Consider the following 134,931-nt stretch of genomic DNA (forward strand, 5'->3'; position numbering starts at 1 on the left):
AAAAAAAAAAAAAAGTGCCTCAGGTGTGTTTTTTGCTTTTTGCTATCTTATTTTTTACATGCAACTTAGCTAGTTTTATTGTAAATGAAAAAATTCCTTTCAACAAATTTACCGTCAACACAGACATATTTGTTGTGTGTCCATCATATTTTCTCACTTTCACACCGTAAACTCTGGCTCAAAGAAAAGTTCATATGCATTCAGCTTATAAACATGATCTTTCAGACTTAGAAATATGCAAAAAAATTTACCTTTAATAATTACTGATGATGAAGTCATTCCTCTTAAAACATTTACGAAAAAGTGTGTTTTTATTTGTTTATTTGACAAGCAGCAGAATCATGTTTGTCACCTCATATTTGTTTTTGTTTTTTTTTAATATTTTGAAAGTAAATGCAATTATCAGTATACCGGTTTTATTACAATATTTCTTTTACTTTGATACATTAAAAAAAAGAATACACACAACAACTGCAACGTGAGAAAAAGAAAGCGTGGTTGTTTTTTTTCGGCCGTTTCTCAAACTTTTCACTTGTTTTGCTCTATGTGATGCATTTCATTTTGCTCGCTTTCTCTTGTAGATTACGTCTAAAAATGTATTATCCTTTTACACTGGAGTATCTATAGGCATTCTTCTCGTTTGGTAGACGCACTGAGCGTGGCACTGGTGATGTAAACAGCTTAAAATCAGAAGGAGGAGGGCGGGGGGGCGGAGAGATGAAGTATGACTGTCCAGCTACTCAGAGGCCCTTTAACAAAGATGGAGGCACAGAGTCCCGATTCAATCCGATGGTCGAGTGCCGGGGCCAGCCAGAGCCCAAAATAAAAGACATGTTAACCGTTCACGCTTCACGGCGTTTATTATCTTTCATTAAATTAATACGGTTTTATGCGACGTAGCTGTATTCATCCGCAGAGCTCTGGCTTCGCTCGATGTACTGCTTGTCGATAAGAACCTCAATGCACTTCTTGATCATGCTGATGCTCGGGCTGAATCTCGCTTTGGATTGGTTGATTACCTGAGGGAATAAAACACACACAAAGAAACATTAGGCTGCTTATATTTGCAATATTTACATGCAGTATACGGTATGCACTTACGGTGCAATTCAAATATTCAGAATTACTACATTTATCAAAATGCACATTATAAAATGGACAGTTCCAGGCCTAGATGCTGATTGGTGATAACAAAAAAAAAGTAGTAACAGCTAAACACTCAAAACATAAATGCAGATTTAAGATTACTTGATGACAGTGATTTGAACATGCCTTATATGATGATGGCATTAATACTGAAAAAACGTGATTAATTGCATGATTCAAATAAAACAGTAATAATGTCACGTTCTGTACACTTTAACGCAGGGTTATCATCGTTAACGAAGACTAAAACTTTTCTGTTAATAAAAAAAAAACTAAAATAAAAAAATTGATATTAGTCGAAAAACTTGAAACAAACATTAGAAATGTTGCATTAGCAATAAACTGAACTAAGTTTAAGTTGAATGACTAAAATTATTAACTGGAAATAAATAAATTTAATCTAAATAACTATTTAATCATAAAAAAATTACAAAATCACAGTAAAATTAACATGAAAACTACAAAAAAAAATGTAATTCTTTTTATTAATTCAAAAACTATATAAAAAAAACCCCACTGCTTATTTATTGTATTATTTTTGTTTTTATTATTATTTTCTCTGGAAAATAACCCCCCGCCCACTTTGTTGTGTTTATTTTTCTATATGGCATACTTTTTCACATAATAAAAAGTTGCATTTATAGAGTTTGCAGTGTGTTAATGTTCTGAATCTGAACACACCCTTGCATTCAGATCCGTGTTCTTCCAAAGCCTGATTATAAACTGATCTCTGGTAACAAGAATGTTCTTGAGAACTGATGTTGTCGTGACTGACCCAGAAACTGAGGATTTGATGTTTTTTAGCAAAGCTTGTGAACAGATTAAAGTTGCAGACTTTATTGAATCCATATTTCCGCCAAGATAAAAAAGCAAGGCAAACCTGCCCATATCACTGTGTCCTTGATATGCAGCACGACCAATAAATGAATGCAAGCATTTCCAGACGCTGGACGAGAGGATAAACTTATCTCATAAAGCAACACATTGAAGGCTGTGTGTGTGTGTGTGTGTGTGTGTGTGTGTGTGTGTGTGTGTGTGTGTGTGTGTGTGTGTGTGTGTGTGTGTGTGTGTGTGTGTGTGTGTGTGTGTGTGTGTGGTGTGTTTTCCCAAACATTAGCAATCACCAGCTGAATACATCAGTAAATGTTTTGTCATTTCCACAGCTTTGATTAAAAACAATATTTGTTTGATTAAACCACATGGGAAACATCCATTAAGTTTTAAAACGTGGAATATTAAAGTGGAAATGTAACTACAACTTACTTCAAACTTCATGGGGACAAAAACATAATATGATAACATTAACATAACAGATTTTGATAATCTGCAGTGCTATTACTGAACAAACCAAGGTTTCCAATGTATGGACATTTGCTATTAAAATTTGTATTTCTGTGATCAAAGCTGAATGTTCAGCATCATTACTCCAGTCTTCAGTGTCACATGATCCTTCAGAAATCATTCTAATATGATGATTTGATGCTCAAGAAACATTTATGATTATTATCAATGTTGAGATCAATGAATGAAATCAGTTTTTGTCACTTGACATTTTTGTGAAATACTTAGAAGACATTTTTGTAACATAATAAAAGTCTTGATTTAATGCATCCTTACTGAATAAAATTATTTATTTAAAATAAAAATCTTACTGACCCCGAATCTTTAAAGAGTAGTGTAAAATGTAGAATACATTTGCCAGTAAACATCATGGAAGTGTTTGCTTTACTTTAGTTTAATTTGTGCTCAAATCTGCCCATATGAATGTTTTTCAGTACGGACTGAGAATGAGAGTTTGGGGTGAAAATGAGCTCAATTACCATGAAAATAATGAAAATAAATGACAGATCTTACTGGTCCTAAAACGGGCTTCATTTTCTTGATGAAAAATAAAAGTATTATATCTTTATCACTGGATTCTGAGGTGAAATATGACAGAATCTCCCATGTTCAATGCAATGAAGGTTATGATCTATTATACCATTCCCTCTTTATTCACTGTTCAATAGAGACAAACAATGTACAGCTTGTCTATGGTGTGTGTGTGTGTGTGTGTGTGTGTGTGTGTGTGTGTGTGTGTGTGTGTGTGTGTGTGTGTGCAATAAAAGCAGTATACAGTACAGTTGTGTTGTGTAACAGCCTGTGTTGGCGGACTATCTGCTCTTCAGACGTGTTCTGACAGCAATCTATGACAAAGTCTCCCATTCCTGAGATTTCACAGCGCTCTTATCTGCACTTACAGTCTGAGCTCTGCGTCAGGAACCACACTATACACCACACACCTTCAATGCTTGCTTTCAGTTCATATTGGAGGCCACGAGAGACGATTATACACTGAAACGTTGAGGTCTCACCTCCTGTATGAGGGCGTTGTGTCTCAAGATTTTCCTGGCTTTCATAATCCTCACTATAGCAGCCTGTAAATACATTTTCCTGTCTTCATCCACGGCACTCCTCGTCTGTTCCAGTTCCTGCCGCACACAGAGGATGTAACAGGGTTTATAAGACTAGATATTGTGACCTCAGAAGAGGTCAAACGGGTATTTCAACATGGAAAGTGCAGAATAAGACTCTCAGATCATGTAGAGGTCTCGACATTAACGCTTGTCCGGGACAAGTGGATTTTTTGAAGGAGCAAGTGAAAGAATTTTACTTGCCCGACCGGACTAGTAGCCTGATTAAAACGTTAATAACAAAAAAAGGGAATCACCAAAATGTGAGAATGATTCTGCATTCATTTAGTGTCAGTGGCGATTGATAGTGGATAATACTATATAACAGCGGCCCCCAACCTTTTTTGCGCCACAGACGGGTTTAATATCAGACAATATTTTCACGGACCGGCCTTTAATGTGTGGCGGATAAATACAACAAAATAAAATGATACGACCGGCATAAAAACTGGGGTATTTTTTAAATATAATAATAAACGTGAATCCAATGTGTAGGCCTACTCGCAACTTTATTTGCAGTGGCCTCGTAACATTGCGCCTAAAGACAACAGAGAAAGCCTGAACACAAACAAAATGCCCCCCAAAAGAAAAAAATCTCCATGTTTTCGGTGCTGATGCGTTCATGTAACATGTAAGGGTGGCGCTGCCAATAAAGCACCTAAAAGCTGTCACAAAGAACCGGCAAAATTAATGATTATGAATATGTAAAATATAGCAGGAGACATTTTAATTGTTTACTAATAAACAAGTGTTTTCTGTGTCAGTGTCGGCTGCAAAGATGAAGTTGATGATGCTGACTCGCGATCTTTGCAGTAGTGAACGCGCCAGAGAGAAATGCACATTTCATACGGACTACACAAGCAGAGAACAGTCAGTTTTCTTTCGTTTTGAATTGTTCTGTTTAAAAGTAGACATTTCAAGCTTTCTATATATGTCTCAGGTCTGTGAGGCAAGTAGGCTACCTAATACGCTGAGTTTCGGTTAATTTATGAGACGAGCTCTAGTTCACACGCCGGCGCCTCCGTGACGTGATTATCTATTTTCTAATATATTTACTTCTTATCTATTAAATCCAGGCAATTGGTTGATGAAACACTGATTAAAATTAAGATACAATTAATACAAAACTAAATTAAATTTAAAGACAGGCTTTGTGCTTTCTGTTTGAGGTCTCTGTGAAAGTTTTAAAGCAGTCTTTTAGAGCGCTCACGTCCGTAACATTTTTTTTTTTTTGTGAAATAAATTTCTAAATAAATGCGACTTATAATCCAGTGCGACTTAGGCTATAATATGTTTTAATATGTTTTTTTCTTCTTCTTGACGCATTTTTTGACTGATGCAACTTATACTCCGGAGCGACTTATGGTCCGGAAAATACATTAAGTTATTTATTCTTTCTGTGCGGTACCGGTCCGCGGCCCGGGGGTTGGGGACCCCTGCTATATAATGTATAATTCACTGACGGTAATGTTGTGCTGTTGAGTCTCGTGCAGCCTCTCAAGGAGAACATCGAAACAAATGAGATAATTTTATCTTATCACGTTTTCATAATCATTGGAAGCCAAAATCGAAACCGAAACAAAAATTTGATTCAAGATCAACCTATGAAATCTGCTCAACGTGAGACTGTACCTGTGGTGTGTCCTTCTGCATTGACGTCGTGATCTTGAACTTTGTTCTTTTACTGGTGAAACTCATAATTAGGGAAAAAGTGGATTCTGCCTCAATTTCCTCCTGGAGGGAAAAAGAAAGTGGGAGTTTAGTTATAATCAATCGATTAACCATTTTGATTAAAGTGCCCCAGTTATACTTTTTTGGATATCACCTTTCATGCAGTGTGTAATACAGCTGTTTTTTAATGTAAAAGGTCTGCAGTTACAAAGATCAAAGTACAGATAAATGAGTAATTGTCTCGACTTTAAACTGGCTGGAACGAGTCGTCAGTAATTCCAGTCTTACTTTCTGCTCGATCCAACGTAGGTTTGTAAATGATTTGCATAATGCCAGCCAATGGTCTTCATTGACTGCCTGTGAATAACGTCTACTTTGATCCTCAAACACTGCAGTTGTAGCCGAGACTGGAAGAGTTTGGTTCAGGACATGTAAAGAAGACGCAAGTGTTTTCTGCAGCAAAAGCAAATCCACTTTGATGCGCTTCAAAAGGATGACGACTCTAAATGACACGGTAAAACCAACGCCATTTTTACTGTTCGTATCACTGTGTATCAAGTGCTGAGAAAGACCCAGAGATGAAATTTAGATTTAAGCAATAAACCCCTTGAAGCCGTGTAACAGCTAAGGGTCGTTGTTAGGCACGATGCGGAGCGGCGTTAAACCCCCCCTAGCTGTTCTAAATCCACTGTACAACACGTCTTCAAGGGGCTTATTGCTTTTATAAAACGGTTAATCCATAAAAATATTAATTTTAATATTTATTTTATTAATAAAATAAACACAAGCAAAGAAAAATATAACGTTATAAAACATTTATTCCTCCGCCAAGCAATGTAGTTCCAAAGATGTTGCTAAGCAACACATGCAGCAACAAAGAGTCACAAATGGCAGTTGCGCAGTAACACTAATGTAATGCGGTCACAGGTGTGTGTTTGTTGAGTCAATTACAACGGCTTCGAACGCGGCTCAACCAATCAGAATCAAGGACCGGAACTATACCTTTTATAAATGGTAATGAGTGTTTCGTTTTCGACACATTCTGTAAGTGACCAATCACGACAGACTGGGCCATCTGACCAATCAGAGCAGAGCAGGCTCTCGGAAAGGCGGGGTTTAGAGATTGAATCCTTTATTGAACCGTTTCAGACACTGAATATATTATGAGAAAATGCAAGTGTGTTTTTTTTTTTTTTTTTACCTTGGATGCATAGCCTATAAACCTAGTATAGGAGACTCAAAAACAAAATTAGGAACCTTTAAAATAGCATAATAGGGGCACTTTAAAAATCAAGCAATCAATTAAAATAAAAATAAAACAAATCTGGTTGGATGACTTGCTTTCTCAGAGTCGTGGCTGATCATCTTGACGTCCAGCAGAGATTTAATGGTCTTCTGGAGCTCCTTCTCGTTCATCTGCGTGCTGTCCTGCAGTTCTTTATAGCTCACGGTCTCGCTGTTGTTGAACGCCAGAAGCACGGCCATCTGATAGGTGGTCACCACCGCCACGTACGGCTTGGCCAGGTAATTCATCTTTACCTCACCTGAGAGAAACAAGTTGGTTGAGAGAAACAATATGCACTTATACTATATCCAATCTGTCCTCAACCGTGTAGTGTGTGAATTTTATACGGTTATTTAGTCATTCGGCATCAGTCTGATCCCTCCACTGCTTCAGGACAGCTGTGACAGTCGAGTGCATGTTTTCGGTTCATTAACTGTATCATACGGGTGTTTAAAGTGTATTTTTTTCTTGCGAACGCACCATTTATAATACCAAACGACACAAAATAGTACGCAAATTAGGACGCACCTTTAAACTTATAAACTTAAACGAAAATTAGATGTGCTTCCTTGACAACTAACTGAAATAAAATACGTTTAAATTTAAGTAAATTACAACTAAAACTGAAATAATAAATAAACTAAAGCAAAATAGAAATATTTTAATTTAATAAAAAAAAATTAAACGACAGAAGCACCTAAAATTACTAAAACTTTAAGTAAAATTAAAATTAAAAAACTAAAATTAAAATATAAAAATAAAGCGAATTCAGAATATTAATACATAATATCCTACTATATAAATAATACTAAAATAACACTAGAGAGAAGTGCAGAGATGTGATTTAGGCCACTTTGAAGAAGCTCAAATATAAAATTAAGTTTCGACTTGTTTAACTTGTTTTGGTCAACACATATTTTCCATATTTGAATGTGTGTTATTTCATGAAAACGAATTCAAATATGGAAAATATGTGGTGACCAAAACGAAACTTGATTTTATATTTGAGCTTTACTATTATTTTAAAATGTTCTAAAATTCTAAAATGTGGCAAATAGTAATAATAATGAATAAGTAAGTGTGTTGAAACTTCTGTCTGGTACTGAACGCGAGGGTTAAAGTTTTGTTGAAATACTGCACACTTATATGAGTGAGTCCTAGAAGTGTATCTTGTGGTGTTGACGGATTACTCTGGATATTTTGTCACAGCTCAGTGTGATAATCCGACTCTTGGCAGGGACTTGCTGTGGTTGTGTAGAAATATCAGGTGTGGTTAATCAGGCTTCAACAGCACCAGCCAACAAACATTAGCTGTGTTCAAAATCGCCCCCTATACCCTCATTCACTATTCCCTACATCACTCCACTTCAAGTAGTGAATGAAAATGAGTGAGTGAATTCGGACCCTGGAAGGGATGCCACTTTTGCATAGTTTGTGCTTGCTGTTTAATAACCATTTAAAAACTTCCCAGATTGGCAGCTCCAATAGTAATGAAAAGATTTATCTTAAACTCAGTCATAGACACTAGCATATATTAATAATGAATTAAAAAAGGAAATTACGCAGAAACCACGGTGAACCAGCGGTTTGGAAAATGCAAGCGCCATCTTCAGGTCAGATATGGAAATTCATTCGCGCGTCACTCTCACAGTGCATTATGGGTATTCTCTGTCTATCCGTTAAGTGTACATCAGTTGTACACTCGTTTTTGTGGTGCATTGTGGGATTGAATGGGTGCACTCGATAACGTCCACCACGACAAATGGCCTAAAATAGTGCCCTATTTAAGGGTATGGGGCGATTTCGAATATAAATATAAAAGTTTGATATAATACATCTGTTGATTCTACACATTGATTTAGTATAAATAAATTTAAATATATATATACACATTTAAATTATTAATATAATTACTTCATTAATTGGGTGCTTTTCTCAACTAATATTCATATATGTGATTAATTACAATTAATTAATCAGCATAACATCTTTAAATGTTCAAAAGTTTGGGGTCAGTAAGATTTTTTGTAAATAAATTAATACTTTTATTCAGTTTTGCCATCACAGGAATCAATTACATTTGATTAAATATATTACAATGGAAACCCGGCATTTTAAATTGCAATACTATTTCAACTGTAACATATAAGCTCAAATAAATGCAGCCAAGGGTGAGAGTAAGAAAAACATTTTAAGAAATGGTTTACGACGGACTTTACCTGTGCAGAGATAATGTAGCCAGGTCAACTTCCTTCCGCTGAAGTGCTGGTTATAAAACAACTCAAACTGCAGAAGAAACACATCCGTTAAATCAGCGTCATCTACTTTCATAACGAAACGAAAGAGGATTTACATGTTCATCTCTCAGTTCATGCAGGAAGCTCAAGTTCTTGCCCCTGATGATGATGCGTAAGGTTTTGGGCATGTTGACATGGCAGCTTACCATTTGTACACTTTTCTCCAGCTCCTGTGGGATGGCAAACGTGGAAGAGGGAACGTGTGTGAGGGGCCATGCACCGGCCTGAAACACACAAGAACAGGCATATTCAACATTATTGCAGCAGTCTTTATTATACATGCTTTATCTGTGCACATCATTCTTCTTTTAAATGCATGTTCCTGGTAATCTTGAATCAGAATAAGTTCCTCTCGCAGCATCTCTTCTCCTCTCTGATGACGAGGGCGGGGCTATAACCTGTCACTCACATGACATCAGCCAATAGCAAACCACAACCATCCAATCAATTCCCACCCAACTTCTGTTCTTGTTCCAGAAGCGCTTCACTCGGATATACGTCACATTAGGGAAGACAAGACTAGCGCAACTTCTGTTTCATGCTGATTTTAAAGTCATAATTTAGTGTTTGATGACCACTCACCCTTTCGCTGACCCTCATAATTAAATAAGCTGTTTTTGCAACTGCATGTTTAAGACTTTTATATGTAAATGACCTCTGTTACGATTGTCTAATCATTTTGCATGTACAATGAGTAGCAAAATCCTGTTTATATAAAAGTGGGCAGTCATTTTCTCATAGTTTCTCACAATAATCAAAATTGTGTTGATTTCTGAATGTATTTTTTAAAGTGAATTTATTTAGTAACTTCATTATTTTTTATCACTTAATAATTACTTATTCAATTATTTATATAATTCTTTTTGAGGGGTGGGGGTTCTCAGTTAATATTAATAAAAGCGATAAATTACAATTAATTATATATATTTTTTATTCAGCATATGTAATTAATTTGATAACATATGCAAGTATTAGGGCTGTTAATGGCTTTAAAAGTGTTTACAACTTTGCTTCTGGATTTTATCTCCTGTTATATTGTCAACCTGATGAAAACCGCAAGTGTGATCACTGAGAAAAGTAACAGCACACACTTCTCTTCAACATTCATGTCCGTAGCATCAAGTTGCGGGATTAGGTTTAAAGGCCCGTTCACAGCAAGGACGATAACTATGATGATAAAGATATAGTTCTAAAAATCATTTGAAATGTATAAGGGCAACTATACTGATCACAGCACAGAGAAACAATATCATTGGAATCACTTTCAAGAACGATCCTTTCCAGCTGATGAACGATTAAAACAATGACAGCCAATCAGAATCCACAAGAGCTCAAGCATTTAAAGCGGCAGGAGACAAAACTAGTGTATACTTATAATAAACAGAGCGATACTACGCAGATGTAGATGCTAATATAGTTATGGTTTCAGTTAGAGGGCCCTATTTTAACGATCTGAAACGTAAGTATCAAACGCGAAACGCAAGTAACTGTGGGCGGGTCTCAGGCGCTGTTACTATTATACCGGCGGGATAAATGACTCTTGCGCCCGACGCAAATCTAAAATGTGTTGGTCTGAAGTCGCTTCATTACTCATAGGTGTGGTTTGGGCGTAACGTGAAATAAACCAATCAGAGCGTCATCTCACATTCCCTTTAAGAGCAGGCGCGCTTGTTCCATGGCGGATTGCTATTATAACGGCGGATTTGCCAGGAGCGGTTCACAGCCGAGGAGACCGACGTTCTCGTCAGGGCCGTAAAACACAGAGAAGTGACATTGGGGATGGAGAAACACACACAAATTAGCTTCGGTTAAACAGGCGTATGATAATTTGGGTAAATGTGTAAGCTAGATTTATGCCTATTCTTTCACATCTTCATGGACACAACAATGATTTCCCTCGTGTGTTAATATTTTTCCTTGTAATAATGTATAATTTTCTAAAAATGAAAACTGCTGCATCGGTGTAGATGAGAGAATCAAAGTGTATGCGCGTTGTGCACACGCTACATTATGGCCAAGCATGCGCCCTTAAAATAGCATCTGAATTTGCCACTGACTTTAGACGAGGTTTCTCCTGGTCAGTGGAGGAATTGTTTTCTGAAACTGCAAAATAGCACCAGGGAACGTTTGCGCCGGGACACGCCTCCTCTTCTTTTCGCCGAACCGCCCCCGGGAGCGCAAGTTCATTCCCTAATTTACCGACGTGCGTCTGTGGAGGGAAAAGTCCGCTGTGCGCGGGTGCAAAATAAGAAAGATACATGCGTCGCTGTACAAAGTCAATTGCGCTGGGTGCAAGATAGGGCCCATAGTTAGCTTATAGTTGTTGGTGTGAATGGGCCTTAATACTTAATGAGCGCGTTTACATCCACACCAGTACGCTGATAACTCACCGAAATCAGCTTATTGAAATATAACCTCTTGTCCAGGTTTACATGTAAATGAATGCAAGTAAACCGTGTTTACAAGACTTTATTAATAAATCAGGTTATTTCCCGATAGTGACGTCAAAATGTAATAATTAGCGTATCAGACTCGGAGTATTTCATTTGTTCTGTCGGTTGTGAAAGCGTTATAAACTGAAGAAGAGTATTGCAACATGTCAGCGGCTCATATATTCTCCTCCTAATGCAGTTACAGACGCAGCATTTTGACTGTACACCTCTTCTTCTTCTGCGCTTTTATCATTTTTAGACTAGAAAGAGTCTGAGTTTGCCATATATATCCTCCTCTCTCACTGCGAAACACTCGCTCTGTCTGGATGCGCTTGAACTCACAGTAAGGACTGTCACACATCACACATGCGCACTTCAATAAGCAGACAGAAATCAGATTAATGCGTTTACATGCAGGGCGAAATCTAGATGATGATCGGATTATGCTTCAGCCGATGAAGGAAAACGGGTTAACACGATCATGATCACATGCATTATCTTCTTATTAAGCATAATCGATTTAAGGCCATGTCCACACTAATACGCTTTCGTTTGAAAACGTATATTTTTCTCTCCGTTTTGGCCTTCCGTCCACACTGAGAGCCGTTTTTATTAATGAAAACGAAGCTATTTGAAAACGCCGTTTTCTCGTTGTAGTATGGACTGTGAAACCGGTGGTATTTAAAAACGATGACGTAAATTTAGTCATGTGACGCATATTGTACCAATAGATATTCATGTTTTGTGCCTGTTATGTGCTATTCACTTTCACACTGTTGCTAAAAATACTCTACATTGCACACTCTTCACATCACAGTCCTGCAAAGATGACAGAATTTACTCACATTTGCTGTCCTGCAGCAATACATGAGAGCAGTCGCGTTTTAGACCAAACATACGGTGTCTGCGTGCGACCTGGACGCATCAGTGAATGGTGAGATATTTACTAAATAAAATTATCCTGTCAGAAGAATTGCGCGATAACTTCATTATTTATTTTTCCATCTGAATCATATCAGTGATCTTTTGTGGGGGTTTACGCATGCGCAGTAAAGGTGAATTTAGCATTTTCAGGCGTTTTTCAAAAGCTTCTCATCCACACTGAAACGTCCGAAAACACTAGTGTGGACGGAGAGCGTTTCTAAACGAAAACGCCATTTTCAAATGTATCCGGGTTAATGTAGACGTAGCCTAAGAACGTGCATGTACATGTTTGTATGAACAAGTATGAACACAGAAATAATATTCTCTCTTACCTGTAATACGTAAATCTGGAAGCTGATGCCCAGGTCCACTACAGTCTCCTGGGTTTTGATAAAGTTGTTGAATTTGTTGTTGAGGTCGGTGCTGACGCTCATATCAGTGTACATTCTGTGCAGTTTGCTTGTGAATTCATAGCCACACGCTTGCTGCAAGGCAGAGAGAGAGGAACAATGACAGGTCTGCTCACTTTAATCACACAGAACCCTTCATCAGTCTCATCCGTGGCTCTGCATAATGACTGAGCTGAGGCGCCCACAGCCAGCGAACACTCATCTGTGAACCGTTACACACTCTTCAAGAAAGAGACTTTCTGTACCTTCAGTTTGTTGATCATGGCTTCCTCGGAGTCCATGGATAATGAAAGTCCGTGTATTAACCTTTTTGCAAGCATCCTGGCATAAAACTACAAGAATAAATTATAATTAAAAAGAGAGAAAAACAGGAAATCAGTGAGTGCCATTAACATTTTGCTAGCATGTTTGTTAACGTTTTAGCATATTGCTAGCACAACAACACTAGCATGTTTTAACACATTTTGTTACAACGTTTTAGCACATTGATTTATCATGTTTTAACATTTTCATATCATGTGGTAACATGTTTAACACAATGTTGATAACGTGCTGTTTTCTAACATGTTAACATGCTGCAATATGTTTTAACACATTGCTAGCACAACTCTAGCATGTTTTAACATGTTGCTAACATGTTTAACAAATTGCTAACATGTTTTAACACGTTCATAACAAATGTGTTCAAGCCATGTCGGAATTAATGTAATTACATGATTTAAAAGTGATTACAACTTTGTTAACTCTGAATTTGTTTTATGCATTCCCAGTCCGAGGATATGAACAGCGTCACTGGTTTTCATCTCGCAATTACAGTAAATACAACATGGCATGAACTAAGCTCATGTTTCTCACGTTTTAGCATTTTTTTGCTAGCATCTTATAACATGTTAGCATGCTGCTAGCATCTTTTAAAACACTCCTAACACAACAATGCTATTTTAACACACTGTTAAAGTTTAACATGTTACTAATTTCATTTTTACATTTTGCTGTTTTAACGTTATCGTGCTGCTATCATGTTTTAACGTTTATAGTATGTGCTAACACATTTTAACATGTTGATAACATATTTTAACATAGTTAACATGTTTTCACATTTCTAACTTCTTGTTGGCATGCTTTAACATGTTAACATGCTGCTAGCATGTTTTAACATATTGCTAGCATGTTTTAACACATAGCTAACACAACAATTCTAGCCCATTGTTAAAACATGCTAGCATGGGATGGGACACATCAAAATGTTTGACCAATAGCTTTTAGCTGACATCACAGACTATGATTTGCAACTTAGACATTCTCATTGTAGAGCATTTCAATGGACAAAAATCAGTATCCATCTCTGAGCAAGAGATATGACATCATACATATTTTTGGTTCATTTTCCCAATAGAAAAATTCTTTTTCTAAAGTTTCTGAAGTTTTTTTTTTTTTTTTAGTTTATATATATATATATATATATATATATATATATATATATATATATATATATATATATATATATATAAAGGGTTATTTTGTCAAATTTTAATGTAAATGCATCAACACGGGTTCGAATCCAGCTCGCAACATTTTCAATTTCCTGTTTCCCCATTTTCTTCTTTGCATCATTTCCTGTTCTCTTTAAATCAAGTCATGGCCTCACCTTCTGAAACACATCTTTATCATCGATGTATTTGAAGACAGTGATGAAGCTGGTCAGTTTGTCCTCGACTTCATTCTCCGTCATTCCTTTTGCAGACTTCTTCAACAGGTTGTCACAGTACTTGGCCAGCTGTGCGGCGGCGAGGAGGAAAAGGAGTGTTAATGTTCAGTCAGTGTGTGTTCATTAGGTTTGTAAGAGTGTATTTAGTCATCTTGATCTAAGGTTGGCAGGATAAACAGTGATTACACACCAGCTCAGGTGCTTTGCAGATGGATTTGGGCTCTCTGAAGTTCACTACTGAAGTCAAGGCCTGGAAGGGAAATGAGCAATAAAAGCACAAACCACAAACTCCAGTGTTTGGAAACACACACATGAACCCGAGGTCAACGCTCTCTGAATCCCAGACACCCCCTACTGGACTACAGGGAGAACGTTTGCACAGTCTGAACTGTAAAACTAATTTTCTGGAGAAAATGTGAGTGATGCTCTTCTGTGTTTAATTCTCAGCCATGATGCTATAGAGTTGCTGAGGTGTGTTTTAGAGAGGACGTGTGTGTTTATTACATATTATATTATATTATATTATATTATATTATATTATATTATATTATATTATATTATATTATATTCAAACTAGTGCATTTGTATTATTTCAAAGTATTGAATTTTGAATTTCATTACATTACGTTATTGCATTACATTACATTATAATGTACATTAATATATATTTTATTATATCATATAATCATTTCCATAATTGCATTTGTATTATTTCATTATTATTTCAAAGTACTGAGTTTTTACTATCCTTATGTTATGTTATTATATTATCATTTATCATATTATATATCAGTTTCCATAATTACATTTGTATTATTTCAAAGTATTAATGTTTTTACTATTATTATGTTGTTATTATACTACATTACATTAAATTACTATATATTCATAATGTCCATAATTACATTTGTATTATTTCTAAGTATTGATGTTTTTACAATCATTATGTTTGGTTATTACATCATAATTTATTATATTATATATTAATCTCCATAATTATATTTGTATTATTTCTAAGTATTGATGTTTTTACAATCATTATATTAGGTTATTACATTATAATTTATTATATTATATATTAATCTCCATAATTATATTTGTATTATTTGAAAGGATTGATGTTTTTACTATTATTATGTTATGTTATTACATCATAATTTATTATATTATATATTAATCTCCATAATTATATTTGTATTATATGAAAGTATTGATGTTTTTACTATCATTATGTTATGTTATTACATCATAATTTATTATATTATATATTAATCTCCATAATTGCATTAGTATTATTTCTAAGTATTGATGTTTTTACTATTATGTTATTTATTAAACTGGTAACACTGTATTTTAAAGTTTTGTCCGTTACACATCTTACATGTACTTACTATAGTAATAGCAGTAAATTATGCATAATTACATGCAACCAAACCAAACCCTACCCATAATGTTGTTTAATATTATTAAATTAATATTTTTTAATTATTTAATTAATATTAATTAATATTACTCAGTACTTTTTTGTATGATTGCACTGTAATAAGGGCACCTTAAAAATAAAGTGTAGCCTTTATATTACATCATACTGTGTAAATATTTCAAAGTATTGCTGTTTTTACCATCAATAATGAGCGTCTAAATCTTTGCCTTACTGTATAGACAATTGTAAATCATTTTTAAACTGTGTTGAAATGTAAGTGTACCTTATCAAGAGCACTCATGAAGTGTTGGTCCCCATTCAACACTGTGTTAATCAACTGGACAAATTTACTATGAACCTCTAACACTGACTCCACAAACTGGGTTGGCATCTGCAAGACAAAGATCAGAGAGCACCGCAATTAATGCTATATACAAACAATTCTGCATATAAACCTGTTTTAATCACATTTATAAAACGGTTACTTCCAGTCCTTGATTCTGATTGGTCAATAGCTGCGTTTTATTCACGATAAAACACGGCTATGACCGCTTCACCCAACGGTTCTATGTATCACTACACAACACTCTTAGCAACACAAACACATGTTTGATCTCATTGATATTGTTCACTGAAGCTAGAGTAGAGTATTGTGAGAGATCGAGTAAGCGAGTGTACCTGCATTTACAGTAGACATAGCATTTTCCTTCAGGTCAGTCCAATATTCATAACAAAAAAATCTGTTTGAATGTCCGCTGCGATATCTTGTCCTTTTAACAGTTAAGGGTTTTTCCCGTGCCCTAATCATTTGTCAGTTGTGTCTTGCTTCTCCGTGATCACATGTTTGAGTCCTTTCAATGTAAAAGTCCTCTCTACTGACTGACTCACTCACTAAGACAGTCTCTGCCGCCATCTAACGGTGAAATAATGTATGTAACGTCTGTTGCTGTTTGCGGTCAGGGACTATTTTTTCCAGCGGAAGGAAGGCTTTTAGTGATTTAACTTCATGAAAGTTGCATAGATACATATTTTTCGTCTTTAATACTTCTATTGTGTGGTAAACGTTTTATAAAAGCAATAAGGTACTCGAGGCTGTGCTGTATCGTGGATAAGTCGCGACTGACTCCGCTTCGCGTCGAGCCTAACAACGCCCTTCAGCCGTGACTTATTCACCATACAGCACAGCCTCTCGTACCTCATAGCTTACATATAGCTACCGAGCACTTTTAGACTCTAAGGTTTCACAAACAGGGCTTAGATTATGCCTTAGTTTAATTAGTACATCTAAGTAGCTTGTATAAACATGCCTAAGAAAAAAAAACATTACTGATGTGCATCTTGAGACAAAACAATGGCAGTGACAATATTTTAAGATATGTCAGTGTAAGTTACTTTTCAGCCTTTTAGTCTGGGACTAGGCTTAAGCCTTGTCTGTGAAACAGTTCCTTCCACATCACCCCAGTTACTCACGTTTTCCTGAGAGAGGTTACTGGTGGCTCTGAGACCCTCATCATGGATGTGGACCTGGAGCTCTTGGATCATGTGAGGTAAGCCGCTGGACACGGCCCGCAGTAGCGTGTACATATTCGCCATATCTGAAACCAAACAAACCATCAAGACGACGTCCTACATTTACAACAAGCCAATGGACTACTTGCACAACTACTTCCACGATCTACTTATTACACCTCGGTTTTATGGCTGCCAATGGATTAAAGGTATGGTTGATTATGATTTGACTTTTCTAACTTTAGTTAGTGTGCAATGTTGCTGTTTGAGCATAAACAACATCTGCAAAGTTACAACGCTCAAAGTTCAAAGCAAAGGGAGATATTTGCTTTTAAAGAAATCGCTTTTTAAGGACTACAACAAACGGCTGGTAGAGACTACACCACATTCCTCCCGGGTTAGTGACATCACCAACCCTAGAATTTACATAAACCCCGCCCCCTGAACACGATTTATAGATTATCAAGACAGAATATGCTAATCAATGACTAGAGAATAACTACACATAAGCTACATAAATTCATCAACTAACCATTCAGAAATGTCCTGTTGTCTACATGTTGTCAATTCTTCTTGAGTCTCTCCATCTTTCTGACTCCGGTTTGACCATAAAAGGCTAAAAGCCTTTGAAATGTTCAGTGTGTGTGTGTGTGAGGTAAACAAGGACACAAGCTGTTGAAGCTCCGCCCCCTGTGCCGGGAGCAGCAGCTCATTTGCATTTAAAGGGACAGACACAAAACGGTGCGTTTTGGCTCACCCTCAAAAAATGACAATTTTAACATGATATATAAAAATATCTATGGGGTATTTTGAGCTAAAACTTCACACACACACTCTGGGGACATCAGAGACTTATTTTACATCTTGTGTACAGGGCATTATACCACCCCTTTAAAACAATGAATCATGATCTCTGCATTAATTATCTTGAGCCTGCTGAAATGTTCCTATAAATATATTTTCTTTCCAACTGTGCATACTGAATAATAAATAGACTAAATATATTGACCCACTAACCTGCAGCCGTCCTATATGCTCGTCTTCTCATTAACAGTGTTTTTCTCTTACTGATATTGCATACCTGTTGAGTTTACATTTTTAAATGAATTGACTAATAAAAAAGGATGGCTTGTGTGCATTTAGTCAACTCAATGACGATAGTACATTGAAATTATACATAACCGGAAATGTACTATTTGAAAACGGAAGTGCGTCACGAAGCTCAGTGCAAGTGGTCCATTGACACGCATACATACACAAACATAAATCCATGAGCTGAACGTGAACATTCACACTGGTGGTAAGCGTAAATAAACCTGCTGACCCTCTCTCTTTTCCTGTCTGATGATATTTTGACACTCCCCGTGCAAGAACTGCAGGTGATCGGCCACCATCCTCTGCTGACATTCGTGGATGACTTTGGCGTAAGAGCTGGGGTGCAGATACTTCCGACATCTCACCTCTTCGTCTTTCAACCGGCCTAAAACCTGCAGGAGCAGCAGAACACAGCAGGAAGCAGAGCAAACGTCTCCTGATTACCAGCACAGGAACGACAGCAACATGGCAAATGGACTAAATAACCAAAACCAACTGTTCTAAATGTAAAACACACCAATGCTACATTTTTTCTAAATGTCATAATCATTAGTAAACAAACATGTATTCATTACTTGAATGAGCTCATTGTTTCTGCATTAAATTATTATATTGTTTAAATTAATAATTTTTTAGCTAACTGTGATTTGTATATGTACATTTCTGAAATACATAACTTAGACAGTTACCTCTGATTACAGATCACTGTAAATTGTAATGTGGACTCATGCATTTTCTGTAAAGCTGCTTTGAAATGGTATGTATTGTGAAAAGCATGCTATACAAATAAATGTGAATTGAATGGTATTGGACAGGCTCACCTTCTCCATATATTGGGAGCAGTTGGACTCCTGCAGTAGATTGGAGGCTTCTTGTTTGTAATACTCGCCGGTTTTTGTCAGAAACGGCCCCTCGAAGATTTCCTGATAAAACTGGGATTAAAAGAGAGGGTGTGTTCTTCAAATCAGACGCATGAGTGCAAAAACACACACACTCAAAGCATGCAAATATGCACACAAACGCTTGGGGTCAGTAAGATTGTTTAAATGTTTTTGAAAAGTCTCTTGCGTTCAACAAGGCTGCATTTATTTGATCAAAAATACAGTACAAATAGTGAAATATTATTACTTTTTAAAATAGCTGTTTCTGTGATAATATATTGTAAAATGTAATTTATTCCTGTGATCAAAGCTGGATTGTCAGCATCATTACTCCAGTCTTCAGTGTCACATGATCCTTCAGAAATCATTCTAATATGCCGTATCTGCAATACTTTTATTTTTTCAGGATTTTTTGATGAATAGAAATATCAAAAGAACAGCATTAATTCGGAATAAAAATCTTTTGTAACATTAAAAATGTCTTTACTGTTACTTTTGATCCATTTAATGTGTCCTTGCTGAATACAATAATTACGTTTTTTAATGGTAGTGTACAAAAAATAATTTTTTTAAAAATATTTACAGAAAATATTACTGAAGTTTATATGTAACATTAGCATAAAAATAACAAAAACTTTGAATCAATGTCACATAAATTAAACATGCATCTGGACAGAGATTCTCACCTTTAGAGGAAACTTTTTCTTGTATTGTTCAACATGAACAAAGGAGTTGATAACCCCGTGGATTACTTTCTGATTTGGGTCCTCCCCACATCGGTCGCTACGGAAACAACATCAAAACTTACTAATTAATCTGCAAATGTATCCTCTGCAGAACTGACATATAATCAATAAAACTGAACTTGGGTTCAGGTCATGCAAAAGTGTCGGTGGGACCAAAGACTTGCCATAGATGCGAATTACGAACCGTAAATATATTTAGTTACAATAAAACACAATAGAAACAAGCAAGTGGACAGAATGGTTTAAAAGCGTGAATGTGAAGCTTGCATTTTTGTTACAGCACTTTTTACACTTGTGTAAAAAAAAAAGTTTGTTATTTGAGCTGGGCGGTGTGACAATATATACTATTAACATGGTATAAAATGCTTATCGTTAGAGATTTTGCTATATTGTATATTGCCATATATAATTCAATAGCACTACTGACACTTCAGAGTGATGAAATGCATGAGTTAGTATATAAAGAGTGGGATGTGCTTGATGTTTAAAAGAGTAATAAGTGCAATATATTATTATTACCATCGTGAATTCAGTTCTCTTTCACGTTTTATTGAGCTTGAATGGTCGAATACACACGCAATTCTGTCTAAATGCCCATCGTGTGGAGTATTCACGCAAACACAGCTGTTATTACTCAAGAGAAATAAACAGCTGAGTGTAAACCGGATGTGTGTGTATAATGGATCCGTGCGTTTGGTCTTAAAGTGACAGCAGCCTAATAACCCTACTTGCTGCTCTGTGTTATTAATGTTAATCACACAAAAGATAAAACAACTCACTGCTCTTGACTGAATCACTTAAGCTTTAATAAAAATACAATTATATTTAATTCATACAGTGAAGACTATGCAATATTTTATTTTTACGTTTGATTATTACATTTCTGTAGTAATTCCAACATGTTAAATAAACCTAATGTACCTAAAAAACGGTACTAATAAATAATTTAATTTAATAAACGACATGAGATCAAATGAAACAAAATAACTATATAGTGATATATATTGTTATCGTGAAATAGAATTTCTCATATCGTGAAATAAGAATTTAGTAATATTGCCCACACCTAAAAAGAGAACTAGGTGAACTACATTCCTATGTGAATAAACTACAACTGGTTATGCAATTCCGGTGTAATTCCTGTGGGTGGAGCACAATTTTATTCCTTTAGGAATGTTAATTATTAATTTCTGTTTATTGATTACGCTTGGCTTGCTCCCTCAAACCCTTGGCTATTTGTAGAATTGAAGTGGACAAAAATAGTCAAAAAAAAGACTAAAATAATTAAATATTCAATATTGACCGATACAAAATAAATACATTTGTCAATAGAAATAAAATAAATAAAATAATGATTAAAGTAAATCAAGTTTAGGCGAGACACTAAAACGGTAAAATTTAACTAGCAGATATCGCCATGAAACTTTCCCAGTTGATTACCTACAGTAAGATGAGAAAAAAAATGGATTACACGTTTTCTGTAATTTAATGTTTAAATATGCAAATTAGGCATTATCTAATTAAATAGGCACTAATTTGCATTTATTTTAAAAAACTAAATCTGAGTATGGGATAAAGCCATGGCTCAAAATTATTTTTTCATTGTGTTCACATATTAGATGGGGAAAAAAATTACAGAGGGATTTATGGATATCTACTTTTGTTATCCTGTAAATCAGAATATACTGATTTTCGCCATGTTTTTTGGAATAAAATGTTATATAAATCAGGCTAGGAACAATATATTTACAAATCCCTCGGTAAATGTCTTCATAATATAACTAGGTACAAGACTGGAGAGTTTGGTGTATATCGGTGCGACTGGAGATTTCGGACTTGGAGTGTGAGAGAAAAGTCATTTTGAGAAAACGGGCTTTAAAGATTTATGAGATTGCGCATTTAGAGTTAAATTCCCCCTTTTACTTTCACGATTGGTTGCTGATAAAAAGGAAATGACCATATTTGGATCCGACAACACAGGAGAGAGAAAGCTTTCCAGCGGTGTGTGTGATGACAGGGTGCAGACAGCGATCGCGGAGCATTGGGATGATTTAGAAAGCCAACTTTTGTTGAATTCATGAGAATTCATGATACAGACGATTGATTCATAATACAGACGCTTACAGACAAAGTGTAGTAAAATAAAGACCTAAATGTGTATTTCTGACTTTTTTTCACCACAAGTCTGAAAGAAGACATGATATTGAAGACAAACATCCCAAAATCTCAAAATTGACCAGTGAAAACAAAACGATGTTTTTGCCTGCCGTATCTCGCCTCAAAGTAAATAAAAGTGAAATAAATGAAAATATTTCAAGGTAAAGTTGTATTAAACCTGGAAACATTTCACCCATCTTAAGGTTTAACCTACTTCTTGATCTCTTTCAGAAGCATCCCGATCAGCATCGGTTGAAGCGGCTCGATCATTAACTTCCGCCACATGTCCAGTGCAAGCTACAAACACAACAAAAACACTGTTTATGACAGAATAAAAACCCAATATTGAACAGTGAATAGCTCATCATCCTGTTGGGTTGTGCCGGGTTAGGAACCCCTGCATACCTCTCCGATCTCCATTAACGGCTCGTTCATGTCCACTCCTCCGTATCCATACTGCAGGTCCGCTTCGGTCAGCTTGTTCTTCTTAATAAACTGTGTGTTAAGGTACCTGCAGCAGATTCATCAAAACACTAATTAGGGAAAAGCAGTTGCTATTATTCTAAATGAATGTTGATGCACAATAAAGCCACGGGTGACGTCACTTCAATAGCCGCTTGTTTTCACAGCTGACCAAGACCAGCGGGACAGTGACGGGGTTCAGGCGGTGAAACCAAGCAGAAACTGACCAAAGCCTTGGCGAGGCCGACTGCATGCCAGAGAAACAAAACCTTGTGCACTCGATGTAGCGCATGCTAGTGAACACACACAATCAGTGCTAATGTATGAAATCAAATGAAGATAACTATCCCTCTCCACAAATCCTCAGACCGGCGCACTAATCCTGCACTCTTACCACATTTGTAACATGCATATTGTGTGTGCACTTTCTGAATGCATGAAATAACAGGAAAATCTAGTGTGTGTGCCAAACTGTGCAGTTTACAACAGGCACACTTCAGGGAATACCGTATCCCACAGTGCAACGCTCCCGGCTCCTAATGAACTGGTATTTTAACATCCCTGTGGTGACGGATTCAGACAAGTTTACACAAAACTAGATTAAGAATTGCAAAACTATTGAATTACTTTTCATGTCTGATATGATAAGGGGACTGCACTTCTTTTCAAGAGTTTGGGATCAGTACGATTTCTTTTAAAGAATTTAATACTTTTATTCAGGAAGGATGCATACAATTACTTTATAAGTGACAGTAAAGACTTTAACATTGTTACAAAAAAATTTATTATTTATTTCAAATAAATGCTGAACTTTATAAGCATCAAATAATCCTGAAAAAATGCATCAAATCATCATATTAGAGATTTCTGAAGGATCATGTGACACTGAAGACTGGAGTAATGATGCTGAACATTCAGCTTTGATCACAGGAATAAATTACACTTTACTATATATTACAATAGAAAACAGTAATTTTAAATTGTAATACTATTTCACAGTATTACGTTTTTATAATGCATTTAAATGAAGAGCAAAACAGACCTTTAGTCAGTGCGTACTAATACATATACGGTAGGTTTTACATTACTGCTTAATTGGAACTGATTGATTTTCTTAGGCAAAATTTCAAGATTTCTAGTCAAGGCTAATATTGGTAAGTGTTAAACTAAAGTAAAACACAAAAGACCAATAATCAAATTCTTAGGCCTCGTTTACACTGCAGGTCTTGATGCCCAATTCTGATTTGTTACATATATCCGATTTTTTTGACCGTCCATTTACACGTTCTTTCAACTGTGACCCATATCCGATTCATGTGTTTACACTTGCCATACTATCTGAAACATCGCGCATGCTTAAAGGGTTAAATTATCTTGCACAGATGGGCGGACGCGAAATGCTTGATGCTAGCTCTGCGATATATGCGAAGTTCGCCAAACATCAGCATGATTTTGAGGCGAATGAGGACGAAAAGTGCCATCATTGCGCATAAGCTTCAGTTATTGTGTGTGAAAGAGATCTCAGGACTGGTGGGAGCATATTGTGTTTAAATATTGGCTTTAACGAGGAGCAGTGGGTCTGAAATTTTGTTGTGTCAACGTTTGTTCACATTCCTCTCCTAGCGACACAACCTTTCGTCGGGTCATCCGTCCCTTTGCAGAAGCGCGCCGGGGTTTCTCTCGTCATTTAACCGCGGAGACGTTGCCTAATGCCTCAGAAAATCCGATCTGCCTGTTTACATGACAGTCGCATTGGCACATATCCAATTTATTTCCACATATTATTGAGGCCTGAAACCGATCTCGAAATATCCGAATGCATGCGTTTTTTTTCCTGTTTACACTGTCATAGAACACATCGGATCTGTGTCACATACGAGCAAAAAATCAGAATTGGGTCACATTTCACTGACAGTGTAAACGAGGCCTTAGACAACCACTCAATCAGGATATAGCCTAATATACACCCTTTTTTAAGTTAAAAGTTAAAAAAGTAAATTTTGGAAAAAGACACTTTTTCCAAGTATCACACCAGCATGAACACAAACACCATTTACCAACCGAAAACTCTGAAGTAGTGAAGCTCAGTAAAATTAAAGGTATAGCGGAGGATCTTTCCGAATTTTAGATAAGACCCGCCCTCTCCACTTTTTGAAAAGTTTGATTGATTCACCAGAATGATTGACAATTAGGAGGACCAATAGTATAGGTGATCCACCCGGAAGTAAAAAATCCTCCGTTATACCTTTAATTTCAGAATTAAAAGTGATCAAGACGAACCAAACAGAACTGCAAAAAACACCTGATATTGTTTACCAAACCTGGTAGTCCCGCCCCCAACTCCACCATTGGTTGAGCCAGAGAAAGACAACCTACGAACTGCTTATGTATCGCTGTCTCTGCACATTAAACTGGACTAGGAGGATTCGAGCACTGAAGAACACATCACACGAACTCCCAGCGCTAGCTGAACTCGCCTGTATAAGCAGTCCATGTACTCCGCTCCTTTGCTGTATTCCTCCCAGTATCTGTGATACATCACCAAAACCTTTTCTTCAGACTCCAGGACTCTCTGTAAGACACACACACCACAATGATAAAGACATCCGCGATGATTAAAAGCTAACGGCACTGGCTGAGAGCGAGGCGTTCTCACCTTGAACAACTGCCGGACGTGGTTCTCCAGAAACACCTTGGTCTCGGTGTACAGTCGCTCCCCTAAAGGCTCTGGATATGCCACACACAGCGCGTATATGTCACTGAAGCTCACGTTAAGGAGCATTTCATGAAGGATGCATGAAGTTAGTCCACCTTTGAAACTTTGAAAACTTAGACTTTGAAAGAAGTCTATTCTGCTCATCAAGGATGCATTTATTTGATCAAAAATACAGTAATACTGTGAAATATGATTACACTTTAAAGTAACTTGTAATATACTGTAATGTGATCAAAGCTGGATTTTCAGCATCATTACTCCAGTCTTCAGTGTCACATGATCCTTCAGAAATCACTCTAATATGATGATTTGATGCTCAAGAAACATTTTTTATTATTATTATTATCAATGTTGAAAATATGCTGCTATTTTGGTGATTTTTTAAGGATTCCTTGATTAGAAAGGTCAAAAGAACAGCATTAATATGAAATAGAAATCTTTTGCATCATTATATCTGTCCCTTTTGATCAATTTAATGCATCCTTGCTGAAAAAAAAAAAAAAACTTGCAAAAAAAATCTTACTGATGCTACCAAAGTTTTGAATGGTAGTGTAAAACACATTTAATAAATGGCAATTATGGCTTAGCACCCACAATAATCTGATTACAAGAAACACTCAAAAGGAAGAAGAAAGAGGAAGCCATATTTCTCAATCGGGACAGAGTGTCAGGATACGAGAAGCGGTCGTTCCACGTCGCTCTCTCCACGTAATCGAGCATCACGACCGCTCTGATCGTCGTCAGGAGCTTGTTCCACGTCTCGTCGAAATCCACCACCCGCGGCTTTAAGGACATGGTGTGTGGCTTCGGCTTCCACTGCGGGGGGGAAAGACGTGAACAGGTGACAATCAGCCCATTACAGCATTCCCTTTAGTGTTGATGTCAACTAAAACCAAAACCATTAAAAGCATTTCCGGGAATTGAAATGGTGAAAATAAACTGAAATATGTTTTAGTTGAAGTAGGCTACTAAAATTGTTCAAACTACAACAGCAACAGCAAAATTAAATAGAATAGAAATATTTCAGCAAAACAAAAAAAAGAATAAAAATGAGAAAAGTTTTTTAGAATTAAAATGAAAACTAAAAATATTTTTAAAAAATCTAATTCAAAGTATTAAAATAGTATAAATAATTTTAGAAAAAAATGACTTTTGCAAGTCAAATGGACCGGATAAGGATTTTTGTTAAAATGCATTTTAGAGAAATTCACAACGAGTTGAGCATAAATAGCAAATAAATAGAAAATCCCATGTTTTTTCCCCATTGATTAGTATTTTAATATTCCCTGAGGTTTTCTATAACTTCCTAAAAGTGAAACTGCATCTCCTAGCACATGCTGATCATCAATATACTTGTAGTAAAAGACCAATATAATAAAGATATTTCTCTATTTTCATATTACGAGTTAATTCGTATTTCCAAATATTTTAAATGAAGTTCAAAAAAATAATGAATACATCTTTCATATCAAGTTACCAACCTCCTGCTCTCAATCCCTGACAGTCAGTGTTGGGTGTAATTAATTATTATGTAATTAATTGCTGTAATTTAATTACTTTTCCCTCGAAAAAGTAAAGTAAGGGATTACTCTTACTTTTTCTGTAATTTAATTATGGTTACTTCTGAGGTAATTGCATTAAATACTGTACTTATAGAACAACTCTATATAAAACAATAGTGGGTTTAACATCAAAATGTAATGTTTCTAATGTAACTTCTCCCTTTACACACTCTGGTCAGTTCAATAATAATTTATGCAATTGTATATTGTTCATTTGACAGAATCAAAACAGCAGTTTCATGTCAATCCTCGTATTGTTCAACTGTCCGAGGTTGATATGGGATATATTTAGAGCGTAATTAATAATGAGTAATCTGATACTTTTTACAGAGAGTAATAGTTCGGTAATCTAATTACACTTTTGAAGAAGTAATTATTAACAATCAATTAATTATTTTATTTTATTTGATTTTTTGAGCAACTTACCAAACACTGCAAACAATTGACCACCACAACACACCAATTTAACAATAAAGTAATATCATTTGACACTTGACAGGTCTGTCTAGAAGAGAATAAGGACATGCATGTCTGCCTTCTGCAAAAAACAACCATAAACCTCATAAACAACATCACATTCACGGGGAAACTAATTATTGGAGTAACTGACTGTCACAACAAAGGCAGATCAGTGAAGATCAACTCATTATCTCAGTGTCAACATCCAAAATAGCTGTCAAGGCACATCAAAATATCAATATCATGTGATCTACATAGAAACACCCCTATAAATAGCCAAAACAAATGAGTTAACACCTCAAGTAAACCCAGTTGCTGTGAAACAGAGTCACCCCCAAAACTGCAGAGGCCTAACGTTAGTTACACATATCCATGATATGACTGCATTAAATCAGAAGCTGTGGGTTATTTTAAGCAGACGTGATTGAATAACAGCTGAGTGCTGTGGTAAACAAACACGTACACGTGTGTTTATAAGCGATCGGTGTGTGTTTATGATGTAAAGACAGTGTTATGGAGCTGAAACTGCAGCTAACGTCTGTGCTAGCATGAGCGCTGCTCATTCACACACACACCTGAGATTGAGAAAGCCCTGCTGAGCTGCGAGTCTCGGGCGGTCGGGAGGCTCGGCTGGGCCGGGTCTGGATGTGTTGTCCACGGGTCAGTGTGTCACGGCTGTGGGTTTGAAGTGAAGCTGTCAAGACGCTTGATTCCTCTCTCTCTCCCTCTACACCTCTGCCATTGCCTTTCACGGACTGCACCACTGCATCAGCTGTAGGGGTGGACGAGTGCAGTTAGTGATGGACACAGTTATAAAAACCTTTGAACTACACGATATGTTGAATAAGCGTTTATTTGTAAGGTAATACAAATAATGTGTATTAACGGGATAAACTGTGCATAAAATTTATGATAATCTTGTATCGCAGCTTTTACCGGACTCCCCCTTTTATTGGTGGTATGACCGAAAAGTACGGCAGCTGTTCGCGGACAAAGTCGTGACAGAAGAGGCATGAGTAAGAAAATTGACAAATCTCTTTTTTCTTAACGTTCCAGGTCCTTGACGGTTGCATTAACGATAATTTTAGTACTTTTTATAAAGAAATGTTTGGGGGTAAACATTCTATTTTTGAATTTCGCTTTACTCGTTATGACATTTCAGTTTTAACAGAACAAATAGCCCATAAGAAATAAGATTAAAATTTATTTTTGTCATAAAAATGTGTTTGCACTGAATCTGTAATGGTTTTTCAGAGTCATTTTAAAGGTGACTTAAATGGAATCATATGTTACTTAATTACAACAAAACTTAATGTGTATCTTTGAATCATATCATATTTGTACAAACTATAATAAGGTTGGCTATACCTTAATATTAAGATCATTTGCACTTGGATTGGGTGTAATAGCACTGGTGGACCCCAGGAACACAAGTGAAGCCCAAAGTAAGAAGGCCTAGTGTAACCAGTCCTACTCAACCCGCTTCGAGCAGGATTCGTACAGGAGTCTCCAGTGTGGAAGGCGCGCTCGCTAACAAGGATGCTAAAGACCTCAGCCGCTAGCACACCTCTTGAGGCTAGGGGAGTGAGGTTTACACGCACAGCTCTTACTGGCCACATTCAATTCACTAGTGTCCTAAAGTGTCTCTTTAATATGTTATATATTTTAATAAAAAGAGAAAATTATATTGTTTTCTAAATTTATTTGGACAGCAATAAATAATTCAGTCATGTATGGATGTATGCCAGGTCTTTTGGAAACAGAACATAAGGAAAGCCAAAGGCCCAGATGGTGTCTCGCCCAAGTGTCTTACCCAAGAAACCAAAAATCACTGGATTAAATTATTACAGACCAGTTGATGTCTGTGGTCATGAAGTCAGTTGAGAAACTGGTGTTGACCACCTGAAGGACACCACTGGCCCCTTGCTAGACCCTCTTCAGTTTGCTTATCTGGTCAGTTGATGCTGTCAACACAGGACTGCACTTCATCCTGCAACATCTGGACAAACCAGGGACTTGTGCAAGGATCCTGTTTGTGGACATCATCCCAGATACCCTCCTGACTAAACTGACCCAGCTCTCTGTGCCCAACTCCATTTGTCAGTGGATCATCTCCTAGTAAGGCTGGGAAAATTCACTTCCAACAGCCGCACAATCGGCACTGGCGCTCGACAGGATTGTATTCCCTCCCCTCTGCTCTTCTCCCTGTACAACACCGACTGCACTGCAAAAGACCCATCTGTCAACCTCCTGAAGTTTGCAGATCATCTGGTGCAGTCACAACAACCTGGAGCTGAACACGCTCAAACATGTGGAGATGATTGTGGACTTCAGGAGAAACATTACCTCCACTGACCATCATGGAGCCATTCAGATTCCTGGGCACACACTATATCTCAGGACCTGAAATGCCTAATATGACATTACATAGAAGCTTGGCCTGGGATTTGCCTCTTGATCGTCCACAGCAGATACAGGGCAGTCTTGTGTGCTTGGACAGCTCTCAGCTCCTTAATTAGATGTTTAAGACTGGTTTTAGATGGGAAGAAGAATTCTCTCGTGTAGTCTGCTTTCTGAGTGCGGATTTAGGATTAAGTGCTGAGCTATCAGTAACACTGTAGATACATTTAAAACTTACTGTATTTACATACTTAATGCACTTTCCTAGTCGTATTGTACGTCATTCAGTAGAGCGCTGGCGCTTGCAATGCCAAGTCCATGGGTTCAATTCCCAGGGAAAGCAAGAACTGAGAACTGATAAGAATGTAAAATGTGTACCTTGAAATGCAATGTAAGTCGCTTTGGATAACACCATCTGCCAAATGCATAAATGTAAATGTTTATCTAAGTGAAACTGCAGCAGAGGTTGTACTTTCGCCACAGGTGCAGATAACACTGTCATTGAATCTGTTCTGTGCTCTTCTACAACTGTCTGGTTTGGGTCAGCCACCATATCAGACATACGTAGATTGCAACAGATTGTTAGGACAGCTGAGAGGATAATTGGTGTGTAACTGCCCAAACTTTAGGATTGGCAATAATATCTCTCATGTAAATACATATTTATATTCATACAGTTGTATATAGGCTACAATTTGCTTATCATCTAATCTACCCAGGACTTAATATGTACATAGGCCTTCTTCTTCCATCTAAAAGTATATCCTTTTGGTGCTTATGCCAATCAGGCATTAGACAATATAAACTGTATTATGCATTATAATTTCCTGTTATCACTTGGCAAATAAAGTGCATTTGGATTCTGATTATGATGCCTGACAGATGACAAATATGTATTCAGTGTCATTAGGATGTATAAAAATGATCTATAAGCATGTTGGAGATCACAGATTTCTTTAAAAAATAAATAAAAATAAAGTCAGGAAATACTGTACATTTACAGTAGTTGTATTTTTATTGTATGTGAAGTTACTGAACAATTTACACTGATGGCAAAATATGAAACCTAGAAGACACTATGATACATACCTAAGGCATGACAGACTATGGAAGCACCAATTAGGCTACACCATGCCTGTCCGAAAGACGGACCAACCACAGCTCATGACATGGAGTGTCACGGATCTATTACCCCTTGCACCAGCATGAACCGGGTACTAGTTCAGAGCCAGAGCTATTGCCGGTTCGCCATTGGTTCAACTGACGAGCCTTCTAAGAAACGGGTTGCCTCTCCTCAGGCCAGAGAGCCACCACAGAGCCAGATCTTACGTCACTGGATACATCTCATGTTGCACAGAAAGGCTAGCGCGGTAGCGCCTAACACAAGCAGAACAGGCTTGACGCTTCTCGCAGGCCGATCGGTCCGCGCAGTTCCGATGCATCTCGAACAAGCCTTCCATCAATGGCAGTCGTTGCGTTACTATTGATGCTCATGGCTTTGCGAACCTACATCGGCATACAAACACGGCAAATCCAACGTGTTCGTGCAGCTCGCCGTGATTTGCATAGACGGAGATTACAATCGATCTGCTATTAACTCAATTAGCTGCTATTTAAAAAATGTCAGTCACAAGTTTCTGTTCATCTCGTTGGTCACGGTAACCCCGCCCCCTGACTCAAGCGGTTCTTACTTCTAGACCAGCAATGTACCGGTGATACTTACGAAACACTTTTCCTGGTTCAGAACTGGTGCTTTAGGTGTCGAAAGACAAATAACTTATTTGAAACTAGGCTCTGAACCAGCACTCAAACTGCCTTGGTGGTAAAGGGTTATATGAGAGAGAACTCAAGCACAGAATGAGTGTTAACGGGTTTTATTGACAAGACAGTAGATGGTGGGTGAGGAGGTGATAACAGTCCAAACAGTAGGCAGGGAACAAAGCACAATGAGAGGCAAGCTGAGAGGGTGGCCGCTGAGACCAGCCCAAGGTGAACAGGCTGGTGATCTGTGGTAGATGTGCAGCACAAGGCCAATGGATGCAGCCAGAGCCAGACAGGATCATACAGCACATGTAGATGGACTCACAGGGCACGACCAGTCACTGCACCGGTCTTGCTGCTTGGTAGAGCGAGGAAGCAGCCAGAGAAGCTCAGCTTGCAGGGCTGGAACAAACAGGAGACACTAAGGTATCCAGGCACTATACACAACTGGAACCATGGGCAATAAGTCACAGGTAGCACAACACTGGCAAACGAACTGGCAAAACACGAGTGAAAGAGCACACATTATAAAGGAAGCAGAAAACACGAGGAACAGGTGAACTCACCCACACAAACGAAGACTAATCGTTAGGCTTGTTCGACTTGAACCGGCACTGCACAGATCGATCGGTTTATGACATCAAAATACCGCGAGAGCGATTCAAAAGTATAAGGAGCCGTCTACTTTCTATTCGCTCTCGGGGTACTTTGATGTCATAAACCGATCGGTCTGTGCAGCGCCGGTTCAAGTCGAACAAGCCTAATGACTCAAACAAGAGGGCATGGTAATTGGAAACAAGGAGGCTGGAACAGAGGAGCACATGGCCAACACATAGACAGACAGAGCCATGTGTTCAAGCACAACACAAAAAGAGACACATTAAACAAAGACAAGACTGACAGAACTGTCAGAGGAGAACCCTGACAAGGAGTCCACCCCCTCCCTGTATATTCAGCTGTGATCCCCGAAGCGGCATTCTTGTTCTATTCCCGTGAAGACTTTCCTTCAGCACCTGCACTGCTCCAGTTCATACCGTTATGATTGGCGTTGCCAAATGCAGTGCAGTTACTGTGGATTATTGTGGATATTACCTCGTTCCCTGCTCTTGTTTCTGAGCGTTTCTACTTTTCTTTCAATAGCTGTATCTCCTAACCTAGCTAATGTGTCAAGGCGAGCTAAGTTTCTGGATAATTTGACTTACCATATCGTGTCCAAGATCGCTGCAGAGAAAAGGAAAGATGCCCCGCCTTCCCGCTCATGTCCGGTGGCATGTGGATTCATGATTTCGGGCAATTTTCGATTTGCATGCATGGGTTTCAAGTATGCTCAAGCCGAACTGGTGGATGTGGAAAGTTGCAAGCACTGTTGTGTGATGCCGGCTAGGATTTTGGAAAGAAGGCTTCGGGTGGCTGCATCTACAAAAGATTAACCATGTCTCTCTATCATCCCTTCTTCAGCTAAGGGGGCTCAACCCTCTCCCCAGCGGGATCTTTCTTCATGAGGGGATATCACAGATGCGGAGTCCCCTGAGCTTACGCAGCTTTTTGACCAACATCTGCTAGCGTAATGCGATGAGGTGGATGATGAGGCGGATCAGTAGATGTTAGCTCGCCTCCTCCGGGATGAGCTGGATGATGAGGAGGATGACGCTATCCTGTCTGGCCCAAGCATACAGGGCCGTGAGCGGACAAAGTGCCAATTTAGGGTTAAAGGGGGGTGGATTGTGACCTTGTAGAGGTTTGTAAGCACGCACAGCTAAGATTAGCATTATCATGCATGATCAGGCATGTAACTCCTGGGGAACCGGGAGTTAAACGGGATATTTCTTTGTTGATGGCCTATCAAGCCGAGTTTTGGAGGAGCTGGGCACTTAGGAGGGAAATCTTTAATATGATAGACCTCAATCTATGCACCTTGCATGGGGCGGTACAAAACTGTGTCCATATTTTGGCTCTTTCCGTTGAGGGTGAGAGGTCGCTCTGGCTTAGTCTCTCAAGTATCGGTCTCAAGTATCGGAGACTTTCTCCAGTGGATTCAAGAGTTGGTCGGACCAGCTGTGCGGCAATAAGACAGAGATGCAACCTTCAAAGAAAGGAAGGTGAGGCGTTTGACATCTGTCTGCCATGTAAAAGAGCTCCGCATCCTCCTGTTAATCAGATAAAGTGTAAAAGAGTATGTATATTGCCGCGCTGTCCGAGGGAGGTCGGAATGTGGCTCGATCCCAGAATAGTCCCCCGTAATCCTGGATGGGAAACAGCCGAGAGTGAGGAGTCAGGGTGAAAGAGGAATGCAGAAAAAAACTGTTGAGGAACGTTGAACATGCTCCTCACAAACTTTATTATTAAAACATAAATTTGAATTAAAACTCCCACATGACTTTAATAGTGTGATTAAGGTGTGTACATGTCTATAATGCACTTCGATAATGCGACTAAAATATTATACTCCACGTCTTAATTCGATTTGTGATAACATCGAGTCTGGCTTAAGACGGATTAAGGTAATCAGAAATCCCTGTTTGCATGGTTTCTTAATCAGAGTATTGTCTTAATTGGCTTAATATCGGAATATTGTTGTCCATGTAAACGTACTGAGTGAAAACGGATTGTCTATCCTTCTGATAGCCCCTCGTTGGCTGAGGATGCTGTGGCTGGCAGAGATTGTTCAGTTCCTTCAGGGAGAGCCCTGTCCGCTCCCACTGATATTTCACCCACACCTGGAATGGGTTGCTCTTTGGGTCTGGCCTGTGAAGGGTTAAATTTGAATGTGCTTCCCCAGGAAGTTGTAAACACTATCTTGAACATTAGAGCCCACGTGATCTTACATGCCACGTGTTTGGGGATTCGTACTTATTCAGTGAACCGTGAGTGAAATACTCTGTTTTTTGCAAAGCTTAATGGACAACGGGTTTCCTATTATTAAAGTTAATCTGGCTGCAATTTCGGCTTGCCACGTATGCTGTGTGTCGAAGCGGCTGGTCCTGTCAGACTTATCCATGGTTCTGAATGATTTAACTTGGGCCCCGTTTGAACCTCATATTAAGCTCCTATCTCTGAGAACCTTCGTTCCCGAAGTGATTCGCTGCTTTGGACTTGCGTACCTTTTACCCCCCTGCTCCTTTTTCTTTGGAGGAGGAACGGAAATTGCACACTTTCTGTCCTGTATGAGCGTTACACTATTATTTACATTTACATTAATGCATTTGGCAGACGCTTTTATCCAAAGCGACTTACATTGCATTATCCTATACATTTATACATAGGTATGTGCAATCCCCTGGGATCGAACCCACAACCTTGCATTGTTAACGCAATGCTCTTACCACTGAGCTACAAGCTATTATGTTTACAGGACATGATCGTTCAGAAGGAATGATCAGTTATCAGTTTCATGGGCTACTCAATGTAAGGGTGCGCCGATCTCCTCGCAGCGCCTTTCTCACTGGATTAAGGCGATTGAATTGGCCTTTATATCTATGGGTCTTCTCTTCACTCCTCGGCGAGCTTAAAGGTGAAATATTATGCCTCTTTTCACAAGATGTAATATAAATCTATGATGTCCCCAGAATGTCTGTGGAATTTCAGCTCAAAATACTCCCAGATCATTTATTATAACTTGTCAAATTTGCCCCTTTTTTGGTGTGAGCAAAAACGCTCAGTTTTTGTGTGTGTCGCTTTAAATGCAAATGAGCTGCTGCTCCGCCGCCTCCACTCAGAAGATGGCCGATCCTTTGCAAGAGCTTCAGGTACAATAACAAAACATGCAAACAATCTCATTCATCCAAAATCTCAGAAATAACCAGTAGCGGAGAGCAGCCTTACAGAGAGACTCAGGAAGAGGTTGCAACTTTAGACGCACCTGGACGTTTCTGAATGGTTGGATACTGGATGCATTTATGTAGTTGTTGTGGAGTTACATTGATTTATCTGTTTCGCGAGTATTTCTGTTGAAAATAAAATCAATCCACTGCTCTCTCGTCTCATCTGAGGCTAGGACTCAAAATAATGTTCAGTTCAGTGTTCGTCTGTGCAGCAACGACAGAACAGTTTGCATGCTTTGCTCTAACTTTTGCCATTGCTTTAGAACTGGTTACACTGTTGTCGCTCGCGGAAACCAAATGGCGGTGCCCTTCCTACGTCAGAAGGGGAGCGAAATCTGATCGGAAATCTAATCTTTCATTTTTGCCAGGTGTGTTAAATCTTGCACTGTTTTCAGAAATGTAGGGTTATATTACACTGTTGCATTTAATAAAGGTGACAGACCAATCCCTGGACATCAAGCTGAAGATGGCTGAGCACCTGGACCAACATCTCCACAATGATAACTTTAAGTAGGCAACCTTTTCATTTATGCAATGCATATTTCTCATATCTCGACTTATCTTACTGATATTACGCATCAAGTTCCTAATGTTAAGTTCACCGTCAGGATGCCAGCAAAATATGTGTCATAGTGTAAATTATTTAGCATTTAATTTTCTCAAAAAGATAGTGTGATGCCCCCAAAATAAGTTAATTATTATTACACTAACGTTTAACAACCATAAAGTGTGACCATATTTTGTCATCATTGTGAACTGTACAACTACAGTTTTATCATTAACCCCCTCCCCCATATTAATATAATATTTATTATTTAAAATATATAAAAAAAAAGTTTTGCTTGAGAAGTGTTTGCGTTAGCATATCTTTCTTTAAAATATATACAGCTTGTCTGAAAATGTTATAAGATGTAATAACATTTAAACAATGTTTATATTGGTGTCCAGGTATAATTTTTAGACATGATGAATGTTAGTTGCAAGATTAAAATGGACATAACGTAAATAATCGGTCAAGCTTTTTTTGCGATTGACTTTTATTTTGAAAAGACAGTAACCTCCAGTCATTTCCGGGTTGTCAGTCCGTGGACGTGCATAATAATTGTGTGATGAGACACAGAAAAGGTGAGGCTTCTTCTGCATGAACTTCTCATTCGTGCCTCTGTGTTGTGACGCAGCTAATGTTTATTTTTCTCCTCATCTTCCTGAATGACAGATAATGCGCCTTTAACTGTGTGCTGACATGTAGCAACTAAAGGAGGTTTGTTCTGTCTCCAGCTTTGATTTTGTTGTCATATACATACATAATAATAAAACACAATCATTTCAGAATATATATAGATTATTCAGGGTAATACCATCTCTTTAGACAAATTGCCTATCATGGTAATACCATGGTATTATAGTAGGCTATATTACTTTGCAGTACCCATGCAAATACTATGGTACATGAAAATTGTAGTAATTTATTGCAACCACAGTTTTACATTTTTATGTTATCACTGTACTCGAGTAACACTCTTGTGCATTGTCCTAAAAAAACTAAACAAAACACTGTTTAGATAATAAAATGTCGTTCTCCTTTAGGTTTTCCACAGTAAGCCATGGATCTGAGCATGAAGTCCTACGGTGACCCAGATGAAGTGTGTGTGTTTCCATCAGCTGGCCGTAGCACTGAAGACCAGGCGAGGACACTTGATCTACACACATCAGGTGCTGCGTTTGATCTGGGTGAGAATGCAGGACTTTACATTATACATTAGGCGCATACAGCATTCTTCACTACTGTATGATAAGCACAGTTTGATACGGCACTGCCTATCTGTGAAAAGTCTAAATTGCCCTGACTTTGATTTTCATTTTTCCGTGTGCCTTAAAGTAGTGCTGGGTCAATGAAAAAGTTCAGAAAAAAAAATGTGCAAATAAATGTATAAAACCAAATAATATAATATTTATTTATAATAAAAAAACAATATAATTAAATTTACTGAATTTGACATTACTATTTTATTCTGTTTTCTAAAGACCTTATTAATTTCAGTTACTTTGTTATTTTTATGTCTCTCTTCAGGTTTATAGAGTACACTTGGCCTAACTGATGGAGTGTGTAGCTTCTCATTTCTTAAACATGTAGGAAGAACATCATGGCCATATTCCCGGATCATAATGTCAAGATTCATCAGGCTCAAACTGTGAAAGAATGGTTGTGAGGTGCATGAAGAATCACTTCCACACATCAATCCAGAGCTTAAATTCACTGAAAGTCTTTGGGATGTGCTGGAGACTTTACAGAGAGCTGGACTCTTGCATTCTCAACACTAGACCTTGACCAAAAGTGTATTCAGCTCTTGATGGAAATAACATCACAATGTTCATTCCCATCAAGACGTGCATACATTTTCATCCTGGAATATGGCCATGATGTGTCTTCCTACTTGATTAAATGCTACACACTCCATCTATTAAGATTAGAAGAACTGCTGCCAAACATGCTAGAAACACAACAATCACTGCAATAATGACCCAATATTGACTGTTAAGCATTTGTCTATTTACATCCAAACAGCGACTTTTATTTTTGTGCTGGGCAGTGAATATATTAGTTCGGAAAGGAGTTCCTCGCTAAGGGAACATCATATTTAGGGGTCCGTGGCATCAAAACCCCTGAAAACCACAGAGTACAACTGGATTCCTGTTTTATCCGACCGTTTTATGCTGCAATCTTGCAGCTACGAGATGTAATCAGAAACACTCTTATTGTTTACCCATCAAATATATTGAATAGATGTGTGTATTTGTTGAGACTGAGAGAGACAACATAACACAATCATTTTCCTTTTCGAATGTCACCACAGGCGACCACGCGAGGAGTGTTTCTGCCAGAACGAGGCCGTTTCAGTGCTCTCAGTGCGGGAAGGGGTTTTCCCGGATTCAGCATCTGTCCGAACATGTGCGGATTCACACCGGAGAGAGGCCTTTCGAGTGCTTGGTGTGCGCTAAGACTTTCACCCGGGAAAGAGACCTCAAGACTCACCAGATTGTCCATACGGATGCGAAGGCCTTCCACTGTACGATCTGTGTGAAGAACTTCGCCCTGTTGTCCTCCTTGAGAAGACATCTGCGTGCATTTCATCAAGGTACAAAATGTTGAGACTGCAGACAATAAGAGATTAGATTTTTCCATAGTTTCGGGGTGTTGTTAAGCCCAGAATAACGTGGGCTGCTAAAACCCTTTACATACTGTAACACCAACTATGTTTCCATCCAAAGTTGTGCATTTAACTTGAGTGCAAAGTTTCCTGATCACATGATCTGTTGAGGCACTTTTATTGCGCATTTATTCAGTAAATGTGTTTCCATTGCAGTTTATGTGCATGTCTTCTTATCTGATGAAGTTTTTTATGCACATTTTTGGAAATTATGTGCATCTTGCCGTTTCCATCCAGCGTTTTTTTCATAAAACATGTGGATGGAAACATAGCTACTGTAACATCTACTTAAAGTCACCTTGTAGTCAATAATTGTATCCCTTAAAACTCACCTTTGATCACCAAAATGACATATTTAAATGTTTTTTCCTTCATGCCTTAAAATAGCTTGAATGTAACTACACCCTTAGTTTAATTTACATTCAAGCTATTTTAAAGGTGCATTGCGCAAGTCTCTGAGTTTTTGCAGAACTATGCCCCCTTCTGGCGACACGCGAAACTGCAACCAGAGTTGTGCACGCGGTTACGTGGAGTTTGCGTTGGGGTTTGGGATGAACTAGAAGCCGGTCTCTTTGAATCCATCTTCTACTTTTGCCAAAGTCGCTTGAGTTGTCTTCGCTGATGCGGATAATGGCGGCGAATACACAAACCTGCCAGACATAGCCAGGTGAGCGTGAACGCGCATGACGTCACGCCCAGTCGATTCCGTCCCGAATCCCTCTTATTTATTTTACTGTACAGGATTATAGAGGCAATCGCAGAGATCATAGAAGGGCTCATTCAGCCCATCAGGCAATTGTTTAAGCATGTATGGGTTAGAAAAACGGGTATTTTTAACATGGAAAGTTGCTTAATGCACCTTTAAGGCATTAACCCTTTAGAACCTGAAGCTAAAATAGGTGTTTTTCACATATTTGGATTTTTTTTTTACTGTAAAATTCTAAAACAATGTGCTATCTTCATGTGCAAGGTGTCCTCTTTTTCAGAAAAAGATTAGCTTTCAACAAATTACAGTTATTGACCATTATTGTGTGTGGTGAGTTTAAATAGTAAAAAAAAAAAAAACAACACAAAAAAAAACAGAATAAATGTACTGATTTTTATTTAAAAACAGAAAACAGAAAAAGGCGGCACACACACTTACACATGCACACACTACATGCTAAGATACGTGAAAGAGAAACGGCCATCCGCTTGCCAAGCTTCGTTAAAAATCATCCCAATCCCCTCTTCTGCCGTCTAACACTTCTTCCGCCATGTATTTGTTAGTTTCTTTTATATTTTATGCAATCCAAAACACTCTAACCTGCCGCGCTTCGTATCGCTCTGTTCAAATCCTTCCTCCCCGCCCTGCTGTTATTTGCTGACAGAAAGCATGAAATTACCGTAATAATCCGTAAAACGCATGTTGTCTACTGTCAGGGGCAATTTGAATGGTTTTGATAGTGCAAACGTTGAAGAGTTAAATGAGTTAAAAGAGTTAAACTGTAAAATGAATACAGATTGCTGGTTTGTGTCAGCCGGTTCTAAAGGGTTAAGAAGGCAAACTCATTTAAATGTGTCATTTTGGTGATCAAACGTGAGTTTTAAGGGATAAAATTTACTATAGGGGAACCAAAGACGGTCTCAAAAACACAGTTTGAAATCACTGGTGTTTCTGACATCACAAACTACCTTGAGCCCCGCCTCCACTCACTCACTCACTCACCTCAGAGATCCACTGGTTGACGATCACACGTTGATCTGATTGGTTACAAGGTAGTTTGTGACGTCAGAAACACCAGCGATTTCAAAGCGTGTTTTTGAGACTGTCTTTGGTTCACTGCAGTTTTAAGGAGGAAATGCTCAGCAATGCTGTCGACTTATGAACTTACACATGGTTTGATTTAAAGCAGATTAAAAACACCATATAGACACATAAACAACATTAAAAGCTGGATTTTCACCACAGGGGGGCTTTAAGGTTGTAAAAAAAACACCTGAAAGTTCCTGGCAGTTTATTGGCCCATCCAGTCAGATTTGATTACAATTTTAATCTAGTTACATTTCAGTTACATAATCCAAATATAAACACAGAAATCAGTGCTTAATTTAGATTGAATTCACTTTATTAAACCTTTCAGCGATAACAGTCATTATATTATACATTCATTAAAGGTCACAATCACAAAATTACCTACCAGCGTAATCGGTGTTCGGTAAATCATCATCATGTAGGGGCTTATTTTGTAAAGGCAGATATTTTGACCAATCAGAATAAAGCATCCTCTCTTTTTGCAGGTCAAGATGTTAGTACGGAGGGCAAGTGCTTAATTTGTGTTGAATGTGGGAAAAACTTTGCCTGTCAGCTTGAGGAACATGAGCTAACACACACCGGAGAGATATCCCACCGCTGCCCTGACTGTGTGAACAGCTTCACACGGTCTCTCCATCAGGCCGTCTCTGAATCAGACGACGTGAACCATGCAGATGCTCGTGATGACGAGAGGCCTTGCAGTTCTGTGGTCTCTGAAGATCTGCACAAACACTTACAAACTGACGCACTTAAGGACAACATTGAATCACACTCTCTGGACCTTGTGGACAGTATTGAGAGCGAAGCATCTAATGAACATGATGCCCAAACTCAACAGAAAGCTCCATCTCCTTCACCTGAGCTCTCTCGAGATTCTGCACCTTCTGCTGAAAAGTCTAATAAAGACTGTGAGTCTAATAAGTATATCTATGTATAGTTATGTCTAACAGAAACCTTACCATGATTATCATATTCTGCATCCCAGTTCGCTTACTTGTACTATGCCTGTTCCCACTTTATACTAAGGGCCAGATTTACAAGCTTGATTCAACTCAAACCCTCTTTTGGTGTTAAAATGGTGCTACTATTTAAATGAATCACACAAGGTGATTTACCAGGGTTTGCGCTAGTCAATTTGCTCCATTATTTACCGCCCAAAAAAGCATGTTTTAAACCAGACGCTACTTTGCGCTGCTCTTGGTGGATTGTGTTGTTCATTATGGACTGTGTCTGTGTTCTTTCATTTGTGCGTTATCAGTAGATCACGAGCAGAAATGTCCACTCTCATCAACGCTTTTATGGAATTGCACTAACTAACTAACACAACTAAGCTCCGCCCCTTTATTCTGCATATGAATTATTTAAATGAGGAATATTATGACCTTTTTACATGCTCAAACAGCAACATTACACAGTAATGAAAGTTGAAAATATATAAAAAAACATAACAGGTCCTCTTTAAATATATATTTTTCATCAGATAAGATATTTATTATTAGTAAAACCCCTTTGTTTCAGGACATCTCTACTTAACCCACATCCGCCATATTTGTAGTTCTTTTCATTCATGTTTGTAGTTCTAAACCGAATCCTCGTCCAAATGGGACGTAGGCAATATTAGCCATTAGAATAAGCACGGATCCATACTTCGAAAATCTACCAGAAGTAATAGACCAACAGACTATGCTTTAGGACGCTATTCTAATCTCACTTAGGGTGGATAGTAAGCACTTTGGGATGCAGGTCTGGTTTCTACCAAAATATAATAGCATAAGCCAGCTTGAAATCTCATCAATCTCCACATATGCTATTAACATTGCATCATTTGGTCTTCTAGGCACTGGAACACATAACCCTCTTCAAGAGGAAGAGTTTACTGCTCTCCAGCAACTTCACGAGGAAGACAAGCCACACCAGTGCAATCAGTGTGGAAAGAGGTTTCATAAGCAAGCAAAGCTTCGGATCCATCTGCGCGTTCACACCGGAGAGAGGCCGTACCAGTGCTCCCAGTGTGGGAAATATTTCAGTCAAGCAGTGAACCTTAAAAAACACCACCGCACTCATCACACCGAGGAGAGACCGTACCAGTGCACGCTCTGCGACAGGAGGTTTTCTCTCTCCTTCTCCCTCATAAAGCATCAGCGAGTCGCTCATCCAGGTGAGGATGGACAAACGACCCGTGAGCTTTTATGATGGCCTCCGTTTCAAACTTTTTAATGCCACAGTCCTCTAAATATGATGATCCCTGCAAGAGTCGCCCTTTCTGAAATATAAAGAAAGATGCATTTGTGAAAAATATATCTATAAAATATTTACTTTCTAAGGTTTTGTGTGCTTTTTATTTGTTTCTAGAGTAAATGAAGAGTTTAGATGCAAAAACCTCTAAGTGCCGTCTGACATTTTCTTCTAGAATAATCATTTTTATCAAGCTTGCATATTTAAGTTCAGTAATTTCACTTAAATGACAATTAATAGGTAATTTTCATTGCTATTTAAGTGAAACTACTGAACTTAAATATACAAGCTTGATAAAAATGATCATTCTAGAAGAAATTTTCAGACGGCACTTTAGAGGCTTTTGCATCTGAACTCTTCAAATTAATTTCTGATTATAAAACCTATTGTTATTGTTATTATTTTCAATAGTTTTCCATTTTTACACAATTTTAAACATTTTTGAGGACCTTCTAGCACCATGGTTCTTAATTTCTACTTGATAACATATTTTAGAGCTTGGCGTATCCAGAAAAATGTATATGCATTATAAAACGCCAATGCCGTTTTCATATTTTAATAATTTGCATGGCTTAACCAGGTCTAAAAAACACACTTTTAAAATCAGGCTACCTCATATATTCAGGTTTTCCAAGAAAAAACAGTGTCTAAAAAGCAGAAAATCTAGATTTTTGTTGTTGTTTTAGTTTATTTAAATGCTTTAAATCATCTTTTAAGTCATCTTTAGGCCCTCTCCTGCTTGAGAACCCCGGAGTTAAATAACCAATAGCATTGCTCAATACAATATGTTGTTTACATCTGTTTCTTTTGTCTGTCATCACTGAAAATCCTGTTGATTTCTTTCTTTCAAAAGAACGTTTGAGTGTTGCTGAAAGGAAGCGCTTTACCTGTCCGTTCTGTGGGAAAATATTTGGACGGCACCAAGATATGGAGCAACATAAACGCATTCACACCGGGGAGAGACCGTTCCGCTGCACCGTGTGCAATAAAAGTTTCAGGCAGCGTTCAGTGTTGATCGTGCATAGGAAGATTCACACTGGAGAAAAGCCTTTCGAATGTTTCATTTGCTTCAGACGGTTTTATGGTTCGGGGGATCTGAAGACTCACATGGGAACTCACACCGGCGTGAGACCCCACAGTTGTCCTTTGTGCTCGAAAAGCTTCCCTCGGCCCAGTAGCCTGCAAGCACACATGCAGTCCCATCTGAACAAGTTGCAGGAGCGAGATGTCCTGATCGCCGAAGCGGATGAGCTCCTTCCTAAAGAGGGGGAACAGGGTGAAGTGAGTGTCGTGGAAGATGTCTGTGGTGTTTCTGTTTCATCACAGCTCTCAGCAATGCTTTCTGGAAACCCTGGAGCTTCGGTAGACGGTATGTTCTCTAGTTGGTTTGGCAATGAGAGTTGTAAACATTAAACATTTTGGCTAAGTCCCCTCAATCCGCCAGACTTTCCGACTGCAGCTTTAATAAGGTTCATTAGTGAACATTAACTAATAATGAGCTGCACTTATACAGCATTTGTATAATTTCAACATTTACTAATGCTTTATTAAAATCGTGTAAACATTAGTTAATGCACTGTGAACTAATTTGAACACACAATGACCAGCTGTATTTGTATTAACTTATGTTAACAAAGATTAATAAATACTGTAACAAATGTATTGCTCATGTTAGTTAATACATTAATTAATATTTAATAAATGAACCTTATTGTAAAGTGTTACTGTTGTTTTTTTATGGCCAGTTTATGTAGTAACATAGTTGTGTCTTAATATAGCATAAATGCGTAGTAATGTGTCTGAACATGTCTTGCAGAAATGAGCACAGGGGATCATCTATTAGAGACTGAGACGGTGAATGAAGACCATGATGCTGATCAGAGCTCCAGCTCAGAGCTGACAGATCATCAGAGGCTTTATCATTGTGCCATATGCAACAAAACCTTCTCGCTCGCAATTTCCCTGAAAAGACATCAGCTTATATTTCATCCAGGTAGGAGGACCTGCCAGGACACATTACAATATTGGCTTTTCTTTTCTTGAATGAAGATTCCACCTCAGTACCTACAAATAAACATATATAACCTTCAGAAATAACGTGATGTAAAATTCAAAAAAGTAACCGGGTATGCTGATATTTCCACAAATATCCTCTCAATAATTCCTGTTAACTTGGTTGAATTTAATGAGAAATAGGCAAATATACTTGTCTTTAGAGAGTTCACTTCCTGAAAGGATGAAGTAGTTTTACAGAATTGTTTTCTATTATACTACGGTATTGTAACAGGGGTGAGTGATGATGGTAATAGGACTGACAGACATTTCTTAGCCTTGGCACTAAAAGTGTTTATTTAAAAAAATAATTTGATGATATTTCTACAACTATGCATTTTTCAAAAATCATTTGTTTACTTGACATATGTTTAAACTATATCCTGGTAACAGGGTTGACATTTTAATTATTCGACGACAAAATAGGCACAGATACTTGTCCTTGGAGAGTTCACTTCCTGAAAGGATAGAGTAGTTTTACAGAATGTTTTCTATAATACTACGGTATTGTAACGGGGGTGAGTGATGATGGTAATAGGACTGACAGCCATTTCTTTGCCATGGCACAAAGTGTTTATAAAAAAAATAAAAAAAATAAAATTATATTTCTACAACTATGCATTTTTCAAAAATCCTTCGTTTACGATAAAATATCCTGGTAACAGGGTTGACATTTTAATTATTTGATGACAAAATAGGCACAGATACTTGTCCTTGGAGAGTTCACTTCCTGAAAAGATAAAGCAGTTTTGCAGAATTGTTTTCTATAATACTACGGTATTGTAACAGGGGTGAGTGATGATGGTAATAGGACTGACAGACATTTCTTAGGCACTAAGAATTTGACACTTAGAATGCATTTCTTATTTCTTTGGCACTAAAAGTGTTTATTAAAAAAAAAAAAAAAATAAGAGTAATTAAATTATATTTCTACAACTATGCATTTTTCAAAATATCATTTGTTTACTATAAAATATCCTGGTAACAAGGACAAGGTTGACATTTTAATGATTTGATGACATTATAAGCACAGATACTTGTCCTTGGAGAGTTTACTTCCTGAAAGGATAAAGTAGGTTTGCAGAATATTTTCTATTATACTACGATATTGTAACAGGGGTGAGTGATGATGGTAATAGGATTAACAACCATTTCTTAGGCACTAAAAGTGTTTATTTAAAAAAAAATGTAATTTTATTTCTACAACTATACATTTTTCAAAAAATAATTTAACTATGAAATATCCTGGTAACAGGGTTGACATTTTAATGATTTGATGACAAAATAGGCACAGACACTTGTCCTTGGAGAGTTCACAAGAGGACAAAGCAGTTTTGCAGAATTGTTTTCTATAATACTACTGTATTGTAACAGGGGTGAGTGATGATGATAACAGAGCTGACGCAAAAGCTAAGAGTTTTATAGTGGTTTTGATAATATGGATCCTCCTTTGTCATTTAAACAGATCAGCACGCTGACATCGAGGGCAAGTGCTTCCCCTGCTCTTACTGCGGGAGGAAGTTTGGCCGACGCCAAGGCTTGTTACAGCATGAGCGGATTCACACGGGTGAAAGACCCTTCAACTGTCCCACGTGCAACAAAAGCTTCCGTCAGCGATCGGCTTTGGTTGTGCATATTAAAACTCACACAGGAGAGAGGTCGTTCCTGTGCTTTGTGTGCAGTAAGAGCTTTTATACCCCTGGAGACTTGAAAAAACATCTGGAAGTTCACACAGGAGTGAGGCCACACAACTGCCCTGTTTGCTTCAAGGGGTTCGGGCGGCCCAGCTTCCTCCGAGCTCACATGCGAATTCATGAAAGTAAGTTTGACGTTTCTCACTAATGTCAGTCCTCAAAAATTTAAAGAATATCTTTCTTTTAGTGCAGGGCAACGATTAATCACATCCAAAATAAAAGTTTGTTTAATTTATGTGTGTGTACTGTATATAATTATTTTGTATAAATACACACACATGCATGTACTGTATATATTTAAGAAATATTTGCATGTATATTCTGTATATATATCATTTATAATATATAAATAACAATTTTTTCTTAAATGTATACATATATAGTTTTTATTCATACAAAATAATTATACACAGTACACACACATAAATTATGTAAACACAAACTTTTATTTTGGATGCGTTTAATCGCGATTAATCGTTGCCCGTTTTTTTGGATGATTAAAAATGATTTTTTTACGGATTATTTTCTCTTTGTTTTCCAGAAGCTTCCACAAAGAAGCAAAGTGGAGCGGAGAGACCAACAGGTGGTCCAAAAGTGGACTTGCAGGAGAAGCCATTCGAATGCTCTCATTGTGGGAAAAGATTCAGTCAGAATTGTATGTTTAAAATTCACCAGCGGATTCACACAGGAGAGAGACCGTACAAGTGCTCTCAGTGCGGCCTGAGCTTTCGCTGGAGGAGAAACCTGATCGCCCACCAGAGCGGCCACCCGGGCCAGAACCCGCTCCAGTGCTCGATGTGTGACGAAACATTCATCTCTGAAGCAAGTCTCAAAAAACACCAAGATGCATTTCATACAGGTAAGACGCTGTAAGGGGTGACTAGCTATCAGAAGCATGTATGCCATAAAGAAGTGTTGTTTACGCATTTTTAATGCTTTGAAATAAATATTTATTTTTTGAGGCAAAATCCATGTCTTTATAAATTTGTTTAGATGACTTAAAGGGATATTTCACCAAAATTGTTTAATTCTGTTATCATTTACTCACCCTTATGTTGTTTCAAACCTGTATGAGTTTCTTTCTTATGTTGAACTAAAAAGAAGCTATTTTGAAGAATCTTGAAAGTTCTTGAACCAGAAAGTTGATGGTAAGTCTCTGACTTGCGTAGTATTAATTTTTTTCTTATTATGGAAGTCAATGGCTATAAACACTCTTCAAAATATCTTCCTTTTAGTTCAGCCGAAGAAACTCACTCATACAGGTTTGAAACAACATAAGGAACAGTAAATGATGGGTTAACTGTCCCTTTAACGTCAGTAATGTCACCTCGTACATATTTGTAGTTGAGGTTATAAAAAAATGAATGCCTGATGGTCAATTTCTTAGTGAACGTTTTTTTTAGGAGTTCTTCAGTTTCTCTTTGATTCAGATTAAAAAAAAATGTGCATAATGTATTATTTTGCATAGTACATTTTTGTCTTAGATGTGGTGCTTTGCAACTGTTAATTTTCTATGATCAAAAAATGTATATAGGTCACACACTACACTGGAATTACAATCAGTGCATCACAAGCTCAAATGTTGCATTTCTGATAAAACATCATCAGAGGTTATAGTTATTGAATAAATATAAATACATTTATTCATTTATCAGACACTTTTTATCTAAAGCGACTTACAAATGAGAACGATAGAATCAGTGAAACTAACAATAGGACAATATGCAAGTGTTATGACCCCTCCCAGTTTAATCATACGCAGTATGTGCACTTTTTTTTTTTTTTTAAGATAATATATAGAACAGAAGATAAAGTGTTAGTATTAATGTTGCCGAAAAAGATGCGTCTTCAGCCGTTACATGTAAATGGCCACGGACTCATATTTTATATTACCATACATTATTTTAGTATTTATTTTATTAGAAATTCAAATTAGTTGAATGAAAATGTTAATAAATATTTTATTATTAACATTGTATATCATAATTCCAGGGGTGTCTCACACATGCAGTTTGTGTCTGAAGACGTTTACTCAAGCGGCTGGCCTCAGGAAACATGTGCGCTATGTCCATGAAGGAGAACGACCTCACAAATGCTCCGAGTGCGGGAGAGGATTCGTCAAACTTTCGGACCTCGCGCGTCATCAGCGCCGGCACCACTACGACCGCGGCGATGAACTCTTCCAGTGCTCGCAGTGTGAGCGCAGCTTCAGTCATCCCAGCAGTCTGGTTCTGCACCGACGCACACACACCGAAGAAAAGCACGAGTGCCCTCAGTGCGAAAAGGTTTTCAGTCAGGCGGGACACCTGAAGGTCCACCTGCGGACTCACTCCAAGGAGAATAAACCCAAATTCGAGTGCCCTGAATGTGGGAAGAGTTTTGGCCAAGCTAAAGATTTGGTGGTCCATCAGAGGGTTCACACCGGAGAGAAGCCGTACCAGTGTCCTCAGTGCAAGAAGAGCTACCGTCAGTTCGCGCATTTATCTGTACATCTGCGAAGTCACACGGGGGAGAAGCCTTACCAATGCCCCATATGCCTCAAGTTCTTCGCTCATTCATCATCCATGAAAAAACACCTGCGTGTAATGCATGCAGGTATTCTGTCGTCATTTACTCGCTTTCATGACATTCAGAACCAGTATGATTGTCTATTTTCTGTCTAAATTTAACATGAATGTTTTACAGAGGGGAAGGATTTACCTGCAACAAAGGAGGTTGTGAAGGTCACCGTTGGCGTAGGCCCTTCTAATGCAACTGTAGAAGTTAAGCAAGAACCAGAGTCTGGTGATGAATACGGTAAGTATGGCTTAGGTTATTATAAGCAGCAAATTCTAAAAAAATAATGTGTATTTCTCTTACGTGGTTCGATAGATTAGAGAAAGTAGCCTCCAGCCTCTCCTTCAACACTAATGAAATGTGTGGTCATAAAGATGGCGCACACTTCTGTGTATTCTAAGAAACATTTCGCTTTTCGCAACTGTTGTACGTTTTGGCTACAAGAATACAAGCTTCATATCCATAAACAGGACTGACACTGTCATGAAGATGCAAGGAGATGAACCCAAATGCAGACAGTGTACAATGAACACTAGATTTATTGGTACAAAAACAAGAAAACAAAACCCACGAGGGGGCAAAACATGGACAGGACAAGGAATCTTAGGCTGACAAGACAATAAACAAACAATACTTCTAATAAATACTCTCACAATGACAAGACTTTCCACAAGGTACTCACAGGTATGATTAACAATGATAATGAATAACACTCATGTAGGAATCACACAATGTTCGACAATGAACCGACACAAGACAACAGACATGAGGGGATTAAATAGGGAACAAATGATGAGGGCAACAGGTGATAATGGGGAAACAAAAATGACTAAACAAGGATAACAAGGAGGGCGGGGCTAGATGACGAGACAACACAAGCACATGGCCCAGCAAAAGGTCATGTGTGCACATAAAACATGGGTCTGTCATGATCCTGCCTCAAGACCAGGGAAAATCAAAGACTAGATGGCAGAATCATGACTGACACCATATTAAACACTTAATAAGTTATTCTTTGTACTTTGGAAATAAACTGCATCATGCACAACTGATTTTGTTTACAACTTGTATGGTCAAATTTGCACTCACATTCCCAGTGAAAACTTGTAAAAAAATAAAATAATAATAATAATTTGATTTTGCAAAAATTCAGTGTTGAAATTTGCCTTCACAGACAATAAACATGTCAAATTAATAGGGCTGCCCACGACTAAAGATTTTTCTAGTCTACTAGTAGTCGCTCATTTAAGCCATTAGTCGACTAATCGCACGTTTACATTAAAGTACTAAACCATAATGAGCCTTTAATAAAGGCTATATATAGGCATAATAATATAGTCTAGCTTGCAGCAAAGCATGGCACAAGTTGATTATGAATGTGTCAGAAAAAATAGCAAGGAGACATTTAATAAACTAGTGTTTTCTGAGTCAGTGTCGGGTGCAAAGATGAATTAGACGATGCTGACTCGCCATCTCCGCATTGGAGGAAATGCACCATTCATACGGATTACATAATCAGAGAGTAGCCTATTTGTTTGAATTGAATTGGTTTGTTTAAAAGTACAAATTTCAAGCTTTCTATAGATAAAGTTTCGAATGACGTATTACTCTTCTCTATATGACCAAAAATGACGGCGTGTTTTAAGTTGTATCTGTTGTTATTAGAGGGAAAAATTGCAAGTGATTGTGCCGACGCCTCCATGTCATACCGTAAATCTTTAGCTTCCACACTCCGCACTAACACCTAATAATAGCACACATTTATCTAGGTTAGCATTAGTGCGAGTAGCCATGTAAACTTGCTACTACTTTCATGTTTCAAATGATAGCCATATTTGAGGTCAATAGTCGACTATTACGGGGCAGCCCTGCAAATTAAAATGACTGAAATTATTACTTCTTCCTGCAGTGTAACTACACTGGTATGTTTTTGCAGAATGTCAAGTGAAATCTGAAGAAAACTGCTTTGCTATAATGGATGACGTGAAGGCTATCACGGTCTCCTCAGCTCCTTCCAGTCCAGTCTCATCTGAGACTTTTAAGAATGAATGATGTGGATGGAAACCAGGGTTTCTCACCTCGCCAAACATCAGAGCACATTGAAGAATCTGCAGCATTTATTAAGCACTGCTAGTATCCTGATGCCAAAAAAGCAGTTTTTAAGAAAAGAATTGCATTCTACACTTAATCCAGAATCCGATCTCCATCCGTGAAGACTCAAATCCTCTTCATTAGAAAGGTGGTATTGAGTGAGACTAAAAACTTTGATCAAGAATCCACACCACGGCATTCAATGCGAGTTATAGTTGAGCAGGGAACCACACAACACCTGTGGAGGTTCAGTGAAGATGAATGAATTCACATGGAAAACAATCCCAATCAGTGTTCCTGATGAGAACCGTCCAGTCTGAAGAACTTTATACATTCGGGAGGCCTCAAAAATGACCTACTACACATTTTTTGTGAATTTGTTGATGTATACATAAACCTTTGCCAAATAGGATATCTTCGCCAAATGTATACTGGAGAGAATCCTTGACGTTTGGCATCTGCTGTGAGTAGAGCTGCCACGAGGAAGAAAAGAGAGGGATTTCCAGCACTCAGACTGGCTAAATCTTGTTGAATGAACATGCAAAAAGGACACTGATATAGGAGAGGGTTCCTTGAATCTTCTCCTGAAGTTCCAACCATGATCAAGCTCACCTGCCTGTAATTTTCAAGTAATCTTTAGACCGTTATTAGCTTGTTCAAGGGTGTTTGCATCTAAGCTAAACTCTCTAGGAGAATTGAACAAGCCTAATATAGTAGGAAAACTTTAATGTCACGTTCCTGTTGCAGAATCTGTGCATGTCATTCTACACATTTCCTGACCTTTACATATTCATCAGTTGAATATTTTAAGCTCAAAGCTGTATTTAATACATTTTACTGTTTTTAAATCCATTCCACAGATTTTTTCCTCAAAAGTCAGTGTAGAAAATGTAAAGTCTGCAGATTCGGGATCTGCTTAAATGCCATGCAACTATACAGCCACCAACTCATTGCATTAATATTATAATGTAATACTTTGACCACCAAAGTTTTTGTAATAATTTGTTTCTTTTATACCTGACATCTCATAATAGATGTAAATAAATGTTTAAAAGAGTTCAAATGTTTAGTAGTGAAAATATTTTTCTATATATGTATATATGTATTTATTTTTTTTTTTTAGTGGTAACAGTAACAATTTTTGGTAACACTTTATTTTACAGTGTCCTTGTTACATATGTTACATGTACTTACCATATTAATAACAGTAAATGATGCATAATTACATGCAACTAACCCTCAACCAAATCATAATCCTACCCTAACCCTGTAGTAAGTGCATGTAGTTTCTTATTATTACTCAGTACTTAAATATATAATTCCACTGTAACAATGACACCTTAAAATAAAGTGTAACCCAATTTTCCTCTTATTGTTTCTCTGGCCCTGTCCCAAATGGCACTCTAAACACTCACGGTCTTCCTATGGTCAGGTTTGGTTAGAAATCTTTATTAATCCCCTTGAACCCCCATAACACATCACAAACAATTAAACATTACAGCACAATCAATCCATTCAATAATTACACAGCTTCGTTAAAGCAGGAATAAAAGGCCTTCTAAATTGCTCAATAAAACACTGAGGCATCACTAATCTCTCACTAAATTAACTTTTCCCACGAGTCCGCACTGTTAATGTCACTTTAGAAGTCTGCTGCAAAGCTCGCTTCAGTGCGGGCTCAGCAAAAGTGTGTATCTTGGGCGTGTAACGACCGCAAAGGGGGAGCTCGCGAGCACAGTTCTGAAACCTAAACTAACAAATGGGAGACTCTACTATCTCCTGAACCACACGAGCAAGCGCATGTTGTGGCCATTATAGGTCCACAAGACTGTAAGTGCATATGAAGTGTGCCATCTGGGACAGGGTCTATGTTGTAATTAAAGGGATAGTTCACCTAAAAATGGAAATTAGCCCATAATTTCATCCTAGGTGTATATGACATTCTTCTTTCAGACGAATACAATCAGAGTCATATATAAAAAAATGTCCTGGCTCTTCCAAGCTTTATAATGGGAGTGAATGGGTTTTTTGTTTTTGTAAGTCCATCAAAGCGCATCCATCCCTGATAAGAGTGCTCTACGCGGCTCTGGCGGGTTAATAAAGGCCTTCTGAAGCAAAGCGATGCGATCGTGTAAGAAAAATATTCATATTTAAAACTTCATCGACTAAAATAACTAGCATCTGGCAGACGGCCGTATGCATCGATTTACGGCGAAAGAGTAGGCTAACTCTTGAACTTGACGCACAACGTAATGACGAACGCGGTTGCCCAGCCCTGTTTGTTTGAAACGCGAGAGGCGTCTCCTACATCCTACGTCATACATCGTCAAGCGTTACTCTTTTGGCGTAAGTCGACTTGCTTACGGCCGTCTGCCGGATGCTAGTTATTTTAGTCGATAAAGTTTTAAATATGAATATTTTTCTTACATGAACGCATCGCTTCAGAAGTGCCTTTATAAACCCCTGGAGCCGTTTCGAGCACTTTAATCAGGGATGGATGCGCTTTGATGGACTTCCAAAAACAAAAACCCATTCACTCCCATTATAAAGCTTGGAAGAGCCATTGTATTCGTCTGAAATAAGAATGTCACATACACCTAGGATGGCTTCATGGTGAGTAAATCATTGGCTAATTTTCATTTTTGGGTGAACTATCCCTTTAAGGTCTATTTGCATGGTGTGGTTACAGCATCTACCACTGAAGCCAACCAGCCAATCCTTGGTGTGGATGCAACATGCAAAATTCCTGGAAACAGTACCTGTGTCCGATATGCCTAATCCCCTACTTTACAGTAAACATTACATGAGAAGCATGTAATTCACAATATTACTATTCATTAAACATTTGGGTACTATTTCCACAGGGATTCTGAAGTGCACATCCATTGGACACTTTTCTATCCCGTGAGGTCGTGAATGGCAGTGAAGGAACACAACATATAACAAATCCAACATGGCAAATGTGGTCCGTCTGGATTCACTGCACACATTCAGACTATATTTAATGGTTGTGAAGTTCGTTCCACATCAAATGTAGTACCAACTTAATATGACAGCATGCGATTTTGGATGTACTTCTTTCTGGACAAATGGGTTGAGAAAAATGTATAGGCCTTTATTGCTTGCCAAAAACAAAAGCTTGAAAAGCCCAGTAAAATTCTGGACTGAAGAACACAAAATGATGCATTAAATGGGCAACAACACTGCCTGATCGTCTTTTCATTAATATATCTTTATTGCTTGAATAGTTTTGATACAGAACAGCTTAAATTTCTGATTCTGAAGCACTCATTCGGAGAACAAGAGTAGTGTACCAAAAATGTTCTGGTGATTCTGGTTCCATTCAAGTCCAGTAGAATTATTTTTGGGGATGTAGCAGCGACACGAAACTCCCTTTTACATCGGTCAACACGTCAAACAGTGACAGCTCTCCATTCTTCCAAAGAGACAGGGAGGATTAAAACAAGAAAAGAAAGAAAAACAGGGGAAAAGGTGAACATATCTTGTAGAAAACCTAAGAGTGGAATGTGGATTTGATAACTCCACCCTGTTGATTTGAATTCACAGTCAAGTGCTAAAAAAAGTAGTGATTGACGATTTAATATATTCAGAAATCATAGGTGAAGAACAATTTTGCAAGGAAAATTATGATTTGAGAAAGCCTTTTGTACGAACCCTGAGAGTGAGACAGAGCGAGGCGGCTGGTGGGGCAAAAAGAAGAAGAAAAAATAAAATAAAACATTTATAACTCAACAACATAAAAGGTTATCATGCAAACCTACCCTACAGATTCACCCATAGCAGAATAACAGTAAATTTCACAGTTTTATACTTAAAAGAATATATCAATGAAAACAACTTCTCTGTCAAACTGAAATAATCATCATCATTATCATCATCATCATCATCATTATAATAATATAATAAAGATAACAGAAACAGACCACACATTCTACAAAAAAAAACAAAAAAACAATGCATACAAAGGTCTACATAAAGCTTTCAGATCAAAAGTGATTTTTATCATCAAGAACCCAGATCAAAACTGGGATGCTAAGTATTGAATTTGAATCATTTTTTTACGCAGCATAATTGTGTTAATACATGGCTTCTCCACATTTACTTCACCTGCACTGGGTCATAATAAATACATTAAAAACAGTCTGTGAGCATTCTTACCAGAAAACCAACCACTTCCACGCACAACCAACACAAAACACACTCACATGAACCCAGGAAAAGGCATCGGGAGAAGCAGAAGTCCCGGAATACACAGATTGAGAAAGCGATTGCAATTGCATTCAAGTTCATCCAATACTACAAGTCTCCTGCCTGAGCAGAGATGTTAGATATTCACCACTAGGGGGCGCACACAACCTGATTTCCAATCAGGGGCAAATTCTCTCTCCATTGCCACAATCGGTTCAATATTCCTTTTCACTCATTTGCCTTCTTATATCATCCTGCAGGTCAACAGTTATTCGTTTGCTAGACGGTTGCTCCAGGAAATCAGAAGACCTATATTTGAAGACGCTTACCAGTCCATGCGATTTCAAACAGTCTTCATGCCCTTTGAGGTTTGCTTTGTTTGTGTCTGAGGTTTTTTTACAACATGAGTTCATAAAACTGAGAGGTCAAAGAGATCCAACACTACAAAAGAACGTGTGATTGACATGGGGTCCTCCTAGTTGAGGCACATCCCGACAGGAGGCAGCAGGGCGACAGGGTTCAAGTACACCATGAAGTTTAGTTCATGAGCCCGGCAGAAAGTGAGACGCCTCTGCCTAAAGCTCAGAAGAAAGAGTAAGGCTTAAAAAGTGATGTTTTTGGAAGACGGGTCACCCTGGAAACAGGTACACATTTCATCATTTTTGTCAAGTACATCAACTCATGGGCTTCCTGTAATTCCTTATTGTTTTTTCTTGTTGTTTTTGTGTGTGTGTGTGTGTGTTCTTAAGTTTCTGAGATAGGGCTTGAGGGACAGTAATTCACGAGGCCTTAAGTTAAAAACATGCCTTCCCTCATTAAAAAAAAACACCCCTTTTGTGCCAAAAAACAAAATGCTAATGCTAAGGACATCTGACACAATCAGCACAGCTGGACATTCATCACCTATTTTTGGGCAAACATTGCCCATATACTTTACGTCATAGCTGTTAAACACCTTTCCAAGTATGACCCTCAGATCTTTGCTGGGCTGTTTCCCCTCCCAAAGAATCTCTACGTGACAGCACCCAGAACAACAGAGCTCATTATTGTAATAAAACAATTACTCTGGAAGCCTTTGTCATTAAAGGATTTACACAAAATGGGAAACTACAGGCAAATAAAGGGAGGACAAACAGCCACGAAGAAGCCCTGTGGTGAACAAGTCGTCTTTGCGTATTCCAGTTATGCACTTGGGTGCGAGCCTCTCAGTAGAAATATCTCCTCTTGTTAGTCTCAGCCTTCGTTGAATAGGCCATAAACCTGCTTTTCATAAGACAGTTTTCACTGTCGCTGAACTGTACAAAACGATATGCAAATTTGTTCATATATTGCTTATTGTAGTTCTCTCAGGATTCCACAACAAAAAAAAAATCACAACGATCATTGTAAAATACTATAAAAATCAACTTTAGATCATGATAAATGCTGATAAAGATATAGCAAAAAAAAGTAGAAAGGCACTTGGAAACAGTCATCGCTTTTTTCACTGCAATGTACTTTTGTTATATGGCACTGCTTCTTGTTGCAGCACAATGTTTCACAACGTAAAGATAACCCAAGAAAGAGTTGCTCTTCACTTCACCCCAAGCAGTGGCGGTTCGGAGGTGGGCAAAATGTGCTCAGTAGTGGGCTGGGTGTGGATCTCCAGTAAACCTTGGATGAATCCCTCCGACGGCTCTACGTCAGATGTGTTGGATGAATCTGATGCTTGTTCCTCTGCTGAAGGTTCTTTGGGTGTTTCTGGTCCAGTCTCGGAAGTTAGTTTAAACTCTTCAGTTTCCACAGCGGGTGCACAGTCCTCTTTATCCTGTGAGGTCGGTTCCCCCTTAACAGTGTCTGTTATTTCACTTTCATTCTCAGAGGGTGGATTGGTGCTGGTGGGTGTGCACTCGCCTTCGCTAGCCGAACGCCCACTGAAGCCCTCCTCGTCGGGTCCACCTGCGGCCCCGCAAGTCGAACCATCACTATCCACTCCACGTAGTTTCTGGTGGATCCGCTGATGTCGGACCAAACTGTGCTTGAGGGTGAAGGTGCGCTCACATGTCTGACACTTGTAAGGCCTCTCACCTGGTAGAAACAAGGCATTCAAAACGTTGAGCTTTTAATAAGAAACATTGGTAATGTAATGGAAAATTTAGATTTTCATTGATTTACAGTGTTGATTTTCATTATTAATTAAGACATTGAAATAATCTTTGCTGGACTGTACGTAGTCTGCCAACATATGACTAATGTGTGTGTGTTTTTAAACACTGGGAAACAGGTGAGACATCAGGAGGAGGCAGATTGAAAAGGGCGTCCAATTTAAGACTTGTGAGTTTGTAGGAATAAACTCAGAAGAATTAGATCACTAGAAAACCTGTCCTTCTATAGATAAGAGCCGGCCTGTAAGAGACCTTGGAAAAGATATAAAGGCTCTGTTTCTTCCTCCCTCGTGGTCGCACTTGTTTCACAGACTGTACTGGTGACTTCTGTGTGGCAACTGGGCCTTCTTGCAAGAATAAATACTTTTAAAAGACAATTTGACTTCAGAAATGTCTCTTACGCAGTGATGGTTGTTTAATGAATATTTTTGCCACAACAGTAACACTTTATTTTAGTGTCCTTGTTACATGTACTTACCATAGTAATAACAGTAAATGATGCATAATTACATGCAACTAACCCTCAACCAAATCATAATCCTACCCTAACCCTATAGCAAGTACATGTAGTTAATTAATATTACTCAGTACTTAAATATATAATTACACTGCAACAATGACACCTTAAAGTCCCTGTAAAGGCAATTCTAAAAAAAAATTCTAAACACATTATAAATGTTAGAAATGTATTGCTAAATCATATTACAAAGACTGTACACTGTGAAGTACTGAATTGTGGAGTTAGACCGTTAAACAGTTTTTCACCGTTGCTGTGTTCCGGATTTTTTGGGCGGGGCTAAAACGGGGGCTCGATGACGCACTGGAGCCCCTGAGCTCCTGGACACGCCCCTACTTGATGACGCACTGGAGCCCCTTCACATCAGTTTGCCGATCGCGAGTTACTGTCAGTACTATTAGTTACTACATAACCTACAGTTTGCTAGCTAGCTATGCCTTCGTCACGGAAATGCGTATTACCTGGATGCGATCACGTACAAAACAGATCGGTGTCCTTATTTAAATTTCCGAAAAACTATCATATCAACAAGAGATGGATTAATTTTGTGAAGAGCCACCTTGATGGAGAGCTGAGGATCATCGCCAAAACCCGCCTCTTTAGTGATCATTTTACACGGGATAGTTTTATAAACTTTAGTCGGAGACAACTGGGATTCATTCACTGGTAATCCGCTGTTACTGGTGAATGTGGCCGAACCGTCTATCTCCCGCCTCGGCCTTCATCCTCCCGTCGCGCCGACAACTGGTGCCATCATCGGCAGTGCGTGCCCACCAATGAGTGTAAGTTGCCTTGTGTGCTTATGTTATAATTATAGTAGGTAGTCCAGGCTCGAACATGTATGGCTTTGTAAAACAAATTAAGCTGCTAGGAGCATCCTTTCCGACTGTAGCTGTGACAGTTGAGTGTGGTGAGTCAGTGTGAGTCGACGGCAGCGAGCTTTCCCGTGAGTGGGCGTGGTTTCAGCGCAGCCATCGGACACGCCCCCAGCGTTTGAGAGCAGAGACTACTGCTCATTTTTTCAAGATTTTGATCGCTTATTTTATGTACTTGCCGGCTCTTTTTATCATTAAAATTTGGCTGGGTGGCTAATAACACATTTTTCTGTGGTGTGACAAACTCAGAACACATACTTAATTTTGACTTTACAGGGACTTTAAAATAGTTTAACCAAAACAGTTAATTATCAAACAAGAGCTGTCAGTTCTTATGAATGATTTACCAATCTAAGTATGTTTTCAGATTTGTCTTTACCTGTGTGAGAGCGCATGTGTCTGGTGAGATCCTGAAGGCTCCAGAAACGTTTGTTGCATATATTGCACACCTTTTTCCTCTTGTCTGGCTTGCTGCCAAGTTCTTCACTTTCTCCCTCGGCACTCTTTGGTTCAGTTGCAGCTCCCTCTTCATCACTCTCTCTCTCCTTATCTTCCTCCGATCCACTCTCCACCACACTGCCCGTTCCCTCGTTCTCAGATGTGCCCTTCTTTAAGATCTCCACCTCCTCGTCTGTAACCTCTTTCTTATTTTCACAAGGCATAATTGGATCAGCCGATTTTGTGAGGCTTTGTGCAAGTCCGTTAGTTGAGTCTGATGCTTCATCCTGCTGATGAACTTTCTCATGTCTGGTAAGGGTGGCAGCGTAGCGGAAACTCTTCTTGCAACTTTTGCAGGTGAATTTGGACTCATCCTGAGGGGTTTTATCAGACATGTCACCATCTGCTGCAGGGGAGGACTGTGGCTGGTCTTTCTCAGTGATCTTGAAGTCCTTTGGCTTAGAGACAAACGTCAAGTCAAGGGTCTTATTGCTATGGGAATCACCATCCTCTTTTTCTGAGTCGCTGTGCTTCAATGACTCGAGAGCTGTTGGGTCGTCCTCCTCTTTGTGAGGAATAGGCTCTACAACAGCTGCTTCTGTCGGCTTAGCTGGTGAGGGTTTTTCAGCATCCATTGCTTCAGGCTTCTCAGGGTCTGATCTTGTGAGATCCATTGCCTCACTCACAGGAAGCTCTGTCTCAGACGTGCTCTCTAAAATATAAATTGACACATTGCACATCAGGTAATAAAGTGAAGTTTTAACCTCAATGGTTAATCAACAGTTAAAAGATACCAACGTCTATAAGCAATTTAAAGTTTGCATATTATTTTTGATACCTGCACTCTCTTGTGAGCCTTCCTCTCCGTCTTTAGACTTGGGTATTCCACCATTGCGCCTAAGCACTCGGTTGGAAACGCCATGCTTGCGTAAAAGATGTCGCTCACAGTTGGACTTGGTCGAGAAGAAGGCATCACATTGGGGACAAGGATATGGCTTCTGACCTGTTTAAGAAATTCAAAATAAAAGCAAGAAAATAAATTACACACATACTATGAGGGGTAACAGTGCTGGAGTCTGTAAAAATGTACATAAGAGTCACCTGTGTGTGTTAACATGTGGCGCTGAAGCGAACTGGCCCAAGGGAAAACTCTGGGACAAAAAGGACAAGTCATCTTTTGCACAGAATTTGAGTATGCATTCTTCTTCCCTTTGGACTGATGGGGTTGAATAGTCTGCCGGGCTGGCAAGCGTTTCTCATCTTTCACCTCTTTCTCGTCACTAGCACCTGGCTGCTGACTTTCTTTTCTTGCCAACTCAATTGTGTTAGTCTGAAGATAGGCACTAAACTTGTTCGCATCAGTGTTCGCCAACATCCTCTCAACACTTGCAAACTCCCCACTAGACTCCAAATCAATACTCGGGTCTGTGGCATTTATCACAGTTTTCTCTTTCGTTATGCTTCTGGAAGCCCTTTTCCTGGATCTCTTCTTGGAGCTCTCTACGGAGAGCTCCTCTATCAAGGTATCTGTTGACTCTTGCTTGCCATGTATATCAGAATCAGCATGAAGGCTATTAGTGTTGTCCCGTTTAAGAAGGTCAGGGGCACCAGAAACAGAGGAAATTATCTGAGCAATGGATGCCAGTGGTGGAAGCTCCTTCACAGCAGCAGAGGAAGGTTTAGGAAGCAGAGGCTTTAGACGCAAGGGTCTTCCTGCAGAATTAGTGCTACCAGTAAGGGAGGTCAAGGCTACGGGGACCTGGTAGCATCCAAGCGGTTGGGGCTTCTCATCAATGGACTTATCAGTCTGAAGAGCCTGTGCAAGGATGCTAATAGTTGAATGCTCTTTCTTAATCTCTCTTGGCAATACAGCCTCAATGTCTTGTTTAAGCTTTTTCAGAGGATTCTTAGGAATAGAGAGGTCAATGGGTTCCATGGAAGAGTCATAGGAGACAGGCTCAATTTTGATCCCGGGTGATCCACTCACACTTCCAACACTGCTGCCCCCACGACTTTTGTTAGAGAAGTCCAGAGGTTGATCCATATCCATGCTGTAGAAGTTGAGGTCTTCAACCTTGATAGGCTGCACCACAGTGCTAGGAGAAACCCCATTGTGAGGAGATGGGTTTGGGCTATTTTGGGTTGAGGCAGCTAGAAGAGTGATTATGTGCTCTTCAATATCCTGCTCTTGGACCTCTGGATGTTGTTTGAGAAGGTGATGGATACAGTTACGCTTGGCAAGGAAGGCTGCTCCACAACGCTTGCACTCAAATGGCTTTCGCTGGCAGCCATTATGTGTTCGCAAGTGAATCTGCAGGGCCCGGAAGGTCTTTAGGTCCTCCCCACAGAAGCGGCATGTAGTTTCACTAGTCCCAGCCTGCTCCAGTACATCTGCTGTGGACGTGGACGAGGTAACATACTTGATGTTTTTCTCAATCTCCCTGCGATTGTTTTTCATGTGCTTTTTGCGAAGATGGCGCTCACAGTTAGCCTTGACAGTAAATGGGTAATGACAGAGACGGCAGACATAGGGCCGCTCCCCACTGTGCGTTCTCAAATGACGGATCAATGTAGCCTTGTCTGGAGCAACATAGTCGCAGATATTGCATTGGTGGGGTAGGATGCCCAAATGATATCGCATGTGTGCCTGAAGGACACCAGAGAAAGCAAAGACCTGGTCACAAAATCGGCAGGGGTATGAGCCTTTTTGAGTTCCTCCCTTCTTTACAGTGGTCTCATCTAACTTGCCATTCTCCTGCTTGATATGTCTTTCATCCATGTCCATTGGGGTATGGGCATCTCCCATGCAGTCTGCCTCCATTTGTATCCTCTCTGCAGAAGCTTGGTTGTTGGCAGAAGAGGGAGAAGAAGATGAGGAGAGATCCCTTGCTGTCTTGAGAGGATGGCTGGCAGGGGGTGGGAGGCTTGGGCTGATGCAGCCCAGTGAAGCTTGCTGGGTGTTTAATAGGGGTGGTGGAGTTGAAGCTACCATACTGGTTCTGGGAGCCACCAAGGGCTTTGGCTTGAGAGGAGGCATCTGCTTGTAGCCCGACTGCACAGCACTACAGGGTGCCTTGGATAAGGGTGGGAGCGAGATTTGGTTAGGAGCAGCTGAAGCTACTTTGAGCATTTGCTGTATATCAGCTAGTTCCATGCCGGATTCACCACAAACAGGCTTCACCACCATACCACCATCTGGCTGCACCAGAAAACCTGTCTGGAAAGGCTGAAGGGACAGCAGTTTGAGAGCTTCTTGATGGGACAGTCCGTGAAGAGTCGCTGGGTCGACAAGAGACAGGTTAACCCCACCAACAAGGCCAGCCTCTTGAGGTACGGTGGACTGATTCGGATCTACATGGATAATCCGGATGCTATCTAGCTTGGCCTGCTGGATATCCTCTTCTGAGGGGGCAGGCTTGATCTGGGAGATGTGCTGCAAGCCCAGGGAGTCCATGAAGCTACTTTTCTCAGGAGTGGGAGGCTCATCTTTCATAATTAAGGGTGAAGTGGTCTCTTGGGTGCCACTTGAAGTCTCATGTGAAGCTCTGTGCAAGTCCAGAGCTGAGCTCAGAGGGAATGCCTTATCACATGTGTCACATACAAAACGATGGAATTTGCCAGTACATCGGCGGAGGTTTGTTTCACACCAAATCTGTGGGTCAAAATAAAAATGAAACTTAACAAAACTCGCATATTACAGTCGAGACAAATAACTTTTACAAACTGTGCAGATTAACCACAGAAAAGTTGACAATGGCTTTTACCTGGGCAATACGAGGGAACTTCTGGCATGAAAAGTCAATGAAAGCCAGATCATTAAAGCCAAGAGGGATGGATGGGTTATTCTGAATAAAGGGTCGTCCATTGGGGTCTGTGGGTAGCTGCTTATGGGTAGCTGCATTGTGGCGGAGCAAACTTCGGTGTGTCCGGAAAGAAATGCAGCATAAATCACATCTAGGAATAAGAATGCAAGGTGTTGATTTCAAAGATGCACCACACACATTGTTTGTATCTATTTGTAGTTAATCTGCATGTTGTATATGCATAAATTCATTCTCAATAACACACTGACATTATTACTATTATTATTATTATTTATCATTGCCCAAATTCTTCATTGCTCAAAATCTACAGTGTGCTGTGGAAACACATCCTAAACATCCAAAATATATCTAGGATTTCCTAGGTGAATTTGAAAGTTAACAGTAATCACACCCTAGCCTACAATGGCTCTCGTTCAGCGTTTATTGGGTGCTGCAAAAGACAGCTGGTTAATGTCTGTGCACTGGTCTTATCACATGTCCTGTCCCTGATCATGGTGATGACGTGTCCGTAGGGACTATAAGGAGCTTTTATCTCAGCAGACATACACAATGCAATGCAAGGCAGAGCATAGCAGCGCATCCACCTGAGAAGCATAATGAGCTAAAGTGCTAACAACAGGTTAAAGATTACTGCTTGTGAATGCTTTAATACATTTGGTCAGAGTTGCATGAGAAAATCATGTAAATCAAAATGGAGAAGCAAAATTTAGCTGTCCTGTTACAAAGAGTTCAAGCACTGTTGCATATAATTACACCAAACCATTCCCTGTCCAGGATGCTGTTGTTTCTATTGGCTATTTTGCAATGGCTTCAAACGTGGCTCATCCAATCATATTTCAGAGTTGGCTCTATTCATTGTATTATAGCATGCATGTATGGGAGTGTCTGCATTACTTGGAAGGGCTGTTTGGGTGAGACAGATAACATGTCTGTATCTTGAAAAGCATTCTTGTGTCTGTTTGTATGTGTAAGTGTGGTTATTTAGCTGCTTTTAGAACTCTTCAGAGTGGAACCCAATTCACAGCAGTCTAGATCCTCTTAACTAGCACTCTTAGCTCTTGTGATTACACAGGATTAGTGCTAAATTTGCAGCACTTCCATACAACAATAACTCTGCACTGAAACTCAGACAGGCCCTGCCAACTTCCTTTACCCAGAGCAATCCCATACAGCTATCCATTAACTAGAGGAGCTAGCCATCGGTTGGGTGATTTTAGAGGGATAGTCTACAGACTGATGTCTCCAAGGATACAGATACCACCTCACACACATGCATGCACACACACACTGCTACAGAGATGTCCTGCAGAATGCATCTTGCTGAAGTCTCCTCCTGTGTCTCATTAAATCCCCCCCCAGCCACACAACCTCTGTGGTCCCTCCCCCCTCCATTTTCCCTTCTTTCCTTTACATGCCACTTCCTTGCCTTAAGCCTGGGGGCCACATGCGGGGCGGGGGGTGGTTGGGATGGGAGGGAAGAAACCTCTTAGGCCTCTCACGAGTGGGAGGGGGACACGTCGACAGGATTACACTCATGTAGGTATGATCATTCTCAGCCAATTACATTTCAGCATAAGCAAAACAAATATAGCTTAAAGGAGAACTCCGGTCAATTTTAACATTGAGCTCATTTTTTTGTACATTTGGAGTGCTGTCAGTACAGAGAACAACGACAAAAATCGGTGTTGCCTACACCGAGTTATTCTATTTTTAAAATTTGCACCCTGTTGACTTCAATGGGGCAAGTACTAAACCTGCTTTTAGCCTCTTAACATCCTTGATGTGTTATTACAAGTGCACAGAAAATGTGCACCGAAAAACAGGATGTAAACAGGTATTTGCGCTGGCTTAAATAACATCATTTTTATACATATCTTTTACATCTACTGCAGTCAGATCCACTCGTGTTCACTCAGAAGGAATCACTCACATTTTCTGTGCACTTGTAATAACACATCAAGGATGTTAAGAGGCTAAAAGCAGGTTTAGTACTTGCCCCATTGAAGTCAACAGGGTGCAAATTTTAAAAATAGAATAACTCGGTGTAGGCAACACCGATTTTTGTAGTTGTTCTTTGTATTGACAGCACTCCAAATGTACAAAAAAATGAGCTCAATGTTAAAATTGACCGGAGTTCTCCTTTAAAATCCAAACTCTGACACTCAGAAGGCCAAACCTGTAAAACAAGATGGAAGATTTCTATCTGAACCAAACCGAAATGTTTTTTTTTTTAACATGTAGCACAATATAAAAGGCAAATCCCAATGAAACTAAATCCCTTGCTTATATAGTTAATAAGCAAGAGGAGTTGCCCCCTCTGTATTCGGATGTGTTAAATTATGACTGTACCAGCACAAAGCATGCCACCATATCTCCCAGCAACTGCAGGGATCCAGCCTAAAGCCCCAGCTATTGGCGTCTCCCTGCAATACAACTCTCACCTCAAACAAAAGGGACAACATTCCTGTCTGAGCTTAATGGACAGCTATAATATACTGAACAGAAAACCGAGTGTAGGAAGGGCCAAAACTGTTCCATTGTCTAACTCTAAACATTCCTTTGTTATCAAGCCTGAAATAAATTCATGCCTCTTCACAACAATACATTTACTATCCTGATGCATGTGTTTGTACCTCAGTGTAGTGTCAGGATGGGTCTCCATGTGGGTGTCAAAGTCGTTTCTGCATGTGAGGTTCTTGAAGCAGATAGGACAGGTCAAAACTTCCTCCTGTCCTTTGTTCAAACTCTGCTCATCTGCCCCACTATCCTCCAGGACCTGCAGCACACAGGTCACTGTCAGCTATTTGTAGCTTAATTTGGGAGCACCGTCCTGGGGTGCAGATAGCACTGGGTAAGATGGTGGATCCACACTTACCTTTTTGCTGGATGGCTCCTCTGTCTTCTCTCGGTCTTCATCTGGGTTTAGTTTGCGTTTGGTTGCAGAGGGACGTCGTCGCTTAGGTGGAGAAAGAGTCGGACTGTTGGGGATGGAGCTGGCAGAGTCCTTCTCGTGGATCTTCATGTGTCTGAAAACAGGTAAAAGAGTCCTTTAAAACTGCATGTTGGGTGTTAACAAACCAGCTGTCACAGATTGTTTAGCGATAATCACAAATGATTCTGATCTTTGAAAAATGCTTGGGCATCTGTGGAACTAATGCTTGGGAAGTAGTTGCATCTTGAGGACATTTCCAGCTGCCTCCCACCAGTTTGATGGATGAGTAATTAATGAATAATATTCTAGAAATTTAGGGTAGAGGAACCCCTGTTCATCCCAATGGGAGCCAACAGAAATGACTGTAATGGGATGATGCTAATGGCCTGGAAACTCCTGCAATTATCTCGCAGACTCTATATGTGCATATGTGAAGTCCAAGATGGCGGGTTGAGATCAGCGGAAGAGAACGGTAATGTTGCATGGAGAGGGTAGGAGTTGATCCTCTATTTTCCAGAGAGATCCTGAGGAAACCAGTGAGGATACAAAGGAAGTGGAGGCCCAAAGAAATCAGGATGCCTGACTTAAGTAACAGCTTCAAGCCCACTGTTGGCTAAAATATCACATACACTATTCATTTAGTCTTTCATTGAACTCACACAGAGGCAAAAAGATTTATATTTATTGTACAATCAAAGATTACATGTCAGTGAAACATCGTAAGTTTATATCTGTGTATCTATAAAAGTTTATCTTATGAAAGTACTTTGGAAGTGTACATGCATGTGCAAGTGTAAAAAAGGTCAGACATCCCATGGTCTTGCCGGTCTCAGTTTTCACTCTGCAGTCAGTGGTTTATTAATAGCAAGCAGCATGTTGGACACTCGTGTGAGGATCTGAAAGGCTGCTATATCTCTCTGCTCTGGACTCTGACCTTGCCTTTGACCAATCACAGAAAACCAACAATGCCAAGTCAGCAAACTGTGATTGGATGGAAATCACCACCACTGTAACCTCATACACAGGATGACAACTTATCCACTGAAAAATACTAATTAGTTCAATATGGCTAGTTTATAATAAGTATATGACTGAATCTGAGTCATGCAGAACAGTTTCAATTAAATTGTAATGAGTAATGTGGAGGTAACATTTTTTCAAATTGCACTAGACTGGAGTTTCCTGGCCTTGAATGAAGGATGTCAATATGGACATTTCATGAGCAAGCTGGCTAATCTGTAAAGGATCATAAAACTTGTTGATGCATAAACAGGTTCATTCCATCCAATCCAAGCATTCCACGGTGTTCCCGCAGACACAGACAGAGGGCACTGTGGTGTCAGAAAGTTACCTCTTTTCCAAGCAATGTCAAAGCAAGGGCACCCCTTTAAACCTATGGCTGTTCAGTGGAGTCGCTAAGACTGAAGGAGTTAAAGCAAATAAAAGCAGCCAATCAGAACACACTTTGACTCTCTTCTGTGAAGTTGTGACCTTTCTCCATGGCAACAGTGACTCCCTCCTTCTCCTCCCAGCCCTCCCCCTCCCCAAACCATGTGATGCTTTGGCACAAGATGGCTGATTCCTTGCCAACTACATGGACAACTTCCTCGGTCATACATGAGGCCTCATAACTATCTGTTAACTTATTTCAGCACTGAAAAAAAAACACTTTCTCACACTGCTCAAATATTTTTCAGGTGTTCATGAATACAATGAAGAGGAAAAAAATGGGGGGGGGGGGGGGAACTATGAAAGAAGTGAATTTATCCAAATATTCTAACATACATTATGTAATTCATAACAAATCACAATTAAACTTTGGCATGTACTTTTGTACTCTGTTTGTGCTAAAGACGTAAGAGATGGGAAGTTTTGCTTGTAAGATTACAACAATTGGCAAAAAAAAAAATATTCCAATTAGTAAGTAACCACCCAGAACACCCTAACAACTACACACTAGCAGCATGACCGCAATTTTTTTTTTTTGCATAGGCAAACAGTGTTTACATTTTCTTTACAGTCATCAAAATTAAAACAGATTACGAAGACCACGAGACAATGAGAAAGAGGAGGAAATGTTATTAGGACAGTAACAGCTGATGTAGTAAATCCAGATTCCCTTCACATCCGTCACAGCACATTCCATGCATATCAAAGGTGGTGTAGTACACCCAATTCCACCCAACAATTTCACTTTACTTCTGCTTACTACCAGATAACTGCAATTTACAGAGAGTCTATTCAAGCCATCCTACCCTGCAGGCCTTTAACAACTTACTAAGAGCTGTCCACACAAATACACACACAGATTCCCCATATGCACTTCACCATCAACCTCCACAACCTTGGGAGGAAGTTCATGTTTACCTCCTCCATCAGCAAGGCCTGCTGGGAGAAGATACCATGACCAAAACTGGGGAAGCGACGGGTGGGGGAGGTGTTTTAAAGTCACCCTTCGCTTCCTGCAACTCTCTCTCTCTCGCTCTCTCTCTCTCCTTAAACAAGAGCAAAACTACATAGCTGACAAACCCAGCTAGTAGCACAAGTACATGACCACCAACATACACAAACAAACCAACGCCTTTTCATTTATCTTTGTGGCACACTCATCCTCTGGGCAACTCTTCAACGCAGTGCCAGGCAAAGGCAGGGTGAGGCCTAAAGGATATAATCAACCAACAAGCTTTCACTTCTCTAAAAAGCAAAAAAAAAAAAAACAAACAGCATATATACTTGAGAAATTCAACTTCTCAAATCATTAGGGCTGTCAAAAATATTATTTTGTGTTTAATATTTTCTATTTAACGTGTACAAACATTTAAATGTAATTAACACAGCATGCCTAGCGTTACAGTATACGATCACATTAAAGCTTCTATATAAACTGATAATCACTTTTTTTTTTGTTTCAAACTCATCATGATCCTCCCACGATTCTGAACAGGCAACTTAAAAAAATGTTAATTGCTGCAGTCTATTAAAAAATTATCAATCTGAATTAATAATTAAAAAAAAATGGTTTGAAATAGAGCTGCACGATTAAACGAATTAACATGAAATCGTGATTAAACCAATTTGGCTTATTGCAATTATGAAATCGATCGCAAAGGTTGCGATTATTTATTATGCGCAGCTTGTTAGTGAAGCACAGCTCTGTAATCAGTAGCCAATGCTGCTCCATCTGAAAGCACTGCGAATTTGAGTCGCTTATAACATGCAATTGAAAAAGCATCATGTGTCTTAATATATTTCCAAACATGAAAAGCATTTATGAACCTCTTGTCCAACAAAAGACATTTAATAACATTTTTTTTACTCCAAACTCACTTCATAACGACAGTTGAGCATCAGTTGGCACACAACATATTTCATAGTATGCTATACAGTGATAAAGGCTATGTCGATTAGCATTGAAGTATAAATATACTTTATAATCATGAAAATACCCAAGAATGCTTAAAGAACAGATAAACCATATATTGTGTGTTTTTTATTAGTGTTTAATTATTAAAAGCATTTCAAAATACTGTTTATTCAGAAAGGGATTTCCCGGAATGATGTGTGTTATCATACTTCTGCAGGGTTTCTGCTCAAGAGCGCCTTCTGGCTTTCAGATGGAGCCGAATTTACTACTGATCACAGAGCTGTGCTTCACTGACAAGCTGTGCATTAAAAAAAAAAAAAAATACCCAGCCTTTGCCAAATCTAGTGCCGTTTCATTTTGATGAATGCAGCCCTAGTTGACTTGCTCATAAATACTTCACTTGTTTCATTACTGGATGAATACAAATACATTTTGGTGGCGTAACGATGCAATCGATACAATCGTTATTTTAAGCGCTATGCTACTTTCAAAAGGTGATTTACTCCATTTTGATCGCTTCTGTAGAAATCAGTGTTTATATCCAAACTATTGGCTAAACTTTTATCCAATTTCTTCTGTGACAACATGAATATTTAACATGGAAATAATGATACTGTGCGGTTGAAAAGAGTGGCTGTTTCGTACCTGATCGCCAACACATATCTGAATGTTCCGGTATGATTTTGTCAAAGGTTTAATAAACACATGTGAATCGTTGTCATTTAAGAATAAGATCGCGTGGGTGTTTGAATCGAGATCGCGATCTTTTAACGATTAATCGTGCAGCTCTAGATCATGCTATCTGGGTTCTGCTCACCTGGTCTGCATTCAAGCGCAATAAGATGAGAACTCACATCGGCTCTCTGTGCGCACACACTCAAATTGCGCAAACAAGCAGTAGCTTCACAGACAGCATGCCAGTACTGCATTGAGTTCTCTTTTCCATCTTACCATGCTTGAACATACCAAAACACTCTTGCAGATGCATAGCAATGCACTAGCAACCACTTAAAGCACCTTAGCAATCCTAGAACACACTAGATGCTACATAGCAATACACTAGCAATCACTTGGAACACATTAGCAACCCAAGAACATCCTAGCAACACCCTGGTAACACACCCCTTCTCATGGTGCTGTGTTTTGCACAACTCACATTTCTTCATGTAAATATCTAGTTTCCACTTGGGTCTCTTTGTTTTAAATTTGGATCAGCATGAAAGCAATTAAGGAATAAAATAACTGCATATGACTTATTTGGCTTGCTCACAAACATATTAAATCCACTAAGACACAAAGTCAATGCTAAGCTTGGGATTACAGCTCATTGTTGAGTATTAAAGCAGAAGGTATGACGACACATTAGGGCGGATGGCCATGCTACTCCTGCACATCTCCCTTCTCTTAAATCACACACACATATACAGTGATGCATCTTACTCATAGCTATCTACAAATGCATTTAAGACACACTGAATTTGAATAATCAACCGTTCACAAAGGTGTGCGACTGTGTATGAAATTATAAACTAAAACCTGTAAAAATAATAAATGGATAATTACACTATTAGCTGAAAGTCAGCATGAAATCAAAATTAACTTTCTAAATAAATGCACAATTCATCAGTATGAATTGGTTTTTAAAAAGGCATTAAAAAAGTTTAGTGTTTTAAAAGAAAAAAAAATTAACTCTCAAAAGAATTTACTGACATAACCATAAGACGAATAAAAGAAATTAACCAATAGTATTACAGCCAACAAATCTTCACACTCTTTCGAAATCTAATTATTTCCCCTTGAATCTTCAATATTCCTCAGAAATTCATTACATTAAATGTGTGCAGTTTCATGTCGTCTTTGAGCAATGCAATCTCCAGTTAAAACAAGATCAATTCTGGCGTGCCATTCAAAATCTTCAACCTTAGGGACACATCTTGGCTCCTGACAGCAAAATGCTCATAATTTTGTTTGAAAACCAAGACTCACCTGTGCATGTTGCCATTGGTAGTGAAAGTCTGATGGCACACACTACATTTGTAGGGTCTCTCTCCACTGTGCACTAGCATGTGACGATCCAGAGAGCTAGCCGAGCTCAGAGACTTCCCGCAGATACTGCAAGAGTGGTCCGCATTCCCACTATCGGTGTTGTGCTGGAAAAAGGAAATTTGGGTCAGCTAACTAACACCATAGGCCAAGTTCTTCAATATATTGTCTTGTCTAACTCTCCCAGGTTGTCTAATGAAGCATATTCTGAAAATACTTGGACAAATGGTACTTGTCTTTATTCCATCTTTGCTGACTTGCATACAGACTTTAAAGGGATGGTTCGGAGTAAAATCAACCTAGAGTCCTTTTTACCATGACATCGAGCCAAACACCCCCCAAACATTATTATCAGTCAAACATTATTAAAGTTAGAGCTTATTTAGAGATATCATCCGGGTGAGCATGAGCCATCAGGCAAGAGTTATTTAAATAAACTCCTGATGTACTTAAAAACTTTCCAATACCTCGTTTTATGAGTACAGAACCAATTTGTACTACTGTAGAAGTTTGGTGCCATTTTGGGCATTATTAGTGGGATAATTTACCAGATACAGCCTTGGATCCATTAGCGCCTGCACTAAGACATCCGGCTGATGTCTCTAAATAAGCTCTAACTTTAATAATGTTCAACCAAGGGGAAAAAAGGCTTCTGGGGGGGGGGTGTTTTGCTCGAGGTCATGGTGCAAAGGACCCTAGGTTGATTTTACTCCGAACCATCCCTTTAAGAAATCAACAGGTATGCAACAGTATATTGAACAAATGAATCAGGTGTGCATGTTACCTGGCGGATGTGCATGGTGAGCTGGTGTTGGGTCTGAAAGCCTTTATCACACAGCGGACAGACAAGTAACCCGCTGTCATCTTTGGCTTCCTGAAACAAATATATACAAGGCAAAATGTCTGAGTTATAGATCTCCATAGTATACATGCAGCATTGTGTTATATTATGTGACAAAGGTGTTTTAAGGCAATTTCACAGCAGAGATTTGGTGCGGACGCAAATCTGATGTCTGGCTGGCACGAAAGCTGTTTTCAGGACTCGGATGCACACCAGAGTCTGTTGACAAATATTTCAAGAGTGTATCTGCTAAAGGTTTGTCAACGTTTTCTGAGCACACGATTACGTACAGTAACTCAAAAATTTGGGGATAGTAAGATTTTTTTGATGTTTTTGAAATAACTTCTGCTCACCAAGGCTGCATTTATTTGATCAAAAACAAAACTGTAATATTGTGAAACATTACAATTTAAATAATATAAAATATTTTAAAACTTAATATATTCCTGTGATGGCAAAGCTGAATTTTCAGCATCATTTTCAGAAAATTTTCAGAATTTTCAGCATCTCCAGTCTTCAGTGTCACATGATTTGATGCTCAAGAAATATTACTGATTATTATGAATGTTGAAAACAGTTGTGCCACTTATTTGAATATATTTTGCAGTATTGTTCAAAAGAACAGTCTTATGTATTTACTGTCCCTTTTGATTACTTTAATGTAGCTTTGCTTATAAAAAAAACATTTAAACACTTAAAAAATAAAGGTTCCATTAAGAACCATTTTTGGTTCCTCAAAGAACCTTTAAGTGATCAGTTCTTAAAATAACCAATTTTTTCCTTAGTGAGAAGAACATTTTAACTTAACTGAAGAACTTTTTTCTCTATATAGAAACTTTTGTGCAATGGAAAGATTACATGGATGCTAAACGTTCTTCACTGAACCATCAATGCCAATATTTTTTATTTTAAGAGTGTAGAGTAGATTAACCTCAAAGCTAAAAGCCACAAAACATATATTAGAAAAATTAACAAATCTTATCCTTCAATGATAAACAATAAAATCCAGTCTTTTCGCATTAACCCCAAATGCCATCGTTAAAAGAGCGTGGGTAAAAACCCATATGCAAGAGGCAGGGAGTGAGGCCTTGTCTTCTGACCTTGAATGTCTTGTCAGAACATGTTGTGTGTGTGAGATACTGAGCTAAATTCACTCTGTTAAATAAACACTTGCTCAGCCCCAGGAGCTACATCAGTCCCTGCAGCACAACCGCCGAGCAGACACTGTACTATTACAAATATACCACCCCAATACAGTTACACTTAAGTGCTCAAGCCTTCTGAATATGGACCACAATCGTGAATCAGAAGACGATTCTGTATTTTTGATGTGGGAGTTTGTGTATTTCATGAAAAGCATCTTGAGGGAGTGAGAACTGCTTCTTCTTTCACCTTCAGTGGAAATCTGTAAGCTGACACCACACATGCTCCCTTCCTTCTGCTGTCGTCGACCGTACGACAGATCATTAACTGAAAGGGTTAGTTCACCCAAAAATGATAATTAGAGAGTCCTCGTGTTGTTCAACCCCGTAAGACTTTTGTTCATCTTCAACACAAATTAAGATATTTTTGATTAAATCTGAGAGCTGTCTCACTCCTCCATAGGCTTCTAGGTTATCAATATCTGCCATCCCAGAAAAGTTAGTAAAGACATTGTTAAAATAGTCCAAGTGACTACAGTGGCTCAACGTTAAGTTTATCAAGCGACGAGAATACTTTTTGTGCGCAAAAACAAACAAAAATAACGACTTTATTCAACTCTTCATGTTCTTCTGTGTGTCTCTGAGTGAGTTCACGTAGTGTAACAGCGCAGCGCTTCTGGGTTGTACGTCAGAACGGAGGCTTACTATTGGCCAGCATCACACACATGACCAGCGTCGGCCAATAGTGAGCCTCCGATCTGACGTACAACCCAGAAGCGCTGCGCTGTTACACTACGTGAACTCACTCAGAGAAACATGAAGAGTTGGAACAACATGAGGGCGAGTAATTACTGACAGAATTTTAATTTTTGGGTGAACTAACCCTTGAACATAACTGCACTGTCCCATTCAGCGAGCCCAGTTCCTGTCCTCACAGATCTGATGCCGTCACATGACAGAACGCCCTATATACTTATGATATGATGTCATAAAATAAGTGTGTAGATATCTCATAATATATATAAAAACAGGGAAGGTGCATGAGTCATCACTAATTCAGCTCTAAATAGATGCCCATGTGATCTACAAACACACAAAGCGGTTCAACTAGACTGGAAAATCTTCTAAAACATCTCTAGGAAGAAACGAGCACTTCCTTTTCCTCTGAAGGCACGTTGGCGTAGAGCTAGTTTTCCTTCTATGACTCTCTTGGCTTCAGTTCAGGACCAGCGAGAGACGATTGTTAAAGCTGACCGTGTTTACCATTCAGCATGTTATGAGGGGAAGTGTCATTCACAGACAATGTTTGCTTTTTTGACCTTAATTGGGAGTAAGAGTTTCGTCATACAAGGAAGTGTCATTCATTTAATCGCTACAATTCATGCATTCTGGTCTGCTTAAAGTTCATAAGTCATTAAATGTGTTATTGCACAATATTTACACTTATTACACTGCCGATCAAAAGTCTGGAATCCTTAAGAATTTTCTTTGAAAGGAATGTAAACAATTTCAGCAAGGACACATTAAATTGATCACAAGTAACAGATTATAAGGAGTATATTTTGAATAAATACTGTTCTTTTGAACTTTCTATTCATCAAAGAATCCTGAAAAAACATGCATTGCGTTTTCCACAAAAATATGAAGCAGCACAACTGTTTTCAACATTGATAATAATCGTGCTTCTTGAGCATCAAATGAGCATCATCATATTAGAGTGATTTCTGAAGGATCATGTGACACTGAAGACTGGAGTAATGATGCTGAACATTCAGCTTTGATCAGGAATTAATTACACTTTACTAATATATATATATATATATATATATATATATATATATATACACACATACATATACATATATATATATATATATATATATATATATATATACACACATACATATACATATATATATATATATATATATGTGTGTATATATATATGTGTGTGTGTATATATATATATGTGTGTGTGTGTGTGTGTGTGTGTGTGTGTGTGTGTGTGTGTGTGTGTGTGTGTGTGTGTGTGTGTGTGTGTGTGTGTGTGTGTGTGTGTGTGTGTGTGTGTGTGTGTGTGTGTGTGTGTGTGTGTGTGTGTGTATATATATATATATATATATATATATATATATATGAATGAAGAGTTCAGATGGGAAAGCCTCTAAGTGCCATCTGAAATTTTCTTCTAGAATCATCATTTTTATCAAGCTCGTATATTTAAGTTCAATAATTTCACTTAAATGGCAATGCAAATTACCTATTAATTGTCATTTAAGTGAAATTACTTAACTTAAATATACAATCTTTACAAAAATGATCATTCTAGAAGAAAACTTCAGACTTAGAGGCTTTTGTATCTGAACTCTTCATATATATTCGACAGTATTTTACAATATTACAGTTTTTACTATATTTTGATCATATAAATGCAGCCTTGGTGAGCAGAGGAGACAGTAGAGTTAAAAAAAAAAAAATCTTCAAAGCGTAGACTTCCAAAGATGATCACAGTTTGATTCAAAAAGTGGATGCAATTCATTTTCCTTGATTACAATTCATAAGGTGCACCTGAGCTAACACCTGTTAGCAACCTTTTTTTACCGGTTTTGTCTGAGCCTATTTGTGCTGTACTTTGGCGCGTCTCTTTATGCTCAGCTAATCCATTAAATTACACAACTCACTGTAAGCTTCTTTACTTTTCCTCAAAAGGAGTGAAAGAGGCCTGAGAACTAGGCTACAGCCTCTCCAGGTGAACCGGCTAAAAGATCCCACCCTCAGATTCCTATTCTGGTCTCTAGATATGACTAACAGTCTTTATAGCAAGTCTATGAGATTTTATAGCTATTGCCCTCCAGACAAAATTAGCCGAATGCAGACTATGTAAATCTGCCAAAAGAGCAACACTCTGATTGGTCAGTTTTTCAAACGGGGAAGGAACTTTCTAACGGGGGAAGGGTGGTTTGGATCCAAAACATCAGAGACTAAACTTCCCCCAGATTTCCTCAGGGGTGTTAAGGGGTTAAAAGTGACACCTGTTGACCCACACAGGAGTGTTAAGGGATGGATTGCATGCTGTAATGGGAGCCATGTGATGCAGCCGTGTGGACAAAAGGTGGATTGAGATGCCAGAAGACCATTTGTCACTTCTCATTTAAAAACAGGATGCTGCATCCATAAAGTCCTTCCCACCTGTACCACTTTCTAACCACAAAAACACATGTATATATACAGTCAAACCAAAAAATATTTAGACACCAGATATAATTTGATTTTTTTTTTACTAGTGGGTGTGACAATATAGTTAATTTATGTAAGTGAGGAGAGCAAAATAAAGTAAACTGTGACATATTATACCCAACAATTCTTCATACAGTGACTACCAGTAAAAAATAAAAATAAAAAATGAGACCAAAAATGATTAAGACACTTTGACACTTTGTTTTTTTTCTTGAACAAACTGACTAAAACTAAAATTAAGCATTGCTTGGTAATTGGTTAAGCTAAACTGGTATTATCTAATTGTGTAGTTAAAGTTAACAGCTGACGGATATTCAACATAATTTATGTGTGAGACAGTCTAACAGAAGGATGGACAAAACCAGAGAAATATCAACTGATTTGATAACTCTTGAGTTCTTGTCATATTTTATTACCATTTTCTAAATTATAGCGGATAAACTGTGATTAATGTGAGAAATGTTGAAGGTGTCTGAATAAATCTTGGTTTGACTGTATATGCACCAGCTATTCATTATTTAGTGCTGTATTATTAGGATTAGTGTGTTCCATTATCCATTATAGTAAATTAAAAATAGTATGTCAAATGTGCAAGGATGACCGTTGAGTCTTTGAATGTATGATAAACCAAAAATTAACAATGAATTTTAAGGTAATGAATATAGCTAGATTTTAAAACTTACATGCAAACACAATGACGTGGTAGTAAGCCACAGTGGCATACAAACTCAAACCTATCAACTTTCTCCTCAGCAGCAAAGTACAAACTTTTGTATAGTAGAAGTATGCTAATTGGAATGCAGCCAAGGACATTGCCACGGCTCGTCTGATTGGTTAATATGGGGACTGAGTCAGCATGAGTTTGTTTGTTTTTTGAGATTATGAATCAGTGTTAGAAATTCAGGGTTGAGTTTGGATCATAAATACATCTTCTGTTTTAGAGCCCCAAACAGTTCTTGTTTCCGACATCAACACTGCATCTGTTGCACAAAATACTAAGAAACATTTATAAAAATATAGAAACGTAATTCATTGCTTTCCTTCTATTTTACCGTTTTATATATATATATATATATAATAAATTGCATGTATGCATGTAAATCCACATATACATAACACTTCCTGTTTTCTGATTCTATTTGATTTAGCACATATGTATGAGACCTTCGCCCTTACTCTTCATAACCTCTTACCTGGATCTTTCTTCCACTGCGGTTGGTGCTGGGGCTTTTGACTGGCACCTTATTGGGCGTGGTGTGAGCGGAGTCTACTACGTCGTTAAGTTGAGGTGCTTTCATCACAGTGCTCATCATGGAGTTAATGGGAGACAAGTCCACTCCATCGGCTACATGCATCTCTCCATCTGCTCTATTCTGTCCATTCTCCCATTCATTTCCTTCCTCCTCTACACTGGCAGAACCCTCTGTGGATGTTTTAATTTCTTTGCATTAATGGCAGACAGACAGAAGGATAGAACGATAGATAGCATGATAGACAGGTAGGTAGATAGGTAGGTAAATAGACAGAACAATAGATAGGTAGATAGAATGATAGATAGATAGAACGATAGATACGTAAATAGATTTCTACCTGTGTGTGTTTCTGTGGGGGCGGGGCTCTGGACATCATCGCTTTGCTCCACCTTTTCTGCAGTTTGGGTGCAAATTGCGGATTCTGTTCTCGTCTCCTCCTTTGAATTTTCCATAACTATGGAGAAAATAAAGAAAAAATGGATGCAGATAAGCCAAGGTTGCTCTGAGTGCACTGGAAGTCATGCTTATATTCAAATAGTCTTGCAATAAGTTTCATAAAATCATAAATGATAAAAATATTCTAACTTCATGAGCAGAAAATAGCTAGTTAGAGAACAGCTTCCTTGTCTAAAGCATCTAAATCGAGAGAGAAACGGTTTGAGAAGGGAAAACTGTTCAGCTGTACACTACACAGGGCACTTTCCCAGTCAGCAGAACATGATGTGTGTTCTCTAGATGAGGCACAGTACACACATTCTCTTGGTGCTTTATGGCTCCAGCACCTGTCTGAGCGGGAGTGTGTCTGCCCGGCTCATGAGCGCACGAACACAAGAGCTTAAGAGTCGTCATACACCAAAGTTTGATGTCATTAACTGAAGTTTGAAGCTTCATTCTGTATTCCACATCCACACTTTCACAAAATAACACGTTTTTGCATTCCACTTTGGTACTTTTTTATTGTTTTTCTATGTGAACATGCACTAGTTGAACAACCATTGCTCTTGCATTTCACATCTTTAGCAGAGACTCTCACATGACAGCGTTCTAAAAACAGGTTACATTTTAACCTAATAGGTTAGGTTAAAATAAGAAATAAGAGATGCTTGGGCATCTCAAGATCTTGCGTTTTTCTATTCCACGGCTCTCGTTTCATGTTTGTTTTTTTGTTTGGTTTTTCTGTGAATGGGCCCTTATTTACACTGAATTTCCCATCCTTGACATCCACTCTCTTTTTTTTTTAAATATAGTTTTTTTTTGCTGATTTTTGCCTTTTGTGACAGAACAGTAGAGAGTTGACAGGAAGCGAGGTGGGAGAAAGACGGGGGATGGGATCGGGAATGGTCCACGAGCCGGGACTCGAACTGGGGCGCTACATGTTGGCGCAATGACCACGAGGCCATCGGCGCCGACGACATACAAAATCTTTGTGAAATATGCACAACTTGTGACTTTCCTAGCCAAGTTTAAGAAATAACTGATCTGATTGGGTTAAGCAACTTGCAACATCATAGGCAAACTGAATAGGGTGTGGCCTATGAAACTATGACTGGTTTCACCCAATTTTCGGACAACTACAAACGACCACACAGGCATATCTCTGCTTTGGTGGGTGTTGGCCTGGCAGATGGCTGTAGATGCTAATCTGGATGAGCAGGGGGGAGGGGGGAGGGGGGGGGTGTTTAAGCGGTACTTCTAAGATGGGGAGGTCATGAGGGCTTCATTCCTGTGGGGATGATGAGAGATGCTAAATGTACTTTGGCCTAAAACATGCTGGTTATGATTCGACAAGTGTGCTAATGACTAAAGAGTTTGCTAAAGTGGTAAAATTAAGGAGGGAGAGTTGTGGAAAGAGGAAGAATGGGAAAAACAGAGTTGGGAGGGGAAAAAAGATGGAGAAAGAACAAGCAAGCGAAAGACTCTCTCTTTGCTAATTGCCGTTTCCCCATCCACAACCACACAGGAAGCTCCTCTGCAGTCTGGGCAACTTCCTCTTTTGGAGAGAGGACAAGGGAATGCGAGTGTGTGTGTGCGTGACGAGGCAGTTGGACAACAGGATCTGCTGTTGGCTGGACCAGAACAGCATGGTAGATATAATCAGGGATGGCCAACTCTGCACCAATAAGTGAAACTTCACATATGCCTTGTAGCCAAATGGAGGTAAACCAAATTCCTCCAAAAACAGCCCGCTAGTCTAGCGCTAAATGCGGATAGAGCTCCTCTTCTGAGTCCTTGCTCCTCAAAATAACCAAAGTGGGGGTTGACAAGTGTGTTCATCAACCAAACATCACTGTAGTGACAACAAATAAAAAACAAAATAGGAAAGTATGTCATAGAGAAGACTGTCATGAATGTCCTTGCAGTTTTTGCAGTCATGAAGTTTGTTATTAATCCAATGTCGTACCTACCCATTTCGGACGCATCATGTGTCAAAGTTATTAAGTCTTAAGATATTGGCTAAGTTGGCCTTTTTATGACAAGGCAAGTTAGTTCAGATTGTAAAATTTCATGTGGCATGACTCCCCAAAGATGTAATGGTAATTATGGGTTAAAAATTCATGATATTTGTATAAAAAAATACTTTTAACTTGAAAGATACTTTTTAAAAACTTTTTGGAAAAATAACGATTGCCATGTGCAAGGAAAATATTAATACTTTTTTTACTCGAATTTCATCAGTTTGTCAATGCTTTCAGTTAAATTTAAAAGAAAGGGTTAGAACAAAAAACTTTCACAAGAATAAAAAGCATTATCTGTTAACTTGGAGTGCATTGAAGGGAAGTTGTATACAAGCCACCAATCACACTAAAGAGTGTCTGTATGTCTGTTTTCCCTCATTAGACAAGATTAGCCACTCCTCTGATAGAACGTTTGCATGATGGGCGGGACGTTTTTTTGCTGGAAAAGGAAAAGTGGTTGATTTTTGGGGCGGGGGATATACTAGTATTATGTACTGAAGAGAGAAACAGAAAGACACTGAAAACAAGAAGATCACAGTGGGAAAAGGGAAAGGAAGGAAAACCTGTATTCGTAGAGATGGGTGTGGAAAGTCAAGCGAGATACTGTTGGGTTCTGTTGATGATTAGAGGTAGAAAGACAAGAGATTACACAACAGCAGGGCAGGTTTCGAGTTGTGCAAGGATTTGGGGTGGGGGTTTGGGGCGAGAGTGAGTGAGACAGAGTTGTACTTGTCATAAGATTCTCACTCCTTTGCCGGGAGATAGTGGAGGTGGAGGGAGTTGGGGGGCTGCTGTTACTACATCTGTTCCCACCCATCACTCTCACTATCCTGCGCACACACACACACACACACACACACACACACACACACACACACACACACACACACACACACACACACACAAAGACAGAAAGAGGTTCTTGCACATCCTTGTTAAAACAAGTCAAACTCTGGGAAAGCAGAGATGATTCGTTGACACTATGAGCGGAGAAAATGTTCAGGATGTGTTTGCGTGTGCTTGAGTTTATGTGAGCTTCTTGAGTGTTTTTGTGTTAGTCAGAAGCACACAAGGGTGGAAAAGTCCTCACACGATGCCAAACCGAGCAAACAAGAATGCCTCTGCTTTTCCCTCTCTCTGTCTCACTCCATCTTGTTTCGTCTTCCATCTGTCCCTCACTGCTTTTCCTCTTTCATCCTAGTTAAAAACACATTTTTTCCTCTAAATTATTCTAAAATGAGTTGAGGTTGACTAAATTGACAGCATTTCTTTACAACCCGATTTTTTATTTTATTTTTTCACAACAGGGAGTCAGTTGGAATTAGCCACTAGCTATAACCATAGTTTTCTTCTGGAAAAACTTAAATGAGGTATTAGAAAAGTAGCTGAAATATTTACCAAACTAACACGACAAGCATTCAAATTCTTATAATTCTTGTTGGGGGTTGTTTCTTGGAATCAAAAAGGTTGAGAACTTCTGTTTTTACATGTACAGCCAACACATTTGTGATGCTACACAATTGGCGAAAAGTTGGTTTCCGCTCGACAATTGAAATTTTCAATAGCTTGTCCTACTTTACCTCGGGACACACATATGACACTGCCAAATAGTACAAATAGCACCTGACTATTTATTGGAGAAGCATTCCTAATCTAAATTTACCTTAAAACTTGGGCCTGAAGCCAAAGCATCCCCCTCTAGCCACAAACTCAAGTCACCAATGCACGATTTAGTCAAAAACCTTGACATTACAAGAGCTTTTCCTTCCTTATATGATGCCTCCAGCCTACATTCAGTGGGAGCTCTAATTAAAGTAATTGGCCTGGCTTCTGGGATGCAAATGACAGAGCCGAGGTGGGTTGGGCTTTTCAAGGATGGCTGTCAGACAATAGCTCCAAGCCAAACTGACAAAAGTGACACATGCACTTTAAAAGCAAACAGATATTGCATGGAGCGACCGTTCGGTTCACTGTTTTTAGTCTTGAATAGCTTTTAGAAAGGGAAAGGATGAAGATATAAAAGTTCTTCCTGAGTGGGAGAAAGCTAAAATGGGGTTTGTTTGCTCAACAACAACAACAAAAAAAAAAACGCTTTGTGGTTAAATTGAGAAATAGTAGAGAGGTCTGCAATGAGGCGAGGGGGTTGAGATTGCAAAAAATCCAGTGACCATATGTTGGCTGTTTATTATAGCTTTCAGTGTCTTCCTTAACATCGCAGCGCTCAAAAGGAAACAGACGAAATGCAGACTCTTGTGTGAAATAAGTAGTAGCTAACAAAGATAGACGAGGCAGTAGAGGAAGGAAGCTACACTCCCGGAAACTAAACATCCCAAGATCTTGGTGTAAAAGAAGAGTTTCAGAGTAGCCATTCTCTCCCACCTCGCATCTGTCCTCCCTACCAATCATATGTTTGAGTGACTCAAACTGGGGCCTATTGAGCCAGAATCTTGTCCTGACTTGCCAGACCGAGCTTCACAAATCCTCTCACACAAACTGACTCCTGATGACAAAGGCGGCGCATTCGGTCACCAACATTTTGAGCACACCTCTTGTTTTAGTTTATGGAGTGGTGTGCAGCCTGCCAGCTTGAACTTTTCACGTTCAGTCTCTCTTACTCTCTAAGGGCAAAGATCAGGGTATCAGTAGAGCACTATGTTTACAGAGAGAAAGAGAAAGGGGGCTGGTTTGGGGCCAAACTAGGACAGAGTGGAAGGAATATTACTAGTACTCCCTCTCTTACTCACGTAAATCACACTCTTTCGCCCGCTCATTCGAATGTCATTCGCCCTAGAGATGACCATTGAGTCTTACACAAGCTCTTTCCAGCCACATTCACACAGCAACAGAGTACTGTGGTCAGTCCTGTACTAGAGTTTTTAATATGGTTACGTTCAGACACAATTCATCTATTTACAACCGCATTCTATAACCAAACTCACACCCAACTTTTTTCCGTTGTTCATCCCTCGGCATAAACTATCATCATTTGGTATCGCTGCTCCCACTCTCTGGAATTCTATTCCCAGACACATTCGCGACCTTCCATCATTACATGATTTCAAAACCCACCTTAAAACATATCTTTTTGCTTCTTGTTTGTCTGATCCCTGACTTTAAGATCTGATTCTTGTCATGTTTATCTATTTAAGTTTATCCATATTGTGTCTCTGTCTACTGTCATGTTTATTTGTATCATATTGTAAAGTGACCTTGAGTTTGCAGATAGGCGCTATATAAAATAAACATATTATTATTATTACAACTTTATTCTCAGAAAACCTGTGCTGTGTGAAGGGAACTGGACTGGACAACTAGTTATCTGTCATGTCCTACGTCATAAAGTGCGAGAGAGCTGCTCTATGCTGCACAAACGTGTGTCTACTGTGTGTTTTGGGTTTTATGTGTGTATTCGGTAACTTACAGCGATGGAGATATGAGCTGTGTGTCATCTTAGGTTTTAGATCCAGTCACTGTTCTCCACAGGAGCCACTTCTGTCAGTTTTGTGTTCTACGCACGACTCAAATGCTTGGCTCTCATGACACTAATATAAAAGCTGCTGTCAGTTAATGAAGATTTGACAGATGAACTTGCACGCTTTGGACTCTTCTCGTGCCAAAAAAGATAAGACTTTAGTTTCATGGACACCACCATCTTTGATATTACTTTGGTCAGTGTGGTTACTGGCAAGCGAATACAGGCTTGACTTCCGTTTGAACGTTCATACAGACTGAATTTAAAACGCTACTGTAAGATTCTGCTTGAACGGGACATTTCGAGACTCACACACCTGTAAGTAAATGCAATTGTCAATCCCAAAAACTGACAGTCTGAAGGTAGCCTCCCTCTCTGAGATGGGAATAAGCCTCTTATCTTAACGTAATGGCCTACTGAACTAGCTTTGTACTCGAGGCAAAACACAATGGGACTTTATAAACCCTGTCCAAAGTAAAAAGAAATGTCCTGAAGCAAAAATGTCCCCTTATCAGGGTATATTGTGTGGCCATCCACTATGAAAATTACAGCAATCGGGCAAATCCTGTAACCTGATCCACACGAATGGTGAGTTTCCAAGACTATTAAAAGCTGTAATTAAGCAACAAATTTGAGATGCATCCTGTTAAATTTGGCATGGAGACTTTTCTTCCCTATTGTGATGTATATCCGAGTGAAACAGCTTCACAAACAAGCAAAGAAATGTAGAGCTGGACCTAATGTCATTTTCTAAGTGCTCTTATCGTTTCATGGTGACTAAGCTTTTTGTTGGGGTTGAAATATTGAGATCCAACATTGCAAGTCAGATACAATAAAACAGCAATGTTTATAATAGATGCACTTTTAAGGAAATTCATAAACAACACAACAATAATGCAGAATGTAGGGGTCTCTAGATTTGTTTTAGTACCCACAATTGTCACCAGGTTTCCAATTCAGATTAATACAATTAAAAATCAGTAAACTACCGAAAATGTATGGTTTAATGCGACATCAAGTCTTGTGGGCTTCATGCCAGTAGGTTGTGATAAGTCTCCATCTTGAAAGTGAGTGGTTTGGAAGACATGTAAGAGAAGGATTCAGGGTGTTACAGAGAGCAAACTGAACTTGACTAACCAAAGAACTACCAGATAATATATTTAAACTACCATGATTCCACAATTAATCACATGTGATCAAAACAGTCTAAATCTAGTAGTGTGAGAAAAACAGACCTCTTATTAAATACTTCCTCAATAAAATCAGTTCAATGCCCCAAGAGCAGAACAGAAACAGATATGCTAAGCAAAAAAATAATACAAAAAATGGGTGGCTAAGCACAAACACACACTAACACACTGTAAAGATCTTCCAAGAAACAACAGCATCAAAATAGTTTATGCTCAGTTACTGTTTACTGGCTTTTTTTTATACTCAAAATGATTCTCCATCACTGTAAATCTCAGTTGTTTTCATAAAATTATTCACAAGCTAAACTGTGACTGTTTATGGTAAAGTATCACGTTTATCTCTGAACCTGCAGCCTCTCAAACAGGTTTTTGGTGGATGACAGACTGCCTCACCTATCAAAGACGCCTCAGGCCTAAACCACCATACAACCACAAGCTCAAAATCCCACCAAAAAACCTATGAAACAAAGTGAAACAACCATATCACACATCATGATAGAAAAGTTTCACTGAGTAGAAAAGGTGGATTTTGGCCGATTTGAGAGCATTCACTTTTATCTTGGCGACATCTAATGAATTTTGTTATCATTGTTACATGCCCTGTCGGTATGTGATGAATGGTTCGGTCCTGTTCAGTGACTTTTAACAAATGCGCCACAAGTCTGAGCTTGGGGAACTGCAGGCGATCGAAAGCATGGCTTGAGCAATAAGCCATGACTCAGAATCACTGGAGTCAGAGGTTAGTTTGAGCACATCACCTCTTTGGTTTAGTCTAATAATGATAAGCAACAATCTAACAGCCCTAAGAGTTTCACAGCACAACACTGGTGAAACAAAGAGAATGATTTAACTGTGAGAGCAGATGAACGAGCTTACTGTATATAATTCAGTACTTTTGTGTAAAACAATGTGTCTTTGGGAGCATCATACTTTCACCTAGATAGCACAGCTGTTTTACAGAAGAGAATGTTGACCTTTGACCCCGCTACCTGAGAACACTGCAGGACGAGCAGCCGAAAATGTAGCTAGCAACTCTCATTTAGGCTGAACTATGGACTGAAGCTATTTTTACAGAAAAAAAAAAAACATTTTTCCTTCAAGGCTCAATTTGTTAACATTAGTTAATGCAATAGTTAACATAAAATAACGACGATGAATGCTTTTACAGCATTTATCAATCTTGGTTAATGTGACTTTCTAGCTAATTAGATAAACAAATGCATTTAACATTTAAAAAATAATATATATAAATATATGTACAATTGTTAGTTCATGTTAGCTAATGTTAAAATTATTGTAAAGTAAAGTGTTACGACAATGCTAGTTTCTATCTTTATCTTTGACGTTGCACAGCTTTATCAATGCCTGAACTGAAGACAATTGAAGTCAACTTCCATTTGGTTTGAAGATTGGCCTTTGTCTGGCATTTTGTCTTTACATCTTTTCAATTTTTTTTCCTTTACGGCAACAATCACAAATACATATTTCAGATTCCTTCCTGCATCTGATGCCAAGTCATGTTTGTAACTAACCACCCAACCTGAACCAAAAAAACATCATGTTTTCAGCACAAGTGTTTTAAAACAAGACAACGCAGCACTGATAGATCCCAGCTTCATGCAGAGGACGTTAGTGTGTGTATATGAAGTCTCATGAGCTGAAAGCAGATTACAAGTTCAAGCTTAAGGATTCCCGTGCTTTTATGAAGCAAAATAATAAACTGTAACTTGACAAACAGGAGATTCGCACATCTGTTTTGTTTACCTAACTCATTTCTAAATGGATCCAAAGCGGCATACATGGCTAGCTTGACTGTTTTTGGACCGCATGCACACTGCAAAAGAGCAGAACAGCTGAATTTGATGAATGATAGGAAAGGTATGCGAGCCAAGGATGTCAAAATGTGTGGCAAACTATACAGTATGAGTGTAGCTGTGACTTTAAAACAGCGAAGATGAATAGACATGGATGAAAGGATGAAATAAAAGGAGTTTCAGGTGAAACTTGTGGGCAGGGCTTGATAAGCAGGCCAGTTTTCCATGCTGAATGTGCAAACAGTGAGGATGCTCATTTGGCTCGGACCGGACCGGACCGGACCGGACGGTGAGGTATATTTACCCGTCCTCAGACGAGGTTGTATTATTCTGCTGTCGTTCGGGGTTGAGGACCGCAGTGCACCTCGTGTGTCAGCAACCACTGCTCACACTGCAGGGAGACCACAAAGAGGGAGTTTAATATGCATGCCTATGAACACACACACACACACACACACTTTCTTTCGGGACGAGCCACAGACTTTTGACCTTGAAATCTGTTATAAAGTAATAAAATCATTGCAAAACTTGCCGTGTTGAATCACAGCGCTACGAAACACAGAATCTCTATCTCAGTGGCTGGAGTTTGACCCGCAGTCGTGCTGCAGTTTAACTCAATCTCTCCCCAAAGGCTGCTCTGAATCAAGAAACTACTTGAATGTTTGGCATAGGCGGTCACCAGTTAAAACAATAGACAGCAGAAATTTGTCAATCGCTTTAAACGTTTCAGTAACATTTCTATTCACTTCACAAACAACTGACTCTTATGAAGGGATTCTTTTAAAGATTTGTTCAAATGACTCTGAAACTACCAGTTTGAATCATTATGACTCATCCTTTACTGAATGAACTCAGTGAATCATTCAGAGCAGTTTCTGAATCAACATCTGACTCACTTATTACTATAACTTGCAGTGATTGTAAAAAACTAAACACGTTTTGTGTACTTAGTTTGTGAAACTTAAATCACAATCAAATTTGCGATGGGGTAACTTTGAGGAGCGTTTAAGCCACTTTTCCATAAAAATTCATATAGCGATACTGTTCAAAAGGTTCGTGGGTCAGTATTTAAAAAACAGTACTTTTATATAGCAATGATTCATTTTTTTTATCAAAAAGGCAGTAAAACATGTTACAAAAGATTTCCATTTCAGATAAATGCCGTTCAACTATTCACAACTGCGTTCGACACTGAAAATAGTCTTGAGCAGAAAATCATCATATTAGACAGATTTGTGAAGGATCATGTGACAATGAAGACTGGAGTTATGATGCTGAACATTCACAGGAATAAATTACATCTTAAAATGTACTGAACATTTAAAATTATTATTTTAAATTGTAATAATTTGCAATTTATTAAGAAACAACTTTCAAAACAATAAAAAAAAAATCTGACCTAACATTTGAACACTATACTGTAATATTGCAGAAAATCAGTGTACACTAGAATATGTTTAACTTGCTGTTGTTTAACTAAGCTGCTAAAATATAAAAAGTATCCCAACCTGCTAAATTACTCATTTGTTGGAACTAGTATTTTATTACTAGTATTTTATAATGTTTTTTGATATCACCCAATGTTTAAATAAATTCTCACCTAAAATCAGCACAAAAAGAAATGTGGTCTGCCACTAATAAACACAGTAAGAAGTTGTTCAGCATCATTTGTTGCATCACTAATCAGTGATTGGCCCGTTTAACGTCCGTTAGCCGTCCGAAGGATGGAGGGATACGGAGATGCACAGATGAAGAGGAGGAGAGACTTACGTAGCTTTATCCTCTTTGTGCAGGAGCTTTTGAAAAGAGAGGAGACGTGACGAAGGGGTGATGGAGTGTGTCTTTAACAGAGAGAGAGAGAGAGAGAGAGAGAGAGAGAGAGAGAGAGAGAGAGAGAGAGAGAGAGAGAGAGAGAGAGACACAAAGACTTAACAGACTGGAGACAGATGACCATAAAAAGTTCACAGGAAACTTTGGCGTTGGTGGGGGATGGAGACGAGATGGAGAGACAAGCGGAGGAGTCGTCAGAGGAGAGATGAGAGAGAGATGGAGGAAGGGATGAGAGAGAGAGATGGAGGATGGGATGAGAGACACAGGACAGAGATTATCAGATTAGTGGCTGGTAAGACTGCCTAATTGAGAGGCAAAGAGGCAGGTATAATGGCCTGGGTGGAGGAGACATTTTAGATTGCTGTGGTCTTTAGCCACGCCACTGTGTGTGTCTGTGTCTGTGTGTGTGTGTGTGTGTGTGTGTGTGTGTCTGTGTGTACACGTGTAGATGATTTTTTTTTTGCTCTGCCCCTGTGAAACACACCCAGCCACTGTGTCTTCTCCCATGTTGCATTGCTCTGATGATGATGATGATGATGATGACAGGAAACTGACTGTACTCAGCAACTGTTATTGGCTTTGGTGTGAATCACACAATAGTCAAAGAAAAGGAGAAAAGGAATCCCAGGAATACACAGCCAGCATCCCTGAAGCATTACCACTGTCATTTTTAAAATATAAAAAAAAAACTATGAAAACATTAATATGGAAAAAAACAATAAGCTTTGCGGTTTATAAACGAGATTTTCGGACAAATCTTATAAAATGCTGAATGGAAACGCTAAAATGTAAATAAAATAGAAAATATGCATAAAGTTGCACATTTTCCAAGTACATCACAGTTCAAAAGTTTGGTGGCTGTATGATTTAAAAAAAAAAAAAAAAAACATTGCATTTATCAAAATGGCAATAAAAATCATTCATCAAAAAAATCATGAAAAAAAAGTTCCACACAAATATGAAGCAGAACTGTTTTTAACATTGATAAATAAGAAGAAATTAATATTATTTTATTGATTAATCAGAAATGTTTCTTGAGCAGCAAATCAGCATATTAGGCCGATTTCTGGAGGATCATGAAGACTGGGGTAATGATGCTGAAAATTCAGCTTTGATCACAGGAATACATTTAATTTTAAAATATAGTAGTACAATAGAAAACTTTTTTTAAATTGTAATAATATTTTACAATATTACTGGATTTTTTTTAATCAAATTAATGTAGCCTTGGTAAGCATGAGACTTTTCAAAAACACACATACATACATACATATATACATATACATATATATATACATATATATTTATTTATTTTTTTTTTTTTTAAACGGACCAACCCCAAATTTCTGAACAGTAGGGTAATTTCCTAGATATGCATCAAAATAGTCATATGACTTTGCCTTAAGTAATGCTGTCACTCCCACTCATTACAGGAGCACAGACAGTGCTCGAGCTATTCCACAAATCTAACGTATAAGCATCAGTAATAGTGAGCTTTTCTTTGCAAGCACAACTAATTAGATAAGTCAATATATATGAACTTAAACGGACTGTTGAGAAAAGTTTAACCAGTTTAAAAAAAAAAAATCTAAGAAAGGTGCCACAATTAACAGCTACAGGTCACATGTCATTTCTGCATGACAGGAACCCGCTTAATTAAGGCTAAATTTATGTTTAATGAGCGCAGGTACATCCATTTTTGGGTTAAACCTGTTTGTGTTTGCCCACTATGTGATTACCTCCGCCTCCGCGTGTGAGCATGAGCACTTCAGTGTGTGTGTGTGTGTGTGTGTGTGTGTGAGAGAGAGAGAAAGAATGCTACTGCTCTGTTTCAGGGCTGGATGACAGGCACGGACAAGTGCATGAACCGACATGTTTGAGAGCATTTGGCGCGCTGAGATAGCGCTGCTTTCTGCCTAGCACATCACCCCTCAATATCAGTTTCAATAGCGGGAGGCGAAGATAAAAAAACAGTGAAAGAAAGAGAGGAGATTGGACCTGTGCAAAGAGAGGAAGGTTCAAAAGAGTTTAAAGAAAGGTTTGAAAGAAAGGGGGAAAAACAGCAGAGAAAGAGCGAAGTGAGAATCTGGATAAACGGGACGGGCCAGTTTGACGCTTGAAAGACGGCACCAAGTTAACTGCTCACTCCCTGGCATGTTTGCTTTGTTTCTATTAAACACCAGAGACTTTGATGGAGGGAGGGGGGGGGGGGTACCACCCTGAGGTCTCATATCCTTATCAATGCAAACCGTACACCCTACAAGACTACAAACTACAGCCTACAGAAGGGCTGATACTAATTACTTCAGTTAGACTATGCCAAAAAAGACAATTGCCCACTGTATTAAAAGCTTGTTACCAAGTCCTTTTTGAAGACGAAAGTGTAGTTTCCAAGAAATCCCATCAGAAGTAGGAAATGCAGTCACACTGAGATGTAAAGTCTCAGCCAACACAATGCAATAACGCAGTCCCGTTATACATATTTAACATGAATTCATACTGAACTATGACAGGAGGCGGTCTGTGCCATTAATCGGTGTAATTATTCAGGAAGCTAGCCATAAATGTCAGCAGTTTAACAGTCTTCAAACAGTTGCCTTAACTTTGAATAATTGCATAACTCGAAAACTAAAAATGACCATAGAAGACAGTTACAACACGTATTTGCTTCAAAGAATGCCATGATAATAAAAGTTCACAATGGTATTATGTTTCCATGTCCAAATAAAAATGGCTATACCAAAGAATATGGTATTAGTAATCGAATGGACAAAAAAAGCATCCCTCAGGAAGTTTCTCAATTACTCAGCAGAAGTGACAGCGATGCAATCAAAATCAAAGACGTAGCAAATTGAAATCATCTGACCAGCCATTGTGTGGCAACATGTGGAAACTCCAGTGAGGTTTGAGTTCCTTTTACAGATGATGGTTTATATTAGAGCAGAACAGAGAAGATGACAAAAGCACGGCACCAAACCCAGTTATTTTCTCAACAACAAAATTCCTTATAGCCTAGGCTACATGATTATCTGCTTTGTTTTGCGGACAAGATCCTAGCTAACAAGTGGCACCATACACGGCACATGCAGTTTTATCAGCTGACAGATTTTTTATGGTAACATGACTAACAACAGGGAAAAAAAAAACTGAGTATCAAATGAGTAACTTTCGCTTCAACTTTGACCAAAATGGGGAGTTCTGCAAATGAAGTTGTGGCATCAATCCATGACTGTCTGTGTGGTCGACTGTTTTACTCATTCAACACCTGAGTCGAGTATACATCATAAAAGGCAACAAGCTGAACTGCGCTGCGCAGGAAGTGGCTTTCATTTCCAAATCAGCCCTGGCTGCGTTGCCTTGGGTGAGCTTGCTTCATGCAAACCAGCTCTGTATCTGTGCGCGCATCTCACATTCAGTAAGAGAAAAGGGTTGCAAAGCTTCCAAATCAGTCTCTTTGAAAATACAGAGCTCATCTTGTTAAACGGCTTTCAGATAGATCCATCCCAGCGAGCAATGTCGCGTTTAAAAGACGTCCAATAGCCGTCAAAGCCGTCCTAAAACAAGGCAAAATTTGGGCTGTCAGTGAAAATTTAATAGACGTCTAAACCATAGAATAGACTAGTTATCAATTAGATAACAAAGAGATTAAATGAAACAACTAGTCTATTCTTGGGATATGGTTAAGACGTCTATCAAATTTTCACTGGCAGACCAAATTTTGCCTTGTTTTAGACGTCTATTAGACGTCTTTTAAACGCGAAATTGCTTGCTGAGTAGGGCTGCACGTTTTCAAGTTTTTCATTAACCGTTAACCGAGGCCCTTAGCGGTTAATACTCGGTTAACCATAGTGTGCGCGCCGCAACCCCGAGATAGGCAAAATTTGCGGGTGGGACATGTCCCCACCACTATTTTCTAAGGTCGATATTGTCACCACTTTTGAAACATCTCGCGGCATGAATACCAATACAAATAAACAAAACATCTTCAGTTAACTAGCAGAGCATTCATTTCGTTCGTTTTTTTTTTTTTTTTTAGGCGATCTAGCGCTGAAATGTTTTGTTTTTTAAATCAAGTGATCAAAGTGCTCGTTGCCGCTGCGATCGAGAAGGGGCTTGTAAAACGTGCTGAGGTATTATTAATTCGTGGCCACAACAATTCACCTGATACTGATAAATATTCACCAATTCACAAAAAAAAAAAGGAATAAAAAGCTGTAGTCGGCCTTCACTGAAGAGCTATCTTCACAGGGACGAAAAACAGTTTAATAATTATTATTAATTCGTGGCCACGAAATAATTCACCTGAATATTCACCAATTCACAAAATATAGGTCTTTAGCATTCACTAATTAATAGTATCAAACTGTTTTTGGCCACGTTAAATCAAAATGAGGGAGGGAAATAGTTCAACGTGTCCACGATTTATTAAAACGAGGGAACAAATAAGTCGTCGTAACAACTAATTATTTAGATCAGTGGACAGGGCGCATAAGAACAAACAGTGAGAGAGAGCCCCGGCCGCGCGCGCGCGCACTCTCACCGCCTTCAAACAACACGAGCGCTGTATTGCTCTCTCTCCCTCGCGCATATCAACACAGTAAAAGGTCGGAAGACCGATTGTGTTTTATAGATTAGTAGTTTGTTCATATAAAGTGTTTGATTAGCAAGTACATGTTTAGGAAATGCATAATACAAATTGTATGGGTTAATGTAACGGTAAACGGACTCTGCGGGTAAAACTGTTGTGATGAAACTGCGCATGCGCGGGGTAAAACTGCTGGTGTAAAGCTGTGGCTCTGCGGCTCTGCAGACAGATATTATTGTGCTGCGATCAGTGGCGCGGATACTGACTGACTATATTTGTTTCTGGCTCGCGCACAGCCTTCATTCTCGGACGCGCGCTTTCTTTGCCCGCTTCATATTAGAAAACTGGTCTAGCGGTCTCTGGCGGTGCAAAAATGTATTACAACTAAATTCAATGCACACCATTGACGCCACTTAACCGAGCAAAATGTTTCACTCGGTTACGCAATTTTTAACGGTTAATCGGTTAATCGGTTAACCATGGACACCCCTATTGCTGAGTACAGAAGAGTTGCACGGATGCACAGGAAGATCTGGTTCTTGGTACGCACATGTTCTTTGGGTGTTTTAAGGGGGATGGGGACTCAGCTGTGGAACAGGCTCGATAGTTCCTGGCTTTTCAGAGGTTAAGAGACGATGTAAACAAGCATGCAAATTAAGGGGTCCTTGGCAACGGACGACTCGGCTGTCAAACCTCACAGGTGCCTGCGACAGGGACAAGTCTTTTACCCTTCTTTTTTGCAGATGGTGGGTCTTTATTTGAGCCTAAAGACACATATGGCGCATTGGATTTGCCAGACTTCACAGTGGGGTGGTTGACGGGTCACATGGGTGAGGTTTGAGGACAGCACAGCCTCATCTCCATATCCATGCAAATATGCATGGGCGGAAAGAGAAAGAACTGCATTCTCGCACAAAAGAGGCTGGTTTTACCAAGATAGAGTTCTTGTAAGCGAAGACAGACGCTGGCTCTTGCCCGGTTTCTGTGGAGAGTCGTGGTGTGAGTTACAGAGGAGTGCAGATGCAGGGTCCATGCTGACAGATCAGTGTGCCATTGACAGCTGCCTGGAAAAAGCATACACTGTCCACCCCTCATTACAGATGGTGTGCATGTGTGTGTGTGTGTGTGTGTGTGTGTGTGTGCACAAGCTCTCTCAAAGAATATCGCTGTCCCCACCAGTCCATCCAAAACAGGGCAGCCATTTTAAAACTCTTCCTTGAGGGAGAAACAAGAGCCATGAATGAAAAGAATCACAATGATGTGAGACTACATGAGGACGCTCATCCCAGGATCACTTTGGTTAAACAGTGCGTGAGGTGTAGAGGAATGAGTGAAAGGATCTGAGCATCTAATCTCCTTCCTTCCTGTTGTTCTTGTTGTTATGATCACTCCTTTATTTAACAGACATGTTTCTGCAGGAAGACCAAGAGATCTTTCCCTGGGCCGTTGTTAAGGTGCCTTTCTCACTCGACTTGCTTTGAGAACCGACACATAGATGTGAAGACTTCTGCGTTGTGCAATTGAAACTGCCACTGTTCACGGACATTGTGTTTGAGTAATTAGAGGTCTTGTAACGGTACCAGGTTTTTTTTATTTTGTTTTGAATGCGTTTATGTGCAAAAATGGAACTTTTGATTCATACATGGAAAAGAAAAATACTCTTGGGAAGCAGTCACATGGGAATTCCTCCCATTTTTCCCCAATCCCTCCCTCTCGGCAGAGCTGACCGATGTGGCAGCTTTTATGGCAGAAAGGACGCAGTGGGCCCATGCCGTTCTCCTTTGACAGTTGTCTATCTGTGCAACAAATGGGACATTCATTGAGGGTCAGCAGTGACAGATCAGCTCCATAAATCCAGAGGCACACAGAGGGATCTCCAAACCTCAGTGTGTGCATTAGGGATGCACCGAAATGAAAAATATGGGCCGAAAGTACTTTTCAATAACTATTTATTTAGGCTATTAGTATTAATAAATAGCTTTTTTTATATTAACATTAGACTTTTTATTTAAATTCAATCATTTTAATGATACTGAATTTTAGGGATGCACCGATAAGAAAATTACCAATAACCGATAATTCTTTATATTTGAAAGCCGATAACCGATATATTGACTAGGGCTGTGTTGAAAAAATCGATTCACCGATTCTGAATCGATTTTCATATTAATTTCTAAAGATCGATCCGTAACTCAGAGGATCGATTTTCCCCGTGAACTTTAACTTGCCGCGTCATTGAATTCACGCATGCGCGCGAGGTGGAAGGACATTAAAACAACGTCAGTAACGTTAAGCAAGCGGTTGCTTTGAAAACTCCAGAAACGCTCAAAGCTGCGATCTGGAACCATTTCGGGTTCAGAAGCAATGCAGAGAACGAGCTCAACAAAAGCAAAGGTTTTCTAAAGGTTTTGTAAGTTCAAATTTTATTTACATTCTGTGTAGAGATGCGCGGTTGGCGGTTACAGCCGCAGACTCCGCGGATAAACCGTGGATCGGGCGGATGACGTGACGAAAAATTATATTTTAATTAAATTCGGATGGGTGGCGGGCGGTTAACCAATCAAATAAAAAATATATGCATACATTAAGTGGATGGCGGGCGGGTGCGGTTTAGAAAATTGGTCAAAAACGTTGGTGCGGACGGATGAGTTTTGTGATGCGGTTGAAGTAATAGCCCATCCGCGCATCTGTGTAATGTTGTCTGTTTACTGTGAAGCCAGTAACCAAAAATCTGTTTACATTTGCACTGGCTTAGAACAAATGTGTTTTAAATGTTGATCATTAAAATAAAAAATAAAGGTGCATTTGCATCTGAACTGTAGCAGCTTTTTGGAAAATTCTTAATGTCATTTTTAATAATACATCAGGTTCACGTCTAAATAATCGGTCTACTGCTGCTGATATACCTCTGCGTCCTCGGTCGTCTACACCAGTGCAAGTTTGTGAAAGCAGTTGTATCAACACTCTGGAAGGGGGATTGTTCTTTACAACCACCAATACTCCATTAATTTGCAGTTGAATGTCTATAATAATAGTATCAATATGTTGCATAACTACAGTCCTGTAATTCAGGTAACAGCTGGAAAAAAATGCTTTTTTCAAAAACCATTATCTAAATCTCGAAGATCGGATCGGATCGGATCGGATCGAATAATGATAATCGATTCAAGATCTTGAGAATCGGAATCGAATCGATTCTTGAAATTTGAATCGAAACCCAGCCCTAATATTGACAGATAAATCTAAATCCAAATACGTTTGAGAGCTTGATTACAAAAACAAAAGTCTCACCATTAAAAGCCATGTCTCAAGTACACAATTATAATGATGTTCTCATTATAATTATGTAGCTTATATGACAGACTTGTGCTGAACATGTTGCACTTAACTGTATTTTCCTTTAAGTTATTCCCATCATATTTCAAGCAATTCAAACACATCATGGAGAACAGTGCAAATCTGAAGTGTCTCAGCTGAAGGAAATAATCCATTATTTATCGGCTTTAATATCGGCCAAATTTTCTTATCGGGCCGATAACCTAAAAAAAAAAAAAAAATCAAGATATATCGGCAGATACCGATATGGTGGTCGTCGATATATCGTGCATCCCTACAGAATTTAAAAACTACAAGCCAATAACATAACCACACTTTTATTGAAAGTAACACTAAAATTGGACAGAAAATGTATTAATATTAAATATCAATATTTTATTCTTTAATAAGTTCTATGCAACAGAATCAGATTTAACAAATTCATTTTTTTTTAACCAATTATCCAAATAATGTATAGTCCTACAAAGCTATTATCATCAGAGCATGTGAGCAGAGCGGATGAACAGTGAACGAGATTGTAGCGTCATTTTACCAGCATTGCCCAGCACGGCAAATACTACACCATGTTTCAACACAGCACGGCTATTGCAAACAGAAACAAGTCTACTACTACACTGAAATTTAATCGGCGCGTTATTTGACTTAGCTTTTCCTATGAGCATGAGTGGTACATGAGTGGAGCGTTCGCATGGGCCGTGAGCAACTGAGCCGAGTGCACATGCATAGAGCGAAATATTGAGGAAAGCATCACACTTTTTCTAGTGATAACGGCTAGAGCAAGAGTGAAACCTGAGCGGCGTATATTTTCAGACATTTTTTCTCTTTTGGCCAAAAATCAAAAATGCTATTATAGGGCCGATGATTATCGGCAGCCAAAATTGTGGTGCATCCCTAGTGTATATGCCTCGCATCAGCTACTGGCAGGTCTAAAGGACCTGTACGGGAGAGTAAGACGACCCCGCCCAACCACGAGTCATAGGGGCTCACCGTGGGCAAGTGACAGTACCCCTCTCTGCCACCCAACTATGGGTCAAATACTAGACGTCAACTCGGCAGCAGGAGTTGGCAGCTGTTGTAGAGCATTGGAACGTTTTCCTGTTTGGTCTACCACAGCTTTCTCGGTGGGCGGATGGTCCTTTGCGGGACAACGGTCAGCGAGTATCAGGCCAAGTTAGTAGGCTACTGCAGGACGATCCTGCGTTGCTCTTGACTGTCGTGTTGCACTCCGTCGGATTCAGTGGCGTAGGACCCAGAGGGAGGCGGTTGTCCAGGGCAAACATCCGTCTTCTGCACTCTGCCCCGGCACTCGGTGCTATAGCATGCATGGAAAGCAGCTACTAGAACAACTGACTTATGTTTGGGTCCTGTAAACGTGCAACTCAAATCTACCATCTGAAAACTTCAGTTTGAACATCATTGGTGATAATGAGGGATGGAGAAACAGATGCATGAACAGTTAAGCTAAAAATTAATGCAGATAATGCTCAAAGCTAACTTAGCTCAATGCAGAGAATGCTCAAAGCTAACTTAGCTCAATGCAGAGAATGCTCAAAGCTAACTTAGCTCAATGAAATCAGAGTATTGCAAAAATGTGATGCAACTCAAGTAAAACCGAAAAGGTTAAAATGTTATTTAGCATACTGGACGCATAACAGTGGACATGAATGCAAGTAAAATAAAAAAACTAATCTTAAAAGCCACATAATGACTGACTTATGCTTGCCAAACGTCGCAATAAAAGTATAGAGACACTTGTGATAACCATCTCTCTTTTATGCACCGTTGAGGTATGGGTGTGGCTGCAGGTTTCATGAAATAGACTCTAAATTCACTGTACACCTGAGAACACAAGAGACAAGGAGTAGAAAGAGGAGGAGGTGCGGCGGGGGTACCTCCAGGCCTTTTCAGACCAGTAAAAACGGCAAGCTCCTACAAGTCATACTGAAAAAGAGGCCCACAATGCTGTGCACGCAACTGTGTGAACGTACCATTATTGCAAAGGGATTCCCTCATACAAATCAATGTTAAAAGAGAACAAAATATCAAGAACAAACAAAGATGCTAATTATGAAAAAAAGTGTGCAAACAAACCAGATTAACGCACTAACATTTGAGTCAGTTCAACCAAAGTCAAGACAATTTGATTCACTGTGAATAATATGCTAAAATGCGAATGAGACGCTTCTGAAAGTCTAGCTGGTCAAGTTTTGAGGCTGGAGATCCACCACAGTGGGTTCTCCATCATTTATTTGAAAGACTAAAGAAAAGGAAAACCATTGGAGGGGTGTTGACAGAGAACTAGGCAGATATGCCTCTTACAGCACTTATAATGGAGCTCTTTGTAAAGCAAAGAAGAATACGGCCTTCATCGAGCTGATGCTGAGAACATCTCTTTGCGGCTCAAATGCGCACACATAAACAGACATGCAGTGACCACGCATGATTTGTGGCTGTCAAGACCGCTTTTTCTCCTCTCCTGAAAAAGAACGCTTGTCTGGTGTGAGAAAGGATCTGTGAAAGAACTTATTGGACACCTCGAAGGCCCAGTTCTGACAGCGATGTTATCGTCGGTCAGTGTGCATTCCCTCACTGCCTCTTCTTTCACTCAATCACTCCTGCACCTCCCCTCCCCTCCGGCCCAGTTTTGGCTTCTGTTCCAATGTTACATGGCCTAAACTCCAAAAGCAAGGATGCAGGCGAAAGTACAAGGCCATAACATCAGCCAACTGGTGCTGTGACGGCCATCCACCACCCACTTTTAAGGCCACGCCCCCAAAAGCCAAACCCATGTGACTCCCTTCGGCCAATCACGCCTCATGCTGCCAGCTGTTTGCTATTGCTGTTCGCCTGAGTGACAACCAGGCCGGCGGTTGCAGAGGGGGTCATCCATCACACTCCAGTGTGTGCTGACGCGCAGGGCTTCTCATCTGTGCTGAAGCGACTCCCTAGCCTAGCCTAGCATCACATCACGTACAGATCCCCCCCCTCCCTCCCTCGCCTGTAATAAGAGTCACATTGTTTTTTCCCTTTCGTACCGCTCCAGAGTTGCTGTGCAGGGCTCTCCCCTACATAGGCGTCTGCCTGAGGACACGCTCCTACAAGGGAGCAATTCATCTAGAATGGGGGGGGGGTGGAGGCACTGGAACTTCAGAGGAGAATTTGCAGGCTGAGAGCGTTAAAGTCACAATTTTTTGTAAATGTGGCAGCTTGGTGGTTAGCATCAGGCTGACCATCCTACAAAAGGCTGTAGAGGCAGTCTACAAACAAAGAATGAGCCAAAAGTGAGAACTTTTGAAATCTGATGCATTTAGTTGCAATTTCCAAATGTCATTTCACACAAGAAAAGGGGTCAATTAAGCTTTTACCCAAAACATCTTTAAAAGAGTTCCTTTCTGTCTATATATTCGCCGTATTGAATCTACATATGGAGTAAACTATATCTGTGACATGATTCAAATAAAAGCTTTATCGTTACACCTACATTTTAGCTACAATGTGATGATTCAGCATAACATTACGAATCGATCTGCAGCATGAAAAACACTTTCATTGTGCAGCAAATTCAGATTTAATTTCATTGGACATCATGTTTCAGAGGTCAAAGTAGCTTTCAGAACTGTAATGTCTATAATGCTGACAGTGAAAATTAAATATACAGTGCTATGCATAAGTTTAGACACCCATGCTAAAGTTGACTAAAAAGAGGAATAAAAAAATCATCTTTTGGAAATTGAACAATGCCTTAATAAAATTTTTTGGGAAAAATCCAACCTTTAAGGACACCAATTTTCTTTGTGAATGAATAATGTATCGTAAATAAATAAATGTTCTTCCTTAAGATACAGGGTGCATAAGTGTGTACACCCCTATGTTAAATTCCCATAGAGGCAGGCAGATTTTTATTTTTAAAGGCCAGTTACTTCATGGATCCAGGATACTATACATCCTGATAAAGTTCCCTTGGCCTTTGGAATTAAAATAGCCCCACATCATCACATAGCCTTCACCATACCTAGAGTTTGGCATGGTTTTATTTCAGTTAGCCTAATAGCTGGTTTGATTTGCATTGAGAGATGATCTTATGGAAAGTACTCCATGCCAAACTCTAGGTATGGTGAAGGCTATGTGATGATGTGGGGCTATTTTAATTCCAGAGGCCAAGGGAACTTAATCAGGATGTATAGTATCCTGGATCCATGAAGTAACTGGCCTTTAAAAATAAAAATCTGCCTGCCTCTATGGGAATTTAACATAGGGGTGTCCAAACTTATGCACCCTGTATTTTAAGGAAGAACATTAATTTATTTACGATACATTATTCATTCACAAAGAAAATTGGTGTCCTTAAAGGTCGGATTTTTCCTAATTTTTTTAATTAAGGCATTAAAGGGGGGTCGAAATGCTATTTCATGCATACTGAGTTTTTTACACTGGTAAAGAGTTGGATTCCCATGCTAAACATGGACAAAGTTTCAAAAACTAAGTTGTACGTTTGAAGGAGTATTTTTGGAACAAAAATACTCCTTCCGGTTTGTCACAAGTTTCAGTAAGTTTTTTTTCGAGTATGGCTCTGTCTTACGTAAGATGTAACGGAATTTCCTTATATGGGTCCTAAGGGCACTTCTCCGGTAAGATCGCGGGCGCGCGCGCACTCGTAGAACAGAGCATGAGAGTGAAAGCAGTTCGCCATCAAAGCGCCCTGCCTGGCTTTTGGGAAGTCAGTGTCACCAAAGAAGTGTGTTTTTGGTTGCCAGGGCAAGACAACCCTGCACAGATTCCCAAAGAACCCAGCGTTAAGGAACCCGTGGATGGAGTTTGTTTTCCTGAGCATAAACGGAGTTGTGTAAGACTGTTGTTCCCTGCATTTCGACGATGATTGTTTTATAAACAAAGCCCAGTTTGACGGATTTGCAGATCGTCTATAGCTTAAGGATCGAGCAGTCACAATGATAAAGGTTCGCGGTCGTGCGTTGGAACAGTGAGTAAAACTGTTGCACAAATGTCTCTGTGTGTTGTTAGCTAGGCGGGTAAGCATAGCTAAGCTTCGCCCACACGGCACGCCCCCTGCCGCTCGTTTTTTTCCGGAAAGACTTGGTATAGCCGATCTTTCAATTAAAAATATAATAAAACAAAAGACTTTTTGGAGATATGAAGGATGCAATATTACTCTATAGCAGGGGTCACCAAACTAAGGCCCGCGGGCCGACTCAGGCCCGCCAGCCCCCTTTGACTGGCCCCCCAGCCCCTCTGCCCAACACTACTTGAACCGGCCCTATGAGGCAATCCCCAAAAGTCGTCATGGACGGTACGTCATGGTACGGGCATGGTCACAGTTTGGTGCATACATTTTTACACGGAGAATACACGGTATAAAAATAAATAAAACTTGCGTGCAATTTAATTAATGTAATGCGGAACTACTGTTAGATACGCAGATTCTTAGGGACACCTAATCTGTAGCTCCGCCTTAGCTCTGAAGCTCTGAAGCAGGCTGCGGTGTAAAGATTGCAATGCTGGAATATGTTGAGAGAGAGGTGTGGGCGCGATCGAAAAGTCGTAAAGTGTTTACTTATATTTGTGTGTGTGTGTGTGTGTGTGTGGCGCGGCCGCGATCGAACAGTGGAAACATAAAAACATACTCCGTCATTTAGTTTATGCAGGACATCATTCAATCTGCAAAGTGTTTAAGTTACTGTTAATTACATTTTTAAGGAAAACAAATATATTAATCTGAAATGTAGATTAATTTTCAATTAATTCAGGTACAATTACCAAACATATCAAGGTATTTTTATTAATTGAATTAATGAACTAATTATATAAAACTATTGTCAGTGCACTACAAATAAACTGGTTCTATGCCTTTACTTTATTAATAAAACTTATTTAAAAAAAAAAATACAAGGCTTAAGACTTTTTCTTTTGGTGGTCCAGCCTGAGACATGCACAAGCCTTCTGCATTTTTGTTTTGCTTTTCCCTTCATTGTACCCAACCGTGATGTCTGAACCGAGGTATGAACCGAACCGTGACTTCTGTGTACCGTTCCACCCCTAAAAGAGAGTGCAGAGTTTTCAAAGAACAGTGGACCAACGATTATTTGTGAAGAATACCTTTAAATAAAACAAAGTGTGAAGACTCGATTACAACTTTTGCAAACCACCAGTAAAGACAAATATGTGCCAGGAATCAAGTGTTGATATAGTAGTGTGGATATGGTAGTGGGGATGGCTGTGCCTAGCCTGACTACGTCAGACTTCCTACTTCCGCTCAATTTCATTTCGCTTCTGTAGTCAGTCTGAGATAACAGCTTATCTTTTAGTTTTCCATCGGCCTTCGGACGGCCGGGCCAATCAACGAACAGAGGGCGGGCTGAGAGCCGTGACGTAGACGCTGATTGTACCGTGGATTTACTTCACATAATCTGCAAAAGTCGTTCACAGCCATGTTTACTCCGGTATTTCGCTCGATGGTTTTTGTTTTCGCATCATACATGTGTTTACAGTGGAAGTTAGATGCGGCTGCGCATGCGCATAGCAAACGCCATAACCAAACGTCATGTGATTGGCTTACGGGTAACCAATGATTTTAAACTTCAGACAAGCGCCCCCTAGCAAGAGAGAAAACACTTCTCTATTATGCCATTCCAAACTCTGTCTACGAAGCAAAGTGAAGTAGCAGAGTTTGGTATTACCAGGCTAGGCTGTGCCAGGCTAGTAATCTCTACTACACAATGAGGCCTGCTGGTGGTCATTTTGGTCTGGGTCATACAATTCTATGTTATATAGCTGACCTGGCCCCGGCCCCCCATCACAGTCAGGAACGATAATGTGGCCCCCAGAGAAAAAAGTTTGGTGACCCCTGCTCTATAGGTACTCAAGATTAACAGGAGATTGAGTGAAAATGAGCATTTCACCCCCCCTTTAAGTTCAATTTCCAAAAGATGATTTTTTATTCCTCTTTTTAGTCAACTTTAGCATGGGTGTCTAAACTTATGCATAGCACTGTATGTTATTTAGAGTTCCAACCCTTCTATGTAATGATTATGTTTATTAACTGTGCATATGGTGCCGCATAAAAAATAAAGTATGCTAGGTGTCACCTTCTATACAAATAAGTCAAGTCTATATTTAAAACACAATAGACTAAATTTGGGAGTAAGGTGCACAAATGTACATTGTTATCCACTGGACATCACAACATGTTATTCATGCCTGTATTGTTCTTTAAGTGTCAATTAGCTTGAAACCACCTTCAAGTGACAAATCTGAATGACATCACCCGGTACAGAAATGAAAGAAAGCACACAAGCCCTGAGTGCAGCAGTCAAAGGACGGCTGGTCATTACAGACCAATCTCTTTTGTTATTCCATTACAGTCTGTAGAGGCGTTAGGGCACTAGCGTTTCGGCTGCAGGGCCGCAAAGGCCTCATTTCCATCTCTATGGACCCCCTTAATGTTTGCCCACACATTGATAAAGAGGGTCCCATCAGATGTAAGGCGGCACCAGAGTGGGTACAGATTGGTGGGTGGGTGACAGCCCTCAACATTGTGAGGTCCTGAAAGGATAAAAGGGGTTAAAACACGCAGGAAGGAACAATTACAAGTTTCAAACAAAGGCAAGCAGGCTTAGCTGAAACCGTCACATAGTTCAACAATGGAAAAAGTTCTGGTTTCCTCCACTGATTTTGGAGAACTTTAAACGCTTATTTTTTTTCCTTGGCGAGAGAGCAAAACCTGATTAAGCATTTAATGTTTACCATCTAACAAAAAGAGTCAGATTAGCAGAACTTTTCCTGTCTTCTTTTCCCTGGCAATATGAAGGCTTTGCGTTGAAACCTTTTATTGTACTAGTTCTGATGAACAATTCCCTTAATGTAGCACAATAGTTATCATAACAGTAACATCCAGTATCCACCATTTCCTGCTCAGCCGAGGTTTAACAGACTCGCACACAGCCTTGTGGGACAGGCCATTTCCTTAGCAATCCATGACACAGGCAGTTGAATCACAAACACAGACATGCAGCTCGAAAGTGACCAATCCTGACATCATAAGGCGAGGATTTAAATGAAGTAACACCTGAAATCTGGGAACAAACCTACAGTGGTCTAAAAGCCCCAAAAAACAATGCAGAAGTGCAACAAATCTTTTGGCATTAGTTAAGTTTCCTACAGGCCTTGAATTTCTTTGTGAATTTCTTTATAACTTATCAACTGCCCACTGACCCTGTTCAAAGATTATAGCTGAATGAAATGACTGCAATCTAAGAGAAGACATTACAGAGACACTATCCACTTTATGACAAGTTATGCAACGTTGATGGAGACAAAACAGACACTTTGCACATCAAACACAAGGGCGCTTCACCCAAATGAGGATGTTGTACGTTTTTAAACTGTATGTGCTGACAATTATGTGCTGACAATTATGACCCTTCACATGTCTGTAAATGTCTGTACGAGTATCAAAAGTTTTATTAAATTCAATTTCAACTTGCACAACCAAAAAAATTCAGGTTAGCATACAATAACTCACAAGGATGAGCTAAGCAGCCATTTTATCGGATCTCTGACATGCAACATGCATTTTGTAAAGGCCGTACTTTCAGACAGACCCTTGATCTGGTCTTCTCATGAGGCAATCAACAGCCTGGTTATCTTCTCTGCTCTTTGATTAAGTTTATTATTGCCTCTGCTCTACTTTTCCCAAGCACTTGGTAACAAAGTTCATGAGTGGAGTTCTAACTCCCTGGTTAATGATAACACTCCTTAGACAGACATGTTTTGTGGGATGCTGTGGATGGATGGAAACTAGAGGTATCCAAAGCATTTACTGATGACTAACTCTAATGGAGATGTCTTGAAATGTTACCGCTCATTCCCTCTTATAAACTCATTGACAGGCACAGACAGGTTGGATGATACTGGATTTGAACAAGCAGTTGTTCTGAACCACACAGCTGTTGTACAGGAAAACGTTAAATGCCATTAGTGTTTGTGTAAAACAAAGTGAGGCATGGGAGAGCAGGTCTGGTTCAGGTTTAGTGTCAGGTTTTTTCACTTAGTGGGTGAAAATGTCACATTTCATATAATTGTATAATATAATTGCAATTGGATGAGATTCATCCAAGTAGATCTTTAAAAGTAGACTCAGATTATTTATTTGACTTCATGGTTTTCCACATGTCATCTGGGTGGGTCCCTCAGAAATATCCGAGCGTGTTGGCTTGCTGTGAAGTAGGTGTTGAAGGAGGGCAGCGTTTCTGTCTGCTCATTGTGTACAAAGCCCCTGATGGGAAAGGCCAGGTTTCAGGAGAAGAAAGAACCCAGCTCGCTGTCTTTTGTGCTGTCTCCTCAGGGGCACGTCAGCAGAGCCTGCCCCATTGACTCCTTGTTTCCCATGGGAGCCAGACGGTGTACCATTAACCCCAGACCAGTGAGGCAGACACACCTCTACCTTTTCACCTGGCCATTTGAATTTGCAGCTCAAAATTGGGCTTGAGCGTCCACTTTAGAGCCCTAGACCTCTCTAACCCCACCCCCATCACATCAGCCGGCTCCATCACAAAGACGCATTTATTTTGGAAACAGTAGCCGGCATATCAGCATTTGCTATCTTTTCTAATGCTGATGTCCCTAAACAGAATCAGCGCGGCCTGGTGTTATTTGGAAATGGCTGACCTGTCATCGAGGAGTGTTATTCTCCTGGAGTGATGACTCTGTTAGGGTTTTGCGGTGGATTCTGGGAGGTTGCATTTTTCTAAGTGGACCGGGAGTGGTTTTCAGGAAGAGTTTTGCATGGCATAACAGTCACGCATCTTAGGCTACGTCTACACTAACCGTATATATTTGAAAATGCATGATTTCTGTAAGTTTTGGTCTTTAGTTCACAGTAATAATGTCATATCTAGACATTTGATGCATGTGCCAACTATGTGCTACTTTTACAGTGTTACTAAAGATAAATGTTACTTTATACAATCTTCATATTACATTACTTCATAGATGACTGTAACTCGCAATTGATGTCCAGCAACAAAACATGAGGACGATTGCTTTTTAGAACATAAATGGAATGGCGATTGAGTGCGACCTGGACGGATATTTTGCTAATAAAATGATTGCATCACGTCAGTGAGTTTTATTATGTTTTACACATGCATAGTAAGATCAATTTAAGCTTTTTCCAGCATTTCAGTTCGGATGAGAACCTTTAAAAAGAAAACCGCAAGCTCATAATACACGACTTTTGGTTGGATTTAGTTGTCCAACAGATTTCCATGATCCGTAACAAACCCCCCGCGGCTAAATTGGTGGTCGCCGATGCTCGTTAATAATGAGCAGATCGGCAACATGATCTAAGCCTGTCTCGACCAATCATAGCTTGGTCCAAAACAGACCAAACCAGTTTGATATTATTGCCACATAATCATGTAGTGTGTGCAATGCAACGACAAGGTGGAACTAATCCAGCCAATCACAGTGCAGATGGCATAAAGTGAAAAATCTCGTAATCACTTGCGTGAATTTCTCACGTAAATTTAAGTGAAAACTTTTTTATTTTCAGCTATTTGTTGGAACTGCCCCAACCGACCGTCTTGAACTTTGAGCACCTCGTCAGCATTGTGTTGTGTAATATGTGCGCTACTGTGACATACCGACAACACATGACAAGAAACCTCGTTGTGTAGTGTGAGCACCACAGCAATTAAGCTAGTCCACAGTCCTGTGGTGTGAGCTTGCCCTTACTCACACTGCGCCCTGACCGGAAATGTCTGTTGATTCTGGACGTGCGTCAAATTCGAGACATCACAAAGACGCGAAAAGTCGAACGTGACCAACTGTTTTGTCTAAACTTGAAAGATAATTTTTACAAAAGAAGGTGGGAGACAGGAATGCTGGTGGAGTTTTAAAGCCTTGAGTTCCTTCCTCCCCTCCGAGTCTTCATTTACTCCCGGTGTCTCCGCCTTCGTCCCAAGGCCAGTCCAGTAATCTCGTCCTCCCATCCCCCCTACGCTCTTAGCAGCTGTGCAAAGGGATGCTCTCAGGTGGAGGCCTGTGTGTTTGCACAAGAGGTTGCAAGACGGTGTGTGGTTGACTTCTTTACAAGCCTGAGGTGCAGTAGGACTAGGGGCATGAGCTCCGGTCTCTGTGGATACGAGGTGTGTCCTGTGTTTGCAGAACAAACAATAGTACCTTTTCAGCTCATGAGAGGAGATGGCAGGACATTGTGTGTGTGTGTGTGTGTGTGTGTGTGTGTGTGTGTGTGTGTGTGTGTGTGGGTGTGGGTGTGGGTGTGGATGGGTATGTGTATGGTTCGGTTTTGAAAAAGGGGGTGAGTGGGAAGGTGGTTATGCACTTGAATTATCTGTTTCTAATCCATCACTGTATAAAGAGCTACTGGAAAGGTTAATTATTGTATTCAACATGGAGCGACTTCAAATAAGAACCAGGGGTGGACTTAAAAAAAAAAACACAACTTTTTACCACACATTTCCATGGCACTGCACTTTAGTAACTATGCTAAAAGAAACTAAAAGGAAATGGGAGTGAGGCACACGCAAAATTTGCCGTCACGGTGCCAGGATTATTTAATTTGGTAAACAAAATGTCTTAAAGATAATCACACCCAATATTAAGCTTGGACAGTATGAGCAACACAAAAATGACAACAAAGACCATAAACGTCACCAACAGATCTGCGGTCAACGTCATGTTTGCCGAGCTGCATCTCAGGATTACATCTTTTCCCAGCATGCACTGTGGCTGCCAGGTAAGATGTCATTAGGGCAGCTCATCCTTGAAGGCTATATTTGTTGTCTGTCGAGTGGCAAGGTGGCAGACGGGAGCAAACAGCCACCTCTTGGCTTTCGATTAGCGCCAGACCAGATTTGCGCTGTTTACACAAAGGCCTGTCTGCATGTCCTCAAACGTGTCAGATGCAGAATATGCGTTGCGCCACACATTGTTAAGCTGCGACAAAATACCCTTTTTGGGTCACAAGGAGTCCCAACTCGAGACGACACATTAATGCAGTGTATCATTAGCGTTAGGGGTGTAACGATACCCTCATGTCAAGATTCGATACATACAGTATCACGATACTGAACTCACGATACGATATTATTGAGATACTCCAAGAGTGATGATAAAAGGTTAACAAAAGATTGATTAAAATGCTAAATTTGGTACTAAATTGTGGGTGTAAATGAATAGGCTTGGACTTGGTGCTGGAAACCCAATTCACAGGACAATAGATACACCAAAAATATTGATGATTCTGAAGCTGAAAATACAGAATTATTTTAGACGTACAGTATATGCTTGCACTCGGTCACTGATTTGATTTATTTAAAATAATGTAGGCCACTTTTTACTGGTAACAACATTTGGCATTATCAGGAACCATACATATTCCCCCATTGCATTAGTATACATTATATTCCACATTAGTTTAATGTAGTACTGACACTAAAACTCTGAAAACTGAAAAAAATGTATTCATGGGTGAACTACCCACAATACATATTGTTGCATTTTTGTACTGAGATAAATTGTGACACGATATATTGTACACCCCTAATTTGCGTTCTACACGTAGTCAGGACAGAAACTGGTTGTGCGATGCTGCTAGCCTCTTTTTTGCCTTTCTGCAACCACCCTCGTCTTGTCTGTTCCCTCCCTTCTTTTCTTTCTCTCTCGGCCAGCTCCACTAAGCAACAAGTGCTGCCTGTGAGTACCACCCTCCCCCTCGTCCCAGCCTCCAGAAGCTATCGCAAATCCTGCGAGCAACTGCCAGCTGACAAAACTGTTTAGTCAGCAAGAGGGAGGGAGAGCGCGAGCTTCAGGCTTGAGAGAGCAAACGAGAGCTGAGACAGAAAAAGAGGCTGTACATCAGTCGGCCCACTCTACGACAGCACTTAAATTCGGCATGAGACACAAGTTGCGATAGTTTTTTTTGCTCTTACTGTGACGTACAACCAAGTTAAACAGTGAAACCCAAAAATTGTAGGACGGGACTTGATTTTTTCCATTGAGAATTAATTGGATGGTTGTGGTTTGCTATTGGTGGATCTAATGTGAGTGACACGTTGCCCCGCCCTCGCGCCAGTAAAAACATCATCAGAGATTAGTAGAGATGCTGCTGCAAAAGGGAGGGGAAGTTCAATTATGAATAAAAAAATAACGGTAAATCTTTAGTTAATGCAGGGCCTGAATTTCATTTTGGAAAATGGGGGGGAAATCCCCCCTTAGGTGATTCTTATGGGGGGGAATTTTTAATTTGAGGGGGGAGTTTAGACTTTTTTTTTTAATTACATTTATCTCGCCTAAATGTATGCTTAGCCTACTCATTGCATTTTTACAATGGGGTCATTTTGTTCTTAAGAATTTACACAACTCAAGGAAGCTTGATTTCAATCTTTGAATTAAATTGAAAAAAGTAGCACAAATAAATACAATAGAATAAAGATATCAATAAAGAGAAATAAAGAGAAAAGTTTTTGCTTAGGTCTAAAACTAGTAGGCTATTCAGAAATACTACAGAGACTGAATAAAGTAGCCTAATCAAATGTAAAATAACACTGGGTAGTATTTTAGTCCTGACTAAATTAAATTCATAGGCTATTAATCCTGATTCCTTAAAATGAAAGCTATGTTTTGACAAACAAATTAATGACAGACACATATGGCTGCTGTCCCTTTAAGAGCTAGTGCACGGATCCTGTTTTCATTATACGGTCACGTGCGATTTATGCTTATTTAAGACATAACCGACTGTGTTTAGATTAGAGGATACTCTCCAAGACCGAAATTGACATCATTTTCTTATGTTTTTGACTGTTAAAGCGATTTATAATCCACGAAAAATAACTTTTGTTACCCGCGAGCTGTTTGTGAGGCTGCTTTACTCTATGTATGTGTGCAGAGAAAAAAGCATCTCTCAGACAGCGCGCAAGTACCGAAGAGTTTAAAATCGCGTGACTGTTTAAACTGGTGAGACTTGAAAAGACGTGCAAATGGTAAACTTTAGTTACTCGTGATGCAATGCTGGCCCGATCGACTCCCGAAACGCGAGAGTGTATTTCCGCCGCCTGCTGCGCGCTTAACGATTGCATTGTGCAACCCATTTTGAGAGACGCGAGATAGAAGACGCAGCGCCGCTGAATCACTCACGCTGTTTGTGAAATTGCGTCTCGCAGACAGTTTTAAAATGACTGATTTGATTTTCCATCTGCGTGGATTAATTTACTAATACAACCTGAACCTACATGCTAAAGTGAATCAATGTTTGCGGGAATTTCCCGCATTATAAATGGGAGACCTGCGGGAATGATAAAAAATATGCGCAATACCCGCAATCCCGCACCGAAATTCAAGCCCTGAGTTAATGGTAGCCTAGTTGATTAAAAAAAATACAGCTGTTCATTGTTTGTTCATGTTAGTTAACCTTGCACTAATTAATGCTAACATTATTTTAATAATGTATTAGTAAATGTTGAAATGAATATTAACTAAGATTAATAAATGCTGTAGAATCGTTCATTCTTAGTTCATGTTAACTAAGGTAGTTAATGAACCTTATTGTAAAGTGTTACCCAAATAATGATGTGCACGAATAAAACATTTATAATAAATACTGCAATGTTCAATTAAAAACAAGAATTGTCCATTATGACTTAAGTTTAACACTATAGGAAACAAGACAGGAGAGTTGGGGGGGGGGGGGGGGTTATGTGGAGGATAAAGTGCCAGTAAATACAGGGGCGGTGGTGTTAAAATCACTAGTTCTGCCTGAATCTCAGAGAGGGAAAACAGTCGTGCTGCTTAAACTCGCTATTGTTCGAACACTTCCTTCATCTCTTTCCCCTCCACCTCAGAGAAGAGGCAAGTTTCACTTCCCGTCTTTCCTCTCATCTCCTCCATTCAGCTTTGCTGGACCTCCATTTTCCCTGCCTCCCTTTCTCCCTCCTGTCCTCCATTGTGGCATTCTTTCACATCGGTGATAGCCGTTGGGTTAGACTTTGAACTCTTAGCAAATACTAACTTTATTTGCTGGTTGGAACGGCTCGGGGGAGAAGCCGGGGAAGGTGATAAGACTGGCTGCAATAACAGGGTGTTTCTGATGCATCGTCAAAAGCCACAAAGATGCATTCAGCCTTATGGCCCATTAGCCTGATGACGGCTAAACACGGCGAATGATTGGGTCAGTGCTCTGATGAAAGATTCTCCACAATCCTATAGCTACAGACTATAAAGCATGGCAATCAGTCACTTGAATGAAACTTTTCAGTAAAACCAACAGCCAATTAATACTAGATTAAAAAACACATTGTTATGCAGGTTCTGATTGCTTTGTGGTTGCTACTATATTGAGTGTTTTTCAACATGATCCTTTGTGATTGCTAAAGTGGATTTTAGACCGTTGCTATGCAGTTGCTAGGGTGTTCTGGCAGTGCATATCCGTGGCCCACAATGGTAGGATGTTGTGGGTGGTTGCCATGGCATTGCTACGTGGTTGCTAAGTGTTTTTTATTACGCTGTTATGCAGTTGCTAGAGCTTCAATAGGGTATATGTCGAACGCCGCATTACGAAACCGGAAAACAGAACGCATCGCTTCCGGTTCAGGTCTTTTGTATGCGCTTCATGCATTTTTTTACTGTTTTACTCAAGATAACTTAAAAGGAGCGAGCAAAGATGATCATAACCAATGTCCCTCGCATGTGAAGATCGATATTTAAAAAGTAAAAAAAAAAAAAATCTTCACACTAACGTTTAGATATTTAAATAGAATAAAAAGCTAATAACAAAGTGAGATAGGTAGGTTAGCTGATTACCTTAAAATTCCATAGATATCGGCATCAGTTCATACGGCTGTTAACACTTTCTATGACAAGCGGATGCGATGAGACCAGGTTTCCAGTTTCGTCATGCGATGTTCGACATATACCCTATTGTTTTCTTTCTAGTTTTTAGATGATTCCAGTCTGGGATTTCTCAGTCAGAGAACAATCATCTGAAAAGGTGTAACAGAACATCTCTCCTCTACAAGTCACATGTTTTGAGGCATCATACAAAACTACCCACGTTCGATACTTATGGTTAGGGTTTTAAAGTCATCATGGAATCAAAATTGGCAATTTTTGTTCTTTAACAGAATTTTGCAGTATTTATAATAAAAGATTTATCCGTGCACATCTGTTTTTTTTATTCTTGTGCCTCATAATCTTTCATCAAAATAACTTCCCCTTTCTCTTGCAGCATCTCTTCTCTGATGACGAGGGCGGGGCAACCTGTCACTCACATGACATCAGCCAATAGCAAACCACAACCATCCAACCAATTCCCCACAGACAAAATCAAGTTCCCTGTACGTCACAATAGGGAAGAAAAGAATAATAGACATGCTTGTCTTAGCAAAAGCAGTTCAAGTCATTTTGAATTGTGTTTTTTTATACAATTTAAATGGAATCGTTGCTCAAATTTAATCAATCTGAATTTTTGTTTTGAACTATATCAATTGCAGCTGCTAGTTTTTCAGCAGCGTCGCTGTTACTGAACCAAACATGTTTTTCATGTTTTCACAGCCAAAGATAAGTGCTGCCTGTGTGGGCCATGACAGCAATCTCCTGCAATCACAGAGAGGATTGGTTGAATTTTTGAGGTTAAGCTTTCAATCTCATATTTGACACCTCTAAGGATAATGAGCCACGCTGAGGAGGCGGCAGAGCAGCATTCATGAAATATGCATTTTTACGACTGCGTTGAACAATAGGCAGGGACTTCAATCAGGGCGGCATTACCCAAAAGCATCGTAAACCGAAGTTGATCGTAGAGACCATTGGTAGCAATTGTTCTACGATCAACTTGCAGTCCTGGACAACCCCAAATATAGCCGGGGCTAAAATATCAGCACCAAACACTATTCTAGAGCCGTCCCGACAGAAGCATGCCCATGTCGCTCTAAAATAAGCCACTCGTTTTAATAAAACACAAGTTAATCTGTGATCAACAAACCCTTGAAACAATCAGATACACAACTCTGCAACTCCCGCCATTCTAGATTGTGCTTTTCTAATTGATTATCTAGTTCTTTTGTGTGAGGTTAAGTGTGTATACTTATACAACAGCATCCTAATATTTATGGATAAACACCCAATTTGTGGGGGGAAAACTACAAATACACCTTAGGGCTCATTTCCTCCATCTCTCACTCCACCCAAGTGATTCTCCTGCGGTGTCCCTCTGCTACACGCCACACAGAGGGATGGAATATAATCTTATCTAAAAAAGGCAGGATAAATATAGCCTGGGAGCCAAAGGGGCAACCAATTCTGCCCGAAGGCCAAAAGCAGGTCTCTCTCCATCAGGATAACAGGACCTCCACTACACAGGTCCCTAAATGCACATGTGTAAGGTCTCATTTAGACTTCAATAGTATTAGTAACCGATAAAACCACTAAGATGCACTTGAATGAATGGATGTATAAGAATTAACCAGGTGCCTAACATTACTAGCTATAAAAGGTATAAGATGATGTGATGTTTAAAACGCTAATTGAATCTGAGATCAATTATTTACAAAGCATTCGAGGTACAATGGTCCGACTATCTAAAATGGACAATCAAATAAAATGAAATGTAAATCTGAGGAGGTCATTGATGCAAAGCAGTGCTGTAAAGTGTTTATCGTTTGGCAGCCACAACCCGAGGCCTGCTGTGTGGGTATCTTGGGAATTACTATAATGAATTTAGATAAAGTCAATACCCAGGACACTCACTGAGACCCGAGGGAGGGTGATATACTTTTAATTATCCTTAGAGAAATCCCAAGAGGGACTGGACACCAGATTTTCAAGTGTTTGAGAACGCAATGATACAATTAAGTAAAGGATGAAAAGAAATTCACACTGGGACGTTATGCATGGGATTCTCTTCACTGGGAACTAAAATGGAATCTGAAAACTTCCCATATAGTTCTCCGTTTCCTCTGGGATCTCATTCACTAGAGCTTGCATGTGAAAACAGTAAGAAAACACTTCACAAACTCCATTAGCAGAGCCCAGAGAACAAAAAAAAAAGAGCAACTGCATACTTCAGAAACTCTAGAATGCATCTCAAAAATAAAAAAAGATCAAATATGAGTGCAAAGTTTCCTATTAGCCTCAGCCAAAGAGGAAACAAACAAAACTACATGGAAACATCCTCCTTCTTTAGCCACAACATCATCAAGCTGATCCTTTAATACTGGCTGCAAGGCCTCCGTATGGCCCTGCTCGTAATATGGCTATTCTCTGCCAAACTCTCACATCCTTAATTTGAGGAAAAGGCACAAAAAAAGTGCGTTCTGTCATCTTAATGGTCCAGCTAAATGCATCAGATGGGGCTTTTATTTAAAAGGGTCGCATAAGATCTTATATTTAGAGATGGAGAGAAGGCATGATGCCTGAAGTGATCGACTGTCTCAACTCTCTGCTCGTCTACAGTGTTGAATTTCGTAATGGAATGTGAACCTCTCATCCGGATCTGTCCTCTCCTCCCTTCCTTTAAAAGAAGGCCAAAGAAGCAAAGGGAAACATCTTTATTTCCCCAAAACTAGCTTTGGTCGCCTAATGTGATTGGTTGAGCATGCAATAATTGGACTTTTGATTATTTGTAGTACCAATCCACTCCAGACCAGGGAATATGAGTGGCGTGAAGTGGAAGCGGAGCAGGGAACGGGTGTTTTGAAAGTCGGAGCAGCTTCTCTTGTGTGCGGGAGCGCAGAATGGAAAACCTGGAGTGGAGCTGGAGCCAAGTGATTATAGAAATCTCTGTTGCTCCGTGTCACTCGTATACGCTTGTCCCAGATTGTCTTTTCTGTTTTAGTGTTACTTGGTGACACTCAAAAGTCATGCGTGTTTGTTACACTGTAAAAAAAAATTCTATGAAGTTATGAAATGTTTTTACATTGCTTTAACTCATCAAAAACTCATCTTTTATTTAGTTATACAAGATTCAAATAATTTAAGTCAGTTTAATGTAATTTAAGTTGAAATGACAAACATCCAAGTTGACTGTACCTAATGTAAGGCAGGAACTTTTTTTTTTTTTACAGTGTACGGTTTATTGTTCATTATTTAATTAGGCCTACACCTAAGTTCAAAATAATGGAAAATATTAATTTATATATCTTATTTATCTATGGTATCTAAATGCAACTAAATGTGAAGCAAACCAAGAAAGTTGAGTGACAGACATTATTAGCTTCAGCTCACTGATTCTATATAAATTACAAATAAGATTAGGCCTATCTATATTATATTTCTCCAATGTATCGAATTGACCAGCCCCTTTCAACCTCACAAATCAGCATTACAAGAGTTCCCCACTTGTAAATATGACTTCGCTAGATCATTAATGTGCTCAGAATTCCACATGTTCATTAATGTACAACAAATAACTAGCCAATTTTACCCATCACTTCACATTGATCGAGCAAAATGTCACTCACAAATGTTGCTGATGTAGTGTATTTCACCATAGCTCTGGTTACCAGAGGCCTTGTGCCTACCATTGCTTACTAAAATTCTTTCATCCTTTATTTTCCATAATGTGGAAGTCAATGGTGACCCATTCACAAACATTCTTCAAAATATCTCCCTTTAAGTTTAGCAGAACAATGAAACGTATACAGGATTGGAACAACTTGAGGGTGAGCAAATGATGACAGAATTTTCATTTCTGGGGGAACTAACGTTATCCCCTTTAAATACTAATAACTAGGTTACTGTTTAATGCATAACTCTGCAAAAAGCATGCAAAAAAAGCATATAAGGAGGAGGAGAAGGATGCACAAAAAGTGGCGAGGGAATTTGCCACGTTTACCTCGGGCTCTCCTGAAGTTTCTGCCTCACCGAGGAGGGGCGGAAAAGAGACGGAACACAAATGCCTAGCAACCATTATCTAACCAGCGCGAGCTCTGCTGCCCGTCTCCCGAGAGACCGAGCGGGCTCATCCATTCCTTCAGTTCTCCACAAACTTTCAATAAAACTTGCAGAAACCTTTTAAAACCACATTTAAACACCTAACGTGCTTACTTTGATGATGCACATCTTAACCAATCCTAATAATGTGACAAACGGCACGCTTTCGACAATAAAACGAACCGACTTTTTTTTTTTTGTACGTTACTCAAACTGCAACTAAGTTACCTGAACGGTTTCGTGATCAAATACAGGCCATACTTAAACAGATGAACAAACTTTGTGACGCAACAGGTTGTTGTCGAAGTAGATCAAACAAACAAACAGACAAAAACAAGTCATATGCATTAAAAACGACATTTTCGATGGTCGACAACTATCATGGCAGAAGCAGCTCGAGCCGAAGCGATCAAAGTGCACGCGAGATGTGATGCTCCGCGCGACAGCAGCGCGTTAGCTTAACGCTAGCTAACAGCAACAGACTTTCAACCCCATCACCGCATGCAACTACTTCCATACGGCATTAAAAAGTTGTTAAAGACCAACAGAAAGTTGTGTGCACCGAAACACGCCGATGTCTTAGAGAAACGGAGTTGTTTGGGGCAGGTTTGGGCTGTGCGCGTGAGCATCAGGTCTCGCGCAACGAGGAAGCTGAAGTTGGGGAAAAAAGTGTCCTCTAACTCCACATTAACTTTAACTCTGTCTCTGACTCCAAGCTAAAACACATCAAATAAACACACAACAGCAATACAGCAGAGTTTTAAGGAGAGCCGAGTTAACTTACGTTTGACTTTGTTGGGGTTGGGTTGCTTTCGCCGAGACATGATGATGATGATGATGATGATGGTGGTGGTGATGAGCTGAGGAGAGAGAGAAGAAGAAAAAAAAGAAGCTGCAAAAGTTGTTCCGGAGAGGAATCAAAATGGCGTTCGTAAAAGATGTGCAAAGTTCGTCAACTTTGCGTTTGAGTTCCCCACTCACTCTCCCAAATCCCCCCCACGCCGAGATGCTTTAGGGAGGAGAGAGGAAAACGCTTATTACTGCGTGTCTCTCTCTCTCTCTCTCTCTCTCTCTCTCTCTCTCTCCTCTAAAGCTGATCAGTAAGGCGGAGTGTCACGTGTTGCTCCTGCTCTAGTCTCCAAGGGGACGCGCGTTACTGAAGCTGCCGACACACACAAGCATCACACACACACACACACACACACACACACACTAAACTAAAGTCACCCTGTTCTTTTCACAAATACTTTCAAAACTATCATAAAAGCACACTTAAACTGAATGTGGGTATTGGAAGACACATGAAAGTTTCTTTCCAAAAAATAAAATTGACATAGAAAGGTGCAAAATTATGTTAGACATAAAGATGAAATAAAATAATATATATTATATATATTATATTCAATTATAATAATAGTATTATAGCAATAGCAACTTTATTTATATAGCACAAATAAAATAACACAAGTTGACCAATGTGCTTTACATGTCACACAGAACACGAAAGAGAAAAGAGCATCAACACATATAATAATAGTTGTAAATCTTTGCAAATTGTCTGTATTAGCATGATTCCATGTAGTTACAAAAATAATAAATTGAAAAACCATAAAAAATTAAATATTGCAAATAAATTAAATATAAACAATATAAATTATAAGCGCATTGTATCTGTATCAACATTTATATCATGTAGAACACTGCAAAAAAAATGTAAGTAAGTCTTTTTACTCAAAATTGCAAATTTTATTAATTTTGTGACTTGGCATTTCTTTGTAATTTGTCAGTTTAGCAGTTTCTGAGATAAAGTTGTTTCAAAGTACAATCAACTTGGATGCTTAAGTCATTTCTGACTTAAAAAATGAGTTGGATCTTGTAGCCTAAACTTATAAAAAACTTATTTTGATGAGTTAAAGCAATGTAAAAACATATGTTGTCATAACTTATCGATCATAACTTTTTACAGTGTATACAACAAGGATCAAATATACAGACTAATTTGCAAAGAAAGGTAAAACAAAGATTTAGAAAATAAGTAGTACATCTTTGCAAATTATCTGTATTTACATTATCCCATGTGGTCAGGATCTCACAAAAATATTAATGAAACAATAACATCAATATATATATATATATATATATATATAAACAATAAATCTTTGTAAATTATCAACATTAACAGTATACCATCTGGTTTGGAAGACTCATTAATTCAACATCAATAATAAAACAAATACTTGTAAATTAATAAAATATAAAGAATACACATTATTATTATTATTATTAGTTGCACTAGTCTATATTGACATTTTATAGTGTTTTATTGGCACCACAAATAACATAATGGAAAACAACATAAACAAAAAAATACACATATTAAATGACAAAGAAGGAATCACTTTAAAGAATAAGAGTTAAAAGTTAATAAGTTAGCCATGATTTAGTCTGGCATGTAACAGTCTGTAATGAGAAATAAAACTTAAAAAGGCTCAATAAATGCCCCACATGATGGTTTTATCAATCATAAGGTTGTGTCTGTTAAAGTGGTTAAAGACTCTGATAGCAGGATATTTGGAAATACAGTATCAACTCCACCCAGCTGAAAAAGCCCGGCTAAAACCAGTCTAGGCTAGTTTAAGATGGTCTTCCAGCTTGGCCAAGCTGGTGTTAAACTGGTCTTTTAGCTTGTCTCCCTGCTGGTCAGCTAAAATAAGTGTCTAAAACTCAGAGCTCAGGGTGTTCGACCGGCCAAACCTGCCCCGATTACACCCGCAACCTCTGAGACTGGATATTATAATCGACCGACTATCATTCTGTAATTCTGATCGATTAGTAACGCGACGCCATTTTGTGTCAGCTGTGTTTAACTGCACATATTGAACAAGACGAAACAAATATATATTTTTGCATTTGCCCTCCAGCAGAACAGTTCTGAATGTGTCCAGAGTTTCGCTGCTCAGTTCATGGGTCAATGAATAACTCGTTTGAGAAGTTTATCATTGGTTGTTTCAGTGCTCAAGCAATGCATCTTTTGCGGCCCGCCTCCAAAAAGAACAATACTTCAGTTTCACTGGTCAAATATGTTAATAAGCGATTAAAGCTATGGTCCATTTCTTTCATTATCATGTAAACTACACCTACACTGGGCGGCAGGTTGTGCTGAAAGGCCTACAAATCTACAGTAAGACAAGATGCAGCGAGACCTCCATCTCCAAACTAGCCGAAACTTGAGAATGATGTTATTTATTGACCGTTACCTAGGCTTCCAAATGCAACCCTGTTGCTAGGGAACAACCTTTCACAGCAACAAAAGGTTTCCTTTATCCTCAGTGAACGAGCCTGAGAGAATACCTCAGCAGTGCAGTCTGAGGACAGCGACTCAGAGCCATCCCGGCACATAACGGGCACGATTTACAGATGAAAACCTCATAATCAGGTCATGAGGGAAGGCCTGAGCTGGGCGAGTGACGGCGACTGCTTTATGATGCTCTTTATGGACAGGAAACAGCAGTGAACAACATTGAACTCTCATGCTTTTTGCACGCTTGCACTCTGATTTGGAGCGATTTGCAGCATATCTATAAAACGGCCATTTGCATGTCAAATTTAAGGCAGTTCTTCAATAAGCACATGCTAGTGCATTTGCAGGTTTCAGCTTCTTCAAAGGCACGGGTGGTTGGAGAAGAAGTGAAAAAACAGGTTTCCCATGGTGAAGGATGGCTCTCGGCTAACAGTCGTTTGTTGTGCTGCTCCCTCCATGTTGCTGATTCGGTTACTGTGGGCGCAAACAATTCGTCCAGTAATCTGTTTATTAATAAGCACCAATACTGATTCAAAAATGTCTTGGATTCCCAAAGTAATATTTCAGTCAATAATTAACCCTTTTTCAGGTTTCAAGGATGTTCAATGTTCTTTATGAAACCACGAATGCCAATTACCTTTATTTGCGTGTACTGACTAAATGTATTGACATTCGTGTATTTATCAGCCACTGAAACGTCTGTGATTCATCCTCATTGTAATATACAGTAGCCTAGTCAACATTTGAAGTGGATCAAAACCTTTCATCAAAGTTATGCATGAATTTTGAACAATACCCGTTCTTGTCTTCTATAGGACAACTGTTTAATGCTTAACAAAGTTAAACTGTTGTTGATTTTTCAACCTGTTAATCAAGGAAACTTTTGTAATGCATTGCTAAAAAATGTAATTAAATGAACATACCTAAAGTTAAAGTATATTTTTAAGTATACTTTATGTAATAAGTATAGTAATATCAGTGTACTAGAAGTGTAAATGTAGTGTTTCAATACGACTTGGGACTGAATTGGCCACTTTTTAGTGTATAAAGTACTTTAACATATACTTTAAACTTTGAGTACACAGCTAGTTTACAACTAAGTTTTTTGTTCGTACTGCAAAGCGTTTGTAAAGCCTACTGATAGTCAAATACTTATAGCACATTTTTAAGTTCATGAAAGTACACTTCAGTAATTTAGTAGTATTCTTTAAGTGAACATATAGCGTCACACTTATAGATTTGATAATACTTTGTGTATTATTTTTGCACTTTAAGTATATACTACTATTTTCCTATTTAGGTGTTTAATGTTTGATGATCACGTTATTTTACATTTGCATAAGCAAAGTTCTATCAATTGTTTCTTGTGAAAAAGTATTTAATATACTACCCAATCAAGAGTAAACAGTATACTTAATTATACTTTTAAGATATCTCAAACAAAAGATTATAGGCCAAATATACTTAGACTTTTCTCAGTATAAGTCAAGTATAAGTGCAGTTTTAAGTAGACTAAAAGTATACTTTCTTATTTTTAGTTTAAAAGAATAACAAACTGGACTAAACTTCTTTTTCGTAAGTTCCCAGGCCTAGTCTCTTTAAATGGCCCAAAACCTTTAAGTTTGATCCTTCTAAATTTGTCTGCTAATGCTATTTTGACCACATGCAATAATGGCCTTACTTGTTTTACGATTTAAAACAGCTGTGTGACGAAGATTAGCTTGTGTTTTCAAGCACTGACTGAAGTAAATGAAATTCCCAAGCTGGCCCTGCATTTTCTCATTTCAAAAAGTGAAGTTTACTTTCTAAATGATGCGATGCGTCGCAATGATCATGCAGTTTTTCTTTCATGATGGAAGTTCTGGTCTGTATGACGAGACAATAAGCAAGTAAACGTAGATGTGAAATGGGGAAGGAGGCCGATCTAATCTCTGAGGACAGGAGAAGACTCTTCACACAACCAGATCTGCCTGTTTAATATTTCATGCATATACATTAGGTCTGTATGTCATTATCAGGTCACATCACTCCTCATGAGTAAGTCGGCATGTGATGAATTTGTGTGTTATCATCATGAAAGAGCAGAAACTTCGTGGTTTGTGTTGTTTGCAGTTAAATATGGTGTCTAATATTTTGAGAAACTTAAAAACGTTCCACTTTTCACTTTAGTTAATTGCATCAGTTGATTGCATCAACTTTGTTTTAATGCATTCACAGATTTTTTTTTACAATACATAAACAATATACACATAATTTGTTTGTTTGTTTGTTTTTAAAGGGAAATCCAGATGAATAGTTAAATCCTCAGCAGTGATGAGAGGAGATGTGATGTGACTGAAGCAGCAGAAAGGAGATGTTGCTCAGCGGAGCGATCAGAAGAGTTAATGTCTCCATCTCTTGGTGACAGTCAGAATTGCGCGTGAAACTTTTGTATTTATATACAATTATATTTAGTGTGTGATGCATAAAAAAAAAAAAAAAACAAACTTAAAGCACCCATGCATTCCCAATTTTGGGTACATGATTTTAATTATTTTTTGTATATGTTTGCCTTACTGTTATGTATAAGGTAGCGTGCTCCAAAACAATGACAAAATTCACATTCAGAAGATATAAGTATTCAAAACGTACAGATTTTGATGATATATGGCGTATACATGCATAGCAGGAGAGGGTCAGGAAACATTTCCAATGCAGTGTCATTTACACCCCATCTCAAACTGTGGATTGTGTTTAATTTTTTAATTCTATGATGGAAATCATATTTGAAATAAAATGGCAGATTTTTTTTTATGTCTAGCTATGGATAACTTCATAGAAAAAATAAAATAATAATAATAAAATAACTTCATAGCTGCAGCATTTTAAGCATCCTAAAAAGACAGAATTCTCAATTTTTCCAGAATTTGAAGAAATTAAAGCTTTATTGAAAATAAAACATAATAATTATATTCACTTCACACAGGCTATTAATAAGACTTATTCTGTGCAAAACTGTATGGAAGTAAAAACATGACAAATGTTTTTGAAATAAAAAAGCTTGTTTTCATTTGTTTTTAATCCGTTTTTATGAATGAATGACTCTCTCACCCTTTGCTCTATAGTTTTCGTCAACTGCCGCTTGCGCCCCCTGCTGGTGAGCCCACTAACAGCTGGAGATTATCAATCGGCAATCTACTGATATTCCTGCCGTTCCCGGATGTCAAATGTTGAAATTTCTGTTGAATTTGAACCACTGAATTTGTGGAAGCGAGGCGTCTGGCGAATATTATAGGTTGTATTTTTAAACAGAATGAATATTTTGGAAGTGAAATCTGAAAGGTGACTATGGATTATTGAATTTTTAATAATGAAAATGTGTTTGAAATGTTTTGAATTGAAATATTCACAGTTTAAATATACAACCATGTTAAATGTCAGCCCATAAAAATGCAAGCCCTAAAAATACAATGCATTCAAATGCATGCAGGGCTAATGCAATGCATATTTTTTCAAGTAGTGCAATTCAACAAGCTTCTTTGTTTAAAAACATTTGTCATTATTTTACTTCCATAAAAATGGCACAGTCACAATTAATGGAAAATATAAAAAAAAAAAAAAAAAATTTTCAAATGGTTTGGGTTTCTGTTCACTCTTTGTTCAGATCATAGCTTTCAACATGTAATGTAGGCTAAATCTTTTTTTCTTTTTTGGCATGAAACAAAAAATACCATAGTAGGCCTATATATTTTTTGCCTACTCTGACTAGCATCTGATTGAAACACTTCTGGAACAAGAACAAATGACTTGTTCAAGACTTGATTCTGATGTTTGTGGTTTGCTATTGGCTGATCTCATGTGAGTGACAGGTTATAGCCCCGCCCTCGTCATCAGAGAAGAGGAGAGATGCTGCAAGAGGAACTTATTCTGATTCAACATTACCAGGAACATGAATTATAATGATGTGCACAGATAAAGCATTTACAATAAATAGACCTACTGCAAGAATTGTTGATTTTTTTTTTTTTTTTTTTTTTTAAGATTAAAGGTCTGGGACAAGGGCGAAACAACAAAATTATGAAATCATCTGAAAGCAGCAAAAATCCTGACATTCACTCAATTCCCATTTGAAGAAACTACAAAAACGTCCAAAAGAGAAACAACACAATTAACATTGTTTAAACACCTTTCCCTAAATGCATAACGTTCAACATAATGTGAGAATACACTCTAGACACTCTGAAGAACAGGTCCTCTAGTTTTCACTATGGAGGAAAATAGTTGCATTAACGCAGGCAATCTGGAAGCCATCTTGATTTATTGCATGTAGGTTAAGATGAAAATCACCCTGTGGAAGAAACATAATGCAATAAAGACATTTCAGATCCATACTCACAGTAAATAAAAGCATAGATGTTTAAATGGAATGTAAAAGCCAAACCTTTAGAGGAAGGTCTACTTTTGACTTAAATGATGATTCTATGGTGATGAGTTCTGGAGAAATAAAAAAAATAATTTCATATTATCATAAAAATGACAAACACAACCAAAACCTTCCTGTGCTCACCTCCTCTCCTGCTTCCACAAAAAGTGAACCGTGGGAAATGAGGAAGACAGAGGGGTTCGTCCCGACTGAATACATGGATGTCTTTTAGCAGCAGCTCAACTGATGAATAAAGCTCATCGATGGACTGCCCTGTAAGAGAACACACAGTTACTGCTTCAAGGCTTGATTTCATTCATCTGAAATGATCATATTAATAAAGATGAGTAAGATCTTACTCAGAATAAGGGCCAATCTGATTGTCATAGGATCAGTCAATCTGTTAGGGCAAGGCAGGAAAGTAAATCCCACATCCTGTAAAGGGTCTGAAACATTGAAATCAGAAAAAAAGGCAATTTGAAATACATTTTAAGATAAACTGAGCGGTTTGAATTGAATATAAGAAATCATTAGTTGATGTAAAAGATTAACATCTCTCAATCAAGCAACATTCAGAAATGTGCAAATGAATGTATACACCATATTCAAAAGTTTGGGGTCGGTGAGATTTATTATCACCAAGGCTGCATTTCATTGATCAAAAATACATTAAATAGAATAAAAATAAAATATTATTACAATTTAAAATAGCTGTTTTCTATGTGAATATATAGTAAAGTGTAATTTATTCCTGTGATCAAAGCTGAATTTTCATCATCATTACTCCAGTCTTCAGTGTCACATGATCCTTTAGAAATCACTGCTCAAGAATCATTTATGATTATTATCAATGTCGAAAACAGTTAATATTTCTGTGAAAACCGTGATACCCTTTTTCAAATAACCAGAGTTATTTTGACCAATATAGTTCAGAAGCACGGCATTTATTTGAAATTGAAATAATTTGTAACATTACTTTAGTGTAACTTTTGATCAATTTAATGCATCCATGCTGAATAAAAGTATCAATTTCTGTTAAAAATATCTCACTGACAGTGTGTGTGTGACACTGATCTCACCGCAGCTTCTGTAGGTCACCGTGAGTCTGTCTGAGTTGCACACTGTGTGAAGAGGCCATTGGTGATCCTGAGAGTAAACCCAATTCATCTGAACAATACTCAGAATCAGAACTAATAACATATTATCACACAGACGTAACTTCATAGCCTTTCAGTTAGACCCAGAATCTGACTAACTTCTCATGAATTTTAGGTGAAATACGCGGAACAAGGCAACTTAACTTCTCATTTGTGTCAAATGATAATGTCATTGTGTCAAGTTTCACTTCCCGTATTCACTAACAAGGTTTTATTGACACGATCTCATAGACACTTTCTGAAATCCAACTGAAAATATTTTTTTTTTTATTGTAATTTTTTACGAATTATTTGTGTATTTTGACACGACTGGAGTGTTTTAATACCAAATGCATGCGTGGCACCATAAAGCATGGCATGGGAAAACATAATGGCACTGGGGACACATGTCTGCAGCAGGCGTTGGAAGGATCTACTAAATTGCTGGCACTTTGAAAATGGACCAATACTTGGGGATCCTGCTGAACACAATGTAGACAAGACTAGAGGATCTGTTTTGAGATCAAATGTGTATTTTCCAACATGATAATGATTCAAAACTGTCTTCAACTCCTCGGTCCCCTGACCTTAAAGCCATTGAAAACATGTGATAAGTCATGCAGGTCTTCCAATGAAGCTCAATATTGTGAAGAACTTAAGGGGGATTGGAAAGAAGTTGCAATGCTCAAAAGCATGCACAATGCCCAGCAGGAGAATGGCTGCTGTAATCAAAAACACGGGAGAAGAGAACCAATAAAATATTAATAACTAATTACATTTTAGTCAATGTATATAGATTTTTGCCTTTTTTTGCTTAATAAAATAAAACGCAAATTTAATTGTATACTGGAGTTTGCCTTTTTTATCAAATTATTTAATCATTTTAACCTAAACTCAATAAAACATAATCTTCATATTTTGATTGTTTAATAGAGCCTGAAGTGGCATTAAAAGCAAATATTGTGCAATTATACTCTCTAGACATCACTTTTGGCCATTACTTTAGGCTCATCCATCCATTAAATCCAAAATCAAGTAAAGTCACACAAATTCCAGCAATGCATGTTGTTCCAAAGCACTTTCTTAAAGTCCCCCTGTGGTGAAAATCAAGCCTTTAATGTGGTTCATATGTTTATGTGGTGTTTTAATATGCTTTAAGTCAACACCATTGCCAAGTATTTTCTCCTTAAAGCCTGGGACACACCAAGCCGACGGACGGCCGTTGGGCAGTTTTTGTGCGTCGGCCGACTAAGTTTTCTCAGTGTGTTTGCACCTTCGGCAGAAATTGGTCCTCATCGACTTTTTTCGGCCGATTCGACAAGTTGAATCGGTATCGGGCCGTCAGTGAGAGAGGGAACTCTGATTGGCTGTTCAGCTTAGTGAACGAGTCAGTGCATGAGAATAATAGCAAAACAGCGAGCAAAGAAGTCAAAACGGTACAGATAGACGCTGTTCGAAAGTTACGTCATCTTACCTGAGTGTTCCTTGGCGAATATTTCAATATTAACATGAGCGGAGTGGAATAAAGAAAGTGTTTAGCAGGATTGATATTCAAAACGGTAAGCACGCACTGCTTTGTTCATGGTTTGTGTGCCGGCAGCGTCGTATTCTCTTTTTGAATGACGAATTTATCTGCAGAAATAGACAGTTGTCTCATTTACACGCAGGCGCAGAACACGCATTAGCTGACAGTCGGCATAGTTCTCTCAGTGTGTTCAAGTGCAGCTTTTTACCCCAACGCGAGGCGACAACACAGTCGGCTTTCATCAGCCCTAGTTTGTCAGCGTTGGCTTGTTGTGTTCCAGGCTTAAAACTGCAGTGAACCAAAGACAGTCTCAAAAACATGTTTGAAATCGCTGGTGTTTCTGACGTCACAAACTACCTTGTAACCAATCAGATCAACGTGTGATCGTCAACCAGTGGATCTCTGAGCTGAGTGAGTGAGTGGAGGCGGGGATCATTTGCATATTCATAGAACCGCATACTAAACGAGGCAAGGGTGTCCAGTTGTATTCAAGTTATTTTAAGGCATGAATAATTTTTTTTCAAGGACATTTTTTAAAGGGGTGGTATAATGCCCCCTTTTACACGATTTAAAATAAGTCTCTGATGTCCCCAGAGTGTGTATGTGAAGTTTTAGCTAAAAAAAACCCACAGATCATTTTTTATAGCATGTTAAAATGGTCCCTTTTTGAGGGTGAGTAAAAACACGTTGTTTTGTGTGTCCCTTTAAATGCAAAAGAGCTGCTGCTCCCAGCACAGGGGGCGGAGCTACAAGAGCTCGCATGTTAGCAGCTTGCAGACACGCACTAAAATGTCAAAATGTCAAAATGTCAGAAACTGTTCTAACTTTTATGTTCAAACCAAAGTCGGACAATAATGGAGAGACTCAAGAAGAAGTGACAACATGTAGAATGCAACAGGACATTTCTGAATATGTAGCTGATGTCCACTTAATAATATAGAATTCATAGACAATTGGAAAAGTTTTTGGGGCAAACCTGACCTGGTGAAAAGAGATAGTATTCATTCCTCCTGGAATGGTGCTGCTCTTCTCTCTAGTAATATGGCTCATAGTCTTAGAGCTCAAACATGACAATCTGGGGCTCAGGTCAGGAAGCAGACAGACTGGCTTAACTGACCGTCTGCTAGCGGCCTCGCGTCACCAAGGTCAGATAAATCCCATCACATAGAGCCTCTTTCACCTAGATATCATCATATAGAGACTGTGTCTGTTCCCCGAATTTGGAAATCCAAAAAAACGTTTAAACCCATCTAAGGTTAAACATTTAATTGATGTTCAACAAATAAAAAACAGCTATAATACAGATGAGCAAATGCTAAAGCTTGGGTTGCTGAATATTCGATCGCTTACTTCAAAAGCACTCGTTGTTAATGATATGATTTCAGATAATAACCTAGATGTGCTGTGTTTGACAGAAACCTGGCTAAAACCAAACGATTACATTACTTTAAATGAATCAACCCCGCAAGATTACTGTTATAAACATGAGCCTCGTCTGAAACGCAAAGGGGGTGGTGTTGCTGTAATTTATAGTAATAGTTTCAAAACCACTAAGAAATCAAGTTTTAAATATAATTCTTTTGAAGCATTGGTGCTTAATGTAAAAATATATAGTGTAAACGATAAATCACGTTTGAGATTTGTGCTGGCTACTGTGTACAGGCCACCAGGGCACCATACAGACTTTATCAAAGAATTTGCGGACTTTCTATCAGAATTAATATTGACTGCAGATAAAGTACTAATTGTTGGTGATTTTAATATACACATCGATAATGAAAAAGATGCATTGGGATTGGCATTTAAAGACATTGTAAATTCAATTGGAGTTAGACAACACGTGTCAGGACCTACTCATCGTCGTAATCATACTCTAGATCTAATATTATCACACGGAATAGATGTGGATGACGTTGAAATTCTGCAGCAGAGCGATGACGTCTCAGATCATTATCTAGTCTCGTGTAAATTACATTTAGCCAAGGCTGCAAAGCCGACTCCGTGTTTCAAATATGTGAGACCTATCACTTCTGCTACTAAAGATTGCTTTATTAATAATCTTCCTAATCAGTTTCATCATCTCAGCATCTCAGATAGCTTAGAAGAACTAGATATTACAACAGAAACGTTTAACTCTCTCTTTTCCAGCACTTTAGACACAGTTGCTCCGTTGCGCTTAAAGAAGATTAAAGAAAATAGTCCAACGCCGTGGTACAACGAGCACACTCCGGCCCTTAAGAGAGCAGCCAGAAAAATGGAGCGCAACTGGAAGAAAACAAAAGTAGAGGTATTTCGCATTTCATGGAAGGAGAGCTCAATTACTTACAGAGAGGCTTTAAAAGCTGCTAGATCTGCTTATTTTTCAACCCTATTAGAAGAAAATAAACATAATCCTAGGTATTTATTTGAAACGGTGGCTAAACTAACGAAAAATAAAGCTTCAAGCCCAGAAGTTTCCAAGCAACACAGCAGTAATGATTTTATGAATTTCTTCAGTTATAAGATTGATAATATCAGGGAGAAGATTATAACTATGCAACCGTCTACTACAGTATCGCATCAGGCAGTGCATTGTAGTCTCCCTGAGGAAAAATTTAATTCATTCGTTGCTATAGGAGAGGAAGAATTTACTAAACTCTTTAAATCATCTAAATCGACAACATGTATGTTAGACCCTATACCGACTAAGCTACTGAAAGAGATGCTTCCAGAGGTCCTAGATCCTCTTCTTAATATCATTAATTCATCTTTGTCTCTAGGATACGTACCAAAAACCTTTAAGCTGGCTATGATTAAACCGCTTGTTAAAAAAACGCAACTTGATCCAACAGAATTAGTCAATTACAGGCCGATCTCAAATCTACCTTTTCTGTCAAAGATATTAGAAAAGGCAGTATCCTCACAACTGTGTTCCTTTCTTGAAAGAAATGATATCTGTGAGGATTTCCAGTCCGGATTTAGACCGTACCATAGTACCGAGACAGCTCTCGTTAGAGTCACAAATGATCTGCTCTTATCATCCGATCGTGGTTGTATCTCTCTATTAGTGTTACTCGATCTTAGTGCTGCATTTGACACCATTGATCACAACGTTCTTTTAAATAGATTAGAACATTATGTTGGCATTACGGGAAATGCACTAGCATGGTTTAAATCATACTTATCTGACCGTTATCAGTTTGTAGCAGTAAATGATGAGATGTCTCATCGATCACAAGTTCAGTATGGCGTACCACAAGGCTCAGTACTAGGACCGCTGCTGTTCACTCTGTACATGCTACCAGGAGATATCATTAGGAAACATGGAATTAGCTTTCACTGTTATGCTGATGATACTCAGCTCTTTATTTCTTCAAAACCTAACGAAACTTACCAATTCACAAAATTAACGGAATGCATAGCTGATATAAAAAATTGAATGACTCGTAATTTCCTAAAACTAAATTCTGAAAAAACAGAGTTTCTAATTATTGGACAAAAAACTTCCTCATGTAATAACCTAGAATACTGTCTAACACTCGATGACTGCTCTGTTAAGTCTTCGTCGTCGGTTAGGAACCTGGGTGTGCTCTTTGATACCAATCTTTCATTTGAAAGTCACGTGTCTAGTATCTGTAAAACTGCATTTTTCCATCTTAAAAATATATCTAAATTACGCCATATGCTCTCATTGACAAATGCGGAACAATTAGTTCATGCGTTCATGACCTCAAGGCTAGATTATTGTAATGCTCTACTGGGTGGTTGCCCTGCACGCCTAATAAACAAACTACAGCTGGTTCAAAACGCAGCAGCTCGAGTTCTTACCAGAACCAGGAAGTATGACCATATTAGCCCGGTTCTGTCAAAACTGCATTGGCTCCCTATTAAACATTGCATAAATTTTAAAATATTGCTGATCACGTACAAAGCACTAAATGGTTTAGCTCCGCAGTACTTGAGCGAGCTCTTAACGCATTATAGTCTGTCACGTCTATTGCGATCTCAAAATTCCGGCCAGTTACTAATACCTAGAATATCAAAATCGACGGCTGGTAGTAGATCCTTTTCCTATTTAGCACCAAAACTCTGGAACAGTCTTCCTACCAATTTCCGGGAAGCAGACACACTCTGCCAGTTCAAAGCCAGATTAAAGACACATCTCTTTGACCTAGCATTCACATAATACATTATAGACTTCTATAATTTAATGTTAGGCTGCATAGATTAGGTCAGCCGGAAGCGGGAACACTTCCCATAAATCCTGATGTACTCGTTACATCATGAGAAGAATGGCATCTACGCTAATTTTAGTGTCTGTGTTTATCCCGAGGTTTTCCTGCAGCCTGCCGGATCCAGGCCTTATCCAGATCTGACGAAGGACCTGCGCCTGGACCGATGACAACGCAGTGCTGAAGTGCCAACTAGTCTCTCCCTATGGAGGATCCCTCTACCACTCTACAGATAAGGCGTTGTCGGGAAAATTCGTTTCACGTTCCTACCCCAAAGCAACAAAATAAAATAAAATTCTTTATCAAAATTTATAAGGAAAGACAAGTACTTTGTTTAGGCTTGGCTTGTAGGGAATTCCAAACCTGCGTATTTTCAAACGCACATAACTATAGAACCCATTCTAAATGCGCATGTGAACGCCATCAGCGTTTCTCACAGATTCGCGTTTAAAGTCTGTGTAGAGGGAATGGTGTCGTCTTAGCGGCCCCTAATTTAATAACAAATGATCGTTGCGACGGAAGCAAATCAATCAAACTAACTTTAGATGGAAAATAACTTAACTCTGCTATAAAGCCAAAACAATCTCTGTTACCTTAAATTATACGCTTATCTCTGTAAAGCTGCTTTGAAACAATCTACATTGTTAAAAGCGCTATATAAATGAAGATGACTTGACTTGACATGTGGAGTTAACTATCTTCAAGTAGTTAACCTAGAAGTGAAGTGAACTGGGAAATCTTCCCATAAATCCTGATGTACTTGTTAATGGCATCTACGCTAGTAGCGCTTTTCCACTGCATGGTACGGTACGGCATGGTACAGTACCGCACGCTTTGGCCATAGGCGTCGATTTCGGTGGGGACAGTGGGTACGCGTACCCACCAGATTTCGTCATGAGTCATTTTGTACCCACCACTTTTAACTTCCGTCCATATTAATTTGACTTTTGGTTCGATTTTTTTGACCGTTTTGAGTGGTGAGGAGCAATATGAGAGAGAAATTTGGTAATCATTGTCTGACCCAACAAAACAACATTATAATATTCATTATTTTATTTTTCGTGTTCGCATTTATGAGGGAAAAAATCAGTTCTCGGTTACGGGCGTGAGCGCTCTGAAAGCGGCACTAAAAGACTGCTTTAAAACTTTCATAGAGACCTCAAACAGAACAGCTGCCTTTCTTTAAATTGAATTTAGTTTTGTATTAATTATATCTTAATTTTAATCAATGTTTCATGAACCAATTGCCCGGATGTAATAAATAAGAAGAAAATATCAGACAATAGATAATCACGACATGGAGGCGCCGGCGAGTGAACTGGAGTTTGTCTCATAAATGAACCGAAACTCAGTGTATAATGCACATTCACATTCACAGTGTATTTAGACATTTAGACGCATTCATAATCATTACTTTTACCGGTTCTTTGTGGCAAGCTTTATGCGTGCTGTCGTGTGCTTGAGTGCGGCTCATTATCCTGTAGGATATATAAGTAATTAAATTAATATAAAGGGGCGATTTGTCCACGAACGACTTAAATGAACAACTAGCCTACTAGTCGACTAGAAAAAAAACTTTTAGTCGAAAGCAGCCCTTATTCCACATTCGAACCAGGCAACAGGACATCTGGGTTGAGCGAGCGACCCTGCAGAATATTCAGAAATACGGCTCACTTATGGCTCATTTCCACTGCATGGTAAGGTACGGTACGGCTCGCTTCAGCTCGCTTTAAATGGTACTGTTACGTCCATAGGGACATAAGTTATTCTGTCTTGTATGATTTAATTAACAATTGTGTTTCCTGTGTGTGTGTGTAGACTGGGATCTTGTCTCTTTTCTTGTTGGTTGCTTGTCTTTTGTCTCATTGGTTGCTTTACCTATAGTGTTAAAGTGAAGTTATTGAGAGTAGTAGAGTGTTTTGGCCTTTCCCCTCCTGAAGCCTTACGTATTTTTTTTACATTCTGTTCAATAAAATACCTCTGTTTGTTTGCTCAAACAGGTGTTATTGAGCTTTCTTGTGATCAGCCCTGGGACTTGGAGACGGCAGTCCCCTCAGTCTCTCCCCACCGTTTATTTGTTACATCCCTTTCATCCCTAGATCTTTTTTTTTTTAAAAGGGGTACGTAACAGTACCACCTCTGTTGAGGTTACCGATACTAAAATGTGACGTGAAAACACTGCAGATCACTGATTGGTCAGACAGAATCATCACTATCAGCGACATTGTATTTGCGACACGAGACACTAAACCCGCTAGATTTAAATAGCCAGTAGACAACAGCCAACGCTGTAGCACATGTTTTTAAAGTATTTGCTTGAAAAAAGAAGTAAAAAACAAGAAAAGTGGCTGAATTGTGGTCAGTGGATGAGGTGCAGACGTTCCTCTCATTAGTTGCCGAGTAAAGAATCCAGAGAGAGCTGGATGGGGCAACACGGAATGAAAAAGTGTTCCAAGAAGTAGCTTAGCTCTTAGTCGCACACGGCTACTACCGGATGTCATGGCAGTAGAGGTGGCAACTATAACTATCAGTCCCACCCACTTTGAAGCTATACTAACTGCAGTGGAAAGGCAAACGAGCTAAAGCGAACCGAACCATGCCGTACCGAGTTGAGTCGTACCACGCAGTGGAAAGCGAAGCGAGCCGAACCGTTCTGTGCCGAGTCGAACCGTACCGAGCCGAACCGAGCCATATCGTGCAGTGGAAAAGCACCATAATATTAGTCTCTCTGTTCCCGAGGTTTACCGCAGTCCGCCAGATCCAGGCCGTATCCAATCTGATGAAGGACCTGTGCCACACACACACACACACACACACACGCACACGCACACGCACACACACACGCGCACACACACACACACACACACACACACACACACACACACACACACACACACACACACACACACACACTTACTTCAGATCTGATGACCTGCGCCTGGTCACGACAACAACGCAGTCCTGAAGTGTCAACTAGTCTCTCCCCTGTGAAGGCCACCCTCCCTTCCCTTTACCTCTGTACAGATAAAACATTGTCAAATAATTCCAGTTCACATGGTTACGCATGAAGCGATAAATAATTCTGTATTATAAATTTACATACAACAATTCTTCCCTATTCTCATGGATTCACCCCCTTTGTTGTTTTCCAGGGGCAGGGTTTATGTCAATTTTAGGGTTGGTGATGTCACTAACCCGGGAGGAAGCTTGTGTAGTCTCTATCAGTCGTTTGTTGTATTCCTTAAAAAGCGATTTCTGTAAAGGAAAATAACTCCCTTTGCTTTGAACTTTTTGCAGATGTTGTTTATGCTCAAACAGCAACATTACACACTAACTAAAGTTAAAAAAGTGAAATCATAATCAACCACCCCTTTAAATATATAATTTTGGTGATCAAAGATGAATTTTAAGGGATACAAATATTGACTACAGTGATCTAAAGCTTATTTAGACTGGTGTGATAAAGCTTATAATTCTTGACCAACACTTGCTGGCTGATGAAGGAATTACAGTATGTGTGAAGCATTGTTTGGTGTAAAAATACAAAGGTCATATGTATTAATTTTTATGTACACTCAAAGTGATTTCAATCTCAATGCATTTTTGCTGTAAAATGTCACTATCAGTTGTTTAATTGAGAGATGTCAATGATTTATGTGAACTGTTGATGATTGATTTCTGCAAATCACATTAAGATTATTTTCTTTATTCTCAATTCAAACACCATACAAACACTCATTTCAAAATACTGTGCGTAAATCTTACCATTAACGCTTTAGAAATATCTTCAAAAGACCTTAAGGACTCACTTCATAACTTTACTTCTCATAATTAAATATTGTAGGAATTGCTATAATACATTAATGTTATAATCTCATCTATATGTTATTTACAGTCTGGAATATGCTGCTATCATCAAGAATCAGAAGCAAGGTCACA

The 134,931-nt window shown here is 39.0% G+C and overlaps 4 protein-coding genes across 10 annotated transcripts; 1 reads left to right on the top strand and 3 right to left on the bottom strand.

Annotated features, from left to right (window-relative positions):
• Positions 1–304: 304 nt before the first annotated feature.
• cul2 (cullin 2) lies at positions 305–28,261 on the bottom strand. The gene is made up of 21 exons (XM_081352724.1): positions 27,912–28,261; positions 25,992–26,131; positions 25,256–25,358; positions 25,077–25,171; positions 22,543–22,648; positions 22,352–22,434; positions 19,921–20,017; positions 19,175–19,285; positions 18,583–18,745; positions 17,220–17,344; positions 16,033–16,140; positions 14,517–14,576; positions 14,267–14,395; positions 12,864–12,950; positions 12,541–12,693; positions 8,999–9,076; positions 8,775–8,841; positions 6,612–6,814; positions 5,232–5,333; positions 3,501–3,617; positions 305–1,019 (listed from the first exon to the last, which is right to left on the bottom strand). Exons 2-21 carry the CDS (start codon positions 26,108–26,110, stop codon positions 888–890), a joined length of 2,238 nt encoding a protein of 745 aa, XP_081208850.1. The 5' UTR covers positions 26,111–26,131; positions 27,912–28,261; the 3' UTR covers positions 305–887.
• Positions 28,262–36,398: 8,137 nt separating this feature from the next.
• znf271 (zinc finger protein 271) lies at positions 36,399–52,010 on the top strand. 3 transcript variants are annotated; one of them, XM_081352192.1, is made up of 13 exons: positions 36,399–36,443; positions 36,535–36,579; positions 36,906–37,049; positions 38,174–38,455; positions 40,808–41,230; positions 42,160–42,480; positions 43,411–43,926; positions 44,374–44,550; positions 46,075–46,428; positions 46,845–47,162; positions 48,296–48,898; positions 48,989–49,099; positions 50,796–52,010. In XM_081352192.1, the coding sequence occupies exons 3-13, from the start codon at positions 36,923–36,925 to the stop codon at positions 50,909–50,911; spliced, it is 3,348 nt and encodes a 1,115-aa protein (XP_081208318.1). In that variant the 5' UTR covers positions 36,399–36,443; positions 36,535–36,579; positions 36,906–36,922; the 3' UTR covers positions 50,912–52,010. The 3 variants fall into 3 exon arrangements, with proteins under 3 accessions (XP_081208318.1, XP_081208319.1, XP_081208320.1); XM_081352194.1 differs by having other exon boundaries at positions 36,400–36,443; positions 50,769–50,888; XM_081352193.1 differs by lacking the exon at positions 36,535–36,579.
• Positions 52,011–53,929: 1,919 nt separating this feature from the next.
• Positions 53,930–117,470, bottom strand: rreb1a (ras responsive element binding protein 1a). Of its 5 annotated transcripts, XM_081352196.1 has the most exons (13): positions 117,202–117,470; positions 87,006–87,092; positions 78,107–78,223; positions 77,710–77,939; positions 72,081–72,170; positions 71,240–71,403; positions 65,833–65,983; positions 65,591–65,733; positions 62,898–63,087; positions 60,235–62,785; positions 59,972–60,136; positions 59,075–59,845; positions 53,930–57,226 (listed from the first exon to the last, which is right to left on the bottom strand). In XM_081352196.1, exons 3-13 carry the CDS (start codon positions 78,219–78,221, stop codon positions 56,733–56,735), a joined length of 5,064 nt encoding a protein of 1,687 aa, XP_081208322.1. In that variant the 5' UTR covers positions 78,222–78,223; positions 87,006–87,092; positions 117,202–117,470; the 3' UTR covers positions 53,930–56,732. The 5 variants fall into 5 exon arrangements, with proteins under 5 accessions (XP_081208322.1, XP_081208321.1, XP_081208324.1 ...); XM_081352195.1 differs by lacking the exon at positions 87,006–87,092; XM_081352198.1 differs by lacking the exon at positions 77,710–77,939.
• A 5,156-nt stretch (positions 117,471–122,626) lies between these two features.
• Positions 122,627–125,373, bottom strand: ly86 (lymphocyte antigen 86). Its single transcript, XM_081352244.1, has 5 exons — positions 125,200–125,373; positions 124,480–124,566; positions 124,265–124,393; positions 124,139–124,191; positions 122,627–124,045 (listed from the first exon to the last, which is right to left on the bottom strand). The coding sequence occupies exons 1-5, from the start codon at positions 125,342–125,344 to the stop codon at positions 123,953–123,955; spliced, it is 507 nt and encodes a 168-aa protein (XP_081208370.1). The 5' UTR covers positions 125,345–125,373; the 3' UTR covers positions 122,627–123,952.
• Positions 125,374–134,931: the final 9,558 nt, after the last annotated feature.

The sequence above is a fragment of the Scardinius erythrophthalmus genome (genome assembly GCF_964197995.2).
Source record: "Scardinius erythrophthalmus genome assembly, chromosome: 22".
NCBI lineage: Eukaryota > Metazoa > Chordata > Actinopteri > Cypriniformes > Leuciscidae > Scardinius > Scardinius erythrophthalmus.

Bases quoted from the DNA above. Each gene is read 5' to 3' on its own strand.
- ly86 (XM_081352244.1), bottom strand. From the start codon at position 125,344: ATGAAGTTACGTCTGTGTGATAATATGTTATTAGTTCTGATTCTGAGT. The intron at 124,394-124,479 runs GTAAGATCTTAC...GTTCTCTTACAG, and splicing joins CAGATTGGCCCTTATTCTGA to GGCAGTCCATCGATGAGCTT. The intron at 124,046-124,138 runs GTTTGGCTTTTA...TTTCTTCCACAG, and splicing joins AAGTAGACCTTCCTCTAAAG to GGTGATTTTCATCTTAACCT.
- rreb1a (XM_081352195.1), bottom strand. From the start codon at position 117,241: ATGTCTCGGCGAAAGCAACCCAACCCCAACAAAGTCAAAC. The intron at 65,984-71,239 runs GTGAGTCTTGGT...ACCTGTTTTCAG, and splicing joins ACCAATGGCAACATGCACAG to ACACATGAAGATCCACGAGA. The intron at 63,088-65,590 runs GTACAAACACAT...TCTTATTCCTAG, and splicing joins CATCCTGACACTACACTGAG to ATGTGATTTATGCTGCATTT.
- cul2 (XM_081352724.1), bottom strand. From the start codon at position 26,110: ATGTCCTTAAAGCCGCGGGTGGTGGATTTCGACGAGACGTGGAACAAG. The intron at 25,172-25,255 runs GTGAGAACGCCT...TGTGTCTTACAG, and splicing joins ACGTCCGGCAGTTGTTCAAG to AGAGTCCTGGAGTCTGAAGA. The intron at 12,951-14,266 runs GTGAGGCCATGA...TTATTCTTGTAG, and splicing joins ATAAAGATGTGTTTCAGAAG to TTTTATGCCAGGATGCTTGC.
- znf271 (XM_081352192.1), top strand. From the start codon at position 36,923: ATGGATCTGAGCATGAAGTCCTACGGTGACCCAGATGAAGTGTGTGTG. The intron at 42,481-43,410 runs GTGAGGATGGAC...TTCTTTCAAAAG, and splicing joins TCAGCGAGTCGCTCATCCAG to AACGTTTGAGTGTTGCTGAA. The intron at 43,927-44,373 runs GTATGTTCTCTA...CATGTCTTGCAG, and splicing joins CCCTGGAGCTTCGGTAGACG to AAATGAGCACAGGGGATCAT.